This window comes from Mercenaria mercenaria, chromosome 15 (assembly GCF_021730395.1).
Source record: "Mercenaria mercenaria strain notata chromosome 15, MADL_Memer_1, whole genome shotgun sequence".
Taxonomy (NCBI): domain Eukaryota; kingdom Metazoa; phylum Mollusca; class Bivalvia; order Venerida; family Veneridae; genus Mercenaria; species Mercenaria mercenaria.
Genome location: NC_069375.1, coordinates 55,482,820 through 55,622,145, shown reverse-complemented (window position 1 = coordinate 55,622,145; position 139,326 = coordinate 55,482,820). Strand labels below are relative to the sequence as shown.

The 139,326-nt window shown below is 34.6% G+C and overlaps 3 protein-coding genes across 3 annotated transcripts; 1 reads left to right on the top strand and 2 right to left on the bottom strand.

Moving 5' to 3' along the window:
* Nucleotides 1-18,259: 18,259 nt before the first annotated feature.
* LOC123561863 (uncharacterized) lies at nucleotides 18,260-39,704 on the bottom strand. Its single transcript, XM_045354528.2, has 16 exons — nucleotides 39,561-39,704; nucleotides 38,780-38,867; nucleotides 37,144-37,218; nucleotides 34,382-34,699; nucleotides 32,165-32,275; nucleotides 31,123-31,218; nucleotides 30,390-30,536; nucleotides 27,832-27,939; nucleotides 27,540-27,598; nucleotides 26,508-26,664; nucleotides 26,193-26,298; nucleotides 25,247-25,298; nucleotides 24,780-24,893; nucleotides 23,639-23,857; nucleotides 22,818-22,874; nucleotides 18,260-22,534 (listed from the first exon to the last, which is right to left on the bottom strand). The coding sequence occupies exons 2-16, from the start codon at nucleotides 38,838-38,840 to the stop codon at nucleotides 22,502-22,504; spliced, it is 1,713 nt and encodes a 570-aa protein (XP_045210463.2). The 5' UTR covers nucleotides 38,841-38,867; nucleotides 39,561-39,704; the 3' UTR covers nucleotides 18,260-22,501.
* Nucleotides 39,705-45,103: 5,399 nt separating this feature from the next.
* On the bottom strand, nucleotides 45,104-70,675 carry LOC123555119 (tenascin-like). The gene is made up of 23 exons (XM_053525306.1): nucleotides 70,605-70,675; nucleotides 69,781-69,867; nucleotides 67,860-67,913; nucleotides 66,132-66,239; nucleotides 65,791-65,892; nucleotides 65,385-65,486; nucleotides 64,751-64,852; nucleotides 63,450-63,551; nucleotides 62,804-62,905; nucleotides 56,751-56,852; nucleotides 56,100-56,201; nucleotides 55,418-55,519; nucleotides 55,072-55,173; nucleotides 54,178-54,321; nucleotides 53,113-53,217; nucleotides 52,823-52,884; nucleotides 52,081-52,237; nucleotides 49,933-50,038; nucleotides 49,131-49,182; nucleotides 48,398-48,511; nucleotides 47,678-47,896; nucleotides 47,012-47,068; nucleotides 45,104-46,806 (listed from the first exon to the last, which is right to left on the bottom strand). The coding sequence occupies exons 2-23, from the start codon at nucleotides 69,839-69,841 to the stop codon at nucleotides 46,774-46,776; spliced, it is 2,190 nt and encodes a 729-aa protein (XP_053381281.1). The 5' UTR covers nucleotides 69,842-69,867; nucleotides 70,605-70,675; the 3' UTR covers nucleotides 45,104-46,773.
* Nucleotides 70,676-77,396: 6,721 nt separating this feature from the next.
* On the top strand, nucleotides 77,397-127,140 carry LOC123555110 (beta-lactamase domain-containing protein 2-like). Its single transcript, XM_053524245.1, has 9 exons — nucleotides 77,397-77,539; nucleotides 106,303-106,494; nucleotides 109,008-109,107; nucleotides 110,813-110,918; nucleotides 114,315-114,437; nucleotides 115,194-115,384; nucleotides 116,007-116,101; nucleotides 116,537-116,690; nucleotides 121,190-127,140. The coding sequence occupies exons 1-9, from the start codon at nucleotides 77,397-77,399 to the stop codon at nucleotides 121,391-121,393; spliced, it is 1,308 nt and encodes a 435-aa protein (XP_053380220.1). The 3' UTR covers nucleotides 121,394-127,140.
* Nucleotides 127,141-139,326: the final 12,186 nt, after the last annotated feature.

Genomic DNA, 139,326 nt, shown 5'->3' with positions numbered 1-139,326 from the left:
ATCACGTATGGGGTAAGTTGAACTTATAACACTAATCTCCATTACACGATTATAAAAATACAGAGACTAAATATAGATTATGAAAAAAACAAAACAAAAAAAACAACAACTAAAGACCAAAAAACAAGCAGTAACAAAGAAGACTGACCGTGAACGTATATTTCAAATCAAATGCATTTAAGTTTCAGTCCTTAAAGGTTCATAATACCATAATTTTTAACTTAAATATAGATGAAATAACTTTCCAAATAGATGTTATGTATACTTACATGGTTAGAAAATCACTACTTTTAATATTGCACATGAAATGTTATAGTTAGAGCACTAACAAGGTCTTGTGCAGTACTTTGTTGACCTTTTGCCATTTCTGTGAATATGTAACCCTTATATAAAGAGATACATTTTTAGAACTAGAATGTGTCTGTAGGACACAGGGTGTACACCCCACTGGTACATTTGTCACAAATAAGGGGAAATCATTCAAATGTTTGCAGTCTTAATGGGGTATATCCTCAAAAAAATTATGAAATGGATTCATTATTCTATACCACATTATTTTTGAGCTATGAGCATCACAAACAAACAATCCACTATTTTGGCTATTTCAAGGGCCATAACTCTGTAATAAACGCTAAAATTCTCAAGAAGAATGCCAAGTGTGCAAGGTCACGTTATGATAAAGACTCAAGCAAGATTTTATGAATTTACATTAAATACTTTTTGAGTGAGGCACATAATTAGGTGAAAATGTGCATTTTTTGACTATTTCAGGGGCCATAACTCTGGAAATAGGGGACGGACCCAGGCGAAAAATAGGAGGTGCGCAAGTTCATATCATGATAAAGATTCATGCAAGGTTTCATCAATTCATATCAAATACTTTTTGAGCTAGGCGTGTCACAAGGTGAAAAGGTGCATTTTTGTCTATTTCAGGGGCCATAACTCCACGCCATGTACCCGGATAATCTTAACTCTGTTCAGCGACCCTAACTCAGTGCCAACATGGCGGATGTAAAGCCGATACAACTTTGTTTTCTGTGTTATTACGATGTATAAAGGAATGCTTCTGTTGTTATATCTATCTCCATTGATCAATTGTATATTTATTTCAAAATGTATCATGTTAAATATATCAGCCCTTGTGTTTTCAGGTGGAATACCGACGAACAAGGCAACTTTTTCAATGAAAACTTTTACAAAAAATCTTTAAAAATACTTCTATGCTTTTGATGCCTCGACTATTTTGTTGTTTGAAAGCAAGGATATACTGCTTTATAAGGCCCGTTTACACTATGTTGTTAACCCACTACATGTTGACACAATGCATGTTCAAATGTACTGACAGCGAGAAAAGGGATAAAAACCTAACTTTGATTTGTTAAAAACCGAACTCAGTTTACATGAGGAATGGATAAAAACCTAACTTACACGAAATTGTGTGACGGATAAACACCTAACTGACTAGTATACTATAGAAATGAATGAGTTGACATGTACATGGTCTGATTATTGTAAACATTACTTTATAAGCGGTATTGTCTTCAAACTTTGTCATTAATTTTACAATATGTTATATGTATGCCCACTACAGTCAAATATTTTTTCATAATTTTAATATTATGCAAATAGCAATGTTTGGAAAAATCTGGATAAACCCTCAAAAATAACTTAGTATAAAAGTCAAAATTATTATGTTATTATATAAGAAATTATTAAATACCACCGATGTTCGAAGTTCTGTAATCCCCAACCCCCACCCCCCTCTCTCTCTCACACACACACACACACACACACACACACACACACACACACACACACACACACACACACACTGTTTCAGAAGAATTGTGTTTGTTTCAAATCTTGTATATCGTATAGTGTAAGAGATTTTTATAGAGGTGCTAATGAAAGATTTTTGATATTGTTTAAATGGGATTAGATTTATAATTAATTATTAAATATGATATTTTTCAGACGGTAAATAGGGAAGAAAAGTGTGCGTGTGTGTGGTGTGGTGGGAGGGGAGTGATGCATGGACTGACGGGACAGGGGTGTGGGTATCCTTACATTTTTCACTTGTCCACGGACACTTACAAATCCACTTGTCCATAGTCAAATTTCATTTGCTCTGATTTGTAATATTAAATCTTCATGAAAGCGCAAATAGACTGGAGATCGAGTTCTTTATGTAGGACAATGAAAAGAAAAGCATATAAAAGTAACTGTGATAAAAAAATAAGCTGTTGAAATATTTGCCTTTTAACGTTTATAAAAGTCTGAAATCGCGTAAGCAGTGTTCGGAATCTTTTGAGGTCATGCCCGAAACACTGGCCACGCAATGGTACAAGCCAGATGAATTCAGAGAAAGACTGTTAAAACGTTCCGACTTGTTTTAGTCATACTTGCGATCTCTGTGTGCTTTTGATTTTAATTTGGCTGACTACTGACTCATATATTTCCTTTGACAGTGACTTATTGTCTCAGCAGTTGGAATTCTACTTACAAACTTGTCATAATACTTTTTTTAAGTTGTTTACGTTTCTGATGTCTTTAAATGTCCTTTTAGTTATGTGTGTGTAACCCTTGTTTTCCTTTTTTAGTTTTTGTTACAGAAGCTATATGCTGATGATGCAAATATTTTTTTCAGCTGCTTTAAGTAGTTCTTATTCTCCCTTTAGCATGTATATGATTTCTTCTTTTATGTGTGTGTTTTTTTTTAATGCATGTTGTAAAATGTGACTCTTATTTTTGTGTAGTGTCAGCTAATCTTTTTTTTATGTTGCTTTAAATGTGCTAAATCTGTATGTGGTAAATTACCTTTTCAATTTATTTGCTAGTACCTATGTGCTATTTTGTTTTAATGCGCTGTAACATGTATGTAATAATTTGTGATTTGTTTCTTATCTACTTACAGCAAGATGCATTATTTGCTTTAATGTGCTTTAACATATTTGCATTGGGAAGGGCTGACTTCTAATGGTGCAATAACTTGTAGCCCAACCCATTTGCTTTTGTTACTTATTATGTATATGTGCTATGTATTATGTGTTCAGAAGCAATAAAATATGATTAAATCAAAAACATATTTGCATTTTATTACAGCTGTTTTGCTTATGTTGAGCTTATTTACATGTGTTTGTCGGAAAATAGCTGTAAGCTAGTGTTAAATCTTGTATCTAAATCTTCTCTGATATTTTATCATAGTCACCGAGTTACAGTGTGCGCGAGACCTAGTCAAAGAACCCATTATCTTTATCACCTCCATACACTTGAAGCAACACACAATCTAAATGATATTTTATGTTTTCTCCTTTTATACCTGAAAAAGTATGCTTGTCCGCGGACACACAGACTGAAAAATGTACTTGTCCGCCGGCAAAAAATCACGAGTCGGATAAGTTGGACATAGGAATCCCATATCCCTGCAGGGGTGGGTAGGTGAAAGAACTTCGAGCATCAACAGTCCATAAAAAAAAGCACAGACGAACAGCCGTTTTCGTTTGGTTAGGTGTTTATCCATTCTAAGTTCGTATTTATCCAGCACTGTATCCTATACCAGTTAGGAATTATCCGCAAATTTAAACCCACCTCATAATCAATTCAATTTTTAAGTTATAAAAATTAATTTCAAACTTTGATACTGTTAAACATTGTCAAAGAGATGTTTATGGAACTAATACATTTAATAAGTAAGGTCTTACTGCAATTTCTGGTACTTTAAAACAGTTAGAAACATAAAACATGTTCATTTTGAAGACTTCTTTGAGTACATTTTAATGAATTCCAGCCACATAATGTGACATTTCGATTGAAATATTTAGTACACAAAACATGTTATCAATACATGATATTATGACTATCAAAAGTTTTACGATAACATTGCATACTAACATAAAAACATGAAAAAAGACAAGGAAATTAACTACATACATCGTCTTTCTGTCAGCCATGTTGGCACTGAGTTAGGGTCGCTGAACAGAGTTAGGATTATCCGGGTACATGGCGTGATAACTCTAGAAATAGGGGGCGGACCCAGATAAAAAATAGGAGGTGCGCAAGATCATATCATCATTAAGACTTATGCAAGGTTTCATGAATCTATATCAAATACTTTTTGAGCTAGGCGTGTCACAAGGTGAAAATGTGCATTTTTGAATATTTCAGGGGCCATAACTCTAAAAATAGGGGTCGGAGCCAGACAAAACATAGGAGGTGCGCAAGTTCATATCATGATAAAGACTCATGCAATGTTTCATTAATTTATATCAAATACTTTTTGAGTTAGGCGTGTCACAAGGTAAAAATGTGCATTTTTGACTATTTCAGGGGCCATAACTCTAGAAATAAGGGGCGGACCCAGATAAAAAATAGGAGGTGCGCAAGTTCATATCATGATTAAGACTCATGCAAGGTTTCATGAACCTATATCAAATACTGTTTGAGCTAGGCGTGTCACAAGCTGAAAATGTGCATTTTTGACTATTTCAGGGGCCATAACTCTAAAATTAGGGGGCGGAGCCAGACGAAAAATAGAAGGTGCGCATGTTCATATCATGATAAAGACTCATGCAAGGTTTCATTAATTTACATCAAATAGATTTTGAGCTAGGCGTGTCACGAACTTCGGACGGACGCACGGACGAACGCACTGCTGTATTTTAGCGTTTTATTTCAGTACAAAGATTACATAATGTGGTGTTAACATCACTTCTCAATTAAGAGGGAAATTGCATTCAGCTGAACCATGATAATTAGAAAATCAATTCCTAAATTTATATGTATAAAAGAAAGTTTCTTCTTTCTGACTTAAGTCTTAATGGAGGATAAACGTATCAACAGAAGTATATATTTATTCTTGCATGGTTGTAATGAAACAGTGTAAGGCGTAAAAAATGTTTGTTTATGGTAACATGCTAAAAAAATTAGGGTAGGTGGGTCGGTATTTTTTTTTATTAAGTGGTATTGTTGTGTCAAAAATAAATACAAACAATGGGGTTATGCCTTTACAGCAAAAGTGAGTTGCTTATTAACATCACTGACCATGTTTAAAGCATAAAAAATGCAGTTTTGCAACTATTTGTTAAAAAGTTGAAAAAAAATCACCGTGGCCATAAAAACATTTAGGGTCGGGACCAAAATTTAGGGCAGGTCAGGATACTAGAAACGAACATTTTTTAGGCCTTTGTCCTAATTCAGAGTTATATATCACAAAATGGTTTGAAATTTGAAAACGGATATTGTTATTAAAGTGAATTCAAAACTTAAATTATGGTTATCCAGCTTTAGTGCGTTTTAAAGATTAAAGAAAATATTTTGATATCTCTATAAGCATACTTGTTGCATAAATACTTGTATAAACTATATAAACATTGATTATAAACCAACGGTCAAGCTCGCAGTACCAGAACTGATCTTCACAACTGATTTCTACACGATACGAATTGGAAAGACTACTATTAGCTGAAATGTCACGCCAGTTACATGAACGTCTTTGAATTTATTTAACAAGTTGAATGAAATAATAAAATACGAGGATTTGTCGAGCATTTTATCAATTTTATTCAATGAGTTTAATAAATTAAATGCGGAAAGACACATGAAATATTCTTTTTATCACATGTAAGCTTAAATTCGACAGTGTCTCCTATACCTGAAACGACGTCAACGTCAAAGATTGAATACACTAGTGTATTATCAAACCCTTTATGTAATGGCATTATTTCACCCCACGATGTTAAACATGTGAAAAAACACATTCATTAAATGGCTTGTCGGTTGATGGTCAAAATTGTTGCCCGAGGTCCCAGGAGTTTGACTATATACTGTTTTGTCACTCAACTATTTTCTCTCGAAGATAATACCTCTTATCCAGTTATCTCACGGAGGACATACATTTCATCCAGGGATCTCAAGGAGAACATACCTCTAATCCAGTTATCTCACGGAGGACATACATTTCATTCAGGGATCTCAAGGAGAACATACTTTTTATCCAGTTATCTCATGGAGGACATACAATTCATCCAGGGGGTTCTCGGAGAACATACCTCTTGCCAGTTATCTCACGGAGGACATATATTTCATCCAGGGGTTTCCCGGAGAACAAACAATTTATATAGGTATCTCACGGAGGACATAAATTTCACCCAGGGAGCTCACAAACATCTTATATAGGTATCTCACGGAGGTCATACATTTCATCAAGGGATCTCACGGAGATAAATATCTTATACAGATATCTCACGTAGGACATACATTTCATCCAGGGATCTCACGGAGAACAAATATCTTATACAGTTATCTCACGGAGATCATACATTTCATCCAGGGATCTCACGGAGAACAAATATCTTATACAGTTATCTCACGGAGGTCATACATTTCATCCAGGGATTTCACGGAAAACAAATATCTTATACAGTTATCTCACGGAGGACATACATTTCATCCAGGGATCTCAAGGAGATAAATATCTTATACAGTTACCTCACTGAGGACATACATTTCATCCAGGGATCTCAAGGAGAACATACCTCTTATACAGTTATCTCACGGAGAACATACCTCTTATACAGTTATCTCACGGAGGTCATACATTTTATCCAGGGATCTCACGGAGATAAATATCTTATACAGTTATCTCACGGAGAACATACCTCATATACAGTTATCTCACGGGGAACATACCTCTTATACAGTTATTTCACGGAGGACATACATTTTACCCAGGGATCTCATGGAGAACATATCTCTCATCCAGGGATATATATACATGTATATATCATGACATCAGAGAGTTAGATAAGTTATACTAGTCTAAGTTATACAGGTTTATTTATATTTTTTAGCCGCATTGATGCAATAGCGCTCATTTTACGAACTTTTTTCTTTGTTCGAACCACCTTTCAACGAATATCGATTAAAGCTAATTACCACAATTCAGCATAGTATTACCTACTTTATTATTGGACTGCTAATGTCATGAGAAAGAAATTGTGTGCAGGCTTGTTGCAGTACTAGGGGTATAGTACTGAAGTACCAGTACCAGTACTTGCACATTTATGCAGTACCAGTACCAGTACCAGTACTAAATTTTTTCTGAGTACTGCAGTACCAGTACTTTTATTTTACGAGTAATGCAGTATCAGTACCAGTACTTTCTTGAGGTCAATTGTTATGGGTACTTGCAATAAACTGACTCATCATAAAACATTACATTTTCTCAGCTATTTTATTTCTAACTTAAATCTAGTGCATATTACATTAGTGCGAGAATATCATTTATGTATTTGTTTAACCTTGAACACAGCACTTTATGTATAGTTATTCATGTTTAAAGTTTCAACACACTTGTTAACTTTTTATGCATTTTTAGCTTCTGAATTGCATTTGATCATTATAAGGTTATGAAATGTCTCGTCATTCATCGTCATTTCTTTTATCAGACTATTAGTTAATTTGAAACGGCCTGACATTGAAAACTTGGGATCCAAACACTCAACAAATGTCTGAAAAAAATGGCTTTCAACAGTAGATAGAGGTAACAGATCCCCTGCTATATATTCCACTAATTTATCTATCGCCTGCATCTGTTTAGGATGATTATCACCATATTTAGCTGTGTCAGTCGATTGAGCATATGATGTTATTACTGGTTATGATTTCTTTGTCTTTTGGTCAACACCTGCTTTGTTGGTACATGTCATCATATACTCCTCCCTGTGCTTGCACTGTAATATTGAAAAGCAAACATGATTGACAAACTTCATTGAAGACAAAGGCTTGTGTGTTTGTTTGTTTTGGGTGGCAGCATTCTTATGCAAAGATAACAATACAGTTAATTACCACACTTATGTGCATAATAGATATCTGTAAATACAACTCAGATGATACGCATCCATTGCTCTTATTAACACCTTTTTCTATTGTATATTGTATTGTTTTGTCACAGTGTCAGACAATGTCTAAGGGATGTTAACATAAAGTTATGACATTTCATTGATATTTGTTATTGCGAAAAAAAAGGTCAAGGTCAGTTTTGAGAGAAAGACGGGCTTTTGCGAGCTGTCAAAAATTTGAATTTTTCTAGGATATCCTCAGTTTCACAGTGATAAATTTACATCGGATATATGTGGAACACTTTTATGAACTAAACGATAATGAAGGATTTGTAAAAACTTTAACTAGAAGGCTGTGAAAAGGATTTTATTGGCAGGCCTACAAACAAAGGAATTCAACCGGAAAATGTAAAATGGTGGAAAGTTGAAAAACCGGTCTGGCTAGTCAACTCAACTTTATAAATATTACAGGTGACATTTATATAGTTATATTACAGGCATTTTTCGAGACTTTTAAAATCAATATTCAATATTCAATATTCAATTGAGAAATATGCCAAAGAGAGAGGAGTCCGCCGATAAGCGCCGGGTCAGGCAGTCAAAAGATGACTCCACAATTTGTACCCCCAGCGCTGAGTCGAAGGAGGGTAAAGATAGTAAAGAGAAAAAGTCTGATAAAACCGAAAAATGTGAAAAACAGACAAAAATAGACACTATGCTAAGTCATATTTCCAAAGAAGAGGATGAACCAACCCTGAAGGATCTCGTTACCATGGTAACCGCACTTGATAAAAAAATGAGTAAGCTTGCATCCAAGGAATACATAGAAAAGACGCTTGAAAAGAGGATGCAAAGTATCGTTACGACTGATTTTTTCAACGATCAATTACAGTCACTAAAATCTGAGTTAAGTGATGAGATAAAGAAAGACATGGACAAAGTCTACGAACAGTTGAGAACCATTAAGTCAAAACTCAAAGAGTCAGAAATTGAGATAACGACTTTAAAGAACGCAGAAAGTGATCGAAGGGTTGAATTCGACCAGATGAAAGAAGAATGCAACAAATTAAAGCAACGGAATAAAGACTTAAAAGACATGATAATGGAGACTAAGGACGTCAACAAATACAACAGATATCAAACGAACGAGCTTGAACAATATACACGTAGAAACAGCATACGGGTGTATGGAATGGATGATAAAAATAAGTTCGAAACACCGGCTCAAACGGAGGAGTTAGTTACCAAGCTCCTTAAAGACAAATTAAACATTACATTGGGCAAGAATAGGATAGATGTGGCACATAGACTGGGACGTTTCGTGGCGGATGCAAACAGACCAATAATCTGTAAATTTCTTTACAGATCAGACAAAACAATGGTAATCAGAGCCAGGAAAGCCCTCAAGGGCTCATTCATTGTAATAAGGGAAGACTTAACATTGAAAAATGCCAGACTGCTAGAAAAAGTGTCCACCAAGGAGGAAGTAAATAGCTGCTGGTCAGATGAAGGAAAAATCATCGCGCTCCTTACCAATGGCAAGAAAGTGAGAATAGACGTGTATACAGACCTATCCAGGTCACTGTTATAAACAATATCAAATTTAATTATCTCATAAATACTTGATAGAACATTTGTAATGTGCCTTATCTTTATATATCTGTTTTTCAGGTTATGTGTTTAAAAAGACTCTAAAAAGACTCTAAAAGGACTACAAAGTGTCTCTTTATTATAGTTGAACAGTCTAAAATGACAGTTTAATTGTGTTTCATTGGTATGTTCCATGTTTATATGCACATGTATTTTCACGTGGTTGTATTTACAATGTAGGGAAAAACCCGCGTTCGTCTATTTGATTGGATGTTATTTATACGCTGATGATGCATTGTGGATTGTCAGTCTAAATTTGCATATCCGAGTGCTGGTCGGCAATTTACGGAAACATCCGAACGATCTATACTAATTTATGATTGGCTGAAGGATTTGTTTGGTGCGCGATTTTCCGTTGGGCCGCTTCGTCGTTCACAATTAAAAATTTATAGTACTGTATAAATATATAATTTCTTTTGTATCATTAATTCCATAAACACTTCAGTTTAGTCTGAGTCACTTTGAAGGTGCAGTATTGCAGCATTTGCTTTAAATGACATTACGAAAAAAAAAAAAAAAAACAACACTTTATGATGATGTAAGCGGTTTTGAACTAATTTCGATGGTTGAAGCGGCTTTGTTCTACTTTTTTTCACAGAGTAAATGTTTACAAACAGTTTAACACAAATGCAGCCGTCTTGTACAGTTTAACACAAATGCAGCCGTCTTGTAATTATTATTGATAGGTAAAATTAAGGATTATGGTTTTATACATTTGATTAAAAAAATGACACGTCGTTTCGCGGGTTGAACTCTTGTTCTAGATTTATATAGAAACAGGTTTGGCACAAAAAATGTTATACATTGTTATACATGAAATGTTATTTATCTTTATTGAGAGCTGTTTATAAGCAACACAGATTGTCGTATACATGTGTTTTGTAAGTGTAATTATAAGAGGATGTTTATGTTCAATTAAGACCGTCATCTATTGAGCTGTCACCAGTTGCTGAAACATAACATGTACAAATTAGTCCACTTGTAAATATTTGATTTGTAGACATTGGATGGTATATATTAACGAGTTTATCTCACAGCCTTCAGCAGTAATTTTAGAAAATGATTCTACCTTTACACGTTTTTTCATACTATGTTCTATACGGGTGCAGTGCAGTGCAGTTAGACTTTAACGACAATGACAGTACTTTTTCAATACTTGTTCTAAAGTTTAGTATTTACGCTGATGTAAAATATGGGTGAGTCTATTACACTAGTCTCAATGAATGTACAGGGTTGGGCGATAGCACAAAGAGAAAAGATGTTTTTAATTATTTAAAAGGTAAAAAATTTAATATTTATTGTCTTCAGGACACACATTTTACAGATAAAGAAATTGCATATATCCGTGCCATGTGGGATACGATTGCTTTTTCAGTAATTTTAATAGCCAGTCCAGGGGTGTAGCCATACTTATCAATAATAATTTTGACTTTAAGTTTAAAAATTTAGAAACTGACCAAAGAGGCAATTTTATTATGTTACATGCCACAATAGAGCAGAACGATCTTAGTATAATCTGTCTTTATGGACCAAACAAAGATGACCCAGATTTTTACTCATTTATTAAAGAAAAAATTTCTCTAGTAGATAATCCAGTTGTTGTGGTTGGAGATTACAATTTAATTTTAGATCCAAATATAGATTGTTTTAATTATGTTAATATAAATAATCCAAAACCCCGGGATATTTTACTTCAAATTATAGAAGAACATAGTTTAATAGATTGTTGGAGAGAGTTAAATATGAAGAAAGACAATTCACTTGGTTCAAGCGAAACCCTATTAAAAAGGCCAGACTTGATTTTTTTCTTGTTTCTAGCAACCTTTTTACATATGTAGACAAAGTCTTAATTGAACCTGGCTATAGAACAGATCATTCAATGCTTTGGTTAGGAATTAACTTTGGTAGGTTTGTAAAAGGTAACTCTTACTGGAAATTTAATAATTCTTTACTCAAAGATACAGCATATGTTAATCAAATTAAACAACTTATACAGGAAGTTAAATTTAGGTATGCCCATAATACTCAAGCATCTTTAGAGCCTTTGGAGAGTATAAACAATGAAATTTTTCGACTAAATATTGATGACTGTTTATTTTTTGAAACTCTTTTAATGGAGATCAGGGGCAAGACAATTTCCTACTCTTCATACAAAAAAAAGCAAGAAGAAAAAAGACAAGATCTATTATTAAATGAAATAAGTAATTTAGAAAAACAACCCAATATAGATTATAATTTATTGGAAATTAAAAAAACACAGTTAGCGGATTTAAGGTCAAAGAAAATGCAAGGTGTCTTTATAAGATCAAAAGCAAAATGGGTTTCGGAAGGCGAAAAACCAACAAACTATTTTTGTCATTTAGAAAATAGAAATTATACATCAAAAATAATGAATTCTCTCTTCTCATCATCTGGTACATTATTAACTAAGCAAAACGATATTTTAAATGAAGTTGTAAAACATTATAAGCAATTATATTCATGTCGACATACCGATAATGCTGACCTTAATAACATATTTATAAACAATGAAATACCAAAGTTAAGTGAACAAGAAAAAATAAGCTTAGAAGGCTATTTAAGTTATAGTGAAATGTTATTAAGTTTGAAGAAAATGCGTAATGACTCTTCTCCTGGTACAAGTGGTTTTACTGCAGCATTTTTTAAATTTTTCTGGATTAATATTGGTCACTTTTTAGTAAGGTCTATAAATCAGTCATTTGACAATGGAGAATTATCAGTTACTATGAAACAAGGGGTCATAACCTGTATACCCAAGGGTGAAAAGGATAAAAAGTTAATAAAGAACTGGCGCCCCATTTCTCTCCTTAATGTATCATATAAAATTGCATCAGCCAGCATAGCTCAACGCCTAAAAACTGTTTTGGGTAAACTTATCAGTGAAGATCAGACTGGGTTTTTATCAGGGCGATACATAGGGGATAATATTAGACTTGTATATGATATAATGCAATTTACTGAGGAAGATCAGACACCTGGTATGTTGTTACTTATTGATTTTTCAACAGCATTTGACTCAATTTCCTGGTCTTTCATGTACAGAGTGCTTCAATTTTTTAATTTCGGTGAAAACTTTATTAATTGGATTAAGCTTTTTTATAATGATATAAAGTCAAGTGTAATTATCAATGGGCACCTGTCTGATTGGTTCAATATAGAACGCGGTTGTCGTCAAGGCGATCCTCTTTCTCCTTACATCTTTATTCTCTGTGCAGAAATTCTTGCAATTTTAATAAAAAAAAATCAAAATATTAAAGGTATACAAATAAATAACACAGAATTTCTTCTGTCACAATATGCTGATGATACCTCAATAATGCTAGATGGAACTGAAAAATCTTTAACAAATACTATGCAGACTTTAGAATATTTTGCTAGGATATCTGGGTTAAAAATTAATGTAGAAAAAACAAAAGCAATTTGGATAGGGTCCATGAAAAATAGTAACTTAAGAATTTGTCCAGATCTCGATTTACAGTGGGAATCAAATGTTTTAAATTACTTGGTGTTAACTTCACACTGGATATGAACAATATAATTGAGGCCAATTACTTACAAAAAATTGAGGAAATTAAAAAATTATTTAATCAATGGTCAAAGAGACAAATAAGTCCAATAGGTAAGGTTGTAGTGATTAAAACACTAGCTCTTTCTAAGATAAATCACCTTATTATGAGCTTGCCTAATCCAAGTCTTGGCACTATCAAAAAAATTCAAACTATTTTCTTTAAATTCCTTTGGTCTTCTGGTCCGGACAAAATAAAACGTAACATTGTTATGAATTCATACGAATATGGAGGATTGAGAATGATAAATCTTGAAACTTTTATGTCTTCATTAAAAATCACATGGCTGAGAAGATACATGAACTATAACACTAAATATTTTAACATGGTCAAAGAACTATACCCGTTTATTAACAATTTGACTAAATTTGGTTGCAACTTTTGTCAAATTAAGATGAATATAGTAAAAAATAAGTTCTGGAAAGATGTTTTCACAGGTTTTCTTAAACTGAATGCAAAATATCCAAAGTCTTGGGGTGAATTTTGCCGTCTGCCAGTATGGCACAACAACATGTTTAAGGTGGGAGGCACATGTGTTTGTTTTCCCAGATATGTAAGAAAAGGTATTGTTTTTGTTAATGATTTTCTGGACAGAAATGGTAATTTTCTGTCTTTTGAAGATTTCGTTAGGTTATTCAATATAAATACAAACTTTTTAGAATATAGAAGTATAATAGAAGCAATGAGAAGCTTTATTGGTACTTTAAACATTACTCATCTAGCAACAAAAGAACCTACTCCAATGCAACCTTTGACCGTTAAAATAATAAATTCTCAAATCAAGGGATGTAGAAATATTTATGACTTTTTATGCAACCCTAGTGTTTTTCCAACCTCAAAGAGGAAATGGTGTGATGAGCTGAACCCTGCTGCAAATCTTGACTGGAAATCTTTATATAAACTGCCCTTTTCTGTTACAAAAGACCCTATGTTACAGTGGCTACAGTTTAGAATTAACCATAGAATACTAGGTACTAATTGTATATTACAGAAAATGGGAATAAGAAATGATTTATGTAGTTTTTGTAACACATCTAGAGAAACTTTAAAACATTTGTTTATTGATTGTCATGAAACTTCAACTTTCTGGCATAATGCAAAAGAGTGGTTAACAGCCAAGTGTCCTGCAATAGTACCAGATTGGTCAAATGTAGATATTATATTAGGAAACACAACATTTAGTACAGCTATAACAAACATAATTCTAGCTGCAAAATGGACCATTTATAGATGTAAAATGAAAAATATAGTTCCTAGCTCTTTGCTATTTAAACGCCAAGTACAACTCTTAATTAAAACAGAACTGTATAATGCCAAAAAAGACAATAAAATGTTGAAATTTAATTCAATTTGGGGAAATTACACCACCCTACTTGTCAATGAAGACTAAGTACTCTTATCCAATTAAGGTAGGTCTCCACTGCACTGCACTGACAATATGATACATTCATGTTTTGAAATAATACTTCAAACTGTAATATGCTGTTTTTTGACATGCACAATACTCTCCTGATCTTAATCTTTTATTCTTTTTGAACTTTATTGTAAGTCAGGGGTATTTTGGATAAATAATAGCATTTGTCTCCCTTAGTTAACAAAGTACTTAAGGTCTCAAGAGTTGTCTCTCTTATCAAGCACATCCCACGTTTTTGGTCTTGTTCCTTTGGATTTTGATTTTTTCGGCATTGGAATAAGACTAGAAAAGAAAATCTTCTGTAATCAAAAAAATACGGATATAGTAGTTTTTGGAAGAACGGGCTCTAGATTCATCAAAAGTAACGCCTCGTTAAACAACGAAAGGTTCTGAAATAGTTAGAATTATTTGTACTTTAAAATGTTATTAGTCACACAATTTCTTTTAAGTGGAGAGTAATATGCATATCGTTAAATATTTATGTACATTAATTACCTCTGTACCACTGTTGTTTTTGTGACTTATGTAAAAAAAAAAAATAAACGGGGTTACCCTCCAAGGGCCTCAAACAAAAAAAAAAAAAAAAAAAAAAAAAAAAAAAGATATTTGTTATTGCCAGTGCTAATATTAAATATTTCAAATCATTCATTGACAATATGTAAAATCTACTACTTACTTTCAAATGCTTGATGAAGTTAGAAGACACCTTCAATGATCCAGATATTTCAGAAGGGCAATGCAAGCATTTTGCTTTGAACGTGCCCTCTGTGTTTTCCGGTAGTTTGAAAAATTTGTTCCAGCTCATTTTCAAATTCAGAAAAAAAACATCCGCATATCCAGAGAGACCAGCAATGACTGTTTCATACAAAAAATAAGTTACTTTACTCTTAATACTTTACTATTTATACTGAAAACTGAGCGAACTGACCATTTCATTGTTATTGATGACAGCTCAAATCAGTGCAGGATTGCTATTATATTGCTATTATACATTCAACAGCAAAACAGGTTTATCCCATAATTGCTGTTCTGTGATATATGCTTCAGTCATGTCAATAAATATAATTGCTTAAAGGCATAACATCTAAATTATATTAAAGGCAGCATGTATTAGATGCTAAGTTATAAAGGCACCATTTCATAAAAATAGTACAATTTTTTGAAAATCAAAACAACAAAGAAAAAAAAAAAAAGAAAACAAAGTACTGGTTGAGTACTGCAGTACCAGTACCACTTTTTTGAGACAGTAATGCAGTATCAGTAACAGTAGTCGCCAAATTTTGACCAAGTAATTCAGTAGCAGTACCAGTAGCTGCTAAAATGGCTTCAGTAGTACTGCAGTAACAGTACTACTGGTACTGCAACAAGCCTGTTTGTGTGTCACTTTATTACAGTTGCACTGTACTTTGATTATAAGACCATAAAACATTAAGGACGCATGACTTACGTTGAAAGCTCATGCTATAAATGGAAACATGACTAAGTAGATTATATCGGCTGTTTATATCCCGGGTAGGCTTTCACGTTAAAAGACAGGACGGCATTAATGATTTCAGTGTGGATAACTTAAAGACATTCTTTCGTTAATGTTAACGGCTATAAAATTGTTGTTTTTTATTCACTGTTTTTTTCAGTGTTTTGATTTATATCGATTTTACTCCGTTTCATACACTTATTGAACAGTCAGTCATTAAATGATACCAGAAATTAAGGTTGTTTCAATTTGATCCCCGCCCGCCCAAACCTGCGTCTGTCGGATGGATAAAAGGGGAGATTATTTTTTTTTAGATACAAGTTTTTTAGTTTATTTCTTATATCCATTAGGTCATAGACCCATGTGGCAATTTTAGTATATACAAATAATACGAATCAAACCTGTGTCTGTCGGATGGATAAATGGGGAGCTCATTTTTTAATACATTGATCATTGACACACCTTTTTTTTATATAAAATTATGATTTGTGAAATTGTAGATGTTTGTATACTTATGTAATGTTGTTGTTGTTAACTAAAGGTCATACTGAAAATAACTATACGTTTTATTTTCATGTTATGTACACTTTGTATGCTACCTTCGTTAAACGAGTGTCCAGCTGCCATGTTCAGATATGCTCAAAGATACGATGTCCATGTAATCTGAGTGCTGGATTGTCATGCACGGTGTTCTGTGCTTGCCGAGGTGATTCATAACGAAAGAAGTGACTGACCAGTTGAAGATGAAGTATATTTAATCACCGTTATTTCCGCGTTAAACTATGAACGATTTATATCTCATACGCACCGGTATAGTCTCATTTGTTAACCCCATATAGAACCCCATATACTACCGTGTATTATATTTTTAAAACAAGAACAAGGAGCGATATGTGAATGTTTCTTTGTTTTATGCATTGCATAAAAATGTATTATTGTGTGTTATTGTCTTAAGACCAGGTACGCCGCCATTTGCAAAACGATGTTTAAAATTAACCAGTAAACATCTTTTGGTAACGTGAAAACGTTTCGTCTTTATTTAAAATCTTATTCTATAGTCACCACAGGAACTCACTATGCTCCAATTTCTGAAATTTCTTTGGTTCGTTAGCCTGCCAGGTTGCAGGAGAGCAGTCATGAACTTGCGACACTGGTTTAGAAGTCATACAGTGTTCCTACGGATCACTGTGTACGCTCTTAAAATGTTTTTTTTTATAATGCATATTTAGTATTTCACACCCTGAAGCTTATGAACGGTTTGTAAAGATATATGACAGCGCATGAGTAATTTACCCCGCATAATTATGTTATATCAGAAGTAATTACTGGTATACTTTGTTAATGTGTGAAACTAACATAAAAATACACTCCACAAATTGCGTGTTCTTGTATTTAGAATTACATATTATCTTTTCTACCATAGGCGCAATTTTGCGGCAAATATAACATTGCAGAAGCTCAATTGCATATGACAGAAATAGTACGGTGTCCCGTTAGGGCCATCGCCAAAGGCCAATGCGAACTCTAAACAACAAAACCACGATATTGCAATGTTAAAAAGTCAAAATAACGAAACAAGGATGGTGACATCAAGATGATGAAAACATAAAAAACGCTGGTGAAAAGTTGAAACAAAGAAAGAACAATGGTGAAAAGTGGAAATTATTTCGTACTTTTACGTTTCTCCATCGCGGTTCTGTTGTTTCAACTTTTCCACATCATGTTTTTTTGTTTGTTTGTTTTAACTTTTCAACATTGTAGTTTTGTGTTTTCATCATCGTGGTTTCGACTTTTCATCATCGTAAATTCATGATAATTGAGCCGTGCCATGTGAAAACCAACATAGTGGGTTTGCGACCAGCATGGATCCAGACCAGCCTGCGCATCCGCGCAGTCTGGTCAGGATCCATGCTGTTCGCTAACAGGTTCTCTAATTGCAATAGGCTTTGAAAGCGAACAGCAAGGATCCTGACCAGACTGCGCGGATGCGCAGGCTGGTCTGGATCCATGCTGGTCGCAAACCCACTATGTTGATTTTCTCATGGCACGGCTCATATTGACTGTTTTAACGTCGTAGTATCGTTCTTTGGTTGTTTCTAGCTCACATTATGCGGCGAGGGCCCTAACGGGAGACCGTAAAACAAACCGTGTTGCAAAATCATTAATATGTACTATCCTTTAATCTGTTGATGGATTAAACGCCCTTAAAAGGTCTTAAACCTTGGTAGATCATACGGCTAACGCATTTTTTTTTAAATCGAACAAGGACATAAGACAAGAAACAACAATATTATATGTGAATTTTTTATTTGTTCTAATATATGCTATTTACACTGAGCTATTTTAGATACTATTTTTCTGACTTATCATTATTTGAATTTATTTGAGAAATATATATAATACTGTGCAGAATAACTATAATATTTAATTGCATATAAATAGTTGTTGTCGTCAAATAAGGTTAGGTACTTGTTACTTGCACGTGCAGTCTGATCTTGGTTTGCACTGTTCGCTATTCAAGTCAGTAAATTTTCAGTGAAAAACCCTTAGAATAATAAATTGGATTGCCCAAATTGAATGATGGATCAGTCCATTTCAGAAATTTAGCAGGGTAAAGGTTAACAGAGACAAGAAAGAACTGTCACGTTTTCAGGAATGTTAAAATACGTGTATAATAAAATAGTACACTCAAGAAAATTAAAACCGTAACATGTACTTTAGGAAATTACAATTTGTATTTTATTCTTGTAACGTATATGCAAACATTTTAACAAACATTAATACTATATACGTGTAAAACATGTAGTTACTATGTCTTTTCTCGATGAAAAAGTGTTCTTTCAAATGTTTTTTTTTATGTAAAACATACATGTATACCTACATGTTATAATTTATAACAATATGTTAGGAGAAACAGTACTTTCGTCAAATTTTTTCATGTCACTCATCTTGCCTCTCGGAAAATTCCCACTTTTTTTAGTAATCTTTCAGTAAAGTAATCAAAACAATTCGTTCTAATCAACGCTCGAGATTGAAACAAAACTATTTCTATTAAAATGTTGATACATTAGTGTTAAGTCTACGTTTCTAGATAGTAACCAAATTATTTAAGAAATAATATATCTCATCCAGTGATTTGTCGTTGAATAAATCATTGTTTGGAGTTAAGATGCGAAGGAATTATATCATGAGGGCGCAGCCCGAGTGATATAATAATACGCATCTGAACGACAAACAATGATTTATTCAAGAGCAAATCACTAAATGAGATATATAATTTCGATTCTAACACGTTACCAAGGATTTTTACGTACATCCTTGACGACATTGATTAAATATTTGCCCGTTTTCAATCGGTTTCTTTTCAAGCACGCCGCTATGCCGTTTGACGCCATGACGTAATAATTGTGACGTCAGAACAGTGATTTGTTGTATAATAATTCACTGTTTTCTGCCTTCTTTGTTTAATAGAAAAATGAATCGGATCGTGTTGAAATACTGTTTAGTATATCGCTCTGGATAGATTCCAACTTAACTTAGTCTTAGTTTATACTTAATTTATTTTAGGTCGATTGTGAAACAAGTTCTACAACATTAATCTTTAAAAATCACTCTCAACACCTATTTCCTGATTGAATCCATCGCCATGAGTGTTTGAGAGAAGAGGCCAATTTCCCTTTCAATGCTGAGTGCCAAGCAAGGGAGATACTGGCACCATTTTTCATGTCTTTGGTATGACTCTGCCGGGGATCGAAACCTCTCGCATTCGCCCAGGATACTTCACAAAACACTAACCCCTAAACTGCCGCTAACATTACTGTTGAAATCGTTATTTTAAATAAAATAAAAACAATTACTCGAAATATTACTGTTCTTGGTACTAGTAACTAAACATTTCTCTCAGAACTTTTATAAAGAAAGTAACCAAAATGTAAAATTAATTACTTCAATCTGTGGATTATAATCAAAATTATACTCTCAAGCCGGTCGCTCCGCATAGTAAAAGCGATTCTAATTTTGTATGAAACTAAATACAGCAGTAAGATGATAACAAATCGATGGAAGTAAATATTACATCAACATAAGCATCTGATTAGAATAAACTTTGATTATATACCAACATGAAATGTCAATGTATTGTGTCCGGTGGGTTGCTAATTACATGAATGCCATCTAAAAATAGCTACTGATATAAGAAACAGTTTGAATCATGGCAAAAATCCTCCCCCCACCCCCCGACTTAACACAAAATTAATCAGTTTAGATTTCATTATACCACACAATTTAGAACAAATCTGCAAATATGTCAAATAATATGACATAACAAAATAAAACATGTAAATAAATTCAGTTTTGATAACATCGACAAGCATTACTACCGCTTGCCATGGTATCTACCGCACCTCATTAAATGAAGTCCTCTTCGGAAGTCCTCATTAATTGTCTAACAAGGACTTCCAAAATATCAGTTTCTGAAGAAATGTTTAAGAAAATAAGTATTTCTATGAGAAAATTTGCTGGTGGGAGAAGACAACTGGTGCCCCAACCCTTACGGTTACAATTTTTGGCATGGACGGGCACCGGATAGAACCACTGTAAGCAAACATTGAATGGCTCCTCGGAAAAAAAGATAGACCCAAGCTTCCAGAGATAATTGTTTTGTAAAATAATATAAAATGGTAAATACAAGATTACTCTTAAAATATTTGCTACTATTCTTGTCTATCGCTCTGGATATCGTCAAAATCGTAACCCTGTCCTTACACGTAGCCCAGAGCTCTTGTTAGTAACTAACTTAACCCTTATCATGCTGGACACGATTGACTCTGCCTTTGTGACCAGTGAAGATCATGATCAGCCTGCACATCCGACTGATCAACATCTGCACCGTTCGCCATTCAGTCACTATCACTTTTGGTATGCGTCCCTTTTACCAGTTAATGGTACTGTCCAAATGGAAAGATTGACAAATTCATTATAGAAATTTAGCAGGATCATGGCTAACATGTTCAAAGAAGCATACTTGAACGATCACTCCTCTAATAATAAAAATAAACAAAACATTATGGACCAGACCGTTTGAAAGTCTGTTTAACGTCCATATTAACGTAAATATGATAACTGGAAATGTGTATCTGATTATGATAAAGTATTCCTGATTATATAACAACGTGCATTATGTCAAATGATGTTTTCCAATAAGTTAGTTATAAAAATGAAGCCTTACTGAAACGTGTCATTAATAGCCGCCGGTTTCTTTTTGCCACGCCGGTATTTGGCAAATTCAGCGTATATTTATATGCGCTTTACAAAAATGAAAATTGCCTTAAATTGTTATATTAGCCCACCTATTTTAAAGTTAGTATGTTTTGATATAATACCATTACAAGTTTTTTTTGTAAATAAGGACGAGAAAATTGCATTTGCCATGGCAAGAAAATTCATTATTTTGCCATAGCAAAATTGTCATAGCAATTTTATTTTTTCATTTTTCATAAAAAGTGATTTTAACTATTTACAGACGAATAGGTATATAGGTAGGAACATGCTTTTTCATATCGATAACTCAGTTTTTTATGTTGCCATGGCAAAAACTGGCCAAAATGATTATGAAATTGCACCCAATCGGCCAGTTCACATCAATCTGTAAAAATATAAGTATACTTAATCAAGGCGAGTTAGAGGCAATATATTTTGAAAATTGAATGCTTCTAAAACATGTAAAATCCAACTTAATTCGTTTAAATGGTTTTTGTACATTTACGATGTTTGATACACATACGGATGCAAAGATTTTGAGATTATAATAACAAAAATATGATGACAAAATTTCAAATGAAATTGTCTCGTAACTTCATTTGTAACATAACTATAAAGTTCACTATTCTAAATAGTTTCAAGATTTAACATGCGTCACCAAATAATAATTACTAGTCCAAACCCTTACTGTAGAAAGATGATAATTTTTACACTGAAATGATGCATACTAGTAACAATTTGAAACCTAAAAAAATTACTTTTAAAACATTTAAGGCTTGTCCAACTATGTGTTAGATTTGCAAATGTATTAATATTTTACGTTTCTGCTTAGCAGATAAATTTCGCAAGTTATAAAATACTCTTTTATCTTATTTTTGTTTACAACAGTAATATACAAATAAAGTAAAACACAAAACACATGTTTCAAATCAATGAGTAACAAAAGAGAAATATCATTTGAAGATGTCAAGTACACATAATTAAAAACTGGTCGTAAACGTTGATTTTGATGTCAAATAAAGTTCGATATCTTTATAAGTAAATTTTACATTCTTAGTTTTTCTATTTCTTGACGTTTTTGTTTGTTCTGATAACAAATTTTATGTATGCCACTTCACAGAGAAAGTTACTTCAGTTTCCAATTATTACATTCTGAAAGATTAGCTTTTCATCTTGTCTTGAGGAAATAAAAGACAAAATCTTTTGCAAATTCATCTAATGATAGTCCGTTGCCTTTCGTGTTCTTGGGGCCAATATTTTCTCGTGTCTTCGAAAGTTCCTATGCTTTTATATATGTAGGGTTCTCCTTTGCCTGTAAATATACATAGTGTAAATCACAAAAACATTTTGTTATATCTTATATATTTTACTGTTTAGTAATACTATTATGAGAGCAATAACTTAGATTTTCCAATCCTTAGTATTGTTTGTATACATTAAGCATATTCTATACACAGAAGCCTGATATATGATATACTTCATTGTTGTGCTAACATAAATTATAACAATAATGTATACTGGTAACCTGGTAACAATTAAACTACTTTTTAAGCGATAAGAGTAATTATTTTCAAAGTATTATAATTGATAATTACCGGGAGATTGTTCAAGTATGCTTCTTTCTTTTTCAACTTGTTGTTTTTGCTGTAGCACTGAATAAAAACACACAGAAAAAACACCATGTAGATATTACGTTCTTTTGATGCATTGTGCACTGTTCTATACCTGCCCCGGTTTAGTTTATACGATATATGAGCCGTGCCATGAGAAAACTAACATAGTGGGTTTGCGACCGAAATGGATCCAGACCAGCCTGCGCATCCGCGCAGTCTGGTCAGGATCCATGCTGTTCGCTTTCAGAGCCTATTTCAATTAGAGAAACTGTTAGCGAACAGCATGGATCTTGACCAGACTGCGCGGATGCGCAGCTGGTCTGGATCCATGCTGGTCGCAAAGCCACTATGTTGGTTTTCTCATGGCACGGCTCATATGAAAATATTGGGTAAGTTTTCCCGGTATGCATTTCTAGATTATTTAACATTTATTTATTGATTTACTAAAGCTTTTGAATAGTTCTTTTATAGCTTACATCAATACGTGTAACAACTAAACTGTAGACGTTCTGGCTGACCGATGAACTGGTTGTTGTATGCAACTTATTAGGGTAGTATTTAATAACGTAACGGAATTATGATGTTCTTAACGCGGACCCTGCTAAATTTCTATTATAATGAACTTGTCTATCTGTCAATTTGGACAGTACCATTAAGTGTTAAAAGGGGTGCATATAAAAAGATACTGACTGAATGGCGAACAGTGCAGAACATGATCAGACTGCACAGATGTGCAAAGGCAGAAACAGTCGTGTCCAGCATAATAAGAAATAAACATGTTAAATATTGGCTAGTGCACTTACGTAGCAAGCAACTCCCACCGACATCAAGAGCACAACAACTGTAACAACAACCGCTGCTATGATGACGGTCGACTTATTGTCCTCAGTTTCTTTGTATCCATTTTCCATTTCTTTTCCCAAGGCCTCCAACATTGCTGTGGTTGTAATGTTTGTAATTTTAGCTTCTGACGGGATCAACTGCTGACCGTTCACTTCCAGTACAATGTTACCCTTTTCAATCTGAAGAACGAAAATCAAAACAGAATGATAAATCATTATATAAACAATGATAAGGCAAGACATTTCTTGCAACAACTTAGTATCTCATTACAGCTCCCCTTTTCGCCTATTTTTCATGGCTTTTTCATTGATTTCAACTCATTTAGATTTGAAGATTGAATACTGCTTAAGCCGGTGCTAGAGGGCGTGGGCAGTGTTGCATTTTCAATTACTGCTCATAAACAGACTCAATCAAACCGAGTCTGCAATTTTCACTGTTTGCCTTGTTTTCGGTGCTTCCGAGGGATCTACTTTTCAGATTTTATTCTATCATTTCATCATTTCTGTGGCAGGCTTTTGTATATAGCTACAGCTGACAGTATCAACGTTTGTCCATATACTTTTGATTTAATATTTTCTTGATTAATCTGACGGATGGTAAAAGAAACACATTTTATAAATTGGGCATAACCATGATAACAACAAGATTTTATTTGTAATTATATTGTTCACTGCTGTATTCATGTATTATTCATAATTTAAATTTTCTTTTCTCCCGAATTATAATTATGCTTTTGGCTGTGAAACGGTACCTAACACAGAAAGCAAGGCAAAGGTTAACAGTGAAAGCCATGTTCAAAGAACGAAGGTTCACAAAAACGAAACCTTGTATCAATGTTTGTATGGGTGAGTGAATGATTGAATGAGTGACACACAAACATATATGCTCTATAGTAAAACAGTGAAAAATAAGAAATGAAGAAACATAGTAGATCTAGGACATCGCCTTGGAACGGTCACCAAAGCAGACTTATTTGGGCTGCATTTAAAATTTTAAAGAAAATAAAATTCAAAGCGATTGACACTAGATTTTATATCAGGAAAGGTTTTGAAAATGGCTGCATCGACCTTGTTTATGTATTATATCATTTTTTATGCATACCTCTCCTACCATTTCGGTACAGATAGAATATAAGTCTGAAGTTTCTGCAGTTGCAGCACAGTCGAACGAACACATCTTAATCTGAATATCTGCCCTAGTGCTTCCTTCATAGATCTAAAATATATTTAGGGACCCTCATGATTAAAGTTTTTTGGGTGATTATATTCTTACAAAAGTACAAACATCAAAACGATAGTTACTGACGAAAAGATACATGTATGTAAGATTTGGAAGTTATGATTATTTTGAGTAACTATATAAAATTTTATGTATTGATATAAAACTAGATGTTATTAATCTTCTCAAGGTAGAAGTCCTAATGCTTAGACGTCTTACAAACGACGTCTTAAATGAAATACTGACCACATTATATATAAGACACGACAATTTGTTATTGTGATAAAATGATGGCACTTTGTTGAGAAATAATATTTAATTGTGAAAGTCTCTAGATTGTTAAATAATACCCTTGCTTCAGCATCCACTGGGAACTTCCTCTCAATTTCATGTTCAAGTTGACTGGAAAAGAAACATAATAAAGAGCTGCGCCATGAGAAAACCAACATAGTGGGTTTGCGATCAGTCAGGTCAGGATCCATGCCGTTCGTTTTCAAAGCCTGTTGCAATTAGAGAAACCGTTAACGAACAGCATGGATTCTGACCAGACTGCGCGGATGCGCAGGCTGGTCTGGATCCATGCTGCTCGCAAAGCCACTATCTTAGTTTTCTCATGGCGTGGCTCATTTTTGATTTGATTTCTCACATTTCAGCACTTATAGTATCTTAATAGGGACCAGAACTTACTAGAAAAGCCAGGATGGCTTACATAATTATCTTACTTAATATATTATAGTCTAAAAGAGTTTTGATGGAATTATGAATCCAATATAATACACAAAATTTGGTACGAAAAAGGTATCAGGAATTGAGGAATAACGAATAAAAAGGACATTAGGTATTAAGAAACAAAAACATCCACAGTCTTACCGCCCAGTGTTAAATATGCCCATAACACTGCAAGACCGTTTTACTCCTTATCTTTACTTAAAATATTTTGTGCAAACCTTCGTATGTCACAAAGCTTACTGTAAAAGCAGAAATTTTCGCGCGGGTTTAATTTTCACTATATTCGCGAGGCCCTACATCTCGCGACAATTAATCCTCGCGTAAATATTCACCATTAATTCAAGCAGAATGCCATCTTTACAATTTCGTGAATATTAAACCTCGCGAACATACTCAAAATTTCAAAGTCGTAACATTTTGACCCCGCGAAAATATATGCATTTACAATATACAAATAAAAAGTTTTAAGCTAGTCGCTTTAATCAGAACATACAGAGTTTGTCTTGAAACGCGTCCTTAGGTCATGGAGTTGTTATAATAAATTAATTATCCAAAATCTGTACTTACTCTTTTATTTCTTCAAGTTCATCCTCACTAAAAGTGTTCTTTGATCGGTTTGAAACCAAAGTGTCTAAGTTTAGTAGTCTGGCTGTAGTTTTATTTTGTTCTTCGTCTGCAATGATGATAATTATAATTATGTTTGCCTTTCAGTAACGCTTACAAATATGGCAATTCATTCGATTTTTAAAGACGAGATATACGCAGCAATTTCTAGGATTCATTTCTATAAATTTCAAGTATTTATGCTATTGTAATCACACGGTGTAAATACATGATTAAGCTACAACTCTAGTATCATTTGTTAAGCATGTCTATATTCACCGCAAGTGCTTTTGTCGAAGGAGGCAGCTCTCTTAACTTGTCCAATTTCCTCGCCAGAGCTTGCATTTAGACAGTGACAGGAGTTGCCCTGACAGCGGGACAGGAACGATCCAGCGGAAGTACAGTTCAGTCGTACAATCTTATTTTTCGAACTAACCTGTAGAAATATTAAGTACTAGTATTCTTTTGCTAAAGTGTCTGCCACTTATCTAATAAAGTAATAATTGAGCCGCGCCATGAGAAAACCGACATAGTGGGTTTGCGACCAGCATGAATCCAGACCAGCCTGCGCATCCGCGCAGTCTGGTCTGGATCCATGCTGTTCGCTAACAGTTTCTCCAATTCCAATGGGCTTTAAAAGCGACCAGCATGGATCCTGACCAGACTGCGCGGATGCGCAGGCTGGTCAGGATCCATGCTGGTCGCAAAACCCACTATGTCGGTTTTCTCATGGCACGGCTCAATTTTTCTCTATTTCAATGTTTTGTATTCACTATATATTCATATTTTTTCTAATCAAGGATTACAACAGAAAGTGATTTTATTACAGATTAACTGAAATGAATTATATTTTATACGCAGCTCATTTATTTTTACTTAAGGAGTGTGTTTTTATCAGTTATTAATAAATTATTTTAGAATTGTTATCTATTGAAATTAAGAAAGTCACTGCATCTGTATTTACACACAAACCAATAATATCATCATCATGACATCTAGTAGGAAGTAGTTGTATTATATAAAATAACATTTAAAAATTAAATGTATGCTTCTATAACAGAACTACGCCTGAACCTAAAAAAAATGGGACTTGTGTTAAGAACGGGTAATATCATTTAGTTAGACCTGTTCCACTAACCAATTACAGCGCCGCACTGCGTTATATGACATTGTATAATTATACACAAGCATTTGATAAGACGTTTCTAAAGGTCACGTTGTATGCCTATTGATAACTTTTTTTAATTGTTAATCACTTGTATTAAATTCCAATATATAAATAACGAGGGTTAATGATTAATAAAACATTACATGCGTTAGTTTTTCTTTCACAGCAAGCAATCGTCTTTTCTTCTCGCAGAGTGATTGGGCTAAAAAATTCAAAATATCATTTGTGCAACTCTAAAGAGCACAGGGAACTATCGCTTCAATTTTAGCTAGATATTATAATGTACATGCTTATACAACATTAATTTTTTGAATCAGTTAATTATTTATTCATATTTTACAAAGACTCAAAAATATATGTTATTTTCTGTGAAAACATGTAATCGATGGCAGCCTTTTATATAATTTTATGTTGGTAGTATGTATTAAGCCATACCCTCATGTTCAGTTTTTTCGTAACAGCATTTTCCTGTCAAGCAGTATCCGCCCCGTTGTTTGCACGACCTTGCAGAACACTTTGCTCCCGTACACCTGACTCTCATGCCTGCAGATTAGGAAAACTGCGGATTGAATAATATTTAAAGACGACAGACGTCGTTCGGGGGCGAGCAAAAAGCATATAGTAAGAAACACGTTAAAAAGACAATATTTCATCTTTTTCTTTCGTTGGGAGCGGAACGGTCCCCAGCGAAAAGATGTCATACCATACTTTTGGTCTTTGGTGAAGGAAAAACACGAGAAGAACGATAAAATGTAAAATGCCATATTTCGTGCTTTTGTACTTTTGCTGGAGCTGAAATGGCAGAACAAAGCTGTAAAAATTCAGCCACTATACCATTTCATTTACATTTTCGGGCGAAGATACACAGTGTGTAGCAAATTCACATTTCACGGAGAATCCATAGTGCAGCATTTGTCAAAGAAGGTCTGCACTTCACAGTGTAGAGCATACATATAACACAGAGTAGCAAGTCATCACTTCACAAGCAAGTCTATACTGCAAAATACATCAGGTGTTACAGTAGCTAGTTCACACATAAAAGTGAAGCTGATGTAGCAAGTAAAATCTTCACAGAATAGCAAGTGAAGCAGGTGTAGCAGTTTCACATTTCACAGTGTAGCAGGTGTAACAAATTAACAAACGACAGTGTATAACGAATTCACACTTCACAATGTAGCAGGTGTAGCAAGTTCACACTCCAAAAGGAAGCAGGTGTAGAAATTTCACACTTCACAATGTAGCAAGTGTAGCAAGTTTACACTTCACGATGTAGCAGGTGTAGTAAGTTCACACAACTCAATGTAGCAAGTGTAGCAAGTTCGCAATCCATAGTGAAGCAGGTGTAGCACTTTACACTTCTCGGTGTAGCAGGTGTAACGAATTAACACTCCACAGTGTAGCAGGTGTAGCGAATTCACACTCCGCAGTATAGCAGGTGTAGCAATTTCACACTTCACAATGTAGCAGGTGTAGCAAGTTCACACTTCATAATGTAGCAGGTGTAGCAAGTTCACACTTCACAATGTAGCAGGTGTAGCAAGTTCACACTTCATAATGTAGCAGGTGTAGCAATTTCACACTTCACAATGAAGCAGGTGTCTAGCAAGTTCACACAACTCAATGTAGCAGGTGTAGCAAGTTCACACTTCACAATGTAGCAGGTGTAGCAAGTTCGCTCTTCACAATGTAGCAGGTGCAGCGAATTCACACTCCATAGTGTAGCAGGTGTAGCAATTTCACACTTCACAAAGAAGCAGGTGTAGCAAGTTCGCACTTCACGATGTAGCAGGTGTAGCAATTTCACACTTCACAATGAAGCAGGTGTAGCAAGTTCGCACTTCCCAATGTAGCAGGTGTAACGATTTCACACTTCACATTGTAGCAGGTGTAGCAAGTTCACACTTCCCAATGTAGCAGGTGTAACGATTTCACACTTCACATTGTAGCAGGTGTAGCAAGTTCACACTTACCAATGTAGCAGGTGTAGCAATTTCACACTTCACAATGTAGCAGATGTGGCAAGTCAGCACTTCAAAGAGCAGCAGGTGTAGCAAATCCAAACTTCACAGTAAAACAGGTTTAACAAGGTAACAATTTACACAAGTACAGGAGAAAAATATCCGCGTTTAAAAGTTAAGCAGGAATAGCAGTTTTTGCATATCCACACTTGACAGTGTAGCAGGTTCTACATTTCACATTGTAGCAAATTTTACAAGCCTACACGTTGCAGCAAGTTCACACTCCAATGTGTAGTAGCAATAACACGTCAGCATTTTACATTGTAGGAGGTGTTACAGTAGCAAATCCACACTTCACCATGTAGCAGAGGTAACAAGCCCATCCTTCACAGTGTAACAGGTGTATGAAGTTCGCTTTTTCATGATACAGCAGGTAGCAGTTCCGCACTTCACAATGAAGCAGGTTTAGCAAGTAAACACTTAATAGTAGGCGAAGAAAGACCACATATCACAGTTTATCAGGTAAAATAAGGCCACGTGGTAACATATCCGCATTGTACAGTTTAGCAGGAGTAACACGCCAACACTCCAAAGTGTAAGAGGTATAGCAATTCTAGGCTTCACATGGTAGCAGGTCCACACTTTGCAATGTAGCAGGTGTAGCAAGTTCACGCTTCACTGTTTATCAGATGTGGAAAGTCTGCAGTGTACGGTGAAGAGCATTTGTAGGAAGTCCACACGTCACAGTGAGCAAGGTTGCAATTCAAACAATAGCAGTTCTATCAAGTGCATACTTCAAAGTGAAGCAGGTGAAGTGGTCTAAATTCACAGTCTTGTAATTTCAGACTTTATAACGAAGCAGTTGTACCAGGTCCGTATTCATCAACAATCAAAGAATATTTTTTTACTTTTATTCCCCAACTGAAGAATATTTTTACTTTGGACAGCTAAATAAATGTATTAGATTTCACAAAAATGCAAAATACATTAAATATTTGCACAAACTCGTGCTAGAAAATAAAATCGTATATTTACCATTATAATCCCTATATTTTTCGCCTTCACGACTGTTGTCATCTTTGCTATCTGCAGAATCATCATCATAAAAATCATTCCCATCACCTCCTTGTCTGTCATCACTATCATCATTGTTATCATCATCAGGACCTTTGTGTCTGGGTTCTGCAATAGGTATTGACACCAAAAGGTCAACCAGAAGGAGAATGACAAATATATGAGCCGTGCCATGAGAAAACTAACATAGTGCGTTTGCGACCAGCATGGATCCAGACCAGACTGCGCAGTCTGGTCAGGATCCATGCTGTCCGCTTTCAAAACCTATTGAAATTATAGAAACCATTAGCGAACAGCATGGATCCTGACCAGACTGCATGCGCGGATGCGCAGGCTGGTCTGGATTCATGCTGGTCGCAAACGCACTATGTTGGTTTTCCCATGGCGCGGCTCATATACATTTACATATTTTACTGTTGCTTATGTGTAAACAACAGTTGTGTGTTAAGGCAATGAATTCGTAATGACAATCGGCAAATTCCGTTCGTTTCCGTATTCTCCGTATTGGGTTTCGGCATCCTTCGGTTGTTATGAAAAAAAATGTGTCCATGGTAACAGCAGTTTCTTCCCATATGTACATTTTAAATCATTAAATGTCAAATAAAAATGGATTCTGTGTGTAGGCATGTTTTCTGTAGCAAAGCAAGTCAATATAGCAACAACAATAACACGATTCTATTTGACAAATACTTACGTTTTCTAAAACAGCATCTATCCTTTATACATTCACCACTTCCATCTGTACATTTCTTGCCACAAGAACCAACTTGACGGCAAAACCATCCTGCACCTTAATTGTATAGAGAATACTTAATTTACAGCTTGTGCATTCATAGATTTCATTTTTCAGCAAAGTATCTTTAGTTTTACTGTTACCTTGCATGAAGTACATGTACGATAATCTGTGTTAAGTCTACATATGGTTTCAGATAATGCATTAAAATTAAGAGAATGATACCATATGCTTAATCTTATTATACAATCAGGTGTAAAACACAAACGTCCAAGCGTTAAAATACATAATTCTACTTAATTTAATGTGTAGCTGTTTAGCATGTCAAGCAGGTCAACAATATAAAATAATCGAATTACAGTTGAAAATCGATATCTCGAAGTCGACTGAATCACAATTCCGGCTGTCTCGAAGACAAGAAATTCGAACACAAAACAAAATTTTAAGTCGAATTTCGGTTATCTCGAAGTAAAAGATTCGATCCTTCAGAACTCGAGAAACCGAGTTTCAATTGTACATTTATTGTAAATAGCACCATCGTGCATCAAACCTGTAGACATGTATGAAGCTTGAAACAGAATTTAATGTATCTGATAGAACTTTACAATTCGCCAAATTTGCTCTGCCATTGGAATTGTTCCATCGTCAAATCTGGCCATTCTAATTTACATACAGTTGTTACATAAACTGCATTTATTATATTTTATGGCGAACTGTAAGACTGTCATAAGCTGAATACAGCAGTTTTAAGATATTAATTTCTCACTTTGCTAACGCTCGCTCGGTCATTTCTCGCTTCGCTAACGCTCGCTCGGTCATTTCTCGCTTCGCTAACGCTCGCTCGTCATTTCTCACTTTGCTAACGCTCGCTCGGTCATTTCTCGCTTCGCTAACGCTCGCTCGTCATTTCTCGCTTCGCTTACGCTCGCTCGGAATAAATATCTTAAAGCTGCTGTATTCAAAAATAGTAACATGAGCTTTACTTAAAGAGGATTCAACCAACCGTCGTTTTCCATGATACTGGAACAGCAACTTCTTCCTACACATTGACCGTCTTTAAGCGTACAGTTTCTACCACATACACCATTGATAGGAATGCAGCCTTTAGATGGTCCTGTAATTTTAACATATTGCATGATTTTAAAGTTTTGAACGCCTTTAAGTAATAATAAATGACTCTTTTATTGCATTTTAAACATGAACTGCAATGTAAACATTTTTTTTCTAAGAAATAACAATATTTGTACAAATTAAATAAAAGTGTTAACAGTGTTTTTTCACTTCTGTTTTACAAACTTTGAAAGATTTTTGTTACTGAATCTGCTGAATCTGTGTGTATTTGTAATGTTAATTGAGTACCCAGCTTCCACATGACTTTGTATGCTGTGTTTATCAATTTCATTTTTTTCCATCACGGTAATTCTTAGCTTGGCTTAAACGTATTGTCCGTAAGTATTGACCTGATTCTCATGGGATATTCCGTAAGTTATTACTCAATCTAATGTTTGTACTTTTTACTGATTTCATGTTAATCTAAATTATCTCGCCTCCTACAAGATTCTTGCATTTCTATTGGTCAATAGACGTCACGTGGAGACAGGATATATTCCATATCCTGCTAGTACATTACAAATATGAATTTTGATTAAGAACAAAATGGCTGCCGCATCGCTAGGGTAATTAAAACAAGTCAGATTATAAGCCCCAGCTATATATATCATTTCCGAGATAAAAAAAAATTAGTGTTTTCTTGTCGCTCTCATTTTTCCTATCTAATTTAGGTTCGTGAAGTTAGTTGAAATTATATAGAAGAACAGTAACTCGGTATGGCACGGCCGCGATTGATTGTCTGAAATGTTGTTTTAGTTAAATCATCGTAAAGCAAAGGAATTAACACATTTGTAAGACAGCAGTTTGTTGTAGGATCATTTAATCTACCTGCAAGATAAAGGAATTAACAGGAAACGGGACTAAAGCCGAAGTTTTAAGACATTTCTGACATCGTGTAATATGAGTGATGATTTTTCGAAGGGTGGAACGTAAAAGTTTTTCAAAACCAGTTCATAAGCTGTATAAATGAGCTTCTGTGTTTTGTGATTCAGTCAAAATACAGTCCATTTTGCATTTTATTGCTGGTGTTAATCAACTATAATCAAAGCATGAAAACCAGAGAAGATTTCAGGATTCCAGTCTGCACTGTAAGTAGCTTTATTAATATAAAAATTGTGTCAATCAGTACAGCGAGGATGTAAAAGGTACTCGGCAAGATAAAATCGTTACACTGCTTGTTGGTGACAGGATACGGGATATACGCTGTCGAGGAAATCCATATCAGGCGAGAGCGAAGCCTTTTTCATTTCTATATTATATACATAGCAGACTTTTACTGTTTTGAAGTTTTAGCTACATTCTGTATTTAAAAACGGATAGACAATTTACTGTAAAATCTAAATATGGGCAGTAGTATATAGGTTAAATCTGCAGTTAAAGTAAAATGTTTCAAAGTCGTTTTTTTTTAATTCTCGGAGCTGTTAATTAGATTACAATATGCATTATCAAGCATTTAAAACGTTATTTTTACAGTGGGCAAGGAGGTCACAAACGAAAACATAATACAAAACATACAAAAGTTGTCCAGAACTTTATGTAATTAAGCTGTTCTCCTTTTTCTTTAAAATTAAGAGAGTATAATTTTGTAACATTTTGTTTATTATGGCAAAATGTAAAACCTGGTGTTGGTATGATCATTTCAGAAAGGTTTTTTGTAGAAGATCATAAATATCGCGGACGTAATGCTTGACCTACATCATTCGATGACGACGATAAATTTGATATTTTGACTTACTGATAAGGTCAAATGAACTACATTGCATACTGAACTCTTAAAGATCGCCCGTTTCTTTGTTTCTATGAGATCATACAGAACGGTAGCTCCACAAGTACTCTGAATGTTTTGAACAGGCTCTACAACCTTCTACTCAGTCCATTTGTTTTATTTTTTATGTGTTCATATTTCATTATGTATTTATAAATATGAAATGAATAAATAGTGCTTAAAGTATTCTAGATGTAAAGATATAACGTACTTTTTAATGAATGAGGTTGAGGTAAGCTATATTCGGCACAATTTTAGAAGTATTCATTTTCGTTATGCGACGAAGTATTATATGTCGAAGTTAAGTAATGAATGTGAATAAAGAAATTTTACCATCATCTTTACCTTTGGTGTGATTTACCGATTTGTCTCCATTTGGTGGTCCCCTTTCATTTGTTGGCTTCTCTCCAAGTGATGGTGGCACTGACGGCCTTTTTCCAGGTGGATATGAAGGCTTTTCTACAGGTGGCGGTGGCGGCTTTGCCCCAGGTGTCGGTGGCGGCCTTTTCCCATGTTGCGGTGACGGCTTTTCCACAGATTGAGGTGACGTCTTTTCTATAGGTGGCAGCCACGGCTTTTCTGCAGGTATCGGTGACGGTCTCCCCCCTGGTGACCCCGTCATTAATGGTGACTGCCATCCCTTATTTGGAAGCTTTCCTCCATCTGCTTCGCAAAAGAAACTTATTGAGCTTTCATTGGGCATTATTCTAATATATGCTTTCTTTATGACGTATAAGTATAACGACTTCTTTATTTTAAGTAGAACATGTAAATGCAATGAGAAGATTCAACTACTTCTCTCCTCAAATTATAATCTTGATACGAGGAAAATGCTTATTTGATCAATTAAAGTATCATATATTGGTATAAGTTTACATATAAATACACTGGGACATTTATTTTAATACTAGTATATATATTTTCTGTTTAAACTTTTATGATAGAACATACAGCTCAATAACTTCTAAACTTACTTATTCATGACAGTGAAGAAGATAATTGACAACAGATCTTCTTAATGTTTATAATGTAAGTTTATATGTTTTATAAAATGTATTGCAAAATGTTTAAATTATCAATTTTATCTCAATATCCCGATAAGATGAGACAGTCCTAACAGAACTGACGCTTTGATTACAAATTATATGGCATTATGTTATTTCCAATTTAACATGCAACAAATAGGAACATAAATGTCAGAAGATAAAAAAAAGCATAATGGACCTTTGAACGTTCATTACTTTATACGAAAACACACACTTTACGAGATAGCAAAAACTATGGGGACATATTTTTGCCACGAGGTAGCTAGGTAGCTGTCACGATAATATTGTAAACTTTCCAGGAATTGTGTGACTTTTTTAAAAAAACATTTAAAAAGTAATTAATGTTTTCTTTATGTTTTTATTTATTTCCTGAAAATGTTTTGCGCAAAATTTCGCGTTAATGCTTTTAACTGTCACGAGATGCTTGGTAGCTATCACGTTAATATTTAAAACTTTCCGACAAAGTTGTGCATATTTCTAAAAAAAAATATCACAATCTTTTTACCCTTTTTTCTTGATATGCTTCTTATTTCAGGGAAACTTTAGGATATTAAGATTAACTTTTCAGAAAAGTTCAAAATGTCATTGACAAGATATTTTCTGGAAGTATCGAAATAGCTATGTAGGTAGTAAATGGCAGCGCTGGACACTTACACCAAATGTATCGAGATGATCATGCAAACTACCACAATGATAAATTTAAGAAAACCTTTCGACTATTGATATATTAGTCTTTTCAGAAAACTTAGCTTTATCAAGATAATTTCTGAAGTATCGCGAAAGGTACCTGCCTATCTCTTGGCAGAAATATACAGTCATATAAACCACATACCGATTTTAGGACCAATATAAACAAATACAATGTCATATATTTTATTGGTTACGGGTTTATCCTACTACCAAAGTTAAAGTGTATTTCTGACAATCATAGCATCTTTATTTGATTCCATATCACATCCAAAGGATGTTCATGTGCTACACAAAATTGTCCCATTCATTAACAATGCGGATGAATTATCAATGAACAAGCAGTTCTTATTCAGCCTGTATCCACTCGCACAGACCATTTAGATTATATAAGATCTATCAATGATAAGGTACATCAGCCCATGGTTACATCACAAGCTGGGTCAGGCAGAGTTCATCTTAGATATGAGACCAATTAAATTTGTATTTGTTTCTCATTCATGTATATTCATAGACTGGCATTTAAACAGAAAATAAATCTACCAAAAACCCGCAACCATCAGACATGTTAAGAGACTTTGATCTAAATGGCAATCGTCATGGAACAATGCTTCATTCAATTAACATACTCTAGGGGAATGGCACCAAGGGAACAGATCCGTTCGCAGGGAGCAAGTTGTTCTTTCTAGCTGTCGAATATGTCATAACCGTTTGACTCATTCTTATCTTTCGAATAAAGAAGATCAACCCGGATGTGTACCATGTCAAACACCGCTAACTATTAAACATATTCTAATCGACTGTGTGGACTTTGCTACACAACGCAGTACATATTATGACGTTCAATCTTTGAAAGAGTTATTTGAAAACGTTTCAGTCGGAAATATATTATCGTTTCTAAAGCAGAAAGGAATATTTATAAAAAATCTAATATTTCATATTTTTATTTACATCTTGCAATATTATTATGTTTGCAGCTGATATTTTAACACACACTCATATACATTTTACATAACTGATTTTAGATATGCTTTACATTTGTACATGGATGTTTTAGATATGTTTTACATTATCCATAGTGTTCTTTACATTTTTTACTTGGATGTTTTTAGGTATGCTTTACATGTTTACATCAATGTTTATGCTTTACAGTTGGCGTTTGCAATATGACTTCTTCTCGGCGATATATGACCATTTTGTGTCGATTCGCCGTAAAACCCTACTCACTCACTCTCTCAAAGTTTCATTGAACGAAATGTAATAATTAGCAATGGCGGACATTTACAATGGCAATCAAATTCGACTTTACTCACTATTAGTACATTAATCTTACTATTTAACAGTTGTTTTAAGAAAGTGTGTCCACAATATTACCTTCGTTATCCGGCGGGACTGGTCCGAGTCCGCTTCCGCTTCCAGGTTCGGGTCCGGGTCCGAATCCGGAATTTTCTGCATGAAAATTATAATAAAGTTGAATTTACGGAAGCATTAATTAAACATCATTTAAAAATTATTCTGAATAAAGCACTTAACGTCGTTTATAATAACACTGAAATCAAGCGTACTCCCTAAACAATATGTTACTTACGAATGTGAAACTCTAACGATAATCAAGCTATGCCATCGTCACGAATTTATTAATCTTACGACTTCAACCCCTATTGTAAAGTCACAAAAATACAATTTACAAGCTTAGGAAAAACGTTTGATGTATGAATAAAATGAGCCGTGCCATTGGAAAACCAACATAGTGGGTGTGCGACCAGCATGGATCCAGACCAGCCTGCGCATCCGCGCAGTCTGGTCAGGCTCCATGCTGTTCGCTTTTAAAGCCTATTGGAATTGGAGAAACTGTTAGCGAACAGCATGGATCCTGACCAGACTGCGCGGATGCGCAGGCTGGTCTGGATCCATGCTGGTCGCACACCCAATATGTTGGTTTTCCCATGGCACGGCTCAAATGATAATTCGGTAACATCTTCACAGTTATACGACTGTATAAACTGACTTTCCGCTCAAGTACTTTTGAAAGATATCAGGACAAAATTAATGCAAATGTTGCTTTAGAGGAATTTTAAAGTGTATACTAATTTCAGTTGTTGTTATGTATATAGTAACATACCTTGAATAATTGCTAGTATCAAAGCAATTTATTTGATATAAATCATCAAAATAACGTTTAAATCTTTTAAGTTTAAATAAATGAAAGTCATTTATTAAAAATAACTTTGTTCCAAACTATATTAAAATTTTGTGAGATAATAACCCTGACCGAAATTCCAGCAATTTGATACTGTTACAGACATAAAAAAGGAAGCTTGAGGGATAAATAAACTATATTACATAAACAAATTTTAATGTATTTATTGTTTTAAAGGTAAGAAAATATACATTGTGACTTTAAGGCAAAAAAGTTTGCTATAAATGAATATTGCTAATCAATATAGATAAAAGTGTTGGTAAATTTCTTATGTAAAAATCATGGATTGAATGTAGTTCATACATTCCATTTATAACCTACATGTACATTGGAAATTTTCTACGACACATCTTTATAGTTATAGCCGATGAAGATCAGGGGCCGTAAAACATCTTAAGTATAAGTTTTGACTTAAGTTGAAGATTTTACTTAAGTTTGTGGTGATTTCAGCTTAAGTCTAAGTAAAAAACTTAAGTCCTATTCATAAAACAGCTTAAACTTAAGATACGTAAGAAAAGACTTAAATCAGAAAACAAAATAGCGTCGTGAGTACGATTAAAGTGTTGTTTTTCAGACAAAAGCACTTTAAACATAATTGTGCATGTTGTATCTGTCTGAAATTAATGTTGTTTTTTTATGTTTTCGTCCACAATAAAAGCCAAGAATTACTTGTTAAGTTGTTTTATGAATAACACATATACTTAAGTAAAATAAATTTCTTACTTAAGTAATACTTAAGTAAATGATCATTTCTTATACTTAAGACGCTTTATGAATACGGCCCCGGGATTAAGATATTGTAATACTTACTCCGTGTGTTGACACAGGTGCCTAACAGTAACACAGACCCAATAAAGAATACAGAGTTCATGACGATTTTTCTTTATGGTGTTTTGTCCTAGAAAATCAAATCAACAAAAGCATGAATAATAAAAGCTGATACACACACAGTGTACTAAATATCTTTAATGTAAGAAAAGATTGACATAGCAATCATACCAAGCTTGACACAATCAAACGGCGAGTAATAAATAGTTGCTTTGAACATTTCATCAGTTTGAAGGGACGCTGCCAGATAGCACACTCAAATGAGATAAAACAATTTTGACAATATGAGCACAATCAATAAAATTCAATGAATCTGTTATGACTTTACCTACCTGGTTGTGTTCCAAAGGATTTTCTTCCACATTTTGTTACCGAACCAGAATACATGTAAAGGTAAAGGTCTTGTTTATTATATACTGTTACCCTATTGAAAGGGCCAGACAATTTGGCTTATGAGACACTTTTATTTCGCGTACCAATTACCTCCCAACTACTACCACTATGCCAGGCGCCAGGCAGATAGAAGTCAGTAACCATCTATTTAACTAGCTCGCGGCTCACGGAGCGCTCCCCATGGGGCTCGAACTTTCGACTTCCAAATCCCGAGGCGAACGCCTGAACCTCTGTGCCACGGTGACCGATTACATGTATGGTGGTAAAAAATTAATATGAAAAAGGAACTTATTACACCAACCTATTTTAAATTTCTGTTGTGACAAATAATATTTTTATACTTAATTTTGCAAAGAAAACACATACTTACGAAATGTGGTAATGTTAATATTTTATTTATCTCCTTATGTTGCAAAACTGCAACGCAAAAAAGAAAATTTCATAAATGTCCAAGTGTTTTGCCACACTTATTTCACGTTCCCAACTGGTGGCAATTATTATGCCTGCGCGTATAAATAACTCATTCAGTCTTGCAGGCCTGGTCTTCTTTCATCAAGTTTCGACCTATCTTGCAGAAGATACAATAAATTTCATTTGAAGTGAACGTTATATGCCAATTATATGTAGAGATCGTGATGCATTGAATTACTAATTATATGTTACATACTTTAATACTAGACTAGTCCCACGGGTATTTGTTGTTATAGATATATGTTTGTCCTATTTTACGCAATAATCAGTGTCGTCCTTGAAATCAAGTCAAGTCAAGTTTATTTGCAAATCGGCAGTTTTCTGCCTTTGGAAATATACAGTTATGAATATGGCAAACATACATTTCGTTCAATATACGTTAACATAGGAATTTCATATGTAACCATATGTAGTCAACATATCAAGTGTTCTGTAACAACTCTGCTCTATGGCTAGTAGCAAATTTAAAAAAATTACATAGATTATATACTTGCTTTTTCTTAGAATTTGACATAACTCGAACAAATTTGTCAAAAGTTGGAAAACTTATGAAGAATTCTTAATTCTTTGTATACTGGACAACATAACACGGAATGAAATTCATTTTCAACAAAACTTACTCTGCGAACATAATTTGCAAAGTCTATCTTGTCTATATCTAAACCACTGTATCTACCAACATAATAATAATTGTCTGCACTGCAGTACTTGATGATTGAAATATTGCGCACACAGAGAGCGAAACTGAGCACTAGTTACAGAAAATCACCGAAAAGAGTCAGGACCCTTCCCCACTCCTTGCTAACTGTTAGCAAAAATCTTAAGCACTATAACACGTACTGAGCATAGGTGACGACCATAAAAGGGGGTTGTTACAACTTCAGCATGTTTACCATGCATTTTTTACCATCAATGTTCTTTAAAAGTAAAGATGGGCACCTGTGAAATTTACACTAGGATTACTTTCTTTCGCTGGACCCAACGCTTTGTTTCGTGCGTGTCATAAACCGTGCAAGGCAGATTATCCCTTCATATGATAGAGGTCCAATTTTGGTACCCCACTACAACATGCGCAGCAAAAAGATATGCACAGCATGAAGCCTGGATCAATTCGCAGGGAAGAGTTTTATACAAGTCAAATTGATTGATTTATATTTTACGGACCTGTTAAAATGATATTGACCGAGGAATCAGTCCGAGGTCAATATCATTTTTACAGGTTCGCAGAAACACATATGACCTCAACATATGTCTATAATTGTTATATTATATGCCCTTCTAAAATGAACCCATTTGACCGGCCCATATTTCATACATATAAGAAAAAGTGATATCACAAGAGTCATTATCACTTTTGCAGGTCAATATCGCATATTTTGTGGACCAGCGCGTGCACCCCTTTCGACCAATCAAATGAGCGTATTTCAGAAGGGTATATAATATTGATACTTATTGACTTCTCGTCGGAAGCCGGACGTCAGTTGTCTGGTGCCATATGACAAATGGTTACATGCCCGTAGATTGATTACAAGGGATTCATAGGGAGGTGCTGATTTAAAAGCTAAATCGTCTGTTATTTTGTTTCCTTGTATCGATTCACAGATGTCCATCTTTACTTTTAAAGAGCATCGATTGTAGAAAAAGTGCATCTTTTAGAACTGTGCTGAAATCTTAATAAAAACCGTTTTATGATTGTCACCTAATGTAAGTGCGTGTTAAACTGCTAAACAATATTTGGGTAACAATTAACAGGGCCAATGGATAGTGGGGGAGTGGTCCTGACCCCAAGTGTCTGTGTAAAAAAATAGTCTGACACGGAATGATCAATTCCGAGACAGTTAACAGTTGTCTACACATTTAACAAGACTATTTATTTAATGACTTTTTTTATAAAAAAAAAAAAAAAAACAGTTATCGTGGCCGAGTTGTTAAATTCTTTGACTATAAATCACTTGTCTTTTGCCTCTGTGTCAAAACATACACTTTAACAAGATTGTGTTCATATTCAAGACCAAGATTTCTAGCCCAAAAGTAAAAGTTCCATCGGGAGATCAAAGAACGTTTATACATATGTATTTTATTTTACCAAATATTCAATGGCGCTATGTAATAAATATTTTAAGCTGCTCGAAAAAAATTCAACTTGTTCATTTCCACCAAGTTCGGCATAGAATGTGACACGGAAAAATATATAGTTGGTCAAAATAAAAGTTAGATATTGTTAAAAATGCAAGAAAAAATGTAAATATTCTGCATTATTTCAATAGCTTTGCAACGGTTTGCATATTTATAAGAATATCTTGCAAAAATCAATGTCAATACGTTTGTACCACTTTCAGTGTACTCACTCTTTATGGACTTTGGAGAAAAATTATGTTTCGTCTAAAATGTGTGGGGTAGGCCCTTTAAACAATGTACATGTATGTCATTACTTTTTAACGGTTGATTTTCTTATGGTATTTGTAATGGTAACGTGCTAATTCAAATGCTTCAAACGGAAGTGTTTCTCTATGCTTCCTACATAAGCTTTTTGATTTCCAAAATAACCGCATTAGACGCAGTATATGTTAAAAAAGCAAGGTTTTTAGTGTTTTTCTCTGTTAGAAATCTAAATTACTTCATTTTACAATTCAGTGATTCTGTGTATTTAACGTTTAGAAAATCACATCATTATAATTTCAAGAAAATTGAAAGGCCATATCTTGTCATTGATTCTTTATCAAAAATGTTTGAGCCAATACAATCTTTGATATTAAATCTTAAAACTACACACTAAAGAAAGTATTTGTGTTGTGCAATATTTACGAAATGTTATTTAAAACTTTAGCACTTTTAAAATGTTTGAATGCGGCAAAAAGTTTGTAGGTTGAACTGTCACGATCGTTGAGCCTGATCACGCTCATGAATAAATCATTTACTGTTGTGACCACTTAGAGGTAATGCATGACTGACAACCGGGTATAAAGTTCTATATATAGTACTATACGTGATCGGATATCGGATTTTAGTCACGACTTTTGTCTTAAGAAGGTCAGTTCTCATATATAGGGCACTTGTTTAAGATTAGCGTTAAAAAAAAATAAAATGGTCAAATTCATTATGATCATTCCATTACAACTTATAATATCAATTACTTGTGTTTTGTTTCCAAACTTCTCCCGGTAGGAAAAAAGACCATTAAATGGTTAAAGATAAAGTTAGAACCTTACAGTACCTAGTGAAGACGGTTAATATCATATGTTGGTGTTTGTTATATATGCCATGACTAGTAGGGGTACTGTCCACATTTTGGCTGTTTAGAAATTTAGAGTTGCTCTTTAAAAACAATAATATAGGCAGTGGAACTAAAAACAGAAGCTTCAAGTAGGCACTACCTATTTTAGATATAGGTGTAGTTAAATGCATCAAAGAACACAGTCTGAAAAAAAAATGCCATATCATTTTCTGAAAAAGAGTTATTTGATCTGAACAAAATGATCCTGGGTAAAATATTTGGAAACATGGAGACAACTCTGCTAAGACTTTATTGTAGGCTAAGGTGACTATTAACCTAGTAGCTCTTGCAAACCATGTACTTTTTACCTCTAGGCATGACAAAAGCATGCATAATTGCTACAATCTGAAAAAAAAACTATGTAAAAATCAAGTCAATCACTGTCCTGGGGAAATTTGGACATTTTTATGGTGATTTTTTTTCAAAGTCAAAACTCACAGAATTTCACAAGGTTAAATATGTTGAAAAAGATATTGCCGAAAGAGGACACTCTTTGCTACCAATATATATGCGTCAACGTATGGGAAAATATATAGAAATATGAGAAAATCAAAGAAAACCATTTCAGGACTGTTTGATGCATGAATGTGTTATCCTACATAGCATTTAGCATAGACAGCTTACGTAAAATAGAGGTTGATTCAACGTGCCTTATCGACAGCTGGATGTCCACCCGAACTTTGATTTAGATACATGGACGATACGTTCACGAAAATGAGTATCAATTCTACAGATTCGTTCTTTGATCACATCAACTCAGTTGATGAGGATATCATATTCACCAGTGAACCTGAGGAAAATGACCACCTCCCTTTCTAAGATACTGACATCTATATTAAAGATGATGGCTCCACAAAAGTAAAAATCGATAGGAAACCAACCCATATAGACCGGTATCTGAATTTTGACTCGAACTATCATATACAACACAAGAGATCAGTTGTAAGAACTCTCGTGTATAGAGCGAAAAATGTTGTCAGTGAGCCGGAAGACATCAAGGCGGAGAAACATCTTATATATGAGGTGCTTAAAGCAAATGGTTTTGAGAACTGAATGTTGAAAATACCGGAAAAGAAAGACAAGACCAAGGAGAAGAATAATTCGGGAAAAAAGCAGTACCGATTCCATATATTAGAGGCATCTCAGAGAGATTACAAAAAGTGTTTAAAAATAAGGAGTACAAACATACCACAAACCTTTTAACACAATAAGATCAAACGTAGTACACCCTAGTCTGTATTCAGACCGTATGTTTTGTTCAAAGGAGATAACTCCTGAGGCTATTCAAATTTTGTATAATTATGTCCCTTGTCTTCTCAAAACATAGATAATCAGAGCCAGAACTGATGAAGTCAGATTTTTTTACAGAATTTTTTTTTCTAAAAAAAGAAAGATTATCTAGTCGGTAGCCAGACTAAGTGCACCCAAACGACCATACTCTAGCTGAAACACAACGTAGTGTTATATACAAGATCAAGTGTGAAGGTTACAATTCTGAATATATTGGAGAGACTGCAAGGAACTTAGGGGTACGGGTAAAGAAACACAGGAGTACAAAAAGAAGCCGTTTAACATCAGTGGGCGAACATTGTAAAGATACTGGATACTCAATATCATGGGACAACATCCGGATGGTGGACCGTGAGACATAAGATCAAAGAAACAATTGAGATCATGGAAGGGTCCCCGTTTCGAATGAAACTACAGGTTATGACCTTCCGTCAGTCTATCAGAAGGTTGTGTCAAGTGACCACCATCGTCACGTGACATCACAGTCCTGAAGAAGACTACGAGATGGAGTCAAGAGTCTCGGCAAGAAGATAAATGTTAAGCCTCAGAAAGGCTACTATCTACTTTGGTATTATAGATAGTTTACTTTTCGATAGCATTGATATAACATAGACAGGCTATAGATTGACCAACGGTGATCACTCAACAATTTCACTTTATAAACAGATTGTTTCCCTTGTATAAATAGAGCTTAGGGTAAGTCTCTAAATAATATGTCACGTCCGTGTTGGCTGATCATGATCTGCACCGTCCGCTATTCAGTCAGTAAACTATTTGTCAATGAAATAAGTAAATACTGCCGTTACGGTAATTGAATGACGGACCAGTCCATTTTAGAAATTATGCAGGGTAAAGGTTAAAAGAAGAATGAAACATAGTACAAGTTAAATTTTAATGAAGTATTGATCCTGTTTTGAACACACAGACAGTATAAAGTGAGCCGGGCCATGAGAAAACCAAGATAGTGGCTTTGTGACCAGCATGGATCCAGACCAGCGTGCGCATCCGCTTACGGTTTCTCTAATTGTAAAAGGCTTTGAAAGCGAACAACATGGATCCTGACCAGACTGCGCGGATGCGCAGGCTGGTCTGGACCTATGCTGGTCGCAAGCCACTATTTTGGTTTTCTCATGGCGCGGCTCAAAGTAAGTATGTTAATTAATCTCAATCATTCTTTAGTTTTTAGTCATTAGTTCTATTAAAGTGCTTCTTCGGTCTGTAAAATTTGCAAAAAACTTCTTTTTTTTTAAATCTAACAGTCACAGACTTCTAACTAGACAGTATTCAAATATACTTCTATACAAGTTTCGCTGTGCTTTGTATGTTAAGAGTGTGCCAAAAATATTAAATATATAAAATTAACAAAGTTACATAGTTTAAAGTTTAATAAAAACACACTGAATCAAATAACATTCATAAGAAAAGGTGGATTTCAAATCCTAATTGTATAAAGACAATAGTTTTCTTACATTAAACATTACATAGAACAGAACAGAACAGAACATATATTTTATATTTTATATAACAAAGAGACATCTCCAAAATCTATCTGTCGTATAAATATATATTTCATCGACTATCTACATTTTGCATAGCACTTGCTTCAAAAGTTAAAAAAAACAAAAAAAAAACTTAAAGGCTAATAGTGCCTTTGTTTAGAATGTGTCTGCCGCAGTTTTCGTTATCAATGTAAAATATATTGATTACCTGGTTAGTGCTATTTTCAATAATTGTTTTCTCTTATATTTTATCAAGGTTTGAATATTGATTACTATAACAGAAAGTTCTATTGAATCCATTGTTTTTGGTTACCTTCCCTTTATAGCACTAACGGTAAAAATTCATGTACAGTATTAGCAGAAGTTTTTCTTTCGAACAAAGTAATTATGCACAACGTCTATTTGGACAGCTATTTCATTTGTTTCTAACATGACATTTTATGGCACTTTAACAATTACATTTCACCGTTCAATAACGTTGCACGTTTCACGCATAACGTTGTTTACTAGAAGTGTGCAAATACTGATAGAGATTGTCTATCACCTTAAACTCAGGATGCCTTTAATGCAAACATCTGAATCACTTTCGAAGAAATCTTGCTTGGGGTATTTTGAAAATAATATATACAACAAAACAACGTAAAACAAAGAATCTAACATTTCTGGAATAAATGAGTATTAAAAGTAACAGAGAAAAACAATTAAGCAGGCAACGCGCACAACAATCTAGTTGTCACAATCGTTCAATTTAGTTGGTATTATCATTTTTGATAAGTGTCTAATAACGCCAACTATACATTGTCTTCTGTTGTGAAATAACGTATATTTCCTTATTTTATCATAAAAATCACATCTTGGCTATAACATATTGACAGTTCAGCTTTTGATCGTTCTGAAAATGTTTAAAGCGATAACATCTAAAAAAGAAAATTAATTGCTTTGAGGAAAGAAAATAGTCTTTTTTTAAAACTCGTCTAATGATGCGCAGTTAGCAGTTATTTATCACTATCCAGTGGCCAGCATCTAGCTTCCCATGTCTGCAATATTTTTTAAGCTTTCATGTAGGCTGGGTTGTCTTTTGCCTGAAGATATATACATTGTAATATGAAAAAAATCGTAAATTATAGAACAACTTATTACTTAAACATCTATTTTAAATACATTATAATATCTTGTTGTGCAAATATAAATTATGATAATAGCGTATATTGTGTCTTATGTAAACTACATGCCGTAACATTGAAAATGGTTGCTTTTTTGCAAAGAACTATTAAAATTGACCATTACCTGTATATTGTTAAAGTAAGCTTGTTTCATTTTCAGCTTGTTGTTCCTGCTGTAGCACTGAAAAAGTTAAAAAGATACAAATCTACTAATGCCGATGCCGAGATATATAATACACATGGGGAACTAAATTGTTCCTGTCATGATGTATTTTAACCTTTAGCCTGCTTGCGGCAATTGATTCTGCCTTTGCGACCAGTGCAGACCAAGATCAGCCAGCACATCCGTGCAGGCTGATCATGATCTACACTGTTCGCTATTCAGTCAGTAAATTTTCAGTGAACACCCCTTTAAATGATAAATGGTATTGTCTAAATTGAAAGATGGACCAGACCATTTTAGAAATTAAGCAGGATAAGGGTTAAATACGATTAAAAAAAGAACATATCATATTATTATTATTATTAAATGTTTTTTTTTCCTTTCTGGACGGTTTCAAATAAGCATTGAACTAAGGACATTTTAATTTACCCAAATTATTCTGGAATATATAAGCGTTATTACCAACGGGTTCAATGTATGTTTAGTTTGGTTATAACTCTGCACGGGACAACAGTGGCTGAAAGAATAACTGAGTGACAGAAGAAGAACAATAATGGTCTACAACTCAGTAGGGTAGTATCTGACAAAAATGTCAAAATATTCTAAAATGTCTGTGAGTGCACTTACATAGCAAGCAACTCCTATTGACATCAAGACTACAACAACTGCAACAACAACCAATGCTATGGTGACGGTCACCATCTTGTCCTCTGTTTCTCTCAGCTTCACTTCCGTGTCTTTCTCCATGGCCTCCAACATTGCTGTGGTTGTAATGCCTGTGATTTTAGGTTCTGTCGGGATCAACGTTTGTCCATTCACTTCTAATACAATGTTTCCTTCCTCAATCTGAGAACGATATGAGATTGAGTATTGTACAATATAAGCAACACATTTCTAATTATAATTTCGTTGCAATCATTTTGAATTACTAGCATTATATTTTAGAGTTTTACCTACGTTTAATTCAAACTATTTCCATTACGTCAAAATTATAACTACATGTATTTAGCATAAAAAAACCAATTTTTTTTTGGATTTGATAACGTACGTCTAAAGTTAAGTTTATGCTACGTATTTGAGGAACAAATATTCAACAAACTACTTTACATGTTTTGTTTTGTTTTATTATCAGGGGTAAGGTACAAAACAAAACTTCAAACCAACCGAAAACATATGTGTTTACACAAAGACTTATGTGATGGGTTATATAAGCTATGTTAAATACAAGACAGCTTGCTTGTATCAAGATGTTAATGAAAATAAAACCTCAAATTAGGTAACACTAGTTTGCAATTATTTGTGCAGACGTTGAGATGTCTCCATTTGTGTGTGTGTGATAATGCCTACCTGGGAAACAATTTCCATGCCAAATGAGTACAAGTCTGAGGTGTTTGCGGTAGCTGGACAGTCAGCCAAACACGTAGTCATTTCAATCTCTGCCATGACGCTTCCCTCAAAGAGCTAAAAAACGAGTGTCATATATTGAAAAAAACACATTGTAAACAGCACTTTGATAGCCTAGTGGTAGAGCGTCCGCTTGGAGTGAGAAAAGTCGTGGGTTCCATCCCTTGCCGCGTCATACCAAAGACATGAAAAATGGTACCAGTAGCTCCCTGGCTTGACGCTCAGCATTAAAAGGGAAACTGGCCTATTCTTTCATACCCATGGCGATGGATTCCATCAGGAATAAGGGATAGAGAGTGAATAATATAAATTGTAGAACTTGCTTCACAATCGATCTAGAATAAATTATGTGTAAACCAAACACTACTGACAACATTATAATACTTTCTACCTCGAAGAATGGAAACACATTTAGGAAACATTGTAGTGCGATGTGATTAAACTTCTCCAGGTACAAAGTTCAAAAATATCTAATGCAAAATCATCTTTCGAGCAATGTTTAAAAGGAAATAGTGGTGACTACATTTTATATAAGGCATGCCACTTTAATTATTTGCAACCAGCCTTGATAAAATGGCATAGAATCTGTTATTACCACAAACGAGATTATTGTGAAATCTCATTTTATTGTGGAAGTGTGCAAATGGGTAAATTAATCAGGAGTGTAAACACATACCCTTACGACAGCATTTACGGGAACCCTGCTTTCAATTCCATTTCTAAGTAGCCTGGAAAAGGAACAAAGGTACAAAATAAGAATGTATAACTTATGCTTCCAATGTCATTATAACTTACAATAGCTTTTAAAGGAATGAAAGAGTATTAGAAATAAAATGACAGCTATAGAATTATTTCCCAGATATCAGTTTTGATGGAATACACGAATTTAGATACAGGGCTAGATATAAATTGTACATCTTAAGATCGAAAATTGAGAGAGCGTCAGATATTGAGATATGACAACACTTCAACATAAGACACCGAGAAATGACCAAAAGGGTTCATCACAAACTGTGAATGGAAATCAGGTAATGGGAACTAACAAGAGAACGACACTCAAGCATTGAGGAATAACAAAATAACAGAATATCATGAACTGAGAAATGATACAGACAGAATTTAAAAAAAGTTATATCACAAAAGAAGAGAAAAAAAGAAGATAAATTTGAGATCAGCTGGCATTTAGGAAGACAAGATTAGACAGCAACAGACGGTTGGAAATGACAAACACAGAGAAAGGTATTTATTGGATACCTCTGAAAGCCGATCATGTACATCACTTCAAATTATGTTGAAATCGTTAAACTCCTTTTATGAAATTGTGCTTTTAACGAATGATATACTATAATACTGTAATCTTTATAAGTACAGCTGACAATTTCGTTAAACGTGTAAGTTAGTCACTACGATCTACAAATATATGTTAGATAGAAATTGTTTAGTACGAAAAGACAGTTTTACCAAGAAACTATACTTACACTTTCATCTCTTCAAGTTCAGTCCGACTAAAGTCACTCATACGACGTGATGAAAGTTTGCTGGTAAAGTTTAGATGTTCAACCTTAGTCTTCTTTTGTACTTCGTCTGCAATGGTGTTACATGTTTCCGTTTTAGGAATATATTATGTATTTACATATTTACTTATGTATGTATCAGTATTTTTTTTAAAATAGATAGGTAAAAGTTAAATATCAACGGAAAAGGGAGTCCTGCCTTTCGTAGTGGAAAATATTGAAGTATTTTAGACATACTTTGTATTTAGCTTAACATATGTTGTATCCTTTGTTGATGCTAATATAGGCACGTATGATGTTTTTCAAACGCTAGGCTCGATTCACAATATAGAAAGGAGTCAATCATTCGATACATTTTTAAAAAATGAATAGTGATACTTGCATTTGTTTAATACAGATTAATTCTAAAAAAAAGAGGGGTTTTTTACACCTTTTTTCACATATTTTTGACTTTTTAATGCCTTTTGTTGCAATTATTCCTAATAGCCCATCCGTAATCAAAACAAGATATGATGTATACATTTGTTTCATTTCAGCTGAAGAAAAGTATAATGTACATTTCTGCAGAGCAATTTTGTATTTGTACATTCCACTATAACTTTTCGTCTGAGCACTAAACTGTTTGCTTTAAGCTTATATCGCCTTTTTTTATAATCAGTTTAAACCATCTTCCTTAATTGTTTTTTTTTCTCAGGTCACAATGCATGACAACATGAGGTATAACATAATATTACTTAAACAAGTGAGGCAACAAAAAGGGCATAGAAACAAATAATCCCTATCGTATGCAATAGTAGATAATAAAAACATGATTAATGATATATAGTTGATATATGATTATTGGGAGAGAAAAACATTTTTCTTAAGCCTAACTTATAAGTAGCCTATAAAATAAATAGATCTGGCATTAATATTCTCACTGTGACATCTACATAAATTTAGCAATTATTTCCTTTACAAAGAGGCGTAGCTTATTGTATTCAGACACATTATGCTTACCCCTTGAAATATTCATTAATCTGTTGATCTTGTTTACATTTTGTCGTGTATAGTTTTCCCGATTTAAGAAAATGTCTTCTTCTTAACCAAAAACTGACATTCAAATGAAAAATGGAACTCATCTCCTATATGGTGTTACATAAATTACATTTTCCCTCAAATTATAATAAACTGCATTCCAGCTTTCCAGTTCAACTGGCATCTTAGATTTCAAAGTTCTAAATTTTATCTTAAGTTTCAAGTAATTTTGATGGGGGTTTAAAAAATAGTCTTCAAATTAAAAAATCAGTTTTAAAAAATTTATAACTTTTACTTTTTACTTGGGCTGTCTACATCGGAGTACACTTGTTTAAAAATAAATCGGGAAAATTTTTTGCTTAATGGTGGCTGATAACCAGGTGTAATTTACAAAATTATGACTGTCCCATATATTGTATAATCCGCATTTTATAAAAATATTTCTAACATCTTTAATCGATTCAAACATGCGTATTGGAACAGATTTGTGTACCTAAAATGACTTAACATAATACTGTAAGACAAACTAGATAATTTTGGATAAACAGGTTTAACCAAATAAGCCCGGTTTAACGCCTGTCTTACCATAGACCATAGAACTGGGTGTTGATGACTTAAGTCCAAGAATATATTTCAAAACTTTCAACTGAACTCTCTCAATCACCTCAATATTACCAAATCCCCAAATTTCACAGCCATATAATAAAACGGGTTTGACAGTTTTGTTAAAAAGATCTATTTGCATGTTAACAGGTAGGTAATGAGACTTTGCCTTTTTAATGAGACTATACATAGCCTTTGTTCCTTGTTTAACGATTAACTTTTTTGCATTGAAAAAAGAACCACTGAAGAACCATTGCTGAATAAAATACCTAAATATTTATGTTCATTAACAATTTCTAACTGTTGTCCATAAAAACTAAAAGTACAATTCATATGTCTTCCCTTCGAAAATACCAGAATTTTGGTTTTAGCAGTGTTCAGTTTTAATTTCCATTCATTGCAATAATTTGTAAAATATGAGATTGTCACGACAGGCGATTTCAGGTGAATATGAAACATAACTAAATTTATGCGTTAGAAACATTTATTTACCACAGCTATTTTTATTAAAAGTTGCAACCCTCTTTGACTGTCCAACTCTCTCGCCAGAGCTTGCATTCAAGCAGTGGCACTCGTTTCCCTGACAACGAGACAGGAACGAACCGGTGGAAGTACAGTTAATATGTACAACGTCAGAACGGGATCCAGCCTGCATATATATCACAATACTTAATGAATTAATGTAATAATTGCCATAATAGTCATCAGATATATGAGCCGTGCCATGAGAAAACCAACATAGTGGCTTTGCGACCAGCATGGATCCAGACCAGCCTGCGCATCCGCGCAGTCTGGTCAGGAACCATGCGGTTCGCTTTCAAACCTAATGGAATTCGAGAAACCAATAGCGAACAGCATGGATCCTGACCAGACTGCGCGGATGCGCAGGCTGGTCTGGATCCACGCTGGTCGCATACCCACTATGTTGGTTTACCCATGGCACGGCTTATATAGTTATTAATTCATCATGTGAATGTACGACAGAAAGTGATATCATTTTAAATAAAATAGAATTAAGGGAACAAGGTAATTCAATGATGAATACAGTGCATACTATTTTAGTTTAGATAATAGAAAACATTTCCAATTCATAAACTAATATCAGTTCGTCTATGTTCGTTTGACGTTACCGTAATGACTTTTGGAAAGTGCACAATGTACTATGACTTATGACTCACATGTATATAGTTACGATGTTTAATAAAGCACAGTGATTGGCTAAACGAAAACTTACAGGCGTTTGTCTTTCTCTCACGGCATTTAATCGTCTTTTTTCCTTCTCACAGCGTGACTGGGCTAAAACGGTAAATATTGTTTACATAGTATATCTTTGTAGCGCATCACACTTTTTCAGGGAGGCAACTCAATGTATGATAGGATTTTCGATTATACTGAACATGAAATACAATTTTTTAAGACATTATAAACAAAGTTTAACGTACTTTCCCGTAAATAACAGCAATCAGTGATAACAATTTATATTTTGTAAATTTAAGAAACCTGGTTACATATATGAAGCCGTACCTTCTTTTTCAGTCTTTTTGTAACAGCATTTCCCTGCCAAACAAAATCCGCCCCGTCGTTTACACGATTCAGTACATTTTGCTCTCGTACATCTGACTTTCATACCTGAAATTGAAAAAATATTTTTGTTTGTTTCTTTATATTCTGAAAACATGTTATAAATAATTTATGGTAAAAAAAAATGGCCAACATTGTTTTGTTGTGCTGGCAAGTGAAAAGGATGCCTAAAGAAATATTTCGTATTTAATGTATCTTTCTGGCAATAAAAAGTCGAACGAAAACAGGCAGTGTGCAGAAGTTCTTCAATTCGTTTTGCAACCAACGAATAAGGCTCCAAGCCAAAACACACCAATCCATACACTTTAGAGGCATACTAAAACATTATCTGAGCCGTGCCATGGGAAAACCAACATAGTGGCTTTGCGACCAGCATGGATCCAGACCAGCCTGCGCATCCGCGCAGTCTGGTCAGGATCCATGCTGTTCGCTTTCAAAGCCTATTGCTATTAGAGAAATTGTTAGCGAACAGCATTGATCCTGACCAGACTGCGCGGATGTGCAGGCTGGTCTGGATCCATGCTGGTCGTAAAGCCACTATGTTGGTTTTCTCAAGGCACGGCTTATCTGTTAAATGATGTCTTTCGGATATTGTTATTTCTAGTGACAACACCTTATCTTAAAACCAATCGCACAGAATTCTAAAGAAACTGTGACAAGATGTCCAATTTCCGATAACGGTTTTCTTTTTTTCAGACATGAATTTGCAATTGACTTACTTTACGGCTCTTAACCTTAATGTACAGAGGGTGTATGGTCCGAATGTACATTGTTTTTTTTTTGTGTGTGTCATTAGCCTATCAGTCAACAGTATGACGATTATGAAGTCATCTCATCAATATTATCTAACATAACATGTCCAAAAACACTTAAATTTATGTAACACTAGAAATACGAAACATCGCTAAATTTATGATACGCGTGTTTTCGCAAAGCAGACTCTATAAACAAAGGCTATAACCCATCAAGAAAGTGCCTAGAAAACCGTGTAAATTCATTTATATGCACCCATATGATCTCTGTATTCTTCGTCATCATCGCTGTCTTCAGAATCTCTACCATGATCTTTTCCATCATCCCAATTCCTGCTATCATCTTTGTCTTTAGAATCATTATCATCCCAACTCTTGTCCTCGTCGTGGTCTTTATCATCTGAAAGATATATTGACATTTGTCTTCAAGATACACGGTGGTCAAAATATAAACACTTATCTTTTTATCAACATTATTTCGTTAATCGTAAAGATGGCAGATTTAAGCCTCAGCCGCTCCTTGGCGGTGTAAGGGGTGTTTGTTTCACGTTTCATTACATGTTCTGAGCAGAACTTTTATATTTTAATAGTTTGAAAGACTTGTGTCGGCGTATCTCATAAGCAATATATATATATATCCATTCATATCACCAATGTTTCTGCTACAAGTACAGTCTTTCACAATACCATGCATTTTTTCCTTTAAAGGCATACTAGAACGTAATTTACTATCTGTTTTATATCAATTTTACATTTTTCAAGCGAACCCATTTGATGTGTACGCCCACTTGTCCGTCTGCAACTATTCGGCCCGTTTTACAATCTGTTGTTTCATACGAACGAGAAATCATGTAAAGCTTTTGTTATTTAGAATAATATGAGCCTTTGTGGCTTTGCGACCAGCATGGATCCAGACCAGCCTGCGCATCCGCGCAGTCTGGTCAGGATCCATGCTGTTCGCTAACAGTTTCTCTAATTGCTATAGGCTTTGAAAGCGAACAGCATGGATCCTGACCAGACTGCGCGGATGCGCAGGCTGGTCTGGATCCATGCTGGTCGCAAAGCCACTATGTTGGTTTTCTCATGGCACGGCTCATATACATTGTATTATAAAGCTGTGGTTAATATTAAAACATAAGCAATAAGTTACCTTCACTGAAACAACACTTGCTTCCAACACATCGACCACCTCTTTGCATACAGTTTCTACCACATGTGCCGTCCATAGGAATGCAACGACCGTGAGGTGGTTCTGGAAATGTATATGCTACGTTCATTTTAAAGCCGTTAAAACTATACATTATATAATTTAAAACATTGAAAGAATTCTTTTTAATTTCATTCATTTAGCCATCTTCGGTTACATTACATAAGCAATATAGGAATACTATTTCGTGTAAATTTTAGGTATGATGTACTGAGGAGCTGTAGTTGAAATGAGACTTCGAAACCCTACGTTTGAGGATGTTATGACAATAAGCCAATTTGTAGATTACCTTCATCGAAACAGCACTTCCCTCCATCACATCGACCACCTTTTTGTGTACAATTACTACCGCATGTACCCTTTACGTGAAAGCAACGCTTGTGGTCAGGTTCTGAAAGTTTACGTGGTACGTTGTATATAAAACAAAAAAAGCTCCCTTTTTGTGTACAATTACTATCACATGTACCATTCACGACAAAGCAGCGCGGTCGTGTGGTGGTCTAGAAATTTACAGAGCTTAATACAGTGACAATTATACATTTGAGCCGTGCCATGAGAAAACCAACATAGTGGGTTTGCGACCAGCATGGATCCAGACCAGCCTGCGCATCCGCGCATTCTGGTCAGGATCCATGCGTTCGCTTTTAAAGCCTACTGCAATTAGAGAAACCGTTTTGCGAACAGCATGGATCTGACCAGACGCCCCGGATGCGCCCGGTGGTCTGGATCCATGCTGGTCGCAACCCACTATGTTGGTTTTCCCATGGCACGGCTCATTTCTTGATCATATTGTAAACCTCGAGACTGAAATATCACCTTACATTTTACTTTTAGCCATCTTTGCTTACATTACTATGTCTTGCAGATTTTAAATATGTCTCATATACTGTACTTGAGGAGCTGTGGTTAACATGACACTTTGAAATCCTACGTTTAATGATGTTTTGATAATAAGCCAATTTGTAGGTCACCTTCATCGAAACAGCATTTCCCTCCATCACATCGACCACCCTTTTGTGTACAATTACTACCGCATGTACCGTTTGTGACAAAGCAACGCTCGTGTGGTGGTCCTAAAATTTATATGCATTTTATTTATCTTACAATAAAAATTATACACATCCTTAAATACATTACTCACAAAAGTTTTGAAATCTCGAAAAAAAATGTTTATGATTTCATTCCTCTACTAATAAAATAAATCCCTGAATGTCGAAATTCGAAAAAACTTCAACTGATCGTAAGTTAGCTTAATCTTCTGTAATTATACATCTTCGAACCTTTACATTTTGTTTTATATAAAAGCACATGAAGTCCAAATTAAAATAATTTTCTATGGTTCTATGTCGCTATGTCTCTTATAAATAATTTCTCCCCATACTATTGTTGCTGGCACAGGTACCATCTGATTGAGAAATTGATTCACTTACTATCTTAAGGGTGTGTCTCTGCATTATTTACCGTCTACAACAGAAGACTGTTTATTTCTCCTTTTTTTATCAATGAAAGCAATTTCAAACATATCATGTAAATTACAGTATCTCATGCGACGTATTACAGAGTTGAGGAAAAACACCGGAATAAGTGATCCTACGATAGATAATGTAATGCCAATAAGTTACCTTTGCTGAAACAGCACTTTCCTGCCTCACATCTGCCACCCTTTTCTGTACAGTTTCTACCACATGTACCGTCCACAGGATAACAACGCTCATGTGGTGGTTCTGCAAATTTATGATACGTTGGGTTTAAGGAAGGTTTAAGGGTATTGGTTTTCTTAAAATTTGAAATATCAGACGAGGATTTTTATCATACCATTAATCTAATAATGAAACTACCTAAAATATTTTTACCTTTCAAATTAAGCATATCTTTCCAAGGAAAACGTATGTAGTGGTATATTTTGTATCATATAATGGTAAATAAAATGACATGGACTATCATGACGAAAAGAGAACAGCTTTTAAAGTTTCTATGTTGGTTCATTTCTTGTAAAGCATTTATCTCTCATACAAACCGCAGTTAATGCGAAACTACAATTTGCTTCGGACGTTTCTTATCTTAAATCCCTAAATGCAGTGTGTAAAAGTAATTTTAGAACAAAAGGTACGAGTTGTATTAAATACGTATTATCAATGGAATATTTTACTAAAGCAACAAAGTTTTTACTCTTTGTTTTGCCGACCAGTTGATTAAACAGTGTTTATTAACATTTTTGTGACCTTTCGGCAAAGGTTTTACACATGTTTTAGGCATTTAACTAGAGCATTTTATTTTCAAGGGAAATAATTGTGGTCTGACTGTATTATTTTGAAAATCACAGTGGAGATTTTTTTATGTGTGCACCGTACCCGTTTTGTGGGAAGCGAAAATTGCCATGGAATTTTGTCTTCTCTAAAAAAAAGGGAAGTTGACAGTTTTTGTTGAAATATATATCTGATAGCTGACACATAGGAGAATGTTTTGGTTTATATCCATCTTACAGATTTTTTTGAAAAAGAAGAAAACAGGGGGAATTCTGTAAATTTCTTCTTATAATGCAAATGAGCTGAAAATGTATTGAAATGACTAGATCAGAAGTTTATGCCTTTCAAGTAAGTTTTCCCTACTTTGACGATAGTTATTAAAAAGTATAGATATCAACCTCTTTGCTGATATTTGTACCTAAAATTTTCAGCCTGTGAAAAGCTGTTGGAAATTTGGGACTTCCTTTTTTTGTGAAATAAATAGATCTAAGTATATTTAGATAAATTTTTTTCATTATAAACAGCATGTAGAGAAAAACCCTTTTCCTACAGTCAAATATTCTTGATATTGCAAGGAAAAATAATGCATTTTTCAAGTGCTTGGGTGTTTTTTTGTTTTGCATACTTGATTAGGTCATTGTCAATGTCAACTATCATTTTAATGACATTTGAAGTTGTTGTTTTTTCTAATTAAACCCCCTTAATGCATTTATCTCATTCTTTTATTTATAATTACTTCCCCTTTTTGTTTAGCAAAATTCTCAGATTGCATTAATTTAAATCCCTTTATTTAACATGAAAAATTCTCTTGGTAATGATTATTTGTATATTTTACTTTCATGTCTGATACATGTTGCAGTCTGTCTTTGGGAAACTGTAGAAATAACAAGAAAGGGACTGGGCATAGTGGTATAGTTTGTTATATTGAAGTGATGGGATTCATGTCATTTATGATATTCATTAAAGTTAACTTTCATTGATTTTCTGACAGTCATGTGTTATTACATTTTTTTAAAGAGACGTTTTTAATCAGGTTCATGATATTTTTTTTAAAAACATTGTATACAATAGTTTTCATTTTTTTCAAAATTAATTGCAGCTTTATAAATTAGAACACTTCAGGTTCATGTTGATATAGTTTATTAAAATTAAATTTTAATCATACAATGAGTTATGAGATATTTTATTAATTTTTAAAATATTTATATTAATATATTAAAAGTCTGTATTAAATGCATAGGTATCTTTTGTACAAAAATAAGGAAAAAATGTTGTATAATTTTCATTTTTAGTTTTGGTAGGGAAAAGTTTGAGTATGTACATGTACAGTTGTTTGACCTGTCTTACCCTGTGGCAGTCCAAGCAGATGTTAGCATTATGAAAAATGGGAGGAGGTAATTTTGCTTTTGTATGTTTAAACAAAAGGGCTCAAAGCATTTTTTAATATGCTGTATGGCTACAATTTTTGCTCCCGAGATAACTGTACAAGACAGCTATAAGACTGACATTCCTGACAAGATGTGAACCTTCTGGCTTTATGTCAGCCTGGCATAAACATTTCTTTCCTGTAGCTTTGTGTATCCCTCAATTTACTAAGTACATATCTCCATTCAAAATAATGATAGTAGATATGGTTTAGTAATAAATGTGTGATAGCTTTGTAATGTCAACATTTTTTTAAAAGTAGAATGAACATTACTTTGATAATAAATATTGAAATACAAATTTCAGTATATTGTATCAGTCAGCAAAAACATGAAGTACATTTGTATCTTTGTATTAAGATAATTAAAACAATTATATTCAAAAGCTTTGACACTGATTTTTTGTTGAATTCCTAGAAGTGTGTGAATTATGTTTTACAATATTTCAGAACTTGAAGACAATGGTTAGTGCCCAAAGGGACATAAAAGTTATAATAAAAGTAACAGATATAAATAAGGTAACTATTGTGATAAAAAGACATGGCCAGTGCTGCACATCACAAAGGCAATATTTGAATTTATTTTTTCTCACTTGAGTTCTGTAAAGCTGATTTTGCAATATATATAAAGATTAGGAATATTTTTTTACTGTGATCATTTTTCACATGATTTTGTCAAGACTGACAATTTTTTCATTGGAATAAGATAATTAAAGGCGGCATTTTTGTCCATAAAAATATGTCTGCATAGTTGCCTAACATTAATTTTCAAATTGTAAAACAAGGAAATTCTAAATTTGGAAAATCCTTTGTGTGTTTTTCTTCATTTAGCTCAGTTGAAGGAGATGAAAGTTTGAAGCAATTTTCACAGTACAACCTCTCCAGAGTAGCTCACTCGAACAAAAACCTCTCTTTAACAACATCATGAGAATTTCCCTAAGCTGAAATAATAACTATCAAATTTACTTCTCCAGAACAACAACCTCAAAATAACTAAAATATTTTTATATCCCACAGGGTATTGCTCACAGAGGTTGCATTGTACTTAAATATCTATGATTTCAAATGCTTTTAAAAAAACAACACTTTCAACAAGGGGAAAAGTGAACATATATTACTCAAAGGTGAAGTTTTTGGCAGTTCTCAAGTTCATTGTTTTTGCATGTATATAAAAGCAACTTTAGGTAGTTATTATAATTATTATTACATCATATACTAATCAGTGGTTGTAGGTTGTTGTTGGAGGTTTTAAAGGGTTTAGATCATAGGTGAACATCCTCAGATTTATCTGTTTATTTTTTTCACCATTTTATTGAATAATGTACATTGAATGTTATAAAATATGCAATCTTTTCAGACAGTCCTATTAATAACTTGTCATTAGTGGATCTAAAATATATGTAAAATTTAAATAAAGCAGCAAACCAAGTAGCAACACAATCTTGCTGCTTAAAACAGGTAATTCCTTAGACAAGTTTGAAATTAGACCCAAAAAGTCAATTTGTAGAGTTACCTGACTTGCTGCTTGATAATTATTTCTAAGATTAGAATTCTGCAAATGTCTAAAATGATGTTATAATTGTTTTAAAAACTATCATGTTTATTCTCTTTATGTAATAAAGTTTTACATTTGTATTTCCAGAAGTGCTACAAGTGTGTTGTCATGTGAAAGAATTTCCCCAATGTGCTGATGATTATATTCAAGTGCAAGACAGCCATGCACCAGCTGTAAACTGAGATGGACCCATATAATAAATATGTTTTGACTTTCCTATGTATTATCCTCTGTACAGAAAGTGTTCATGACAAGACTGTATACATGTATTGTTAATCATTTTTTTATTTCCCTTATTGAACATGTAAGAAGCAAGCATTTAACAATTGCAGTCATAGAAGTGTTAAAAAAGTGATCAATCTTATTTAAAGAAACACATTTAATTGGACTTTTTAAGTTTCATAGTATTTTGGTGGGGGTTGACCCAGTCTCAGCAACTTATACAGTCTGTGTGTCATTTCTTGTATGTTATAGTTTTCTTAATAATACATTAAATGTCAAAAATTATGGGAAGACGAAACCCTTCATCACTAAAGTCTTGTAGATTAATGTTAAAGCAGTTCAACATTTAACCATAAGTTAACTAATATTCTATTTAACCAGAGTTGTCCACATATTTTCATATAAATATTTGTATAATTACAGTCTAATCTAATCTAAAATATGAGTCCACAATTTTTAGTTATATTTTAGTTGATATTTTATGTTGTTTTCATGTCTCAAAATATAATTATAACATCAAAGAATCTTAAGTATTTTTCAATTTGGTTGGTAAAAATGGTTGTTTTGTTTATATATTTTTTTTTCATCCCCGGAGAATAAAGAAATTACATTTCAAAATATCTCATCATTCCAGATAAGTACACTACATAATCAAAATAAAAGAAATAAGAACAATATAGTTGTGGAATTTTATTTTCAAAATTTGATATACAGTCTTTGTAGTATTTACTTCTTTAGATATGTTGGACTGAAATGGGAATAACAACATACTTTAATTTTTTAGTCATAAGTTAATATGGGAATTATTAACTTAAAATTAACTTAAAAAGATTTTATCTCACTGTTACGCCATTGAGCTTTAATTTTTTCAACATTGTCATTGGCAACAAGGCTCAAAATTATTTGTTGTGTTTTACCTTGCATTCATGTGTGATAAATGCTTTTATGGTATTCTTTAATATAATTTATGCTTTTCATCTTACCATGGATTAAAAAAATATAAATTTATTTTGTCTGAAAATTAAGGTAAAAATACTGACTGATTCAATTGCAATATAAGAAAGCTTATTTGAGATAAAGGGAGGTAATTCCATAAAAATATATGTAGAAATTAGATGATAAATGTAATGAAGGGAGGTATAAAATGTTGTGAAGTTATTAGTCTTCATTTCTTTGATGAGCTAATTAATTGTTTTACTTTTGGTTTATTAACTACAAGTATGACCTAACATGTGTACCTGTCCTGAAGGAAAAAAAAAAGGTTGTTTGATGTCCTTGTACTGTTTAAGTTGTTCCTGTATTTGTTTACATTCCATGTCTGGAATGAAATGAAGAAACAGACTTTAATGAGGGTATCCCGGGGAAATACCTAAGTTTATTTTTATATCAGCAAATTTGATGAGATATTTATTCAGGAGTTGTCTATCCTATTCCAAAAATGCTATGGGGACTAATTTTTTGGAGTAAATATCTCTCTTTAAAAAATAACACACAGCATTTTAATATTTTATATATATTATCTGAAACACCTTAGCAATATATATTTGGATTCAAAATGTTAAAAAATTTTCCCGGGTTTTAATTTTTAGTTACAATGTCTACATGTTTATTGGACATTGATTATATTTGAAACTATGTACACCTCATGTTATTACAGGATTAACGGTCATACAGATACACACAGAAAGAAAAACATCAAGCACACGTCATTTTCTTAACAGAAACTCCATATTTATAGGTTAATTACCGTAAGGCTTGTAGGAAAGGTCATTTTTTTTATTTAAACAACAGGTTAAACAATCTGACATTATTATATCCGCAATTGAAATGATTTAATTCACGACACTTACGCTCAGAAATCATTGCAATTATTAAGATATGTATATGACGATATTGGTGTGTTTTAGGGAAATATCAACCTTATTCTGGACCTTTATAATGGCTTTGGCGGTATGACTGTTTAATACATAATTTACTCTCTGCACGCAAATGATTTAATCTGTTTGAAGCGGAGTTATTTCAAATATGAAACTATTCTTTCACTTTGCCAGTCTGAATCAAATTCATTTTAACCATCTTCGGTTAAATGACATTAGCTATATAAGAACGCTATGTTGTTTAAATTTAAGATATGTATCTATATTGTATTTTAGAGCTGTGGTTAACATGAGAATTCGAAGCCCTAAGTTTGAGAATGGTATGATATTCAGCCAATTTGTTGATAATTACCTTCACCGAAACAACACTTTCCGGCATCACATCGACCACCTTTATGTGTACAATTACTACCGCATGTACCGTTCATAACAATGCAACGCTCGTGTGGTGGTCCTGAAATTTACATATTTTTTTGTTGAGCTTACAATAACAATCATACACGTTCTTGATCATATTGTAAATTTTAGAAAACAACCTTGAATATATTACACGCTCAATTTTGATTGCAATGATGACATCAATGTTATTTCATATTTGAAGTGTGCCGTGTGTCACAGTATAGGACTTGGATAATAAAAGTGTGTAGGCGGCCGGGTAGCTGAGTCGGAAGAGCATCGGAACGGTATTCCGAGGTCCCGGGTTCAAATTCCGGTCTAGCTGCACATTTTTCACACTCTGTGAGACATGCATTTGTGAAGATTCTGAAAATTTACATGTTAACTTGAGCTTCAGGCAATAAACATCAAACACGTTTTAAAGTATATTGTTCACTTCAATGTGATTAGCCATTTTAACTTAAATGATATAAGCACTATATGAATGACATGTTAAGTAAAGTTTCGGTATGTTTCAAGCGACGTATTACAGAGTTGGGATAAAACACCAGAATACGAGCTCTTACAACAGAGAATGTTATGCCGATGTAAAACTTAGTTACCTTCCCTGAAACAGCACTTTCCTGCATCACATCGGCCACCCTTTTCTGTACAGTTTCTACCACATGTACCGTCCACAGGATAACAACGCTCATGTGGTGGTTCTAAAAAGTATGTAGCGTTGGGTTTAAGCAAGGTTTTAGAGTATTTTGTTTTCTTCAAATTTATCTATCAGACGAGAAATTTTATCATATCATTCATAATGAAATGTTTCTAAACCTACCTTCACCTTTCAAGTTAAGCTTATCTATCAAGAGAAAAGCGTCTGTTGTAGTGGCATATTTTGTATCATATAGTGGTAAATGAAATCACAAGTACTATGACAAAAAGAAAACAGTTTTTTTAAAGTTTATACATTGGCTCATCTCTTGTAAAGCATTTATCTCTCATACAAACCGCAGTTGGTGCGAAAGTACAATTTGTTTAGGACGTTTCCTATCTTAAAGTCCCAAATGCAGTGTGTAAAAGTAATTTTAGAACATAAAGTAAGAGTTGTTTTAAGTACAGAAACCAATTAAGACAAAAAGAGTAACATTGCCGATCATCAGGTATTTAAACTCAAATTATTACCAGGATATATTACTGAAGTAACAAAGTTTTGACTTTTTGTTGACCAGTAAATTAAACAGTGTTTATTAACATTTTTGTGACCTTTCGGCAAAGGTTTTACACATATTTATTGGACATTGATTATATTCGAAAATATGTACACCTCATGTTTTTACAGGATTAACGGTTATATTGATACACACAGAAAGAAAAACATCAAGCACAGGTCATTTTCTTAACAGAAACTCCATATTTACAGGTTAATTACCGTAAGGCTTGTAGGAAAGGTCATTTTCTTTATTTAAACAGCAGGTTAAACAATCTGACATTATAATATCCGCAATTGAAATGATTTAATTCACTACACTTACGCTCAGAAATCATTGCAATTATTAAGATATGAAATATGACGATATTGGCGCGTTTTCAGGGAAATATCAACCTTATTCTGGACCTTTATAGTGGCTTTGGCGGTATGACTGTTTAATACATAATTTACTCTCTGCACGCAAATGACTGAATCTGTTTGAAGCGGGTTTATTTCAACTGTGTAACTATTCTTTCACTTTGCCAGTTTGAATCAATTTCATTTTAACCATCTTCGGTTAATTGAGCTATATAAGAACGCTATGTTGTTTAAATTTAAGATATGTCTCATAAAATTATATTGTATTTTAGAGTTGTGGTTAACATGAGAATTCGAAACCCTAAGTTTGAGAATTGTACGATATTCAGCCAATCTGTTGATAATTACCTTCACCGAAACAACACTTTCCGGCATCACATCGACCACCTTTTTGAGTGCAATTACTACCGCATGTACCGTTCATAACAATGCAACGCTCGTGTGGTGGTCCTGAAATTTACATATTTTTTTGTTGAGCTTACAATAACAATCATACACGTTCTTGATCATATTGTAAATTTTAGAACACGACCTTGAATATATTGCACGCTCAATTTTGATTGCAACGATGAAATCAAAGTTATTTCATATTTGAAGTGTGCCATGTGTCACAGTATAGGACTTGAATAAAAAAAAGTGTGTAGGCGGCCGGGTAGCTGAGTCGGAAGAGCATCGGAACGATATTCGGAAGTTCCGGTCTAGCTGCACATTTTTCTCACCCTCTGAGACATGCATTTATGAAGATTTTGAAAATTAACATGTTAACTTGAGCTTCAAGCAATAAACATCAAACACGTTTTAAAGTATATTGTTCACTGCAATGTGATAAGCCATTTTAACTTAAATGATATAAGCACTATATGAATGACATGTAAAGTAAAGTTTCGGTATGTCTCATGCGACGTATTACAGAGTTGGGATAAAATACCAGAATACGAGCTCTTACAACAGAGAATGTTATGCCGATGTAAAACTTGGTTACCTTCCCTGAAACAGCACTTTCCTGCATCACATCGGCCACCCTTTTCTGTACAGTTTCTACCACATGTACCGTCCACAGGATAACAACGCTCATGTGGTGGTTCTGGAAATTTATGTTATGTTGGGCTTAAGCAAGGTTTAAGAGTAGTTGGTTCTCTTCAAATTTGAAATGTCAGATAAGGATTTTTAACATATCGTTTATCTAATAATAGAATTTACTAAAAACATGTTTTACCGTTCAAATTAAGCTTATCTGTCCAGAGGAAAACGTCTTTTTAGTGGTATATTTTTTTATCATAAAGTGACAAATGAAGTCACTATTACTACAACTAGAACAACACCATTATTTAAAAGTTTCTACGTTGGTAATATCTTGAGGGTGTTATGCCGATGTAAAACTTAGTTACCTTCACTGAAACAGCACTTTCCTGCATCACACCGACCACCCTTTTGTGTACAGTTACTACCACATGTACCGTTCATGTCAAAGCAACGCTCGTGTGGTGGACCTAAAAGTTTTGAGATAACTTAGAGCTTGATACAATAAGTGAGGTCTTATTACATTCAATGAACTTATAGGAAAATAGGCTGTAATGTATTGAGTGTGCACATTGCTGGTCTGCTAACGCATGTGTGCATCATACAACATGAAAAAAATGCAATCTAATATATGCTTTACAGATATGTGTAAGTAATTTGAGAAAACAAATAACATTGTTAGGTTTTAAAACGTTATATATATACATACGTTCGCTGTAAGTTACGTTATGACAACATTGTCCGTTTGTACTGCAGGTACCGTTCAATCTTGTACATACATCACAAGTGACGTTCTCTCTGCACACTCTCCTTGACTCTGTAAAAATAACAAAGAAATAAATAAAAATATGGACGACATACGGCCATAACGCTGTTTTCAAATCTTCGTATATAAAGCTCAAAATGTAAAATTTTTATTTGTTAGTAAAACTATTATAGTGAGTTAGAAAAAATCTTTGCTTAAAATGAGCAAATTATTTCCAGACATTGACCCCCTTCAAGTGTACATTTACTATCACATACACCATTTGTTGGAATAAAGCACATATTGTGCTACTAGAAATAGTGCATAACTACGAAGATTTTGACCTTAAAGCGTAGCATCACTGGTACAAGTAGTTAAACATTTTGTGAAATGCTGCTTAAAATAGATGATCGAAAAATAACATTATGAATGACATGATACTTATTATATTGTTGCAGTTGCACAGTACTTCAAGTTATCAAAGTGTTGTCATATACATCACGCTTTAGCTATTAATATAAAGACACATTGAGATATTCTTGTAACATTTAGTATAGGTTATTAGTATATAAAACTTAATATCTATTAGCCGTGCCATGAGAAACAACAATGGTATCACAGCATGATCCAACCAGCTTGTCGCTCCGCCAGTCTGGTCAGGATCATGTGTCGCTAATAGTTTCTCCAATTCCAGTAGCTTAAAACGAACAGCATGGACCTACCAGACTGCGCGGATGCGCAGGCTGGTCTGGATCCATGCTGGTCGCATACCCACTATGTTGGTTTTCCCATGGCACGGCTCATATATTGTAAAATGCAATGCAAAATGTTGAACTTAAGATGCGACATGTATAAATGATAACCGATTTCTTTAATTTACTGATACTTACTTTACTTCAAATTTGTTAAACTTATTTCAATATAACAGCTACTATATAGGTAATCTAAAAAAGTTAGGATTTAATTATATTATTTCTCATTTCAGCTTTTGATTTCTTTGCCCTTAAATTGTCCATAACTTCTTTCGAAACAGCATGTTCCCTTTCGAACTTTCAAATGACGCGCTCGATGTTAAATGTATACTAGACCCAGATTTTATATTTGATAACATGAACAAATACAACATGAGCCGCGCCATGAGAAAACCAACATAGTGGCTTTGCGACCAGCATGGATCCAGACCAGCCTGCGCATCCGCGCAGTCTGGTCAGGATCCATGCCGTTCGCTTTCAAAGTTATGGCAATTAGAGAAACTGTTAGCGAACAGCATGGATCCTGACCAACTGCGCGGATGCGCGGGCCCTGGTCTGGATCCATGCTGGTCGCAAAGCCACTATGTTGGTTTTCCCGTGGCGCGGCTCACATATAGTTTAATATGTAAACATAAAATTTACAAATCCATGTGTATTGGTAAATCTTTCGAGATATAAGATCTTTGATGTTTGAGTTTGTTCGTCTTTTCTTCTCTCTTTATTCTTTGAGTTTTCGTGAAAATAAGCCTGTCTTCGAGTCTTTAGTTTAATTTTGATAAATAAGTTTACTTACACTGCAAGACACCTATACAAACTCATATCAAATGTTCTTTCTAAGAACATATTGACCATTAAGTGGACATCTGAATTGGCATTTAAATTCAGATTTGCTAACTACAAAGTACTACTTTGATCATTTAAGTACTTTAAAGAATATTACCGTGATGTGTTTCTCGAGTAGGGGGCGAACTGTTGACTGGAGGTGGTCCTGTACCTAAAACGAAAATCAAGTCAAACTGAAGAGTGTTTGAACTAAAAATTAGTATAAACATGTGAATTTTATTTTCTATCAAATTCTGTTTTCCGGTGAATATGATACTGTTTTGGTATTGGCCGACCCATTATATTGTCTTTCCAAACCATTTATTAAAAGGAGAACTGTGTTTTTAAACGTTTCGCTGATAGGAGATAACACAGTCAAGCTAAAGGGACGTTTTTCAAACTAGTCATTTAATATGATGACCCTGCTGGAATGCCCTTGGAGTGAAAAGAATAAAACTACTGTGTGTAAAAAAATAATAACAATAAAATCAATGAAAGTTTGTTTTTTGGTGCGTGTGAGTGTGTTTTTTATGTTTTATTTTTTTGAAAGTGGGTAATACTAATGATAAAGTTTGCAATATTTTGCATATTACAGATAGCATATTTATGAACTTTCTCTTAACTAAGAAAAAACATGTCTTTGCTAACATTCTTGAAATTTGCAAAGACCTCATTTTTACAAACACAACCCAATAATTTTTTTAACAAATATTCAAAGAATATACCTGAATGTTTTGCTTAAAGTGATAAACCTTTCAAATAGCATTTATAAGGATACTGAGGGGTAAATATTGAATTATTTCTGGTATATGATCAAATGTTTCAAGTCATCTTTAATTTCTACCCTAACTTATAGATATATCACGATGAGGAAGTTTCATGACTTTCCTACAATTCGACTGTTAATTATAGACACTTATTCATCTGTATTTTTAAGACTTTTTGAAAGTGCATTCATTTTGCAAAGTGAATAAAAAATTCATTATTATCCTTCTTCAGTTTCACTGAAGTAGGAATATGTAAACTGATATTCGTTTCTAAACATATGAGAAATTTCATGAATTATCTTTCTGTAACATGAAAGCTATTGCAAAACATGTCGAGGCGTGATAGAAATCTTATTAAGTGTATATATTTCAGGACACAAGTATGGAGAAAGTCTCTTTTTCTTGTTGATACGCATAAAGAATCTTTCAATAATTGAAAGCTTCCATAACTAAACTCTTTGTCAGCATTAGCGATTTTCATAAATCATAATTCATAATCATGTATATTATGCATTGTACAAATAACGTAAATTACTATATATAATATGAAATACATGAAATAATGAGTTAATTATTCTTAAAAGAAAATTTTGAATCGTAATTTACGATAAATATTTCTTTTGAACAGTAAGTTGAATATTTATATACTTTTATACAGATATGATTTTATATATTCTTCATATCTTTATGTTAGAAATACAGGGAAGTATTCAAATATTTTCCATCTGTTCTGACATATTTTTGCCAAATATTGTTAAAACACGTTTTTAGTACAGATAGGTTCAAATTTAAAGCAATTTTCCATCTGTTCTGACATATTTTTGCCAAATATTGCTAAAACACGTTTTTAGTACAGATAGGTTCAAATTGAAAGCAATTTTCCATCTATTCTGACATATTTTTGCCAAATATTATTGAAACATGTTTTTAAGTACAGATAGGTTCAAATTTAAAGCAATTTTCCATCTGTTCTGACATATTTTTGCCAAATATTGTTAAAACACGTTTTTAGTACAGATAGGTTCAAAGTAAAGCAATTTTCCATCTATTCTGACATATTTTTGCCAAATATTATTGAAACATGTTTTTAAGTACAGATAGGTTCAAATTTAAAGCAAAACCGAAAATATGGCTACAGATTGACGTCACGTGTACGTTCAAACAACAAACACTTTAATAAAGTTTGGGGGTAGGGGCGTCATCACCCGCCCCCTCTTGCTCCTACACCCATGGAGCCAATTTACATGAGAAGAAAGTTAAAGAAATGCTTACTCTGTGTGTGGACAAGCGTTCCTAACAGTAACACGGTTTCAATGAAGAATACAGTGTTCATGTTGACTTCTTTTGACGGAGTTTGTCCTAAAATTAAGTAAAAACGTAAAAGCAAGAAACCCTGGAATATCAACTTTTGTACTGCATAACAAAACCTGTTCGAATTAATCTATGTTATTCAGAATTATGTCACATTTCAGTCTAAGTAGTCAAACGACGAGTTAAACATCAAGACTGAGAGGGAAACATCAGTTTGGCGCGGCGCTGGCATGTGCGCAGTGTGACTGAAGGTACTAGTACTTTTGTTCACATTCAGAAAAAAACATTAATAAAAATGACACTTATAATAGAATTAAGGTATCCAATCCACAAATAGGTAGGTGAACCCCATGTTTTTCTGGTATGAGTTGTGTCTGCTGAACAGGAATTAGTAAATAAGATCACCATAAATAATACGCAAGAATCATTACAGACATGTTTTGACTGCGAAATTATAAATCTTACACTGTAATGACTGGATTTCATTGAAGACTATAAAGTAAAAATTAAAACTTCTGTAACATATTTATTCTATATAATTGATAATTTCTTTTTCAGTAGACAGTACACTTTCAAATGATACCAACATTATATGAGGTTACAAGGCATCAATATTTATTTATGTTTTGACAGCACTGTTATACAGAACTTGCTGATTTGTGGATTGTACACCTTAAATTTATCAAGCATTTTTCCTCTAAAATAGTTTAAAAGTAGTTGTCGTACACTTTAAATGATCAAAAAAAAAAAAAAAAAAAAAAAAAAATGAAACAACGAAAACTTACGAAATATGGTTACTCCCGTTCTATTAACTTAACTGCGACGGTAATCCAGGTGTAGCCGATTTTATTACATTCCCAGCCAGCGCCAATTCTTGTGCGCGCGCAGATAAATAATTAATCCGTCCTTGCTGGGCTGGTGATGAATCATCAAGTTTCCTAATATCGTGACAAAAATACAATACCAAAATATGTACATTTAAATTTTGGTTAACGATATATGCAATTAAGCTGAAAAGATCGTGATATATTGAGTTACTGTTTGCACTAGTTTAGGATTAAACTAGTCCAACGGCTGTTTATAATATATACAAATATGACCTTTAAATTTTTTAAATACAACCCCCCCCACCCCCGAAAAAAAAAACATGAAAAAATATTTGAGAACTATTTCCGTTATGCAGTAAAGAAAAATAAATATTAAATATTTGGGTGGAGGGCGTGGGGCAGGGGCATTAAATTCAAGATCTTTGGTGAAATTGTTACAGAGCCACACAATAAATCTAGATGCGTTCGTGGGAAAGAAATAATACAACGTTGTCTAGCCTTTTACGAAAAGAACCGAAGAGGAGACGTTCAATAATAGTCTGCAAATTTATGTGCAAATTTAACAAATTCTAGTTACTTTTTACAGACGCCATTGTTGAAACGATATATAAAAGTAAAGACCCTTTATTTTTTATAATTTGTTTGCAAAATATGAAGACTGTACTTTCTTCATTTTTTGCGATATTTAATTTAAAACTACAGTCAAAAACCAGCACGTTGGCAAATGTCATGTCGATAATTTCTGAAGTGTGCGGCAAAAATATCGTAAATATGTCACGATTGCTTTTCGTTCTTTGAAACCTGATGAGACCACGACCATGAATATACAATTAGCCTGCCTTTGACCCACAGTACACAAAGTAAACGCATGACTTGAAACCGGGTAGATAGTTCTATTTATAGCGCTTAACGTGTTCGGATATTGGATTTTAGTCACGACTTTTAAACCACAAGGATAATTTAAAGCTATTTTTACCATTTTTTCATACATTATATAGGTAATATCGACTGAATCATACTTGACTGGCTTCTAGACTATGATAAATCTGTTTTACATTTTTATGATTCAGTGTAATAAACTGAGCCATTCTTTATCCTATGTCTAATATCATACGATAATTTTAACATCATTCCTGTAAGAAAATGTCTAGAAATAACTGCTTGTTTTTGTCTCCATTATATTTTAAGTAGAACCCCCCCCCCCCCCCCCCCCAACCCGAAAAATGTAGGAATATCTTCACTATCATCCTAGTTGCTAGTCTAACATTAAACGATTGTCTGCTTTAGCGAGGGACACAGACAAGAATGAATTGAGAAAAATCCCGGTTTGCCCGTATATGAAGTTAAAATCAAACATTCAAGTCAATATAATATCATTTGTATTTAGTTGTCTGCATAACTAATATTAAGTTAAACTTCAATATGGGCGTACTTTTCGTTTCGTTTTGCTTGACAATTTGAAGAATTACCCCTATTGTAACGATTTATCATCATTATTATTATTATTATTATTGTTATTATTATTATTATTATTATTATTATATGCTTTGTGTATCTTAACTATGAACTAGATGACTTAATTATGCTTATTTGAAACTACTTGAATATATAATGTTTTATGAATAAAAAAATTGATTCTTGTATCTTTTTCGTATGATCGAACTTATAAGGTTGGCTATGATAAGGGGGTCGTTTCATGATTTTTAAAGCTACTCGCCCGCAGTTTGAGTGAAGTTTTTCCATGAAATTTTAGTCCCTTTAAAGGTCAAAGTCATTGCAGTCACGTATGTCAAAGTTTTCAAATTCTTCTAAGTTTCACTTATATCTCATAATGTTAATTAGTTTTAGTATCCCTAACACTCCCGACAATAACCCCTATCCCTACTCTTTGTTAGACCCTTTTCTACCCTCTTTCTCACCGCCATATCTTTACATTCCGCACAGTAACTTGTATTTCATATTGGATGTTAAAGTTAAACCTGATATGTATATAAATATATAAAACTGACTATAGCCCTTATGAATGCAAAAATATGTAGGTCAGAAAATGGTATAATTTTTCCACACTATCCATTTTGAACAAGGCGTACAACTAGGTTTGTATCCAGCACTTTTACTGCATGATATATAAATCGCCGGTCCATAGTTTGTGATATTGACCGGTCCATGACTTGCTCAAGCTGATTGTTTCTATATTGGCATTTGTATTGTCCTTGACACAGTATGGTTTAGCCATCAGATAAAATTTAGCCATCAGATAAAATTTGCTATTTTAGATGCTCAAAAGTTACAGTATTTAAAACAAAACACATGCAGCCAGGGAACCAGTCTTTGTCTATAATTCAACAGTAGATTTTGCTGACCCGGCCTAAAGTAAAAACTTGAAGAAAAAAGATATGAAATTTATTTCTTATGACATTTCGATTCACTGTCAGGGCTGAAGTATTATCAGTCTGTTACATCGGCACCCAACGTAGATCACTCACGAGAGGATATGAATAGATACCTTGGAAGTCCCACAGAGGTTCAAACTCCTGGAATTCGAGGACGAATTCTAAAATTGAGATTGAGTATGTATTAGTGTACAGTTTAAGGCCTGCTTATATTATATGAGCTAGATTTTATAGCAACGTGGCAGAGCGTCAAAGTGTCCGGGTTCAGTGTATGTGTTAATTTCTTTTTACTCCATAAAGAACATCTTCTTAGCTTGTAAACTATAAATTTATATGTCTACTCAAAGAAGTATAAAATACATTTATTATGCCCCCCTTTGAAAAAGGAGGGGTATATTGTTTTGCAGATGTCGGTCGGTCGGTCGGTCGGAATGTAGACCTATCCGTTTCCGGATGATAACTCAAGAACGCTTGGGCCTAGGATCATGAAAGTTGATAGGGAGGTTGGTCACCACCAGTAGATGACCCCTATTGATTTTGAGGTCAGTATGTGAAAGGTCAAGGTCACAGTGACCCTGAATAGTAAAACGGTTTCCGGATGATAACTCAAGAACACTTGGGCCTAGGATCATGAAAGTTGATAGGCAGGTTGGTAATGACCAGCAGATGACCCCTATTGATTTTGAGGTCAGTATGTTAAAGGTCAAGGTCACAGTGACCCTGAACAGTAAAACGGTTTCCGGATGATAACTCAAGAACACTTGGGGCCTAGGATCATGAAAATTGATAGGGAGGTTGGTAATGACCAGCAGATGACCCCTGTTGATTTTGAGATCAGTATGTTAAAGGTCAAGGTCACAGTGACCCTGAACAGTAAAACAGTTTCCGGATGATAACTAAAGAACGCTTAGGCCTAGGGTCACGAAAGTTGATAGGCAGGTTGGTCATGACCAGCAGGTGACCCCTATTGATTTTGAGGTCAGTATGTCAAAGGTCAAGGTCACAGTGACCAGGAACAGTAAAATGGTTTCCAGGCAATAACTCAAGAACGCTTTGGCCTAGTGTCAGGAAAATTAATAGTTAGGTTGGCCATGACAGCAGATGACCCCTATTGATTTTGAGGTCAGTATGTGAAAGGTAAAGGGTCACAGTGACCCTGAACAGTAAAACGGTTTCCGGATGATAACTCAAGAACACTTGGGCCTAGGATCATGAAAATTGATAGGGAGGTTGGTAATGACCAGCAGATGACCCCTATTGATTTTGAGGTCTGTATGTCAAAGGTCAAGGTCACAGTGACCCTGAATAGTAAAACGGTTTCCGGATGATAACTCAAGAACACTTGGGCCTAGGATCATGAAAGTTGATAGGCAGGTTGGTAATGACCAGCAGATGACCCCTATTGATTTTGAGGTCAGTATGTCAAAGGTCAAGGTCACAGTGACCAGGAACAGTAAAATGGTTTCCAGGCAATAACTCAAGAACGCTTTGGCCTAGTGTCAATAGGTTAAATGTCAAGGTCAGATTAAACCAGAATGGTATAACTTTTGTTTACAGTGAGCATATAATTTCTGTTCCTTGTGCAATTACTAAATGCATCTAGGGGGGCATTTCGTGTTCGACGAGCTCTTGTTTTTTATAGCTCTTTGGTCTACTTTAGTAGCAATTTAATAGGTTGTACAGTGACTCTCTTTTATATGCACATGGCTGTTCCAACTATTTTATCATAAGTATTAGATCTATCTATCAGTATCATTTCTTATGCTTTCATGACAAAAATAACGTAGTCTATTTTAAAGCAGTTTAATATAAATCTGTTATTTTTAGCTCAGCTGAGCCAAAGGCTCTAGTTGAGCTATTGTGATCACTTACCGTCCGTCCGTCCGTCCACACTTTCCTTTAAACAACATCTCCTCCTAAACCATCAAGTCAATTTTGATGAAACTTCACAGGGATGTTCCTTGGATGGTCTTCTTTAAAATTATTCAAAGAATTAAATTCCATGCAGAACTTTGGTGGCCATGGCAACCGAAAGGAAAAACTTTAAAAATCTTTTTGTCCAAAACCACAAGTCATAGGGCTTTTATATTTGGTATATATGTAACGTCATGTAGATGTCCTACAAAGATTGTTCAGATTATTTCCCTAGGATCAAATATGGCCGCGCCCTGGGGGTCACATGGTTTACATAGACTTATATAGGGAAAGCTTTGGAAATGTTGTCCAAAACCACAAGACATAGAGCCTCAATATTTGGCATGTGACATCATCTAATGATCCCCTATAAAGATTGTTCAAATGATATCCCTTGGGTGAAAAGAGGCCCCGTCCCGGGGGTCTCAAGTTTTACATAGACGTACATAGGGAAAAAATTTAAAAATCTTCGTCTGAAACCAAAAGACATTGGCCTTTGATATTTGGTATGTAGCACTGCCTTTTGGTTTCCTACCAAAACTGTTCAAATTATGTCCTGAGGTGAAAAAAGGCCACGCCCTGTGGGTCTCAAGTTTTACATAGACTTAAATAGGAAAAAACGTTTAAAAATCTTCTTGTCTAAAACCACAAGACCTAGGCCTTTGATGTTTGGTATGTAACATTGCCTTGTGGTTCTCTACCAAGATTATTGAAAATTATGCCCCCGGGGTCCCAAGTTTTACATAGACTTATATAAAATAAAACTTAAAAATCTTCTTGTCTGAAACCAAAATACCTAGGCCTTTGATATTTGGTATGTAGCACTGCCTTTTGGCTTTCTACCAAAACTGTTCACATTATGCCCCTGGGGTGAAAAGAGGCCCCGCCCCGGGGGTCTAAAGTTTTACATAGACTTAAATTGGAAAGTTTTAAAAAAATCTTCTTGTCTGAAACCACAAGACCTAGGCCTTTGATGTTTGGTATGTAGTATTGCCTTGTGGTTCTCTACCAAGATTATTGAAATTTTGCCCTGGGGTGAACAGAGCCCTGCCCCGGGGGTACCAAGTTTTACATAGACATATAGGGAAAAAAATAAAAATCTTCTTATCTGAAACTGCAAGGCCTAGGCTTTTGACTTTTGGTATGTTGCAGTGCTTGGTGGTCCTTTACGAAGATTGTTCAAATTATGCCTCTGGAATAAAAAGAGGCACTGCCCTGGGGGTCCCAAGTTTACAAAGACTTACATAGGAAAACAATTTAAAAAACCTATTTGACTGAAAGTTCAAGGCCTAGGCTTTTGATATTCAGTATGTAACATTGCCTAGTGGCTCTCTAACAAGATTGTTCAAATTACGCCCCGGGGGTGAAAAGAGATCCCGCCCCGAGGGTCAGATAGTTTTTATATGAGTTATATAGGAAAAAATACTTCAAAAATTATCTGATTATATTTCCTATATTATTGAATTGTAACTACCGTATGACCCCAAGTATGTAGGGGACTGTAACCTTGACCTACTGACCTACTTTCATGTTTTTAAGATACAGCCTTGAAATTTGGATGGCATGTACAGTTTTGCACACCGATCTTAAAACTGACTTTCAGTGACCATGAATGTGACCTACTGACCTACTTTCTTGTTTTTTTTTAAGATACAGCCTTGAAATTTAGAGGGCTTACCGATCTTAAAACTGATTTTCAGTGACCTTGAATGTGACCTGCTGACTTACTTTCTTGTTTTTGAAGATATAGCTTTGAAATTTGGATGACATGTATAGTTTTGCATGACGATCTTTAGACATACTTTCAGAGACCATCAATGTGACCTACTGACCTACTTTCTTGTTTTCTAAGCTAAAGCAAAAGGATTTGGACCAACTGTAATACCTTTTTTACAGATTTCAAAAGCAATCTTGCATAATCTTTACCTTAACCCACTCTCCTAATTGTCTTGTTTTTAAAGCTTTAGCTCAGAAATTTGTTCAAATAAGCAACTCTACCAAGGCGAGCGATATAGGGCCGTTATGGCCCTCTTGTTTACTTATTAGATCTATACCTTTTTACTATGCTTAAACATAATTATTGTGATTTCTTCCTTTTTAGCTGTTCTGTCTTGTTACTCGCTGTTTTATATATGATTGTCGGAAAAACAGCCCAGTATAGCTAAAGATAACATTCGTCAACATTAAATCGCCCCTATTGGATGTACGCATGTATTGATTGTACTATATACTGACTAAAGCTTAGGGTTAGGTTTTACACAGGTTTAGTAGTGTACATTCAGTGCGTGCGTACACTCAATGTGGGAGATTTAATGCCAACCTGATAACATTACATTGTATGCCTTCTTGTATCTTGTAGCTAGTTTGTGCTTATTGCCAGTAGCCTCCCCTTAATACGCTTGCGCCATTTGTAAACATACAATTTCGGCTAATAGAAGAAATTATGACGTTTATTCAAGTACCAGTGCTTGTTTTGTTGATAGCGTTACTATTTTATTACATCCCAAAGATTCCTGAACCTAAATTGCTTCCGATTGTTGAGGGATTCTTTCAGCCGGAATTTATGGAGGTGGCACTAGTGTTTCGGTGAGTAAGGTCGGCTTTGTATGTGTAACCCTGGCAACATTTTACTGTGTTCGCTGATTGTGTTTTTAATATTTATATTAATGTGTGCATCGCGTCTATCTTCCTAATTTTAGTTACTTATTTTATTACCTGACTAATATTATATTATACAGTGACGTAGAAAGTGTGTGGATCAGTGAAAAGGCCGTATGAAGGTGTTCACCAGTTTTGCACGTGCATTTATACTAATCCCGCCAAACATTCTTTTCTAGCCTATCTTTCTATTCCCTGGACACTTCACTTCTTTGTTCTGTACTAGTAAGACGTATTTTGCAGTACTGTCTAGCGTATACAATCATATGCTTAGGAGTTTCTATACAGACATACATCTTTATTTAGATCTTTTTGAAGTAAACCTGGTAAGAATTATTTATTCTTTCCATGAAATTATATCATAATTTGTATTATCTTTCGAATACTGATCATGATATTGATGCAATTTGTAATTTTATATGTTGATGTTGAACGATAAAATTTGTGAAAAAGATGTTATCATTTATTTTAGGCTTTGTCGATACAGACAGAATAAGTGTGAGTTAAATTCGACAGCGTTGGGGTTAAGGCTACAAACCAATCCCCCGATTACATTTATGGCTCCAAGACCAGAATTACTCATGGACTACACAGAAGCCAGGATCCATTCACGGACGGCCAGCAAGTGCCACTAGTGGACGTCGCAGGCCTGCCATATACAAAAATCTGGCAACCGGACGACAGGATCTTACACCATAAATGGTATATTCCCTATCCCCTTTAATAGAGCTGTATCCCAAACCCTTTTATTATCATAAATTAAAAGACAGCCGAAACAAAAGCGCTGAAATTAAAAACTGTTAGCCGGCGAAAGTGGACTTCTTTCGACGATGTCATGTGCTCTGTGAACTGCACACGCTTGTGAAATGTTTATGTTAACGTATTTTTGAGTGTGTATTTTAGTTGTGTTATGTGTTTTACTGGATTTTAGGATCATAAATGTAAGTACCCTTTTATCTTACTGACTTTGCAAGAGTTTATTTTTGTAGCTCAGACGATTTTTCTTGACATGCTATAGTTAGGCTGTTGCATAGTTAGGCAAGAGTGGCAATAAATGTTTAATAGCTCAAACGGTTTATCATAAATTGACATTTATGGACATGCTATAGTTAGGCTGCTGCATAGTTAGGCATTTACAGTAAAGTTTTTAAATTATACAAAATCTTATAAGTAAATCATTCAGTAACGTTCCGCATAAAACTTTCATACAAGACTTGCTAGTTAATCAGTATCTGCATTAAAATTTTCTGAAAGTCCTCTCCCTTTTATGATTTCCAGTGCATTGGTTTTACTGCACAAAATACCAAACGACAGGTGTAAAAGCAGAGCTGTATTTTGTAATGAAATATTTTTTTTTTTATAGATGTTGTCATAGCAAGGAAAATCTGGTTTACAGAGAGGAGAATTTATACTAATTAGTGAGTGTTGACACTGTTTTGCAACATAAAAGTTTCCAGGCGATAAACTGCAATGACATTTCTTCTATTTCTAGGTACTCCATATAACAACTAACATATTACTAATATCACCGTGAGCAGTGGGAATGAACATAGTGAATTAAGTATATTTAGCGCATTTATATTTATATCATACATATTATTATATACTAGTACTTTGTGTTTGTGTTTACTGTGCTGCAAGCGACAGGGGTGCGCTGCGGAGAAAAAAAATACATGCGGTATACTTGCGATTTGCATTACAGTATCATTAGTATTATAAAATTAATGAAATTTGCGTGATTATCATTAGCATAAACGATTTTCAAGTATTTACTGAGAGTGTAGAAATTACCGATAGGTCACACGATCTAGATACACAGTTAGTCTGTTTGTAAACATTATCGATCCATTGACCTATTGATTTTCACACGCTGTGCAGTTTAAATAAGGTCAATAATTATTTACGTTTTTCAATATTTTTCAGTTCAGAGGAAAATACTATGTTAATATGATCTTATAAGTTGAGTTTACGGCCAATCACGTTATAATTATTTTAAACACCGTATTTTGTGTTTTGCGCGTTTTTGTTTATTTTGCGTATCGTGTGTAGAGATACCGTCGTAAACACTGCTTAGAATCATATGAGCCGCGCCATGAGAAAACCAACATAGTGGCTTTGCGACCAGCATGGATCCAGCCCAGCCTGCGCATCTGCGCAGTCTGGTCAGGATCCATGTTGTTCGCTAACGGTTTCTCTAATTGCAATAGGCTTTAAAAGCGAACAGCATGGTTCCTGACCAGACTGCGCGAATGCACAGGCTGGTCTGGATCCGTGCTGGTCGCAAAGCCACTATGTTGGTTTTCCCATGGCGCGTCTCATAAACCTTTCTATACATTTTTGGTGGCTGCTGCCACCAGTGTCAAAAAGAATACTCCGTTTCAGAAATCTTGTCAGTTCTTAAGACCATCCTAACAACACAACCAGAAATAGTTCCAAGTTTTCCAGGTAAACAATTATCTACACAACGTGCAGAATATGCAAAGCTACAATATATGCCTTAATACCATTTTTAATGTAAATTCGGCGACTAAAATCAATACAAACTGAAGTCAACGTTTTAATTAAAACAACCACGTGTATGAATACAAATATGCAAATTTATGGTCACGTGAATAAACGATGACCTCATGTCACCTGAACTGGAGCGATGATATTGATTAGCTATTGCATAGTACTGCCCCAGAGGTCACGTAGCTTATAACGTAGAAAAGGTAGCTTATATATATAGAAACCTAGCCTGGGAATCCAGACTGACAATTCAAAAATGTTTCCTAACCGCAGTGTCAAATGTATAACTCCCGAAAATTAAGGCTTTATTTGATAAAGAACAATGACTTCTGCTAGCGGCTAAAAACAGAAACGGAATTTCAACGGAAACGTTTCCAAACATTTCCGGTCCATAGACAATATACCAGTTTGTACCTCTGATAGCTTTTCCAGCAAGTTGTAACACTTTTTAAATATGTCAGAACAAACTTAAATGTTCGTTATAGCTGTCAAGTTGTAAGATATTATATCAATGCAACCGTAGTGATCTAAGAATGTTACTGAATTTTCGACTGCATTGTCTCGTTTTCGTTTCAAGCACGCAAAAATATGACCACATGTTAATTAAGCTATTTATAGAAAATCGATAATCAGCAGTGATATGGATTTCCTCAGGCGTTGATACTGCCAATTAACACTAATTAGCGCAAATTTAGTGAAATGATTTATGAACAGGACAATACTTTATTGATATAACTTGAGCATGTACAGTTCATCGTTATATCAAGAACAAAATATACTAAAACATGCTTAGCAATACTAGAGTGAACAAAAATTAAAGAACATTCAGTTAAAATTCATTCGATATTGTTTGCAATTTGACCTGCCGTGAGAATCAAAGACATGTTTGTTTTCTAAATAATATTCCCTCACGGATAATCTTCCTTCAGCAAATGTACAATATAAGATACTATATGTATGCATAGATACACATGTATTCGGTATAATTTCGTCTGACAAAACACGAATTATCAACGTGGAAACCCACAGGTCGCTCAAGCTGAGAAGTGTTGCAAGCTCGCTTTGACTAAGTGGTGCTACTGTATCACGATTTCTTCGACTTGTAAGCCCGTGAAAGTGGGCGCAGCGATGATACTAATACTCGCCTTTTTGAAATGGCAATCTGTCAGACTGTAGCAAGTCGTCTGATAACAGATTTGACCAACTTAAAGACTGAATTGTTTCAAGACAGATTCTGCTCACTTCAGCTAAATTCATTCGAGTCGCACCATGAGAAAAACAACATAGTGCATTTGTGACCAGCAAGGACCCAGATCAAACTGCGGATCCGCACACCACTCTGGTCAGGATCCTTGCTGTTCGCTAACGGTTTCTCGAGTTGCAATAGGCTTCGAAAGCTAATAGCATGGATTCTGACCAGACTGCGCGGATGCACAGGCTGGTCTGGATCCATGCTGGTCGCAAACGCACAACGCTGGTTTTCTCATGGTGCGTCTCAATATATCTGGATACAAATATATGTATAAAACTTAAAACGGTTTCGTTTCGCCAGTTACATATTTTCGACTTTTTTCTCGGTCTGACTAAAGTTGTAAGTTTGTCTGACTTAATGTCCAGCATTTTTGCGAAGCCTGCTGTTATGTCTAGCGAACTTTTGAGTATAACAGATGGAGTGAAAATTGATGCACCTCTAAAATACACTGGCTGCACAACTGACATTCTGAGGTGCATTTGTGGTGCATGTTTGTGTTGTTTTCTTTCACAAAAGTCTCATGAAAACCACAGCTATCTGATACGGACTAAATCAGTGTGTATAATAATTCATGACAGACACTGCCCAAAAGCTTTAAAAAGAAATCTTTAAAGCTGAATGATTTGGAGAAAAGGCTTATATTATCTATTCATAGTAAAACATCTTCGATGTAATTTATGTTGTAGTTTTCGTCACAAATAATCAAAAAGGATCAAAACTATTCGTTAAAGACTGAATCAGTGTGTATGTAAACAATGACTGGCAGTGAAAAAAGGATTAATTTTGAAACCAAAGCCGAATATTAAAAAAATGCAAAAAAAAAGTTCTTATGGTTTATATTAACAATTCCTCAGTTGTTGCTTTCTTTGTAATATTTTAAACATTGATTAGCAGCCACCATCAGCGCTTTGAGCGCATTGATTTTTTGTGTGTGTTTTGAATTCCATCATGGAAACGTCTGAAGCCAATCAGAGGAAACACAACTTAAGATGGATGAAGTACTTAAAATATATTGAGGAAAAATATCAATTTAATCCCAAGGCTAGCAAAACTGCCCCGCTCGCAAGTACAGGGACACCAGAGTTGAGTGCGAAAAGCCTGTCCACTTCCGGGAGCAGTCCTCGCAAGAGAACTACAAGAAAACCAGGTAAGACAGTCCACTCTGCAAATCCAGTCACAGAGATAATAGCAGACAGTGCCAGTTTCTCTAGTGGTTCCGAGTCGAATGGTGATAGTGACAGAACCGGAATATTATTCCTCCTCCACTAAGAAAACCTCCAAAACAGTTGAGACCAGTATACCCTTCTTCTCTTCAAACTGAGACTGAATCCTCTCTCAGACTCCCTACTCAATTTTCAGGAATTTCATAGGTTCTGGAACTCCCGTAAAAGTAGAGGCCAACGCTAATCGTGAGATTTTCTTTGTTTGATACCTTAATTTTATACATGTTTTCAGGTTTACAGATTACATGAACATAATTGTATCTGATAAATTAAATTCTAAATTTATTTCTTTGCAGGAATTCATTTGTTAGAGAATTATCATTACAAGTATTTATTTTCAGGATCATGCGTTCTTTTCTGAAATATGACAAATGACAGTTTTTTCTGTTTTACAGGAAACAGTATCTGGAGGGGATTTTTGACTAATGTTTTATTTTTTATTTTTATGTGGAAACATTAGGAGCCATTTCCTTAAAGGAGGGGAATGTGTAACTCTGGCAACATTTTACAGTTCGCTGATTGTGTTTTATTTGTATTAATGTGCCCATCGCGTCTACCTCCCTATTTTCAGTATTTATTCAATTACCTAACTAAAGTAATATATATCAAACATTGACGTAGCGAGTGTATGGGTCAGTGAAAAGGTCGTATGAATATATTTACTAGTTTTGCACGTGCAGTTATACTAATCCCGCGAAACATTCTGTTTCCGCCTATCTTTCTATTCTCTGGACACTTCACTTCTTTACCTGCCCGCTTAGCTCAATAGAGAAAGCGCAGGTCTACGGATCGCAGAGTCGTGAGTTCGATCCTCGGGCGGGTCGTATGTTGTCTGTGGCGATTTGATAGAAGACATTGTATCAGAAATCATCCGTCCTCCACTCTAAGCCATGTGGGGAAGTTACTTGCGGAGAACTGGTTTGTACTGGTACAGAATCCAGGAACACTGGTTAGGTTAACTGCCCGCCGTTACGTAACTGACATACTGTTGAAAAACGGCGTTAAACCCAAAACAAACAAACAAACAAACAAACAAACACACTTCACTTCTTTGTTCTGTACAAGTAATACGTACTTTGCAATACTGTCTAACGCATACTATTATATGATTAAAAGTTTTTTATACAGACACACATCTCTGTTTAGATCTTTTGGAAGTGATCCTGGTAAGAATTATTTATTCTTTTCATGAAATTATATCATAAATTGTATTGTCTTTCGAATACTGATATTGATGCAATTCTTATTTTTTATACGCCCGTCTCTTAAGGAACGGGGTGTATTATGTGAACACCCGTGGCCGGCGGCGGGCGGGCGGCCGGCGTTCAAAAGCATGTCCGCTCTCTAAATCAAAGAATTTTCATCCAATCTTCACCAAACTTGGTGACAATGTTTGTGGGCATAATATCTTGGTCATGTTCGATAACCAGTCAAATCGCCCCATACACTTGGATTACGGCCCTTGAATTACTCGAAAAACTGCAAATTTAGCCTTGTCCGCTCTCTAAGTCAAACAGTTTTCACCCGATCTTCACCAAGCTTGCTGACAATGTTTGCGAGCATAATAACCGACCAAGTTCGATAACCAGCCAAACCGCCCCAGACACTCTTGGATTATGGCCCTTGAATAACCCTTAAAACTGCAAACAGCCTTGTCCGCTCTCTAAGTCGAACAGTTTTTATCCGATCTTCCACAGACTTGCAGATAATGTTTGTGGGCATAACATCTCAGCCAAGTTCGATAAGCAACCAAATCGCCCAAGGCACTCTTGGACTACGGCCCTTGAATTACTCGAAATCTGCGAATTAATAAGCCTTGTCCGCTCTCTAAGTCAAACAGTTTTCATCCGATCTTCACTGAACTTGCTGACAATGTTTGCGGGCATAATATCTCGGCCAAGTTCGATAACCAGCCATATCGCCTCAGTCACTCTTGGATTATGGCCCTTGAATTACTCGAAAAACTGCAAACAGCCTTGTCCGCTCTCTAAGTCGAACAGTTTTCTATAAATGAAAACACAAACGTAAGTAGTAGAAGAATTGATTTATTGCTACATACAAAAAGTAGTGAAATAACTAACAGAGCAGGGTTTTATAATAATCACAACACAGCTGTTATATCTAACTTCATAATAAGCCACAAAATTACGTATAAATGGTTATATGTCACAACTAATCTTGCGAATGTCGTTTAGGGACAGGAACATTATGTTAAAAAGACACCTTTCTTTGATCGGATATTTAACCATGTATCAGTGAAAATTCAAAATCGGCCTACCGGTATCTGTATCATTATAAATGGTAACTGTTCGACTTGTAAGGCCAGTACATTTATCTGTATTTCTGTGACTTTTTAAAACTGTAGAATGGTCATACATTAAATCAAATGAAATCTTTGCATTATTCTATTTTGTTGATTTTAATATGAGCTATGTTGCAACCTATGTTGAACATAGTTGCTAACTACCCTCAATTTCCAAGAACAATTCAACGTATTGCAAGTATTGAAGTGTAATAAAATAGTTTCAGAGAATAAATCCCAATCAATAAATCATTATTATCTTTTGAAATAGAAATTAAAAATTGTCTAATCGAAACATTTTACATTGAAGCAAAAAAAAAACTAAAAAAAACTAAATTAGACTTGTTTCTTTCAAGTCTTATTTCTACCTATCAGCGACAAAACTTGTTAAATTGTAGTTTCGTTAAAATTTACAAAACTCTGAAGCCAGTAACAGTGCATTATTTTCGCCGGTTTGGCTATTTCCATTGTTCCTATGTTTGTTAAATGATGGTCAATTTAAGAAAATTCAGCCAAAAAAAAAAAAATGAAATAAAGACTACTGCTAATCGGATGTTCATAAAATATAAATATTTACAATTATTTCAGTTTTCATGTCAACTTAAATATTGGTGGTGGTGTTGTAAGAATTACAAATGTTCCTATGCTGATTCCTATAAATATGTTTAGTAGATTTGTTTGAATGCGTAAGGATTACATAGATGGATTTTCCGTACTATGACAAACAGTTTAGTTCGAAAATATTGAAGGAGTGTTACAATTTGTTTGATCCAATATGCAAACAACCTTCTGAGTTCTCTGTTGTTTGTGGACTGTTTACACCAATTAGAAAGTGACTTATCAGTGTTACATGTGTTGCAGTCCTAAATGTAGTTCCATGTTGTTGCTGAATAATGGTGTAATGAATCATATAAAGATGTGACAGTTACACTTTCGGATTCGTTTTATCGCTTATTGTATTGAAAACAAATTCTAGACCACTATCATTGTAAATATCCAGGTTTTACTTTTATTCATTGAGAAAACGCATATTTGCTAAAAGGCAGTTTCCAAATGAGCCATTTCGGAGAGTGATGTTTTCCAGAACAGACTATTTTTCTCATACGTAACAAAACGTTTCAATATTGTTTATTTTTGGTAAGAAGACAAGTCATACTAAATGTCTATATATTGTTTTCATATCATTGATTTGCTCTTAAGTGCTGAAAATGAAGTCTGAAGATTTATATTAAATAAAGAAGGAAGGAATGCAGGTGGAGGAAGACCCCAGGTGCCCCTCCGTGCATTATTTCATCACGAGCGGGCACCTGAGTAGAACCACCGACCTTCCGTAAGCCAGCTGGATGGCTTCCTCACATGTAGAATTCAACGCCCCGAGTGAGGCACAATACCATATTAATTAGAAAACAACGTTAAATGATTTACAATATATAAAAGGATAATGGTCAAGAATTAAGTTTACTTAACACTGAAATATAACGACGGTAACCTTTTTGTGGAACTTTTTGTAGTACAGGTGTCAGTTAACATTTTGTATAAAATGTGTATAAAATAGACCACATATGATGTTGTTTTTTCGAAACATCTCCGTATTGATTGTTGACGGTAATATATTGAATTCGACCTTTTTTGAGTTGTAATTTCGGAGTCTATAACGATACTTGGTGACAAACATTCATGTATATTTGAGACAGTCTCTAATTATTTTGAGGTACCATTAACCAGAAAATTCAATACCAACATGTTTATACTTCTCCCGCGCATAAACTATCTTTATAGAAACAATACAATCTCGCATTGAAAATTATGTACATAAAAACAAATTATTTTAAAAGACTAGTGTAATAATATTTAGAATAGAAATATAAATACATGTCAATCACAATACCATATTAACTAGAAAACAACGTTAAATGATTTATATTTACAAAAAAAATCATTTTTTTTCTAAAAGTTTGTAATAATATTTAAAATGAAAGATAAATACATGTCAATCACAATACCATTTTTTTTTATTATTTAAAGTCGCACCGACACATGATAGGTCATATGTCGACTTTCCAACTTTAATGGTGGAGGAAGACCCCAGGTGCCCCTCCGTGCATTATTTCATCATGAGCGGGCACCTGAGTAGAACCACCGACCTTCCGTAAGCCAGCTGGATGGCTTCCTCACATGTAGAATTCAACGCCCCGAGTGAGGCACAATACCATATTAATAAGAAAACAACGTTAAATGATTTACAATATAAAGAAGGATAATGGTCAAGAATTTAGTTTACTTAACACTGAAATATAACGACGGTAACCTTTTTGTAAAACTTTTTGTAATACAGATGTCAGCTAACATTTTGTATAAAATGTGTATAAAATAGACCACATATGATGTTGCTTTTCCGAAGCATCCCCGTATTGATGGTTGACGGTAACATATTGAATTCAACCTTTTTTGAGTTGTAATTTCGAAGTCTATTACGATACTTGGTGACAAACATTCATGTATATTTGAGACAGTCTCAAATTATCTTGAGGTACCATCAACCAGAAAATTCAATACCAAACATGTTTATACTTCTTCCTCGCGTAAACTATCTTCATAGAAACAATACAATCTCACATTGAAAATTATGTACATAAAAGTCAAATTACTTTAAAAGTGTGTAATAATATTTAGAATAGAAATATTAATACATGCCAATCACAATACCATGTTAACTAGAAAACAACGTTAAATGATTTATATATTTAAATGATAATGGTCAAGAATTAAAGTTACTTAACACTGAAATATGACGACGGCCACCTTTTTGTAGAACATTTTTAGTGCAGATGTCAGCTAATATTTGTATAAAATGTGTATAAATAAACCACATCTGATGATGCTTTTTCAGAACATCTCCATATTGATGGTCGGCGGTAACATATTGAATTCGACCTTGTTTGAGCTGTAATTTCGGAGTCTATTACGATACTTGGCGACAAAACATTTATATATTTGATACAGTCTCTAATTATCTTGAGGTACCATCAACCAGATAAGTCTATCTATCTATCTATCTATCTTCCGTTAATGTCAAACCCCTCATGAGGACGTAGACAATTAAAGTCAATACCAAACTTGCTTATACTTCTCCCTCGCATAAAATATCTTTATAGAAACAATACAATCTCGCATTGAAAAATATATACATAAAAATCACATTTTTCTAAAAGTGTGTAATGATATATAAAATTAAAAGATAAATACATGTCAATCACAATGCCGTATTAATTAGAAAACAACGTAAAATGACTTATATATAGAAAGGATAATGGTCAAGAATTAAATTTATCTACCATAACGGCGGTAAAAATTACATCACAATATCTAACGGTATAATCAAATTCAAATATAAGAATTAACTAGAACTGAAGAGGAGTGACTTATACCCGCCCCCCCCCCCCCCCATACAGTCTTGTCACAGCAGAATGGCAACCATAAGAAATTTAAGAAATTTTAAAAATACTTAGAATAATATAAAACTTAAAAAAGACTTAATACTTCAAAAAAAAACATGTACTCGTATTCGGAGTACTTCATCCTGGGCTTCCGTGACACATGCAAGTAATACTAGTTTATGCGCCCAGGATGAGGGATGACGGAAATATTAAAGTCTCTAATGTTAGAGATACACTAAAAATGAATACAAAAGACGTCTTACCGACACATGTTACCACAGAAAAAATGTCTTTACTTTTTACATAGGACTAATAAAAAAAGTTAGAAAAATACCTAAAATATTGAAAATTCAAAAATAGAATTTCTAAAAATAGACTAATTCTTGGAATTTAAGCAAAAGTAACTAAGTACAAAGGTTAAAAATAAGGTTACATTCCTTTGGCTCTAAGCCAATCAGAATGATATATAGCGAAAATGCATAAAAATTAAACTTAATTTCTAAGTAAAAGGGGCATAATTCATGAACAAATGGTGTCACATGATGTGGGTGATGAGGTGGAACATCTATTTTAAGTTTGAATCAATTCCAGTTAGTAATTACTGAGATATAGCGAAAATGCATCAAAATTAACCTTGATTTCTTAGAAAAAAGGGCATAATTCATGAAAAGTTGGTGTCAGAGTTATGCATCTTGTGCCACATGATGTGGGTGACAAGGTAAAACATTTATATCAAGTTTGAATCAAATTTTAACCCATTTAGAAATAACTGAGATATAGTGAAAATGCATCAAAATTAATCTTATTTTCTAAATAAAAGGGGGCATAATTCATGAAACGTTGGAGCCAGAGTTATGCACCTTGTGTCACATGATGTGGGTGACAAGGTGGAACATCTATTTTAAGTTTGAATCAAACCCATTTAGAAATAACAGATATAGTGAAAATGCATCACAATTAACCTTAGATTCTAAGTAAAAGGGGGCATAATTCATGAAAAGTTGGTGTCAGAGTTATGCACCTTGTGTCAAATGATGTGGGTAATAAGGTGGAACATCTGTTTTAAGTTTGAATCAAATACATTTAGTAATAACTGAGCTAATAGATTTCGCGACGGGACGGGACGGGACGCGACAAAACTGCCTCCTATATACCACCCCTCCCCACCCCACCAAACATGTTTGATGGGGGTATAAAAACAAATATGTATATGTTCACATGTATCATACAAACTATATAACAGTACCGTCTTTGAGAAACAATGACAACATTCAAACAACAAATTATTAAAGGGGGTGGGGGGGGGGGGGAGTTTCTTAAAAATTAAAATACTGACAATATATTTGTTTGGTTTTACATAATACGATACATCAAGGATACCTAAGCAATATTATGGAAGTGAGAAAAAGGCTATATCTATATCTTATATATAATAATGAAAGTACTTAATTTTCAGGCTTTCGCAAAATTGTTTATCTGAAATATCCTTCTAAGAAAAATAATGTTACCGCCACCCTTGAATAGAATAAACACAAATGCGCCGAAAAACCATTAATGACCCAAAATATAAAACCTAGGGGAATTTCGTTTTTTAAAGTATTTCGTCAGTACCATCGATTTTTAAACCCAATTTGGGATCGACTTATTTTTACAAGATATTTGTAGCCCCCCTTTGGGAAAATCAGTGTTTTTTTCTTAAGACACCCCATTACCGCCCACTGTTTTATCAAAAACTTTTTTTCCTATATCTTTAAATTTTCCTCTTTTATTTTTCCCGTAATTCCCACCCGACATCGAACAACTTGCCCAAAATTTGAGACTTTATTACCCTTTTTTATTCGCAGTAGAGCACTTTTGTCGGCTTTTGCCTGATTTGTCCCACCGGAAACCCGGGAAAAATTTTACCGTGAAAGCACAGAAAAATTTACGTAAGAACGGGATAAGACAGCAATAGTTCTATACGGTCAGCATTTTTTTGTCTCTAAAAGCTTCGCGTATTATACCGTTTTTTTTTTTTTAAGGATGCCCCCTTAAAATAGTGTCCCTTCTTTTAAAGGGTTTTTAAAAGTACAAAAAACTCCTTTGACTTAACTGTTTGGGGGGTATGGGTTTTAAAACCCCTTTGGGGAAACAAATTATTTTCCTTTTTATTTCTTTTTTTTTTCAGTAGGTTTTTACTTTTTTAAGATTTAAATTATTGATTCATTGAAAAAAGTAAAAAATTTTTATTTGTTAAAGAAAATTTTTTTAAATTAAATTTAAAGGAGGGCAGAGTTAGACATTTTTAAAAAATTGATTTAAAATGAAGTAAAAGTTTTTGCTTTACTTTTTAAGTTTTAATATTGTGGAGAAAATAAGAAAGGTTTTACTTTCCCCCAATGAGCAAAATGAGCAAATTTTAAAAAACGTCTCCCGGGATCGTTTAAATTTTTGAATGTTGGAGTTTAGAATTCTTTTTAATTTAAAACCCCTTTTATTGAGGCACGAAAGAAAATATTCGCAGTTTAATGGTATAATGAGTTTCTGCAAACTTTTTGGGAAAAAGGGGGACCATCAGGGAATTTTTACTGTGAGGCCCTACCAAAAATTTGAGGGATTTGGTGGGAGTTGTTTTGGCCGGGAAAATTTTATTATTTAAAATTAAAATTTATAAATTTGTATTTTCTATTTAAAATTTTTTTATCATTTTATATATAAACGATTTTAATATTTATTTCTTGGATATGCGGGAAAGTTTTTTTTTCATAGAAAGGATGATATTGACGTTTGCTATGCAATATGATTTTAAATAAAAGGGAAAGTAAAATTTTGTTTTTCCCGGGTTCCAAAACTGCATTATATTGCAGGGGCAAAAAAAATTTTTAGTTTATTATTGTAAATGTAACGTTTTTAAAACCCTTTACTTTTTTTTGGTTATTTGCAAAAAGCTTTTTAATAACATGCAATTAAGGGGAAAAACAATTTTAAATGAAAATTATTTAGACAATGCAGATTTTTAAAATCCCATTTGGGGTTTAAATTTGAATGCGGAATGTTTCCATTAAAAGACCCTTTAAACGAGGTTTTTAATTTTTTAAGTCTAAAACGCCCAAAAAAATATCTGTTTTAAACGGTTAAATTTTCAAAATTCATTTACTTGTACCCGGGATTTTAAAAACTTTTCGCGCGATTGGGGGTGGGTGTTTTGGTGTTGGGGGGGGGGGGGGGGGGGGGGGGGGGGGGGGCCCCAACCCCTGCAATTCAAAAGGTTAAAGCACTAATGCGAAATCCCTTAAAAATGGGTGAACAAATCCCCCCCCAAAAAACTTTTAACAAATAAGCCTGAATATCTGCTTGTGTATAGGGTGAATTCATTATTTTCCCAAGGGGTTGTCATTTGTGATTTTTTTAAACTTCGAACAACAATTTTAAGTGCCTTTGGCTGCTGTAAAATTTCCCTCCGTAAAAAATTCGTCTTGTAATATTTTCTCTTTAAGATCTGGAGCCCATTCAATAGAATGTAAAAAGTGTTCCGCTTAAGGGTGCTAGGGAGGGAGAGGTTTTAAAAACATTTCTTACTCTATAAAACGACTAATCAAACCCGATCCTGTTTTTTATTCTTTTTTGGTTCCCCTCTTGTTTCCCAAATGGGTTTCCCTTTTACTTTTTTTTATTTTCATTTCTGGTCTTAAAATTGATTAGAGAAATTTTTTTATTGTGAACTTTTGGCAAGTAAGATTTGCTTTCCCCCACTCCCTCCATGAACAGGCTCAATTAAACCGCCCCTGCAACATTTTTTTTTTTTTGTGTTGGGAAACCTGTGGATTTTTCCCGTTCTTTTTCCCTTTTATATTGCAGGTATAAACCCCAAATGTAAAAAAAAAAATGTAAATTTATGGTCATCCCTTTTTTTGCGTTTCTTTGCATTTGGGTATAACCCTTAAATTGGATTTAGGGACTTTTCCCTAATAGAATTTTAAAAAGTCAAAATACGTCACCCCACAATAAAACGTCTGACGTAAATTTGTCATTTCATTTTAAACAAAAAAGTGTGTTTCTTGAAGTCCTTTGCAGTCCTGTAAAACCCCAATTTGTTGGTTGATAAAACGTATTTACAATTGTAGCAAAAAAACCTTTTTTAAAAAAACTTGCAAAAATTAGTTCATTTTCTTGCCCATTTTTTAAAACCCTTTGCTTTCAGTTCAAAAAAATTTAAAAATAGTTGAAAAATAGAAAGTAAAATTATTCACAAAAATTATCTGGAATTATTTTTGCTAAATTTGATCAACCTTCTTTAAGTTAAAAAGGACTTTTATAACAAAAAATAATAGAAACGGGGAATTTTAAAAGTTTCGATAAAATTGCCCCTTTTACTCATTGTGAAAATTTGAGAATATTTTTTCCCCTAAAAAAATTTTTCCGGGAATGGGAAAGTGTCGATTTGCTTCAGTTACAGTATTGTAGTCTCCATTTTAAATCTCCAGGTTACCCTTTGACCCGGGGCCCATGAAAAAAACCCAAAAAATGGGTTTTGGGGCCAGCAAGGTTTCCAGCCGGGATGCCCATGTGCAGTTTTGGTCAGGACCCTTGCTGTCCCCCCAAACCCATTTTTCCCAAATTTCCCCCAAAAGGGCCTCCCGCGGTTTGCAGGGGGTGGTCGGGGGATTCATGTGGTCGAAAACCCCCTATGTTGGTTTTCTATGGGCGGGCTAAAAATTTTTTACTGTTTAAATTTCCCTAGAGTATTTTTATATTTCATTTTAAAAGGTTTGAGATAATGGATGATTCTTAAAATGAAAAACGGTCTAAAAAAAAAATCTGTAATTTTTAAAGGGTTTAAGAAATAAGCACAGTTTTGGTTAGGGTATTGTCTTTTTTTTAAGGGAAATGGATGGTACCCAGTGGATTTAAAATTCAATGTAAAAATTTTATATTCAAGTTTGCCCCTATATAACGTTTTCGAGCTCTTTTTCGTTTTAGACTTTTTCAAAAATATTTGAATAGCAAAATGTCTAGTGAAAACAAAATAATTTTTTAACAAAAATTTTGTTATAAGAAGCGTTTTTCCCCTTTCCTTGCGCGGCGATTGATGGGTAACCCCTTTTAACGTTCTTGGCGCGGTGCTCTTTCTGTTTTTTAAATATAATTTTTAATTATTTTTTTTTATTTTTTTCTTTTCAAAACGTTTTTTAAAATAATTTATTTTAATAATACCATTTATTGCAAAGGGGTGTTTCTGAAAGTGTCACGAAAAAAGTTTTTTTTTTTACTTTATATATTAAGGCTTTGGAAATTTCTAAATTTAAGTTTTGAAACTTGATATTTTAAGTGGCTGTCCCCTCGGGGCAATTGAAAAATTAAATAAAAGCCATTTATTTTGTTGAAAAGTACAAAAAATATTTAACGTTCTAACTAATCGCTTACTTTCTGCTGTTGTTTTAAAAAAAACCCTATATATGTTTAACCCAAAATATGATTTTGGGCCAAAAGCAAAAATAAAAGTCAGTTAAAAAATGTTAAATTTTTACAATCCTAATTTGCAAAACCCTGCCCTTTTATGGTCTTTACAAAGATATATATCTCATAATGTAAAAAATACTTGATTTAAAAAGATTTTTAAAACTTTTCTTTTTTTCCAAGAAAGCGGGCAAATGTAAAGTACTGGATTTAGCGCGAATTTTTAAAAGGGGTATAAATAAGCGTCCCGGATACACCTCCCGGAATCACGTGGGGCCCGGCAATTTATCCTTCCTTTTATAATAAACCCGGGTACAGTTAAAAGTATATGTTCCCAATACAATTGAAAAAATTTAAAAGGGGAAATAAAATAGCAATATTATCCATTTTACAAAGGGCGTTTTTTGTACAAAGGGGGTTTTTAAAAGAAAAAAATTTAAAGGGAAATTTTTATAAGGAAATTTTTAGGCAAACCTTAACCTATCAATTTAAATCAAGGGAGGGAGAGGGAGATATATTTAAAAAAAATTAAGAACCTCAAAATGCCCCCAAAAGGGGGACCATATATATATATATATATTTATATAATTTTTATATATATATTAATATATATTTATATGAAATTATTTTTTGGTTTTAGAAACGACTCTAAACTTTAAAAAAAAGGGATCACAAAGGGAGCAATAAACGCAAGCCCCTTTCAATCAGGGGGGAAGGGGGAAATAAAATTCCCCAAAAATCTTTGTTTGTTTTGTTGAAGGGGGAGGTAATGTGGCAGAGGAGGGGGGGTTTGGTGTTTTTGCGTGGCCCTTTACGAAATTAAGGAGAAGTAAAATTAAAATGATTTTAATTAAAATAGAGCCTTTCCCTAAGCCCTTTTTTGCGGAAGGGGAAAAATTTTTAAATTTTATAATGAAATTGTTGGTGAACCCATTTCTTTAAACCTAATCTGATTCCCGCCAGGTTTTTTCAGGCAAAGGAAAAGTAACCTATCTAGTTGATTAAAAAGCCATGTATGATTACAAGTTATTTCTCTAAAGTTTGAAATTGATTTCTTTGAAATTTTTCTATTTCTAATTTTTTTTTCCCCCAATTTGACGTATTTATGGGGGGTTGAGATTTTTCCTTTCCGCAGTTGCCTTTTTTAAATATTTCACCTTGTGAAATTTTTGTGGGTTTTTATTTTAAATAAAAATCGTCTGTTTGTTGACAAATTTCACCCCAAAAAATGTCCCACTTTCCCAGGGCAGGGTTTTTTGTTTTTTTCAGTAAACCATTTAAAATTTTGTTTAAAAAAAGTATTATTTTTCCATTTTTCCGGGTTTTTTTTTGTCACTCGTTTTTTCGGGGAAAAAAGCCACTACTTTATATGCTTGTTGCCCGGGGGCCCCCCTTTAAAACCCTTTTTTCCGGCCCCCTTTTTTTAAACATACAATGCCGAGTTGTTAGCTAAAAAAGAAGTTAAATTTTGAGTTTATTAAAAGTACCAGTGTTGTTTTGTTTACACTTTTTTTTTTTCTATTAAACCCCAAAGGGTGTTTTTAACCCAAATTGCTTCCCATTGTTGGGGATTCTTTAGCCCGGGAAAATTTATGGGCGTTGCACAGCGTTTCCGGGAAGGCGGCTTAGTATTTTAAAAGTAAAATGTATTTTTTATTCTTAAATTTTTTAAATATTTGTAGGAGTCGCGATATGTTGTCACAGGGTGAGAAAAATGTGCAGTCAGTCCGGGCCTCGAACCCAGGACCCCTTGCTTACAGGGTGATGGTCCAAATAATTGTACACGGGAGTCTAATATCGTTTTATTTTTTGACTGGTCAATATCCTTCCTCTAGGTAGACAACATAAAGTATCAAAATGTAAAGTTGGTCTACACGAGGTCTCATTATTTAGACTAACAGGGCAAGTGCTCAACCGACTGAGCTAACCGGATGCCTGATACATCTTCTCCCCTAACGTGACCAAGTCCGTACCTAGTCTAAATAATGAGACCTCGGGTAGACCGATTTTACATTTTGATATTTTACATTGTCTACCTAGAGGTCTCAACCAGAAACAATCAAAACTGTGGTGGAAACTGTGGTCGATTGAAATTATGATTTTTCAGTAGTCACGATTTTCTTTAGCCCTAACAGCTTACCTGTTGTTTTAAATCATAAATAGTAAATAAAAAACATAAAAGCATGACATATTTATCAAGAATTTCTGTTGTAAAAAATTTAAACCTCTAACATTTCAATCGTCTTCATGTAATGGCGGTCGGAGACGTGACCAATGAAAACGCTTCGTGTAGTAATGTGTTTACCGTATCGTCCATTTTCCAATATGTAGTACACGCGATTTAAACCTCTGAATTTTTTTAACTGCCATAGTTTGAAAAAATTTTAAGGAATCTAGATAAAATATACATCATTGGAAAGGAAAAATTACAGGCTTTCTATGTATGTATTTCTTTTTTAGCTCACCTGAGCAATGCTCAGGTGAGTTTTTCTGATCGCTCAATGTCCGGCGTCCGTCGTCCGTCGTCTGTCGTCTGTCGTCTGTCGTCTGTCGTCTGTCAACATTTAGCTTGTGTATGCGATAGAGGCTGTATTTTTCAATTAATCTTCATGAATATTGGTCAGAATGATAACCTTGATGAAATCTAGGCCGAGTTCGAAAATGGGTCATCTCGGGTCAAAAACTAGGTCACTAGGTCAAATCAAAGAAAAACCTTGTGTATGCGATAGAGGCTGTATTTTTCATTTAATCTTCATGAATATTGGTCAGAATGATAACCTTGATGAAATCTAAGCTGAGTTCGAAAATGGGTCATCTCGGGTCAAAAACTAGGTCACTAGGTCAAATCAAAGAAAAACCTTGTGTATGCGATAGAGGTGGTATTTTTCAATTAATCTTCATGAATATTGGTCAGAATGATAACCTTGATGAAATCTAGGCCGAGTTCGAAAATGGGTCATCTCAGGTCAAAAACTAGGTCACTAGGTCAAATCAAAGGAAAACCTTGTGTATGCGATAGAGGCTGTATTTTTCAATTTTTCTTCATGAATTTTAGTCAGAATGATAACCTTGATGAAATCTAGGCCGAGTTCGAAAATGGGTCATCTTGGATCAAAAACTAGGTCACTAGGTCAAATCAAAGAAAAACCTTGTGTATGCGATAGAGGCTGTATTTTTCAATTGATCTTCATGAATTTTGGTCAGAATGATTGCCTTGATGAAATCTAGGCCGAGTTCGAAAATGGGTCATCTCGGGTCAAAAACTAGGTCACTAGTCAAATCAAAGAAAAACCTTGTGTATGCGATAGAGGTGGTATTTTTCAATTGATCTTCATGAATTTTGGTCAGAATGATAACTTTGATGAAATCTAGGCCGAGTTCGAAAATGGGTCATCTGGGTTCAAAAACTAGGTCACTAGGTCATATCACGTAAAAACCTGTGTATGCGATAGAGGCTGTATTTTTCAATTGATCTTCATGAATTTTGGTCAGAATGATTGCCTTGATGAAATTAACCCCAAGTTCGAAAATGGGTCATCTGGGTCAAAAACTAGGTCACTAGGTCAAATCAAAGAAAAACCTTGTGTATGCAATAGAGGCTGTATTTTTCAACTGATCTTCATGAAATTTAGCCAGAATGATTACCTTGATAAAATCTAGGCTGATTTCGAAAATGGGTCATCTGGGATCAAAAACTAGGTCACTAGGTCAAATCGAAGAAAAACATTGTGTATGCAATAGAGGATGTATTTTTCAATTGATCTTCATGAAATTTGGTCAGAGTGATTGCCTTGATGAAAACTAGGTCGTTTTGAATATGGGTTATCTGAGGTCAAAAACTAGGTCACTAGGTCAAATTAAAAAAAAATCTTGTGTATGCGATAGAGACTGTTTTTTTCAGTTGATATTTATGAAATTTGGTCAGGTTGATTGCCTAAATGAAATCTAGGTCGAATTTGAATATGGGTCATCTGAGGTCAAAAACTAGGTCACTTGGTCAAATCAAAGAAAAAACTTCTGTATGTGATAGAGGCTGTATTTTTCAGTTGATCTTCATGAATTTTGGTCAGAATGATTGCCTTGATAAAATCTAGGTCGAGTTTGAACATGGGTCATCTAGGGTCAAAAACTAGGTCATATATAAGAAAATGCTTGTTTTATCGCAAGAGACCAATTTTTTGGTCCAATCTTAATGAAAATTGGTCAGAATATTTGTTTCCATGAAATCACTAGGTCAAACATGTTTTACACTGTTATGGAGTGTTTCTTAGGTGAGCGACCTAGGGCCATCTTGGCCCTCTTGTTTGATCCATTGCTTTATTATAACATAATTCCCAACGGATTCCGTTGGGTGTTATTTACGTAAAGAAGGGGACAGTGCTATCACATTCTTTTCCTTTTCTGGTTTGTACTCGGAGGCGGATATCGACAAGTCAAAAAAATATTAACGATATTCAGCTCTCGAGTACAAATATTTGGACTAGTCCGTACCGTGACATACACCCTACAAATTTGAAACCTGTCCTTGAGTTCCAGAGGTACACAATATTGCATGCGTCGTAAGACTGACCAAGCAAGCATGCCACAGTCCCACGTTGGGCACCAAATGTCACAGGGTGAGAAAAATGTGCAGTCAGTCTGGGGCTTGAACCCGGGACCCAGCACTTACACTGTTACAGTGTGATTCTACGTAGCGATATTTAAATCACTTTTTAAGTATTAAAAAACAAAAATATTAGTGAAATGTTAAGATACCATTTAATTGATGTTTATGTGAAACAATGCCAAAACACGAGTTTGACACTGTTTTAAACAACGCACCCTAAAGTTTACACACATTTTACACGGCTCCACTACACATCACATGATCGATAACCGAACTGTCAGCTGTACTGAGCGTAATGGCGGACATGTAAATACAGCGAGGTAGCCAAATGAAACATAGTATTTATGCTTTATTAATGTGTTTTACTGTTATGTTTAAACCATAAAATGATTCGGTTTTATTTTGTTTTACGATTTCATCATTTAAGTATTGCCTGATCATGTTTTTACCTAAATCTATTTCAACCACGGAAAAGGTCTTTACTGGTTTTGACATAAACTGAGAGACTCTGCCCTTTCACGAAAATATCTTATAATCAGTTTTGACGACAAATTATTTGGAATAGCTTAGTAAAGGCCATTTCGTTTTACTCAAACCGGGACATGCCTGTCAAGTGAGCGGCAAGAAAAAAGTTTTCCCGGTTCATTAATAAACGAATGCTTCGGCGTACACCGGCTACGTCAGCTGCAAGTATAAAAAAATAAATTTCCGATTTGTTTTGATCTTTATTGTAGCTAGTCAAAATAATTTGACGGTTAGATTGTTTTATATTTGTGACAGGCAATCTAACCGTAAAAACTTTGAAGGACCAAAATAATAGAGGATATTATTAGCTCATTCTGATTTTTTTAAAAGAAATGATGAGTTATTGTCATCGCTTGGTCTACGTTGCCTGATTAAGTTTTATGTTTAGGTCAGCTTTTCTCCTAAACTATCAAAGCTATTGTTTTCAAACTAATAACACTTGTTTACCATCAGAAGCTGACTCTGTACAGCAAGAACCATAACTCCAAACTGCTTTTTGCAAGAATTATGGCTCCTTTTGGACTTAGAAAATATCAGATTTCTTTGTTAAGTTTTGCGTTTAGGTCAACTTTTCTCCTAAACTATTAAAGCTATTGCTTTGAAACTTGCAACACTTGTTCACCATCAAAAGTTGACTCTCTTCAGCAAGAAACATACAGTAACTCCATCCTACTTTTTTGCAAGAATTATGGCCCCTTTTGGACTTAGAAAGCCAGATTTCTTGCTTAAGTTTTGTGTTTACGTCAGTTTTTCTCTTAAACTGTCAACGCTATTGCTTTAAATCTTTCAACACTTGTTCACCATCAAAAGCTGACTCTGTACTGCAAGAAACATAACTCCAACCTGCTTTTTGCAAGAATTATGGCCCCTTTTGGACTTAGAAAATATAGGACTTCTTGGTTAAGTTTTGCGTTTAGGTCAACTTGTTCTCTTTATGGTCAAAGCTATTGCTTTAAAACTTGGAGCATTTAGTCACTATTAAAAGCTGACACTGCACAGCAAACCGTAACTCTGCATTGCTTTTTGCAAGAATTATGGCCCCTTTTGGACTTAGAAAATCATGGGTAGGTCAGTACTTTTATTATACATCTAGACAGAAAAATGAGATGAGCGTCTGCACCCGCAAGGCGGTGCTCTTGCATTAAATCATAGTACACAGTAATGTAAAATTATTGGATATATAGGTTTAAATCACCAGAAAATTCGTAATTTTGGAAATTATTTTATAATTTCTATAGGAATCAATGAGGAATTGAAACCCCTTTTGATACATGTAAGTTTTATTTGAATTTATCTCATATTCGCAATAAAATGAGCATTTAAGCCCAAATCTGCAGCAATGACAAATGAGCCGTGCCATGGGAAAACCAACATAGTGGCTTTGCGACCAGCATGGATCCAGACCAGCCTGCGCAACCGCGCAAGTCTGGTCGGGAAATCCATGCTGTTCGCTAACATTTCCCTCCAATCCAATAGGCTTTAAAAGCGAACAGCATGGAGCCTGACCAGACTGCGCAGATGCGCAGGCTGGTCTGGATCCATGCTGGTCGCACACCCACTATGTTGGTTTTCTCATGGCACGGCTCAAATAATCAATCTCATTGGAAATTTCCTCCACTATTTTGGTCTTTCGAGTGTTTGATGTGAGTGAAAATATTGCGCATAAGTAAAATAACTCAATATTTCCTAGGATCACATCAAATTAGTTGGACTGCTATTGTGGCCAGTCCAAAATAAGTTAGCAAAATATTCCTTGCAGTATGTTTCTACCTTTTTTGGTATTAACTCCAAATTTAAGATGTTTATCTGATTTCATAGCACAAAAATATATTATTTGCCGCTTTGCCAATCATGCAAGACCCGTGCACATTGGCATACGCCAGATAGACCTGGGCAGTGCTGGGAAGCCAAAGCAATGCCTAGCCAGTTGCCCACGGCAAAATGGCATATGCCGCAAAAGTAAAACTAAAAGGCCCCAAATCACATGTGCCAGATGCCACCTGTATGGATGGTAATATAGGTACCCAACACATGTGGATTAAAAATTGAATTTTGTCGAATTCAACCTTTGACAAGATCAACCATGTGAAAATATAATACTGTTATAAGAACATGGTTGCTTTAGACAAATTGTGTCATAATTATACATATATCCGTAAACCATGTACACAAGTTTTCAATAAAAAAATAATGCAAAGGATCTTTCATTTACAGATTAAAATTATATTTTCCTGACAGTAAAACATGTTTATGTAATTGAAATACTCTACTTAAATATGTTTCAAATTAATTATTTTGGTATGTAAACAGCTTTAACAGGTCTGTAAGAACCTAGTGACTCATAGTCCAAATAATAGGACGTTTTGGGACAGTGTGTTATCTGTCCAGGGATGGCAACAATAAAATATCAGAACATAAAATTTACCATCCCATTAACAGAGTTAGGCTAATTGACTCAGTGCTTTAAAACTTACCAAAAGTTTTCAACATTGTGAGATGATGTCTCAGAGCATGTTTCATTTTTTTTAATTATTCACCTATTTAACACGAATATTGTGTAAGCAGGATTTAAAAAGAACTGCTACATCAAAATTTTGCGGGTATATTATGAATATTGGACTTGATGCTTTAAGACTCTTCCAAATTGTTTTGTATTATTAAGTGACTAGTCTTGGCCAGGTTACATAACTGGTTGTTTGCAAACTTGAAATTATGCCTCTTTTCAGCTTAAAAATATTTCTTAATGGATTATGTTGGTGTCAGATAGCTCAGTATATTGTCATTAGACAATTCTTGTTAAACTATTTAAAGGTCTGAATTCAGTTTTAGAGTTAAAAACATTTTTTAGCTCAGCTGAGGACAAAGTGCTCAAGGTGAGCTATTGTGACAGGTCATTGTCCGGCGTGCGTCATCATGTGATTGCGTTGTGCGTCAGCTGTCAACATTGTGAACACCCTAGAGGCCACAGTTGTGTCCCAATCTTTATGAATCTTGGTCAGAGTGCTTGTCTCGATGATTTGTAGGTCAGGCTCGGAACTGGGTCATATGGAGTCAAAAACTAGGTCAGTTAAGGCCAGATCAAAGGAAAAGCTTGTGAACACTTTATGGGCCACAATTGTTACACAATCTTTATGAAACTTGGTCAGAATGTTTGTCTTGATGATCTCTAGGTCAAGATTGAATCTGGGTCATATGTGTTCAAAAGCTAGGTCACCCGATTAAATCAAAGGAAAAGCTTGTGAACACTCTAGAGGCCACAGTTCTGGCTCAATCTTTATGAAACTTGGTCAGAATGTTTGTCTTGATGATTTCTAGGCCAAGATGGAAACTGGGTCATTTGGGGTCAGAAACTAGGTCACTAGGCCAGATAAAAGGAAAATCTCACTCTAGAGACTACCAAGTCAAGTTCGAATCTGGGTCATGATGAGTCACACGATCAAATCAAAGGAAAAGCTTGAGACCACAGTTGTGATTCAGTCTTGAGGAAACTTGGTCATAATGTTTGTCTAGATGATCTCTAGGTCAGATTTGAAACTGGGTCTTGTTGGATCAAAAACTAGGTCACTAGACCAGATCGAAGGAAAATCTCGTTAACACTCTTAGAGTCCACAATCTATGTTTGAAACTCATGAGAATTGGTCAGAATGTTTTTATTGATGACCTCTAGGTTAAGTTTGAATCTGGGTCATGCAGGGTTAAAATAGGTCATCAGGTCAAATGAAAGGAAAAGCTTGATAACACTCTAGAGGCCACGTTTATGACCCTGTCTTTATGAAACTTGGTCAAAATGTTTATCTTGATGATCTTTATGTGAAAAGCCCATTGGACATCGAATCTAGGTTAATAGGGGTTAAAAACTAGGTCACCTATTTAAATAAAAAAAAACCTTGTGTATGCAACAGAGGCTGCATTTTTCATTTGATGTACATGAAACTTTGTTAGAATGTCTGCATGAAATCTGGGATGATTTTTTATCTGGGTCACGTTGGGTCAAAAACTAGGTCACCAGGTCAAATCAAAGAATAAGCTTGTTTACACTCTAGGGGCCACAATTTGTATTCTATCTTCATCAAACTTGTTCAGAATGTTTGTTATCATAAAGTCTTGGATGGATTCGAATCTGGGTCATGTGGGGTCAAAAACTAGGTCACTAGGTCATATCAAAGGAAAAGCTTGTATACATGCTAGAGACCACATTTTTGCTCCAATCAACCCGAAACTTTGTCAGAATGTTTGTTTTTATGACATCTTGGAAAAGTACGAATCTGGGTCATGTGGGTCAAAAACTAGATCACTAGGTTAAATCAAAGAAAATGCTTCTTTACACACAAGAGGCAATATTTTTGGCTCAATCATATTGAAAATTTGTCAGAATATTTGTCTTTATAAAATCACAAGGTCAGAAATTTGTACACTGTTATGGTGTGTTACTCAGGTGAGCGATCTAGGGCCATCTTAGCCCTCTTGCTTATTAACCAGGTTTTCAACGAAAACCTGAGTTAATAGATTGGGGTATGTCGTTGGTCGGGCGGGCGGGCGGCAGCGTCAAACTGGTGTTTCCGGTCAATAACTTTTGTTTCGGTAAAGATATTTGAATAAAACTTGGTATGTATGTAGCTTATATCAAGACAAAGGCTGGGATTGATATTGGGGTTTCTGGGGTCAAGGTCAAAGTCACTGTTACTTAAGATAGAAAAAGGGTTTCCGGTCCCAAAAACTTAACTTAGGAATAGCTATCATGATGAAACTTATAGAAAACTTATATAAAGTTGTAGCTTGGGATTGATTTTGGGGTTTCTGGGATCAAGGTCAAGGTCATTGTTACTAAAAATAGGGTTAGGGTTAGGGTTAGGGTTAGGTTGGTGTAAAGAAAACTTATATAAAGTTGTAGTTTGGGATTGATTTTGGGGTTTCTGGGATCAAGGTCAAGGTCATTGTTACTAAAATAGGGTTAGGGTTAGGGTTTAGGGTTAGGGTTAGGGTTGTGCTTTAAAGTGGTGCACTGTGATTCAGTATACTTTTTTATTATGCCCCCCTTCGAAGAAGGAGCGGTATATTGTTTTGCAGATGTCGGTCGGTAGGTCTGTCGGTCAGTCGGTCGGAATGTAGACCAATCCCTTTCCGGATGATAACTCAAGAACGCTTGGGCCTAGGATCATGAAAGTTGATAGGGAGGTTGGTCATCACCAGTAGATGACTCCATTGATTTTGAGGTCTGTATGTCAAAGGTCAAGGTCACAGTGACCCTGAATAGTAAAACGGTTCCGGATGATAACTCTAGAACACTTGGGGTTAGGAATCATGAAAGTTTGAATAGGGAGGTTGGGAATGACCAGCAGATGACCCCTATTGATTTGAGGTCAGTATGTGAAAGGTCAAGGTCACAGTGACCCGAACAGTAAAACGGTTTCCGGATGATAACCAAGAACGCTTAGGCCAGGGTCATGAAAATTGATAGGAGGTTGGTCATGACCAGCAGATGACCCCATTGATTTGAGGTCAGTATGTCAAAGGTCAAGGTCACAGTGACCAGGAACATAAAATGGTTTTCCCAAACAATAACTCCAGAACGCTTGGCCTAGGGGTCAGGAAAATTTATAGTTAGGTTGGCCAGACCAGCAGATGACCCCTATTGATTTTGAGGCATTAGGTCCAAGGTCAAGGGCACATTGGCCAGGAAAAAGTTAAAACGGTTCTGATCTTGTTGTCAAACCATAGGGCCTAGGGGTTTGATATTTGGTATGTACCAAATCAGTGGTCCTCTACCAAGATTGTTCAGATTATTTCCCTGGGGTCAAATATGGCCCCACCGGGGTCACATGGTTTATATAACTATATAGGAAAAAAAACTTTGAAAAACCTCTTGTCCAAAAACCACAGGGCCAGGCTTTGATATTTTGTATATGACATCATCTAGTGGTCCTCTACTAAGAAATTTTTCAAATTTATTCCCTAGGGTCAAATATGGCTCCGCCCTGGGGGTCCAATGGGTTACATAGACTTATATAGGGAAAAACTCGAAAAAACTTCTGACCAAACCACAAAGCCCCATGGCTTTGATATTTTGTAATGTAGCTCATTTAGGGTTCTTTACCAAGTTTGTTCAAATTTATCCCTCTAGGTCAAATATGGCCCCGCCCCAGGGTACATATGGTTCATATAGACTATATAGGGAAAAACTTAGAACCTTCATGTCCATAACTTTCATCATTCAATTTTGGGCCACAGTATATTTTGAGTGGCAAGATGAACCTTGACATGAGTTGACCTTGATCTTGACCTAGTGACCTACTTTCACATTTCTGTAGCTAAAAAGCCTTTAAATTTGGACCACATGCATAGGTTTTGTGTACCGAAAAAAACTTTGACCTTGTTATTGACCTAGGACCTACTTTCACATTTTTGAAGGTACAGGCTTCAAATTGGACCAATGTGCATAGTTTTTTTTGTTCCAAAATAAATTTGACCTTGATTTTGACCTAGTGACCTACTTTTACATTTTCAAGCTACAGCCTTCAGATTTGAACAAGCATAGTTTTGTGTACGAAATGAACTTTGATCTTGAGATTGACCTAGTGACCTACTTTCACATTTCTGAAGGGACAGGCTTCAAATTTTTGGGCCACTTGCACAGTTTTGTGTTCCGAAATAAAATTTGACCTTGATTTTGACCTAGTGACCTACTTTCACATTTCTCAAGCTACAGCCTTCAAATTTGAACCACATGCCTAGTTTTGTGTACCGAAATGAACTTTGATCTTGAGATTGACATAGTGACCTACTTTCACATTTCTGAAGCACAGGCATCAAATTTGGAAACCCCAGCATATTTTTGTGTTCTGAATTGAAATTGACATTAATTTTACCTATTACCTACTTTCACATTTCTCAAGCTACACCTTCAAATTTGAAGCACATGCATAGTTTTTGTCTACCAAAAAGAACTTTGACCTTGAAATTGATCTTGTGACCTGCTTTCACATTTCTCAAGCCACAGCTTTCAAATTTTGACCACATACAAAATTGTTTTGTACCGAAATGAAATTTGACATTGCTTTGACCTTGAGCTAGTCTGAAAATTTTGGGAAAATTCAAAAATGGCTCATGGGATGGCGCCAAGATCACTCTGTAATCTCTTGTTAGGTTAATAGGTTAAAGTCAAGGTCAGATTAAACCAAATGGTCGAACTTTTGATTACAGTGAGCATATAATTTCTGTTCCTTGTGCAATTACTGAATGCATCAAGGGGGGCATTTCGTGTTCGACGAGCTCTTGTTCTTATGAAAAGTGTTGAAAACCTGGTTTCGTGGCATTGCCGCGTTTCTTATAATAAACATTAATTTCCTAACCACATTTCTATTAATGCTTATTATATAAAAACATTTTGTTTACCAACTTTTAGGAGAAATATGGAATCCGGCAAAGAGCAAGGGGCATCATTTGCAGTGTATCATGATGGTGATATTGTAGTAGATATGTGGGCAGGATATGCTGATAGAGACAGTATGAGAAGATGGAGGAATGAAACTACAACATTGGCATTTGGATGCACTAAAGGAGTTATGGCATTTCTTGTTGCTATTATGGTGGAAAGGTATATTACAGTGTGTTCATTTTGGTTTTATAGATTTTAGTTAAGTTTATACTTACTTATTATAATTCTAATTATAATTTAATTGTAAAGAAAGTTTTGAACTTACCTCAATCATATTTATTAGGTTACACACCAGTTTTTATCCTGTATTTCAGTGAAACACCTGATCCTTGATTTTTGACAAATATTTATTGTTGTCATCAGATTTCTGACAAAAAGCAAGGGGAAAGTTGATGCTCATGTGACTGTGGATGCTATGATAAACTTGCCCAGCCAGAGAATGTATTCCTTGCATATGGTAGGAAAGAATTTTACCTCAGAATGGCCTGCCAAATTTGCTATAAAGAAAGGGCACTTGGTTACTAATACCTAGTTGGATCCTAGGGCAAGACAATGTTCTCTGAAATAGAAAGAACTTGAAAAACAATCCACATCTAAGGGAAGTCTCTTTTGACATACAGAGAACAAGCAACTACTGACATTGAACACTTGTAAGGTTTAACTTGACTATCCATTATTACATAATGGAAAACAAAAGTTAGAAATAGGTGTTAACAAAATCCTCTCATCCACCCTGCTTAGTTTGAACTTGGTCAACAGTGTAGACAAAATTGTCCCTTTGATTTTATTAAAAAAAAAAACATAAAAAATTTCAGTGTCAGAAAGTTTCACATGTAAGCTTTTTAGAAGTCATCAGCATCAAGAAATGATGGCTCTGAAACAGGTTCCCTATTCTCCAACTTACAGTTTACAAAACTGTGTTCCTTTTTCAGCATAAAAATTAGCAAAGCTTTTGTGTATACAGTAAACCTCGCTTATAAGGAACAGCTTGGGACCTCTAAAAATTGTTCCTTATAACCGAGGTTCCTTATATCCGTATAGCGAACTAATTCCTTGTAACCGAGGTTTGTATAACGAACACAATTTGTATAGCGAACACTATTTGACTGACGTTTGAAAAGGGCTCTGGGTCGACCGTGAATCTTTATGTGAGAAAGTTGTGAGTCTAGTACCGGTCCTTTCCTAGAGAGATGGTAAGGTAAACTGACTGCGTGTATATGACTGAAATAATGTTGAAACACGGCGTTTAAACCTAAACTAAGCCAAAATGTAGGTCGGTAAGAATGACGTGATTTGTGTTTATTTTTGTCGGCTATTTCTATCTTCTTTTTTAGAGAGCACTACATTATGATTATAAGATATGTTGCAGCCCCTACATGCTCGACAGCATGTTATGTGAATAGGCATCAATACTAATATAAAATAAATGTTCAAATAATTAATACAAAAATGTTAAATTAGACTACAAATTAAAATTTAAAAGTAGGGTGTTTATGACATACAGTGCATCACGACTAGACAACGGCGCCATACATACGGACTAAAGTGTAAATTATACCTATAGTTTTGCTAGTGTCCATTTTAGCACCTGCTATAATTTTTACAATTGAAAATTTGGTAAACTGGACTGTTTGCCATTGTTAATCACGCGTAATTAACACATTTATTTAGGATAGTATGACATGACCCTGTCCGCGACTGATTTTCGTTCACTATTGTTAACATGAAATACCTAATACATGTAGCTCTCAAACATAATCTCGAGTAACTATAAGTAAATGATGATATTATTTATTTTCTTTTTATCATATCCGTGAAATAACAAATTAAAGATCATAGAAATGAAATAATATGTGTTTATTCATGTGCAAGTACCGACGTTACTCTGACGTCATCTTGTTTATTTCCAGTTTTCAATAATTTTTATTCTTTATGTCTGTTCGCTATAACCGAGGGGTTTTCCATTGAATTCCGTACTTTGGGACTAGAAAAAGTGTTCCTTATAACCGAGTGTTCCTTATAACCGAGTTCCCTATAACCGAGGACTTTTACATTGAATAAAGAAGGAATTAGATCGGGGAATTGAAAACTGTTCCTTATAACCGAGTGTTCCTTATATCCGAGTTCCTTATAAGTGAGGTTTACTGTAAGCTAGTTTTATGTGGAAGTATCTCAAAATAGTTGACTGCGCTGTCATTAGACAGCTCTTGTTTTGGTCATATTGTTTGTTTAATTTCTTACATGGTATAGTGGATGCAACTTGACCCCGATGATTGACCTTGGCATTATAATACATAATGAGGCACAACCTATTATTGAAAAGGAGTGTACGTAAAACACGAGCTGCACGAGAAAAAGGAAATATAAATTTGTGTAAATATAAATTATTATATTGGAAGGTTTTAACTGATCAAATGTAAGTGTATATATACTATGGTACTGCACTTTATACAAACTAATTCCATATAAATATACATGGCTACCCTAAGCATCCTTGATTTCTATAATGAAATAATCGATATGAATAATCAGCCTAAGGTCAACAATCGCGGTCAAGTTGCGACTACTATTGATAGGTATTAAAAATGCTGTGAAATGCTATACATAGATCCTCTTTGGTATGGCCTTAATTGATATTTTAATACAAAAAATCTTGTGTTTGTTTTCTGTAGAGGATTGCTGAATTACAGTAAACCAGTTGCAGACTATTGGCAAGACTTTGGTGTAAATGGGAAAGGGGAAATAACTCTAGAGATGCTTTTAAACCACCAGGTAAATGGTTTGACATTGTTTATGTTTGATATATAATTTTACTGATATCTCTTCATGCTGTATACATACATGTATAGTTACTGCATGCAATTCATAACAGATAGAGCTATGAATATACAACTGAAGTAAAACAATATAATGTGAAAATCAGTATTTTAAAATAGCTTTAAAAAAACTAGCCCTTTCAATCAAATTATAGAAAGACTTTATTAACTGTCACCAGGCCATATTTTTACCTGATTAGAATATTTGTCTGCTGTAACACCAAATTATAGAGAAACCTTGCTGGTACTTGTTGAGGCTATACATTGTAGTTTCTACTTGATCTTTATGAAGCCTATTCAGAATGTATGTCTTTCCAGAAACTGAAACTGGGTCGAACGGATTTGTGTGTGTGTCGGTGGGGGGGAGGGTCAGGTCATAGAAAAATCGTGACAACATTGTAGAGGTCTTCTTTATAACATCAGATATAAAGTGTTTGCTGGCTATATAGGAGTTCGGTAGCTTTGTCGGTTAATACATCTGTCTGTCTATACATAATATCTTTCTGGAGGCATATCTGAAAAACCGTTTTATGGAATTTTTCAAATAACTGTTAAGAAGTGGCCACAATTATTATGTGAGTAAGATAAGGTATGGCCCAGGTCCTTGCATTCAGGTCAAGGTCACACATGGAGGTCATATATCAAATAGCTTAATTTCATGTCTGCTATGTGTCTTCTATAGCATCCATGTATTAGGGACTACTCTCAGTTTTATGCAGATGATTCTATTTGGCCTCTTTAATCGTCTGTCAGAGAAAGAGAGCAAAGCCCTCAAATGGCTTCTTCTCATGGCCCACATGATGGATCTTTTTAAATTACCAACCTTCGTCAGTAGCATTCTTTGTTAGACCTATTTCATATTTGTTCATATGCTTGCGCTTAGCCCATTTAGATGGTTGCGCTTAGCCCTTTTAGATGGTTGTGCTTAGCTCTTTTAGATGGTTGTGCTTAGCCCTTTTAGATGGTTGCGCTTAGCCCTGGGCACCAGGGAGGAAATAGATAAAAATCCTTTATGCAACTTCCTCTTGTAGACAGGTTGATGGAAACAAACTTGGTCTGTAGCATTTTTGTATGTCTACCTGTCCGACTGATATGCTTGGTATCTTTTAGGGTTCCTGAGAGCTAAAAATATAGAAAAAAAAACATTTAAATGACATTTTTAACAAGTTAATGGATTTTATCCAAAATATGGTCTGTAGCATCCTTGACTGGCCCTGGACCTCTCTCACAGTTGGCTAATAAAAATAGAAAAAAAACTGATTTCTTCTCATGAAGAAGGTGATTGATCTTCATTAAAAAAAATGTTGCATTTAATGTTACATTGTGTTACAACATACATTTACGGTAAGAAGGGCTAGATCAGTCGAGTTTCTTTCGGAGCATTATGGTCTTCCTTCCTTTATGAAGGATAGGCCAGATTTCAAAATTGATTGTTTGGAGTCGTAAAGTATGTCACTGGATAAAATCATAGAAAAATCTTGCAATATTTTGTACCTAAACTGTATGAAACTTTGTCAGAATGTTTTTTCTGGGAAATCTGGGGCAAATTCAGAACTGGGTCAATATGACATATATTCAAGGCCACAGTGTCAAGGTCATTTGATCAACTCAGAGCTATCATGACTCTCTTGTTTTTTTATTTTCTTGAATTTCAACTTCAGGCTGGTCTACCATATTTGAAGGAAGCAATTTCTCTTAGAGATTTGGAATCAGATATCCAGCATGTAGATAAAAGTATATTCTCACAGTCTCCTGTATGGAAACCAGGTCAGCCTTTCTGTGTATATTTCTTAGATTTTTTAAAACTCAGTGTATGAACAATAGTGCTATAATTTGTCCATGTAATCTTGACTTTTCATGCATTATGGATATGATTTTCCAATGTTTTGCCGTTTTTGGAAAAACTCATCTAACTCATCATCAATCCACACCTTCAACCAGCCTTAAAACGCTCAACCAGTGAAAGAATTATTTAAGATTTTATGCTCCACTATTTGGACAATAGGGGTGCTATTCTACTCGCCCCGGTGTCTGTGTCGACGTGAGCTTTCTTGGTTAAAATGTTTCGAAAACCTTTGTTTTTCTTTGTTTATATGGCTTATATCTTACTGTAACTTCACATTAACATTGTTCAGCATGCAAACAAGGTATGTGCCGAGGCTGGGCCCAATATACCCAAGGTCAAAGTCACCAAGGTGTTATAATTTGGTTATTTTTAAGGTTAAAGACCTTTGTTTTTCTGTCATATCTTTGTTACTGTTGCTTATATCTTACTGTAAGTTTACATAAACATTGTCCAGCATACAAAGCATGTGCAGGGGCTGGGCCAATTAAACCCAAGGTCAAGGCCACCAAGTTGTTATATGAAGTGCTCAAGGTGAGCTTTTGTGACTGCCCTGTGTTCGTCTTCCGTCGTTGTCAACAATTTGACTGTTAACACTCTAGAGGTCACAATTTCGGCCCAACCTTAATGAAACTTGGTTAGAATGCTACCCTTAATAAAATCTTAGACAAGCTTGATATTGGGCCATCTGGGATAAAAAAACTAGGTCACCAGGTTTAATATAATGAAAAGCTTGCACTCCACAGGCCACATTGATAAATGTATCTTCATGAAACTTGGTCAGAATGTTAATCTTGATGATCTTTAGGTCATGTTCGAATCTGGTTCTTGTGGGGTCAAAAACTAGGTCACGAGATCAAATCAAAGGAAAAACTAGTTAAAACATTTAGCCACATTTATGACCTTATCTTAATGAAACTTTATCAAAATGTTAATCTTGATGGTCTTTAGGTCAAGTTCAAATGTGGGTCAAGTGTGGTCAAAATCTAGGTCACCAGGTCAGATCAAGGGAAAAGTTAGTTAATACTCTAGAGGCCAAATTTCTGACCTTATCTTAATGAAACTTTATCAAAATGTTAATCTTGAACTTTAGATCAAGTTTTAATCTGGATCATGACGGGTCAAAAGCTAGGTCACCAGTTCAAATCAAAGGAAAAGCTTGTTAACACTGTAGATGCCACATTTATGAAATACCTCTATGAATGTTGGTCAGAATGTTAATCTTGATAGTCTTAAGTTCAAGTTCAGATCTGGGTCAGCTGGGGCCAAAAACTAGGTCACCAGGTCAAATGAAAGGTAAAGCTTGTTAACACTTTAGAGACCAAATTTTAAGTTTGAAACTCATGAGAATTGATCAGAATGTTTGTCTTGATGACCTCTAGGTCAGATTTGAATCTGGGTCATGTTTGGTCTAAAACTAGGTCACCAAGTCAAATCAAAGGACAAGCTTGTTTACATTCTAGAGGTCACATTTATGACTGTTTCTTCATGAAACTTGGTCAGAATGTTAATCTTGATGATCTTTAGATCTGTTTGAAATCTGGGTCTTGTGGAATCAAAAACTAGGTCACCAGGTCAAATAAAAGGAAAAGTTAGTTAACACTCTAGATACCACATTTATGACCATATCCTAATGAAACTTGGTCAGAATGTTAATCTTAATGATCTTAACGTCAAGTTCCAATTTGGGTTAGGTGGAGTCAAAAACTAGGTTGCCAGGTCAAATCAATGGGAAAGCTTGTTAACAATCTAGAGGCTACATTTATGATTGTATCTTCTTGAAACTTAAATAGAATGTTTATTTTTACGATCTTTAGGTCAAGGTCGAATATGGATAATCTGGGGTCAAAAACTAGGTCACTATGTCAAATCAAAGGAAAAGTCAATTATCAGAGGATTAGAATTAGGTCAGGTGATTGATACAGTGCCTTCAGGGCCCTCTTGTTATTATGTTAAAAAAATTTGGAAGCTTCGTTTAAATACTTATCTTTGGTACTTCAAAAGAAAATGACTTGAAATTAAAGATACTTCTTTATAATCATCATCTGCTTGTGTGGTTACAATCCCCATAACTCTAATTGTATTTTTGATAGAATTATGCCCCTTTCATACTTAAAGTTTTTTGGCAGTCTTCGCTTTCTGGATATAACTTTAGTACAATATAAGATAGTGACTTGAAACTAAAAATGTATCTTTATCACCATCATCTACATGTAAGGTAACAATCCCCATAACTCTGGTTGGTATTTTTGACCAAATTATGCCCCTTTCATACTTAAATGTTTTTACAAACTTCAGTGTCTGGACATAACTTTGGTACTATTTATATATATATTGAGGCATAAATTCATTTTACTGTCAAATCACCGAATAGTGGAGTGTGCTTTCTTACGGACAGCTCTTGTTGTTACATATAATGTTTTTTCAACAGTATTTCAGTTATGTACAGCACAACTGAGAAATGTTGAATTTTCCGAAAACCTTTCAAAAGTCATGACAGATAGCTGACACTTTTCCCATTGCGACCAGAAAAGTGCGAATGAATAAGCTTTTATACTTTAGTCAGTCCAAATGGAGAGAAATTTAAGATACTCTCGTCAAAATGCCATACCAAGTACTCGAAGTTCTGTGCTGCACCTATTGAGCTAACTGATCTGGCTCACATTACTCACTTTATGTTAAAGGTGTTGCTTACCTTAATGTGAAGGATGTTGCTTACATTGAGGATGTTGTTCACGTTATGTAAAGGGTGTTCCACATGTTATGCTTTAGGTGTTGCTCATGATATGCTCAGGGTGCCGCTCACATTATGCTAAGGGTAATGCTCACGTTATGCCAGGGGAGATGCTCGTGCTATGTTAAGGGTGTTACTCAGTAATTCTCACGTAATGTTTTGGGTGTTGCTCACGTTATGCTAAGGGTGATGTTAACATTATGCTTAGAGCAATGCTCACGTTATGCTCAGGTTGGTGCTAACATGATGCTTTAAACGATTCTTACTTTATGCTGATGATGATTCTCACGTTATTCCAAGGGAGATGCTCATGTTATGCCAAGGGTGTTGCTTTGGGTGGTGCTCACTTTGTGCTAAAGGTGATGCTCACATAATGTTAAGAGAGATGCTCACGTTATGCTAAGAGTGATGCTCACGTTATGCTAAGGGGTTGTCTCGATTATTTAAGCATGTTTGTTTTGATAAACACATGGATGATCTTGATATTACTTTTATTTATTGTAGTGATAACATTAGTTTGCTAAATCATTTTATTGCTCATATTTCTACTAAAATATTGGTGATCAAGTGTTTTGGTGCATTATAGGTACATTACATGGCTATCATGAGTGGACGTTTGGTATCATACTGGACAGGCTGATACAGAAACAAGATCCTAAACACAGAACTGTTTCAGAAATATTCCAGGAAGAAATTGCAAAGCCATTAGGTGAACTTACATGCTAAATATAGAAACTGATTTGAATCTGAAGCTTTACCACTGAATATCAATTCGTTTTAATGTTTATAAATAAGAAGTTAAGTTTTACAATACTGGAAGCATTTTCTAAACACAAATAATAGTATGCAGCAAAGATGGCCTAGCTTTTCTAGTTCAGATCTTAGAAACATTGAGTAAAGTAATCTAAACTTTGTATAGTTACAGTACATGCATAAACACAAAAATAACCTTTGAGTCATTTTATTTTCTCCTGGACCATTAAAAATGTGAACATACACTTTTTATGGCATATGGTTTTGGGAATTATATTAAAAGTGCATATTAAACCTTTGTTTAATGATCATTCTTAAAGCTGTTCATTATTTTAGATAATTAATTATTGGGGCTAGCATGGCTGAGCAGTTTGAGTTGCTTACATTAAGTAACTTGCCCCTAACTGCTAAAGGTTCAGAGTAGATTACTTTAATGTAAGGTATAGCCATCCAGTGGGTTTTATAGCAGGTAGTGGTTCTACCCAGGTACTACATGTAGTCCATCCCTGAAGTTATGCCCATTGGAAACCTGGGCTCTTCACAACTTAAAATTGTGTATATGCGACATTAAAAGCTCCCAACAAAACAAACAAAAGAACTGATTATGGTTTTCATCCACTGAATATTGTTTGAACATTTTTAAATTATATTTAAAAGAATCCGTTAGAATATATGCTAATTAGATTGATACAGTTTGTTACCTGCATTTCAGATGTTGAATTTGACATGCATTTAAAGAGTGGTGATGTACATAAAACTGCGAGAATTTATCAGCCGCCAGTCTTACAGAGTATTTTACAAGCTGGTACAAATCTGCCTTACCTTAAAATGTATATAAAAAGTTTCTTCAGTTCAGATTCTTTAGTCAGCAAAGTTTGGAACAGTGTGAAGGAAAGCGTTTTGGTAGGTGTTCTTATTCTTAAATGATGAAACATCATGATGAACCTAGATATTACAGTAAATTTACTTTTTCTTGAAATTTATTATCAGTCATTGGTGTATATTTAAAAGAGAATACATCATTGACAGGCAGTACTAAGCTGCACAATACACAACACGGTATCAACAATAATAGGGTCTGCATTAGCAAGAAAGGAAAGCCGTTTTGGTACATATTAGCCACAAAGTATAAGAGCATACCCAATTTCTGATGTATTAAGTATATTATATAAGAAAATAACACATTTCTTTGATGTATTAAATATAAAAGAATATTTTACATGAGATATATTAAGTGGAATAGTGCACCATATAATTGATATATTTAGTAAGAGCATACTATATAATATCTGATGTATTGAATAAAGAGCATACTATATATCAAAGGCATACAATGCACTCGATGTATTTAATAGAAGAGCAGGCAGTTTGTCTGATATATTAAGTGTAATAGCATAGTACATTACGATATATTTGATGCATTTAATTTAAGAGCATACAATATGATAGGTGTTAAGTATTAGAGGATAGAAATACTATATGTTTGATGCATTACATATTCTTTGTACTCTATTTATAATTGCAGCCTGTTTTAGTGTTCAATGACCCAGAAATAAGAGAAATAAGCTTGTCCTCCTACTCTGGTACTGGCACATCTAGAGGTCTTGCAAAGCTGTTTAGGTTGGTAAGCAATATTACATACTGACCAAAGCATTGCATGTTTTTCTATGCTTGTCATATTAACATGCATGTTAAACATGGGTAAAAACATTTAATACGGAGTCTTTGTTCTCAGTTAATCGGTTTGATCTCTTCAGTGCTGTGCGTGGGCAAGTACACAAGTATACATTCACTTGTGCTGGGTTTCGCTTTTAGGGACCTTGAAAATGTGCCTATTCATGTTTTCATGTCATGTATCCTTGTTTGTGGACTGCAAAGATTTAACAAGTTTCTTTATCGTACCTTTTTGGCGCAAAAAGAAGATAGACTTAGATTTTTGTTGAGCATTTGTCTTGATCTTACATACGTATTTTGATGCGTGCTTGCTTTATTTATGTAGAATATGAAACATTCTTCGTACTGCATTAATTGAAATAATTTTATTTATTTGTGCAGCGTTTTAGCGAACAGTGGCCTGTATGAAGGCAACCGCATTTTGAGAAGGGAAACAACAGACAAGATGAAGGAACTAGCTAATGGTGATACATGCTTCATTACTGGACTACCAAAGAAGTTCAGTCTCGGAATGCAAGTCTTCACAAACCCATATGTAGGTTTATAAGTAATTATGTACAGGCTTACAAACTTGCATTGTTACTGATGAAAGAGTTACTGTGCATACTTTACTGACTGATAACATTGTTACTGTTGCAGTGTCGTATACTATAGATACAAATACTAAAATCAGGCCAGCTTAGCTCAATAGGGAGAGCGCAGATCAACGGATCGCGGGATCGTGAGTTTGATCTTTGGGCGGAGCGGATGTCCATGACGATATGATAAAAGACGTTGTGTTTGAAATCATTCGTCCTCCACCTCTGATTTTTGGGAGGAGTTGGCAGTTACTTGCGGAGAACAGGTTTGTACTGGTACAGAATCCAGGGAACACTTGTTAGGTTAACTGCCCGCCGTTACATAACTGAAATACTGTTGATAAACGGCGTCAAACCCAAAACAAACAAACAAAACAAACCAAAATCAGAAATCGGATTGTATGTGTTCGTTGAAATTCCCTTTGTAAATCCTATTTATCTTTTATATTAAACACTTAAAACTTCATAAAATCTGTTCTGTTCAATAGAATCTTTTGGTTAAGTAGAAAAACTTACTTTTATGATGATTAGTTATATTTAAGCAAATTCTTATTTTGTAACAAGCAGTATGTTTTTCAAAGAAAAAAAATCCCTACTGGAATTATGCCTTCATATTTCTACTACGTATTAGTTAGGTTGCTAAATTGACCTGCACCTATAGATATTTCTGTAACGGTTTCTAGCATAATACTTCAGTTTTATTAAATATAGTCTTCATTGCTATTGAAGATAAAATATATATTTTTGGATCAGTATTTCTTTTGAAATTTTTATTCTTTTTTAGCTCATCTGATTTTTTGAAAAAAAATGATGAGTTATTGTCATCACTTGAGCGGTTGTCGGCGTCGGCGTCGGCGTCTGCGTCGGCGTTTCCTGGTTAAGTTTTATGTTTAGGTCAGCTTTTCTCCTAAACTATCAAAGCTATTGCTTTGAAACTTGGAAAACTTGTTCACCATCATAAGCTGACCCTGTATAGCAAGAAACATAACTCCATCTTGCTTTTTGCAAGATTTATGGCCCCTTTTGTACTTAGAAAATATCAGATTTCTTGGTTAAGTTTTATGTTTAGGTCAACTTTTCTCCTAAACTATCAAAGCAATTGCTTTGAAACTTGGAATACTTGTTTACCATCATAAGCAGACCCTGTACATCAAGAAACATAACTCCATCTTGCTTTTTGCAAGAATTATTGCCCCTTTTGGACTTAGAAAATCAGTTTTCTTGGTTAAGTTTTATGTTTAGGTCAGCTTTTATCCTAAACTATCAAAGCTATTGCTTTAAAACTTGCAACACTTGTTCACCATCATAAGCTGACCCTGTACAGCAAGAAACATAACTCCATCTTGCTTTTTGCAAGATTTATGGCCCCTTTTGGACTTAGAAAATATCAGATTTCTTGGTTAAGTTTTATGTTTAGGTCAACTTTTTCTCTTAAACTATCAAAGCTATTGCTTTGAAACTTGCAACACTTGTTCACCATCATAAGCTGACCCTGTACAGCAAGCAACATAACTCCATCCTGCTTTTTGCAATAATTATTGCCCCTTTTGGACTTAGAAAATCATTTTCTTGGTTGAGTATTATGTTTAAGTATACTTTTCTCATAAACTATCAAAGCTATTGCTTTAAAACTTGCAACAGTTTTTCACCATCATAAGTGGACACTGTACATCAAGAAACATAACTCTATCCTGCTTTTTGCAAGAATGATGGCCCTTTTTAGACTTAGAAAATCATGGGTAGGACAATATTTCTATTATACAAAAAAAATCAGATGAGCGTCAGCACTCGCAAGGCGGTGCTCTTGTTTCAACAAGTTATAATTGCAACACTTCCCAATGAATATTCATAAAACTTCCAGTCAAAAAGTCCAAAGTGTGTTTCCGGTATTAGTTAGATCATCAGATAAATACGCATATGTATAGGTGGCCTGATGGTCTAGTGGTAACATACTTGACTCGATCCAGGTGTCCGGGGTTCGAATTCTGGTCCAAGCACTGGAAAAGTTTTAGGATGCTTTTGAGTGTCTCCCACTTAACTAAGAGGCTAGTACTGGTTCTTCCCAGGAAAGACGACTTTGCGTGTATTTGTTGTATACACCGGGCACGTTAAAGAATCAGACAGTCTATTCGCAGAGAGCTAGGCTAAATAAGCCGGACAGGCCTGTAACTCAAAAGGATATGTCACTCACTCTCTCTCTCTCTCTCTCTCGGGGCTTTGTCTCACTCTGTTCCTCTGGTCAGGTCTCGCTGTGTCTGTACTAGTAGAGGATGAGTTTTGCGCCCCGAGTGGCTGCCTTTGCGCTATGTAAAGCGCCTTTGAACGTATTTATCATGAAAAGGGCGCTTTATAAATCTTGTATCATATATGAAGGAAATCAAAGTGTAACAAAACTTTCTGTTGGCATTTAATGTCCCCTTCAAATAAGTACCCACTAAATTCATGTGATATATCAAATATCGCTTTTGATAACCATTAATTGCAATCTCTCATTGTGTAATAATATGAACTCATATATAAATGATTCCATAGTATTCATGTGTTCCATGTGCACCGCCGTATGAACACATCTGCGGATGTCTCTAAATTGTTTTTTTTTTGTAATTTAGCATGTGTAAATGTTGAGTTCTGCTCAACCCGGGGCTAGAGGGCGTGGACGGTAGCATGCATTTCCACTACCGTCCATGAACAGGCTCAATCAAACTGAGCCTGCAACATTTTCGTTTTTGTTGTGTTGAGCGACCTGTGGAGTTTCCACTTTTTCTATTTTAATAGAATGTTTGCATGTATTTTATCTTATTTTACGTGTTCTACATGTATGATATATTTTTAGCTCACATGTCACAAAGTGACAGTGTGAGCTTTTGTGATCGCGTAGCGTCCGTCGTCCGTCCGTCCGTCCGTGCGTCCGTCCGTGCGTAAACTTTTGCTTGTGACCACTCTAGAGGTCACATTTTTCATGGGATCTTTGTGAAAGTTGGTCAGAATATTCATCTTGATGATATCTAGATCAAGTTCGAAACTGGGTCAACTGCGGTCAGAACTAGGTCAGTAGGTCTAAAAATAGAAAAACCTTGTGACCTCTCTAGAGGCCATATTTTTCAATGGATCTTAATGAAAATTAGTCAGAATGTTTACCTTGATGAAATCTAGATCAAGTTCGAAACTGGGTCACGTGCCATCAAAAACTAGGTCAGTAGGTCAAATAATAGAAAAACCTTGTGACCTCTCTAGAGGCCATATTTTTCATGGGATCTGTATGAAAGTTGGTCTGAGTATTCATCTTGATGATATCTAGGTCAAGTTCGAAACTGGGTCACGTGCTGTCCAAAACTAGGTCAGTAGGTCTAAAAATAGAAAAACCTTGTGACCTCCCTAGAGGCCATATTTTTCTATGGATCTTCATGAAAATTGGTCAGAATGTTCATCTTGATGATATCTAGGCCATATTCGAAAGAGGGTCATGTGCGGTCAAAAACTAGGTCAGTAGGTCTAAAAATAGAAACACTTTGTGACCTCTCTAGAGGCCATATTGTTCAATGGATCTTCATGAAAATTAGTCAGAATGTTCACCTTGATGATATCTAGGTCAAGTTCGAAACTGGGTCACGTGCGGTCCAAAACTAGGTCATTAGGTCTAAAAATAGAAAAACCTTGTGACCTCTCTAGAGGCCATATTTTTCCATGGATCTTCATGAAAGTTAGTCTGAATGTTCACTTTGATGATATCTAAGTTTGAAAGTGGGTCACATGCGGTCAAAAACTAGGTCATTAGGTCTAAAAAAAGAAAAACCATGTGACCTCTCTAGAGGCCTTACTTTTCAATGGATCTTCATGAAAATTAGTCAGAATGTTCACCTTGATGATATCTTGGTCAAGTTCGAAAATGGATGACGTGTGGTCAAAAACTAGGTCAACGAGGTCTAAAAAAAAGAAAAACCTTGTGACCTCTCTAGAGGCCATACTTTTCATGAGATCTTCATGAAAATTGGTCAGAATGTTCACCTTGATGATATCTAGGTCAAGTTCAAAACTGGGTCACGTGCCTTTAAAAACTAGGTCCTTAGGTCAATTAATAGAAAAACCTTGTGACCTCTCTAGAGGCCGTACTTTTCATGAGATCTTCATGAAAATTGGTGAGAATGTTCACCTTGATGGTATCTAGGTCAAGTTCGAAACAGGGTCAAGTGCCTTCAAAAACTAGGTCATTAGGTCAGATAATAGAAAAACCTTGTGACCTCTCTAGAGGCCATATTTTTCAATGGATCTTCATGAAACTTGGTCAGAATTTTTATCTCGATATCTAGGTCAAGTTCAGAACTGGGTCACATGAGCTCAAATACTAGGTCACTATGTCAAATAATAGAAAAAAACGACGTCATACTCAGTTCAAAACTGGGTCATGTGGGGACAGGTGAGCGATTCAGGACCATCATGGTCCTCTTGTTATTTTCAGGGAGAGACAACCTTTTGCCATGCTGGATACGGAGGACAAATGGTAGTTGCTGATCCTAGCAACAAACTCTCAATCGCATATCTTACAAGTTACCTTTCAATATACCGCAATGGAGACGATCCAAGATTTTTGGACTTGCAAAGAGCAGTGTACAGCAATTTGCAAAAATACATAGAGCGAAGAAAGAAGATGACCGAAGTGTGACATTTTTACATGTATTATAGAAGACACAAAATAATGACAGTGCGGGTAAAAAAATCTATTCAGCTTGGCTTCAGAGAGATAACTCTAACAATAAGTTTCTTTGAACAACGATGATAATGTTATGCAATTGTGAACTTATGCTAAAAGTCATCAGGTGAACTTTAATTACCCATCGCAGCAGACTGTAAAGCATCTGGTATTAATTGTGCATATACTTTTGTTACATAAAGTATGCTAGAGATTGATTACTCTTAATCTAAGAATATCAGTTAGAGTATCAGCGATTCCTGTTTATACATTGTTGCCATTTTCGTATTAGACAGTTTAAAAATGAAAGAATCGAATCAATGTCAAATCATCTGTCGACTGATAAAAGTATCCGCTCTTATTTTTATATATTTAGTATAAAATATAAAATAGCACTTGAAAGCAATTGCCAACTATAGCTTTTCAGACATTTTCAACTGCACAGCGCCTTCACGAATTATATGAATATATAATTATGATTTATATACATTGTTAGTATTTTGTTCATAAATACATCAAACAGTGTCATCCAACCATATTTATTGGAATGATGACAAGTACTGGTCGTCCAGAACATGACTACAGATAATTAGCGCATCCACTGAAGTTACGTGGAATAACTAATCTAGTCTACGTCACTAATGAAGAAACAGGCTTGAAAGAATTTTCCCAATAGAAAGTCAAGATTTTAATCAGAAAAATATGCAGTTGAGATGTTTTAACCATATGAGGATTGATTTACTTAAGCAGTTGAAGAAATACAACATCACGAAAGAAGCAAGTAATGAAATAACTAATGGCATACTGCACATTGAAATAAATAGAATAAGAGTAGCTGGTCCTGCGAATGAAAATAATGAAAGCTTCGAAAACAAAAAAAATGTCTTCAACCTGACCACTACATTTTACTCAGTGTATTGAGTCTCAAGTCTTTAAAAAACACATTTTTGAAATGCATGGGAAAGGAAGCAAGAGCAGATATTGGTTTAGGAAATCCTTCACACAAGTTTTATAACCGTAAGACTGAGTCAATATGTACTCCAAGAAGCAACTGGCTGTGCACGACGACATTTACAATTTGATTTTAAAGGTAACCCGCAAAAATAGAAAACAGTGACAGAATTTCAAAGAATACAGTACACAAACTAGGTTTTGCAATGTAAAATACAAGAAGAAAACAAAAGTTGTCACCGGGAAGTTATCTCTGCCATCTCAGGACTGTAGTGAAAAATTGTATTCTCTGCCTTCTGCAATTATTGAGAAGTTTTGGAATAGTACAGAAATGCTGTTGTCAAATGACTATTTGAGGAAACTACATAATGGTAACTTTCGTATTGCAGAAGATGCGGATGCTTACATCATCAAACAAAACAAGAATACATTTGTTTGCAATTGTCCGGACTAACAGAAATTAAAAACTTCGTCCACATGTTTTGGTTATCGCAGATGAAAAAAAAAACCTGTCTGATTTCTGTTATTTCCGGCTTCTAGTATAATCTATTAGCTGTAATATAAACAAACACATCGTGCAAGGTGCAGGCAAACGGAAGTCAAGAAGCCAAGAAAAGGTTGTCAGAATGTTAAAAAAATCTCCAATAGAAAAGTTCTTCAGTTCAAAAATACGATATCGTGCTGATACTCTTTTGCACAGCTGTATTTACACAGTTTCCGTATTTCTGTATTTTTATCTACAAGTTACCAATAAATACAAAAGAAGAAGTATATGTCTTTTCGGTCTTCATGGATGTTGGTCCATGGAGGGAAAACTAAAAAAATCAAGATATTTCACGTGCTATTTTGTTTACGCGTCAGGAATGACTATTTATGTTTGCAGTAAATACCAGAAGTATACCAAGATGAAAAGAATGGCATTGAAAAGAAAAAATAATATCTTGTTCCGTTCCGCAAAGAATCATTATCCTAGGCACGCTAGGGGATATTTATACTTTGCGGGACGGAACGGAACAACTGTGTTTGCAGTCTCGAAGATTTGTTCACAGGAGTTTTCTTTTTTTATGCCCCCGAAGGGAGGCATATTAGTTTTCAACTGTCCGTCCGTTCCTTCATCACAATGTTAACGTTTTGCATGAAGGCAACGTTAACTTTTTGCATCAATGAACTTTACTCGCGAACCACTGTACCCTGGACCTTCGAACTTCACGTGCTAATAGTACTTATTGAGTACTTATTGAGTACAAGACCCCGATTGACTTTCGGGTCACCAGATCAATGGTCAAGGCACTGCGGGGGCATCTATCACCATTAGTGACAGCTCTTGTTAAGTGTATGCATTTAGTTATATAAAAAAGTGTATCAACAATGTCTAAACTAAAAAGCGCAGTGTATGTTTACGCACTACAAGTATCAGAAATGTAACACGCACGAGAAAATGGACGACTAGAAATAAGAACTTCTAGGATTTGTGAAACACTGCATTCTACCGTCTAAGTATTTCAAATTACGTTCTAGCGTATTAAAAAGAATGATACAACAGCTTTAATTCGTATTAAATAATTTCAAGTACTTTTAATTTTCTCAATGAATTTCATATGAAATGTTCAGTTTTTATGCAATATAATACTTGAAATAAACCTCTGGGAACATGAGGACTGAAAAAATATGATACCGTGTTGATACACTATTGAAGTTGGATACTTACGGATGCCATATTAGTTTTGTTTTCTTATGATAGAAGGAAGCAAATTAGAGTATCAGTGCAAGGGAGAGAAACCCTTTAAACACATTATTGAAAATGCCTATAAGTTAATTACCTTGTTTGTATGATGTGATCTTGTGTCTCATTTTCAATTTTCCAAATTGTGGAGTCTTGCCGTTTCGAATTTCGTGCAAGGCACACAATTATTTATCTATCCTGAAATTAAGATTAAAATTCTTAAGACTTATAATCCTATATCTATATTCACAGAAGTATCGGATAGAGTAAGCAAATGGATTTGTAAAATGGATATAAATGCAAGATATTCTCGTAATTATTCTTAGCTCGTTCATTTATTTACTGTTTTTGTCAAAGTCGCAAAAAAGGTTTTGTTTATTCCAACCTTTTTATATTGGATAGTACGATCGAAATTTCTTGCTCACAAGTATATGCAATGCCATATATATTGATTTCACTTATGTACATTTACAGGTATTCATTAATTAAAAAGAAAAATGTTAAGGGACTTGTCCTGTTGATAAAAGGCTAGAAAGCTTGTCTGTATATTCAATAAGTGTGGCTGAATAATAAAATGATATAAAAAAAAGAATGAAACATTTTATGTATGAAACAAATATCAGAAATGTAACACGCACGAGAAAATGGACGATTAGAAATAAGAACTTCCTCTAGGATCTTTTAATAAAGATTTATGAAACACTGCATTCTACCGTCTAAGTTTTTCAAATTAAGTTCTAACGTATTAAAAAGAATGATACAGCTTTAATTCGTATTATATAATTCCAATACCTTTTAATTTTCTCAATGAATTTCGTATGAAATGTTTAGTTTTTATGCAATATAATACTTGAAACAAAGCTCTGGGAACATGAGGACTGAAAAAATATGATACCGTGCTGATACACTATTGAAGTTGGATACTTACAGATGCCATATTAGTTTTGTTTTCTTATGATAGAAGGAAGCAAATTAGAGTATCAGTGCAAGGGAGAGAAACCCTTTAAACACATTATTGAAAATGCCTATAAGTTAATTCCCTTGTTTATATGATGTGATCTTGTGTCTCATTTTCAATTTTCCAAATTGTGGAGTCTTGCCGTTTCGAATTTCGTGCAAGGCACACAATTATTTATCTATCCTGAAATTAAGATTAAAATTCTTAAGAATATCATATATCTATATTCAGAGAAGTATCGGATAGAGTATGCAAATGGATTTGTAAAATGGATATAATTGCAAGATATTCTCGTAATTATTCTTAGCTCGTTCATTTATTTACTGTTTTTGTCAAAGTCGCAAAAGGTTTTGTTTATTCCAACCTTTTTATATTGAATAGTACGATCGAAATTTCTTGCTCACAAGTATATGCAATGCTATATATATTGATCTCACTTATGTACATTTACAGGTATTCATTAATTAAAAAGAAATATGATACGGGACTTGTCCCGTTGATAAAAGGCTAGAAAGCTTGTTTGTATATTGTAAGTGTGGCTGAATAATAAAATGATATAAAAAAAAGAATGAAACAATTTATGTATGAAACAAATATCAGAAATGTAACGCACGAGAAAATGGACGATTAGAAATAAGAACTTCCTCTAGGATCTTTTAATCAAGATTTGTGAAACACCGCATGATACCGTCTAAGTTTTTTTCAAATTAAGTTCTAACATACTAAAAAGAATGATACAGCTTTAATTCGTATTATATAATTTCAATTACCTTTTAATTTTCTCAATGAATTTCGTATGAAATGTTTAGTTTTTATGCAATATAATACTTGAAATAAACCTATGGGAACATGAGGACTGAAAAAATATACCGTGCTGATACACTATTGAAGTTGGATACCTACAGATGCCATATTTCTGTATTTTTATCAGTCTGTAAGTTGCAAATATATACAAAAGGAAACAACTTCACCGATGTTGGTCCGTGGAGGGAAACTTAAAAAATAAGATATTCCACGTGCAATTTCGTTTACGAATCAGGAATGGTAAATGATGTATGCAGTAAATACCAGAAATATACCAGGATGAAAAGAAGCGCAATGAAAATAAAAAAAATAAAATAAAATGATATCTTGTTCCGTTCCGTTCCGGAAAGTATCATTATCCTAGGGGATATCGATACTTTGCGGAACGCAGCGGGACATTTTTCTTTAGTCAGGGATAATTGATACGTACATGTGTACTACTATATTGATATCTAAACCATTATATTTAACTAAAAATGACTGTAACCATATTCACAAAAAATAAAATAATAATCGCATCAAACTCAAAATACTTCGAGTGCGGGAGGTCGTGGGTTCGATCCCTGATCGCGTCATACCAAAGACGTAAAAATGAAGCTGTTAGCTGCCTCGCTTGGCGCTCAGTATTAAGAGGATAGTGCTAGTACTGGTCAGCCCGGTGTCAGTATAATGTGACTGGGTGGGGTATCATGTCATGTGCCTACGGCGTGATATTCCAGTGAAGCAGCACAATAAAGTTGGGCATTGTGCTCACTGCCATAAGTAGACACTGTCGTTTATATGACTGAAAAATTGTTTGCATATTGTACCATCTTTTAAATCATTGGTTTGCACCTTTAAACTATCCAGTATTAGACTGTAGCTTAATTTATAATTTTTTCATGATTCTTGCTTTTTCGCTGCAATTGTCAGGGCAGGGTTGGTCAATAGTTTTAATATTTCAATCTACCATATTGATTGTGTACATGGTTTCTAGAACTTTCATAACTTTACATTACTTTTACTATGTCCCTCGTTTTTGGCGGGAAAGTTAGGCTAATATTATAAATAGGCAGGTTTGCTCAGCAGTGGGTTTGTTCTGTGTTTGGTCGCCGAAACGAAAGGTAAAGTGTTTACCTCCTTTCACTGACCTGCCTGAGCCACTCCCTCTCTCTCCCCCAGATATTATATTAGGAAATTTTAGTTGCTTATTTTTTAGGTTTTTGTAATTGAGAAATTGTTATTATTGAGTTGTAAATTTTTAACAATAAGGAAGGGTAACCAATAAAAAAGGTGTGAACTGTGGATTGTTTTGTTTTCTTCAAAATATATTCCGAAACTAAAAAATTGATCGAACCTGGGACTTTCAGAGCCCATAATTTTGGCTCCTGTTACGTAAGATATGAAATAGACGTACAAGCTGTAAACGTGAATGCTTTTATAATAAGTAGAAATTATTATTACAAACCTTTCTTTTTGAAACGTATGTACGAATTATCTTTCCATGTATAATTTAAACGAATGTTTAAACCTAAACAGTTTATCATACATGTATTTTTAGCTCACCTGAGCACGAAATGCTCAAGGTTAGCTTTTGTGATCGCGCTGTGTCCGTCCGTCGTCGTCAACAATTTGACTGTTAACACTCTAGAGGTCACAATTTTGGCCCAATCTAAATGAAACTTGGTCAGAATGTTACCATTAAAAATCTTGGACCATTTCGATATTGGGTCATTTCAGGTCAAGAACTAAGTCACCAGGTCAAATAAAAGGAAAAGCTTGTTAACACTCTAGAGGTCACAATTTTGGTTCAGTCTTTATTAGACTTGGTCAGAATGTCACTCTTAAATAAAATCTTGGAAGAGTTCGATATTGGGTTATCTGAGGTCAAAAAGTAGGTCACCAGGTCAAATCTAAGGAAAAGCTTATTAACACTCTAGAGACCATATTTATGACTGTATCGTGAAACTTGGTCAGAATGTTAACCCTGATGATTTTAAGATCAAGTTTAAATCTGGCTTAGGTGGTGTCAAAATCTAGGTCACCAGGTCAAATCAAATGAAAAGCAAGTTATCATTCTAGAAGCCAATTTTTTTACCATATCTTAATGAAACTTGGCCAGAATGTTAATCTTGACGATCTTTAGGTCACGTTCAAATTTGGATCAGGTGGGAACAAAAACTAGGTCACCAGGTCAAATCAAATAAAAAGCTTGTTTACTCTCTAGAGGCCACTTTAAGATGATATCTCTATGAAACTAGGTCAGAATGTTAATTTTGATGATCTTTAGGTCAAGTTTAAATCTTGGTCAGTTGGGGTCAAAAACTAGGCCACCAGGTCAAATCAAAGGTAAAGCTTGTTAACACTCTGGAGACCTAATTTTAAGTTTGAAACTCATGAGAATTGTTCAGATTGTTTGTCTTGATGACCTCTAGGTTAGAATCGAATCTGGGTCATGTGGGGTCAAAATCTAGGTCACCAGGTTAAATCAAAGGAAAAGCTTGTTAACTCTTTAGAGGTCACATCTATGACTGTATCTTCATTAAACTTGGTCAGAATGTTAATCTTGATAATCCTTAGATCAGTTTCAAATTTGGTTTATGTGGGATCAAAAACTAGGTCACCAGGTCAAATCAAAGGAACAGCTAGTTAATAGTCTATAGACCACATTTATGACCATATCCTAATGAAACTTGGTCAGAATGTTAATCTTAATGATCTTAAGGTCAAATTCCAATCTGGATCAGTTGGGGTCGAAAACTAGGTGGCCAGGTCAAATTAAAGGCAAAGCTTGTTAGCAATCTAGAGGCCACACTTATGACTGTATCTTCATGAAACTTGGTCAGAATGTTATTTTATATGATCTTTAGGTCATGGTCGAATCTGGGTCTAAAACTAGGTCATTAGGTCAAATCAAAGGAAAAGCTAGTTATTCGGCGTTGGCGTCCCTTCGCGTGCACACCTTGCTGCATTTTCTCGTTTTTCTCTTTATCTCTGTAATTACTTGATGGATTTGCTTCAAACTTAAAACAGCTATTCCTCACATCATAATTACTCATACTTAAAATAGTTCTTCGTCATCGTCGTCCTCATTACATGATAAAAGGTCAATTATTATGGCACAAATATTTAAATAGTGAGTTATGTCTCCTTTATACTTAGAATATCAGTTCAATTTTTATGCCGCAGAAGATGGGCATATTAAAATCGTACTGTTCGTCTGTGTGCGCGCGCGTGTGCGTGCGTGCGTGCGAATTCTTGTCCAGGCTGTAACTCTGCCATCCATAAAGGGATTTTGAAATAACTTTGCATGAATGTTCACCATAATAAGACGACGTGTCGTGCACAAGACCCAGACCCCTAGCTCCAAGGTAAAGGTCACACTTAGAGGTCAAATGTTAACAGGGTCTGTTTCATGTCCGGTCCATAATTCTGCCATCCATGAAGGGATTGTGAAATAATTTGGTTTAAATGTTTACCGTAATGAGACAACTTGTCATGCGCAAGACCCAGGTCACAAGCTTCAAGGCCAAGCTCACACTTAGAAGTCAAGGGATGATAGGGTCTGTTTCGTGTCCGGTTCATAACTCGCTGGTCATCGATAAAGGGGTTTTAAAATTACTTGGCATAATTGCTGCCTATAACGAGGTGACGTGTCATGAGCAAGACCCAGACCCCTAGTTCCAAGGTCAAGGTCATACTTAGAAGTCAAAGATGAACACGATCTGTTTCTTGTCTGGTCCATAACTCTGTCATTTATCAAGGCATTTTAAGATAATTTGACACAAATGTTAACCATTTTGAGGTGTGTCACGCTTATGACCCGGGTCTCTCAGATCAAGGTCAAGGTCACAACATGATTCATGCCTAAACTATTATGTCATATTTTACGCAGACAGCTGTAGCTTTCATGGGCACGCTTCGGGGGCATTTGTCACTAATATTGGCAGCTCCTTTTTACTGTATCTCTGTTGTTACTTGGTGGATTTTATTCAGACTTAAAACAGTTGTTCCATATGGTCATTCACATCAAGCGACACAATGTTCATGATGCTGTTACAAAATTGCTATGAGTTATGTCCCTATTTTACTAGAATTTCAGCACTTCTATTCTATCTCACTTATTTCATTCAAACTTGAAATAGTTGCTCCACATTATTAGCCACATGAAATGACACAATGCAGTACTTTTGCAGAAATTTTCAATGTATACTTATTTGATGTTTTGATATACTTTTCAGTCTCCGTTATTATCAAATACATTTGACACAGACATAAGCTATATTGTCCAATATCTTCATCCACATTGGGGTAATTGAACTCTCTATTGATTGCTCCAGCTTCTTTCGATGTGCCCAGTTTCGCCATCCAGCAGTCAAATGATCAAGCGACAGCTCTTGGTATAAATAAGTTGCCATTCAAAGTCTATGACAAATTGCTCTAGCTTCTTAAGATTCTGTAGTGTTAAGACATCTCTATGAAAGGCCAGAAAATTAGAATGTGAAAAGTACTATTTTCTGTTAATGATTTGCACAATGGAGAACTCATTCGGGAATTGAGACATTGCAATTGTCTTCACACGAGATGACTTTTTTTTATAAAAGTTGAAAGCACCCATTAAATGCGAGGCATGTGATTTTAAGCCTCCGGTTTTTAATCACTAAATGGTCCTTTACTAATTTAATTCAAAGAACTACCTGATTTGTCAGTCATATATAAGGCTAGTAACCTCCATAATTACGTATATATTTTTACTAATTCAATTCAAAGAACTAACTGATTTATCAGTCATGTACTGGGCTAGTAAGCTCCATAATTACCTATATATTTTTTGCTAATTTAATACAAACGAACTACCTGATTTATCAATCATGTACATGGCTAGTAACTTCCATAACTACCTATAAGGTTTTACTAATTTATTTTTTTTAAAAAACTGCCTGGTTTATCAGTCATGTACCCCTGTAATTACCTATATAATTATAAGTAAACTTTGGTAAAACAGAGTACCTGAAATGTGAAGGTTTCGTGTCGCTTGTAAATACTTTAAATGCAGAGATCCTGTGTCGCAGGTAATTTCTTGGAATGTAGAGGTCGCGTGTCGCATGCAATCTTCGTAGTCACTAGTGATTTGACAGAAAGGACTTTGTCTTCAAAATGTGATTCGTGTAGAGGAACTGTTACTTACGGAGGGCAAAAACGGAGGAACACTAGTTGGGTTGATTAACTGAAATAATAATGATTAATATGGATTAAATAAGACTTGAAATCATTTCTTTAGGGCAACATCTCATCAGACATTCAGCCTGTAGTAAAGAACTTGACATCTGTTTAATGTTTATTGAAATGCTTCCGCGTTACTGGCTTTAGCGGCCATGAATTTATTGAAGATGATACAAAACAAATCTCATAAAGGGCTTAAATGATTTTCGTCAAATCTGGTTACAGGCATACCTAGATCTGTTGTTGAATATTAAGGTAATTCAGACATTGATAGATCCAGCTCACGTTTTGTTAAGAAATGAACTTGACGTAGCATAGGCATCTGGAAGGATTTTGAAGATACTTGACACAAATGTTCATCACATCAAGATGACTTGCAGTGCGCATGTTTCGGATGACCCGCTTCAAGGTCAAGGTCACCTCTCCTTTAATGATACTATAAATAGCTTTTTTGCAACATTTTTACTATTGGTTGTATTGAAAAGACGAGACCACTGTTATGTGGTACAACATGGATGGTACTTCCAATTGTTCGGTGTAATTTGACATATCTGGATTATTGAGATGGTCTCTGTCAGTCAGTCGGCTCATAGGCAAGGTAAAACGTTTCAGCCTTTGATTTCGTTACGTTTTTAACCCTTGGATGGATACACCTTGTAACTCGATACGGCAATGTGCAACCCACGCCAATGAAGTTGCCAGTGGAAGTGATCCGAGGCAGTGGATAACTACTTGACCAGTTCATGGTTTATTATTTGGTAAGTCTGTTTTACATAAACCTTCATTATTCGTCATGGCACCATTCAAGCTAAGTGTTCTATAGAGCTGGAAAATCGGATAGCAGTTCACAGACAATAAAAAGTAAAATATTGAAAGAATGCGGAATAAAAATGTTATGAACGAAGTCTGATAGTACTTTTTAGACATAATAATGTGTACAACATAATAATGTGTACATTCATAAAACTTTTCGGCTCATGAAATTTTAAACTTAGCTTGGATATATGGCTACGTCCTCGTCGTGGTGCTGGACCTCATGCATCCAATCATATATATTGTTGGTTTGGTGTGTATCATAATCTCCTATTTCCTAACAATGCATGTATGGCAAATCCTTAACGATTTCATATCTTCACAATTCCTAAACCATGTTACATCTCATTGGATTCATGATGACTGAAGCCATTGCCTGATATTATCTTGCACTGTTTTCATCAGGTTGTTGCTGACTGAAATCCGAAATGTAGGAGATGTGAAGTTTCTTTGTAGTAGCAAGGTTCATCCTGGGGGAATACCTGCGAGAAGTTACCAAAATTGTCTCCCTTCTCTCTTTCTTTTAGCTCATGGAAAAGTGGTTCTATATAAGAAAGTAAATTACTAAGGTCAAGAACTTCTCTTCAAATAGACCACCAACACTTCTCTTTGCTTCAGTGTCTATGATGACCCCTGACTTGCTTTTATTGTAATCTGCATTTAGAACACAGTGGTTGTGGACAGCTTGCTTATTGTTTAGTGCACAATTTACTAGGGTGATAACATTCAATCTTAAAGAAAAGGATATATGTCATTTAAAATACTTGATATTTTGCTTAAATAGCTGGATTTTCAGGGACCATTGCAACCCTATGGTATAATTTAGCTTCATGGACCCTGGGTGAAAAGTAATCACAATTCATTTACTTCATGTACATATAACAAAAGCACATAGCATTGTTTATTATCACCCCTGTTTAAAGTAAATAGTAAGTGTTGTTAACTATCCTTTCTATAGGTCTTCTGCTAGCAGGATGAAGTGCATGTTTATACTAAGTTTAATATTTACTTTATATGGTTTGTAATACAACCAACATCTATTTTCTTTTATTTTACAGCTAAAACCACTGTCAAACCTGACATAAGTTATTAGAATTGTACGTTATAATGTATAATCAATAGGTCATCAAGACTTCTTCTATTTTCAGCTAAACTAAAGGCATAATTTTGGAAATAGAAAATAAAGAACTAAATAAATAAACTAGAATATTAAATTAGAAGATGTCTAAAAAAACAACCTGAACAAAAAGTAGTAAAATCCTGCAACCTAAGTGCCACAAAGATGTCTCAAAAAACCAGAAAAAAAAATGTAGAAAGTTCCTGCCACCTAGGCTCCACAATGTATACTCCAATCAAGGAGCACCGAAGGCCTAGCTCTTCACAGGAATCTGCTGCGGAATCTCCATCCCCTAAGAAAAGGAAAACTGAATCGCTGGGTGAAATCATTGAGTCCATTGGAGCAAATGTAGATCTTAATTTAACATCTGCACTTTATTACATTGGGAAGGGGGAAGGGCAGCAAGCAATGAAAATCATGGGGGCCACCAGGAATCAGCTGAAACTGAATGTGGTAAATGCTCAAGACCTTGTAAAGGGCATAGATTTGCAATATAGTGCAAATAACAGAAAATAAACAGTCTGCAGGCCAGAGAGGTATTTCTCCACAGAACGAATGTTGAGCAGGAACAGACGATCAAACAACTGACTGAATTGAAAGAATTCAAAGACGACGATGCTACTTTCCTTTTGGATGTTGAGGATCCGGGAAAAGAACAAGCGTGAACTGTCCTTCAGTTGAATACTTTAAAACTTGATTTAAACAGCTTGATTTAACAGTTAAAATAATTACTTTATTTGAACAGTAAAAGTAGTTGCTTGTGAAGGACTAGCAAATTGTATTAGTTTTGTTGCATTTCTCTTGCTTTTTAGGTGGCAGGGGAGTGCAGATTTGCGAATTCCACATTGACGTGTGGGTACCAGTGTTGAAATATCCATAGAAATCTCGTTTTTGCTTATTTTTCTTTGAAACTACTGTGGACTATTGCAGATACTATAGACTACATAAAGACGACTCTCCGGTCCTATGCACCTGTCGCTTTCCATGCCAGATGTAGTGAAAATTGGCCAAATCACCCAAATTTTATAGACCAAAATTAGCCTAACCGGGCCTCACTTTGAACTCTGCCATTCATCCATTCTGTATTTTTAAATCCAATTTCGTAGCATATATGTATAGTGCGAACATAGATGCATACCCAGGTGGTGTGGAATGTGTCTCCCAACCACCACTTTATTTCCCTAATTTTCACTTGAAAAAAAGTGGATGGATAACAGCCGAGCGTCTGGTCGATTTTTTGTTCTGATGTTTATGTTTTAGCCTCAACCGGAAGTACGGAGCTAGGAATTTTAAAACACCCGCCATGTAGAATCATTAACCGTTCCTCATTCCCCAGATATATTAAACAATTAATAATGATAAATAACCAGTAAGATAGATATGCCTTTATATCTACCCTGTCCTGTTTATACAGAAAATCGACCGGGGCCAAACTACGAAACCGCTCCCCTGCCACCTTAAGTTTTTAAGATGTTTAAATAAAATAAAATGTAACCTGTCCTGAATCCTAAGACACTTATAGTGATATCAACTGAACAAAAAGTGTTGCCGTACCTTGCAAGGTATCCGGTGAATAAGCCAACAAAAGTGCCCACCCCTCCACGCAAAAATCAGCCAAAATTTGCATTCTGAATCAAAGTAACCCCGAAAAACTATTTACTGCCTTTAAAGTTAATTTCACATGATATTTAGATTTTAAAGCCTTTCAAATGTTAAAACCATGTACTTTTAACATAATTTTGGTATACAAATGCAGATTACCGTACTTATCCTATCGGGACACCCTTTAAAGGCCACCCATCCATCCTTTGGGGCCACCCCAGCCACTATATAGCTTAATGGCATTGCTAGATATAGACACATGTGTTGCTTTTAAACAAAATGGCATGAATAGTCATTATCTAGGCACTAATTTCTTCTTTTGGCCGTTTTATGATACGAATCCTACTGGCTGGGGGTCCTTAGCTTCATTATTATATGGCCACCTACTGCCATTTTGGGACTCGCTAGGCCGAATTTAGTACTCAGAAATGAATAAAACCACTATAGGTTACAGTTCATTCCGTAAGGGGTTTAAATACATGCAAAAAGTCAATATTTGAGTGGTTTGAAAATTTCTCTATTTTCCTTAAGGTGGCAGGGGAGTGCAGATTTGCGAATTCCACATTGACGTGTGGGTACCAGTGTTGAAATATCCATAGAAATCTCGTTTTTGCTTATTTTTCTTTGAAGCTACTGTGGACTATTGCAGATACTATAGACTACATAAAGACGACTCTCCGGTCCTATGCACCTGTCGCTTTCCATGCCAGATGTAGTGAAAATTGGCCAAATCACCCAAATTTTATAGACCAAAATTAGCCTAACCGGGCCTCACTTTGAACTCTGCCATTCATCCATTCTGTATTTTTAAATCCAATTTCGTAGCGTATATGTATAGTGCGAACATAGATGCATACCCAGGTGGTGTGGAATGTGTCTCCCAACCACCACTTTATTTCCCTAATTTTCACTTGAAAAAAAGTGGATGGATAACAGCCGAGCGTCTGGTCGACTTTTTGTTCTGATGTTTATGTTTTAGCCTCAACCGGAAGTACGGAGCTAGGAATTTTAAAACACCCGTCATGTAGAATCATTAACCGTTCCTCATTCCCCAGATATATTAAACAATTAATAATGATAAATAACCAGTAAGATAGATATGCCTTTATATCTACCCTGTCCTGTTTATACAGAAAATCGACCGGGGCCAAACTACGAAACCGCTCCCCTGCCACCTTAACTTTGTCACGGTGCCTAATCACGTGACTTTGTGACTTTGTAAACAATTATAAACACAATTACTTTATACATTATTAAATAATAATAAGTTGAAACCATATAGTATAGCATGAACAAACAACAGGTTTAATGTAGTGTAGCATGAACAAATGTATGGTTTACTGTCAATCTGTCTGTAGTGGTTGAATATGAAAATGTATAGCTATTTCTTGATATAAAAATATCTAGAAAGTATCGTAATCCTATTATGAATCGTTACACATTTTTGTTCTTTCCTGTATTGTTTGTTTGAGAAATATTATATCATGACATATCTTTTAAAGAAGAATTAAAGAATATTATGACATTGCATAAATGCAAAATTTTCAGAATTGACATATTTTTTCTCTTGATTCAAAATTAAAGTGTCTTTTTACATTTGATGCAAGTAAAAATGAGTTTTTGGAATCATTTTGTAGATAGTGAAATGACATAGTATTCTCCCTTTGATAAATACATGTACATGTTGTTAATGAAATTTCAATAAAAAATTTAGGTTATACTGCCGGGATATGAAGACTGTGCTTTAAGGAAAAGACTATAGATAATATCAAGTGAAGTGACTGTCTATAAAGTACCAGGACTCTGTATTGAACCTGTCAGTTACAATGGATATCAAAAACAAGGAGCTGGAAGAATGAGAAAGAGGAAAGTTCAATAAAAATTTTAGGTTATACTGCCGGGATATGAAGACTGTGCTTTAAGGAAAAGACTATAGATAATATCAAGTGAAGTGACTGTCTATAAAGTACCAGGACTCTGTATTGAACCTGTCAGTTACAAAGGGGTCGCAAGAACAAGGAGCTGGAAAGAATGAGAAAGAGGCAGGCCAGAAGTAAAGGAAAACAGGTATTGTCCTCAAATATGTTTCCTAAAAATATTTTTTTAGAAAATTAATAAGACTTAGTTTGAATTTTACAAAGGTTGAAAGTATATGGAGGAGAAGCAATGCAGGTCCCTGCAGTAGGTCTATAATTTATGTTTGAAAGTTTTAGCCTTTTGTTTGCTTTTTTATTGTTATATCACACTACAATAAAAATATTTTCCTTTTCAGCAGCAAACAACTGATCTAAATATGAAAGTTCAAGAAGTTTTCCCTGCCTCTGCAACACAATCACCAGTTACATCAGCATGTGTTGCAACAACAGATCCAAAGAATGCTCACTGTATACCAAGGTAACAATTTACCTTGAGTAACTGTTAGACAGTTTGATTAAGTATTCAAACTAATTTGCAGTGTATTTAGTTTCTAAACATTCCAGAATAGTAGGTCCAGAGTTATATGCCATTGCTAATCAAAATACGCCGTATTTCATGATGTTTATACTCTAGCATATTCATTTCTTCACAGATCCTAATCATATTTATATAGAGTTTTAATACCTGTAAGATCTCATTTAAGTTCAATTATAGGTCAGATTCAAATAGTAGGTACAGAGTTATATGCCCTTGATTTATCAATATCTGCCATAATTCAGTATGTGTTAACTCTATCACCCTCATTTCTTTACCAATCCTAATCATATTTACATAGATTGTGCCTTTCCCAAAAAAGACATTATTGCAAAAATTATATTGTTTTCAATTATTCTTTTCAAGTTTAGGAGTCACTTTTGTGTACTTTGTCCAGAAAATGTTTATCCATTCACCATTCCATACAAATGAAGCGGTATGGGGAGACATGTGCTTTTATTAAAAGGAATCTCTAGTTATTCATTCAATTGCACTTGCTTATATTAAGTTATTACAAATATTTTTTGATATACAGTATTACATTTACTGTCAAAACCACTTCAATGGCGTATATGTTTCATATTTGTTTCTTTCAAAGGATGTCACAAAAAAGTGGTATGTACTGAATGCTTTATTTCTACCCCGTAAATGGCTCATACTCCATTTCACTCTTAATTGATTACAGAGTGTGTTTTACTCTTAAACACATATAATTTGCAGATGTAAACCACCCAATTGTAAAAATAGCTCTTCACACAGCCTTTTCTGGGCCATTACTGGATGCAAATGTAGTAAAGGCACAATCAAGTGTGGCTTACTCATAATATAATTTGTGTAAATTCTCCAAAAAAAAGCATTTATAATTAACTAGTATTTCTAATTATTCACATTACTTACAGTTGCAGACAAACTCCACGTGGCAGTTAGTTCAAATGGTGGGAAATGAAGAAACCGAGATCACAGATGACATCATTGTTGCAATGTTAATCCTCATGAAAGCCCATTCAACACAGGACAGTATCAACATAGGCTACCTGACACCTGCTGAAATTACACTGTATACAGTAGACCCTACAATACAAAGATTCCCTGAAAAGAATGTTCATTCTTTGGCAAGCTGTTCTCCAATTTGTGCTACTACACACCAAACATCTGAATGGAAACCTCTGCTTTCAAACTACTTCAAGAAACAAAAGGAAAATGGGCGAAAAAATACAAAACAAAGCCAGTCAAATGCAGAAAATAAATCTTCACAATTCCAGCAAAATGTTACTTCAGCTGCTAGAGTAGTAAAATTTCTAGCAAAACAATCAGATGTACATAAAACCATTTCCCAAGAAGCTGACAAACAAAGGAAACAGCAAAAGCGTACTACCATGAGTACAACTGAAAGACAACAATATAGAGAATCAGACAGAACCAGAAAGAAAACAAAACTGGCAAAGATGACTGAGACTGAAAAATTAATTGCGCTAGAATTGGACAAAGCCAATAAGAAAAGGAAACGGGCCAACTTGAATGAAAGTGAAAAAATAATTTCGCTGGAAACTGATAAACCCAGAAAGCAAACAAAACGTGAGAAATTAAATGACAGTTAAAAATCAATTTCGCTGGAAACTGATTTTAAACCAAAAAGCAAACAAAACGTGAGAAATTAAATGAAAGTGAAAAATCAATTGTGCGAGAAACAGACAGAACCAGAAAGAAAACAAAACTGGCGAAGATGACGGAGACTAAAAATTAATTTCGCAGGAAATGGACAAAACCAACAAGAAAAGGAAACGGGCCAACTTGAATGAAAGTGAAAAATTAATTTCGTTGGAAACGGATAAAACCAAAAAGCAAACAAAACGTGAGAAATTAAATGAAAGTGAAAAATCAATTGTGCGAGAAACAGACAGAACCAGAAAGAAACTGGCGAAGATGACGGAGACTGAAAAATTAATTTCGCAGGAAATGGACAAAACCAACAAGAAAAGGAAACGGGCCAACTTGAATGAAAGTGAAAAATTAATTTCGCTGGAAACTGATAAAACCAGAAAGCAAACATAACGTGAGAAATTAAATGAAAGTGAAAAAATCAATTGTGCGAGAAACAGAGAGAACCAGAAAGAAAACAAAACTGGCGAAGATGACTGAGACTGAAAAATTAATTTCGCAGGAAATGGACAAAACTAACAAGAAAAGGAAACGGGCCAACTTGAATGAAAGTGAAAAATTAATTTCGCTGGAAACTGATAAAACCAGAAAGCAAACAAAACGTGAGAAATTAAATGAACGTGAAA

Excerpts from the sequence above, each read along its gene's own strand:
- LOC123555119 (XM_053525306.1), bottom strand. The coding sequence starts at position 69,841 with ATGAACACTGTATTCTTCATTGAAACCGTGTTACTGTTAGGAACGCTT. Across the intron at positions 53,218-54,177 it reads AGAATACAGAGATCATATGG|GTATGAAAGTCAGATGTACG; the intron begins GTGCATATAAAT and ends TTTCAATTTCAG. Across the intron at positions 52,885-53,112 it reads CAAAAAGACTGAAAAAGAAG|CCCAGTCACGCTGTGAGAAG; the intron begins GTACGGCTTCAT and ends TTACCGTTTTAG.
- LOC123561863 (XM_045354528.2), bottom strand. The coding sequence starts at position 38,840 with ATGAACTCTGTATTCTTTATTGGGTCTGTGTTACTGTTAGGCACCTGT. Across the intron at positions 27,940-30,389 it reads AAAATATAGGGATTATAATG|GCATGAGAGTCAGGTGTACG; the intron begins GTAAATATACGA and ends CCTAATCTGCAG. Across the intron at positions 22,535-22,817 it reads CATACTTGAACAATCTCCCG|GCAAAGGAGAACCCTACATA; the intron begins GTAATTATCAAT and ends GTATATTTACAG.
- LOC123555110 (XM_053524245.1), top strand. The coding sequence starts at position 77,397 with ATGACGTTTATTCAAGTACCAGTGCTTGTTTTGTTGATAGCGTTACTA. Across the intron at positions 77,540-106,302 it reads GAGGTGGCACTAGTGTTTCG|GAGAAATATGGAATCCGGCA; the intron begins GTGAGTAAGGTC and ends ACCAACTTTTAG. Across the intron at positions 115,385-116,006 it reads GTGTGAAGGAAAGCGTTTTG|CCTGTTTTAGTGTTCAATGA; the intron begins GTAGGTGTTCTT and ends TTATAATTGCAG.